Genomic DNA, 144,179 nt, shown 5'->3' with positions numbered 1-144,179 from the left:
ACTTTCCAGCATATGAGCACAACAGTGAATCACGATAGAATAAAGGAAATTTTTGAAATCACCCATACGGGAGTTATGAAATTTGATGGAAAAGTAGAAATTCTTTAATAAAATACTAAGAAATTTGCAGATCAGCTTGCAACGCACATCGGCTTTTTGTATCCATCGGGTCACTATCTAGAATCATGAGTGTGCGCTTCGAAATGGTTTCAGTCCTTCACTTGTCGTAAATTTTGCTAATGAAGCACCTAACGAGGAAGAGGGCTAGAACCCTCAGGCCCAACCTGGGGACCTGTCGCAAGGAAAACTGAAAACAAAAGAGAATAAGTTTTGTATGTTATTACAAACTTCCGGATTTTTCAAATCCAGCGTGTATTTATGTAGTATCAGATATTCAAATTAAAGTAAAACCTATTGAAACAATCTCACCAAATTAATTCAATACCAGATAATAGAATTCTCGCTTAACTTTTCAAAAGGACCTAAGTAACGTTTTTTTCATGAATTATTTTGAGTACTGCAATCAATTGCTTTCATGTTTTTCTGTTGATTGCGCTATTCAAATTATTCATGAAAAAAATGTTACTTAGGTCCTTTTGAAAAGTTAAGCGAGAATTGAGCAATACATTCGAAACCAGGCATTTCACACATTTGAAAATTTAAAACGGATCTGCGATTATTATACGATTACACAACCGCATATTTTTTGACGGAATCTCGTTTAAACTGCTTGGAGACCTTCAGCTAGCTGGACGTTATCCGAATGTAGAATGCCAATACGAGTACCGTTACATCAGTGGAACGCCATCTGATTGTCTAAGCGTTTCACCACAGACATACATTAGACGTAACACCAGGGATCTGGTGACAATTCGCGAAGTCGAAGCAAAATTCTTCACACAAACAATGACAGTTCTTTATGGGTTTTTACAGTAGAGCAACAGAGAGGAGGATATGGCGGCCATGTTTCACTCAAACTCTGACAGATAGCAATGGGGTTTCCCATAGGAGGGAATAGCAGAATTTGCTTCGACTTCGCAAATGTCATACGAAACATAGAGCTTACTGGCGTTAGAGCTTAATCGCATTTCTCGAGCCGGTGACAAGCGCGGTGTCATCATCATCAATAGACATAGCCCGCTGTCATCATTGAAACGCAGTATGAAAAAAATATAGCCCGGGACATCCTGGCTACGATCCGGCGATGAGCTAAACAATAGGATGTCAATAGCCTGGCATTTCTCTTTCAAGCGCATAGCAAGGCACAATTAGGGATCCTACATTCAGAGATATGCGAAAGCGGCCATCTTGAGCCAATCGAGCATTGAGAACTGTCAAAATCTGAGCCAAATGAACATCGTTATTGTTGCAGATCGAAAGGTATTGCGATTTTGGTGAAATAGAATTTATGAAAAGTTTTATCGAATAAAAAGTTTGTTTTGCTTTCGTAAGTAAAAGTAGTCTAGTTGATGCCTTATATCGTGTTCATTCGTATTGCTCTTTAATTTTAGCGAAAATGCACTGCTAGAGGATAGACAAAATAATCAAAAAGTGTCTTCGAATGTAAAGTCATGTGCATGCCTAAACATTTTTCACTGCGGCAAGTGCTGGCAGCGTTTGTTTACGAACGTAACAGCGTTGCTAAATCATCTGGAAAAGTATTCGCACATTTCTTAATATAGGATCCCTAGGCACATTGGTTGGATTTGTCAAATTTCACGACATAAATCGATAACTCGAAAACCATCATTGCTAAGGTTTTGACGTCTTTAGAAGAAATGATCTACAAGAAAAGATCTATTTTTGATGTAAGTTGCCATTAGGGTGGCCCTCGGGTGATTTTTTTTGGAAATGTATTTTTGTTACCTTTTGAGTTACACACTCAGATTATATTTCGCTGTTCGGTAAAAAAATGACGAAATATTTTGGTAAACATAAGAAATAACAGACTGTACGGTAAACTTGTTTTATTTTACCGAAATTTTGTAAAAAAAAAATCTTTCACTTGACATTCTTCGGTAGATAAAAATACAGTTCGTACGGTATAAACAAATTATCACCGAATGCGGTAAGAATTTTACCGAACAAATCGTTAAATTATATTTGAATTACCGAACTTCAGTAAAACAGTATTATCTGTCACATAGTGGTGGACATTTTCAAAATTAAAAGGTTGCTGGAGACACTATGCTAAGTAGAAGCTTCCCTAAACCTTAGCTAGATTATGATTGTAGAACAGGTTAGTAGCTGCGGGATCTAATTATTTTCACGTGCCTCTTAAAAATATAGATTTTTTTCAGTCGAAACATTAAACGAAATACATTTTATTGTGATACATTTGGTGCCGACGACACTCATCGAAATCTAGGCGGTATGCTGATTCGTTGAATAAGTATTTTGAATGGTAGAAATAAAAAATATAGCTTATGTTATTTGTTTGCAATATGTTTGCAAATTAAACGTAAGGAATAGCAAAATAATGTCTGATTATTGCACATTACTTTTAAATTGAATGTTATCCAAAACATTCAAAACAAAAAAAAAGTACCGAACCACCGGTATCTATGGCTTTTAAATTACCGAACGTAAGGTAGAATTTGACGGATAGTCAAGGAATCTTATTACCGAACTGTACGGTACTTTACGACGACATAGATATTATGGCACGTAACTTTGAGAAGATGGAGGAAGCCTACATCAGACTGAAGAGGGAAGCTAAGCGGATCGGACTAGTCATCAACACGTCGAAGACGAAGTACATGATAGGAAGAGGTTCAAGAGAAGACAATGTGAGCCACCCACCGCGAGTTTGCATCGGTGGTGACGAAATCGAGGTGGTAGAAGAATTTGTGTACTTGGGCTCACTGGTGACTGCCGAAAATGACACCAGCAGAGAAATTCGGAGACGCATAGTGGCTGGAAATCGTACGTACTTTGGACTCCGCAAGACGCTCCGATCGAATAGAGTTCGCCGCCGTACCAAACTGACAATCTACAAAACGCTAATTATACCGGTAGTCCTCTACGGACACGAGACCTGGACGATGCTCGTGGAGGACCAACGCGCACTGTGAGTTTTCGAAAGGAAAGTGCTGCGTACCATCTATGGTGGGGTGCAGATGGCGGACGGTACGTGGAGGAGGCGAATGAACCACGAATTGCATCAGCTGTTGGGAGAACCATCCATCGTTCACACCGCGAAAATCGGACGACTGCGATGGGCCGGGCACGTAGCCAGAATGTCGGACAGTAACCCGGTGAAAATGGTTCTCGACAACGATCCGACGGGCACAAGAAGGCGAGGTGCGCAGCGGGCAAGGTGGATCGATCAGGTGGAAGATGACTTGCGGACCCTCCGTAGACTGCGTGGTTGGCGACGTGTAGCCATGGACCGAGCCGAATGGAGAAGACTCTTATATACCGCACAGGCCACTTCGGCCTTAGTCTGATTAAATAAATAAATAAACGGTACTTTTTGACAGGTCATCAAAAATCCAATTACCGAACGAACTGTAATATTTTTTTTCGATTACCGAACAGATTACCGTACGTACAGCTGTTGAAAGTATAACGTTGTGCTTTTACCTTACTTAATACTAGTATGTTCTTAAGGTTCTTAGAAATTAGGCAAATGGCATTTAGTTACGGCATTTATTAATAAAAATTGCTCTACCATACGACAAAAGGTGGCCACATGTACATTGAGTGTGGGTGACGTCTAGCACTCAAAGTCTGTGCCCGGCTAGGCATGTCTCACTTCCATGAGGTCGCGTTCAGTCAATATAGCACGCCAAAAACTATGACAGCTCAAAGAATGACATTTATGTTGGCAAAATTTTGACATTTTTGTTTCTGAAGCTAGGCCTAATTAGTCTAACCTGGATCCGCTGCTGATGAACGTTGCGGGGCCCCGTACTGCAGCGATGATTCGAAAGCGCCGATGATCGATGGCGCGTTATGCACTGGGCGCACGTGTGTCACGTGCGTAATCACTTATTCCCTTACTCGGGATGCTGCCAGCAACCTTGGGAAATTGTCATCCAAGGACCTGACGGTGTCGCCCAGGCTTGTAAAATGTCATCTACATGTCATTTGACTAATTTGTTCATAACTTTCTTTAGAAGCCAAATTTATTCCATAATTTTGAATGTACTCATAACGCTTGAGTAGGGCTATATTTTTGTCCAAGGGTACATTACTCTAAGTATAACATCTGAGGCTGGAGAGTGAAAACTCTCCAAAATGTCACGTGTCATTTGACATAATGTCATTTGAATGACATTGTGCCTCCCACGCCCCAGATTACATAATTACAGCAAAGTCATGTTAGACAAAGTTGTAGGTCCATTTAAGCGCTATAAGTTCGTCATACAACATGAATTGATAGCTACCTTCTGAAAAAAGTTCTGCTAAAATTATACAAACGAATGCAAATGACATTTTACAACACTGGTCGCATTCCGTGCCGATAGTTCGAACGAGCCAGACGTGTGTGCTGTGCGGGCAGCAGGGACCATGTCCAAGGGCTTGACGACCCCTCCCCAGCCGTCTGTGAGTCAGGGGGTTCTGCCTAGGAGGTGGTGGGGTTAACAGGGGGCGCTGTTAATTCCCTCCCAAAAACCACATATCCGCAAGCAAACCTTATCAAGCGACCGTGTGCCGCTTAAAGCATACAAGCCCCTAACCCCGAATCCCAAGGTGTCAGGCGACCCGTGCCGAAGGGATGAATGGCCTGGGGGTGAAACAATTAGCCAGGTCGTTACCGGAGCCTGTGGAGGTTCCACAGAGTGAGGGCTGCTTTGGCGGCAAGCGGGTGGCAGTGGGTGGTACCCACACACCCCAAGTGGTGCACATGTGGTGCAAGCGAATGGGAGTTGGGGGTATCATTCGTAATACCCCCACAGAGTGAGGGACCGAGTGTATGGGTGAGCACACAAGTAAGTCTCGCATGGTACGCATGGTCGGTAGTGTTAGAATGACTGAAGTCTGGTGAGGCCTGGCAGGAGTGTCGGGGGCAGATACCTCTGCGGCACCTCAGAAGTAGGGGACACGAAAGTCTCGCTGCGTCTGGCAGGAGTGTCGGGGGGTTGATGCTTCTGCGGCACCTCAGAAATCGGAGACATGTAAGGTAGTGGTGCGACCCCGTTCCAGGATGGGGAGACCACCACATTGGCTGAGGACTACCTGGGCTTGAAATGTCAATGGGTGGGTGCTACCGGCATAGTACCTAATGGTGACCTATTGGCAGTATCAAAGCCTGGGTAGGTGAGTGTTAGGCACGTCTGACGTGCCGGGTGTTCCACGCCCAAACGATGCACAGGAGGTGCACAGAGTGGATAAAAATGGGAGATGGGGGTATTACAACCCCCACTGAGTGAGTGACTGAATGTCAAAAAGAGTGGTGCACAAGTGGTGCAAGCGATCGGGACTGAATGTATGAGCGGGCACACAAGTCAGACTCGCATGGTACGTATGGTCAGTGTGGCTGCTTAGGCAGTAGTGTGATCCGGCTGTCAGGGACGGAATGAGTGAAGTCTCGCTAGGCCTGGCAGGAGTGTCGGGGGGCAGATACCTCTGCGGTACCTCAGAAGTAGGGGACACGAAAGTCTCGCTATGACTGGCAGGAGTGTCGGGGGGTTGATGCCTCTGCGGCACCTCAGAAATAGGAGACATGAAAGGGTCTGCCTCGTAGCTGAGGTAGGAGCGGCATAGGAGCCACCAACCTAGGGTCGCCTCCGGCTTGGTAGACAAGTGGTGCCATTCTGTTGCAGGACGGGGTGAGCACCATACTGAATGAGGACTGTCTATGTTGTGAGACGGCAGCATTGGATTACCCCCTGCAGATTGCCTGATCTTCCCTTGCAGTCATTCAAGCGGCATAGGCAGGTGAGTGTTGGGGCACATGTGGTGCCAGTATGTCTTGTGCAAATGTGTTGCATGGGGAGTGTCGAAGAGTTGAGGCGCATACGTGCACTTGTGTACGTCATGGAGGGGGCGCAATGCCCAATAGTCATCCCCTGAAGTATTGCTTAATTGCGGGCCGGGGGAATGACTGGAGAGGAAGGAGTTGGTTTTAGTGGGTCGGGAGTGGTGATCCCATCCCCACACTACCTGGGTTCGCCTCCCCAGGTGTCTGTTTGCAGATTTCCATTACCTTCGTTATAAAAAAAAAAAAAAGACGTGTGTGCTGTGTCTCATCGCGGATTGTGTTCGGTAGTGACAAGGCTATTGTGTGGTGCGCTCCTACCTACGGATCCAAGGCGATCACTGTCGGCGAGTGAAGTAGCTGCTTCTGGCGACGCCAGTGAAGCAGGCTATTGTTACTGCTGCTACCTACAGCAGCAGGGGCAGATAAGTGGCAAAACTTTTTATTGTTCTCCCTTCTGTTTGATACAGAGTGGGACTGCTTAGAATTAATCGAATTAGTTTGTTTTAAGTTTTTTTTTCTAATTTGCTATTAGTTCTAAGTTAGTATAAGCAAAATTATCCTTCCACCTTGCGGGGTGAGAATGGAGGAGGAGACTGGAGAAGGCAATGTGCCTGCTAAAGATGGAGGGCGCACTCGATTGTACCATGCGGCTTCGCCTGGGCCTTGGGTTGTTTACTTTCGGCAGAAAGTAAAAAGCCTAGATTTTCTCGGCATTAAACGAGATTTGACGCGTCGTTTTCCGAAGCTTGATTTTAGCCAGATCAACAGGAACAAACTACGCATCACCGCACCTACATACCAGGTGGCGAATGAAATTGCTGGCGACAGGGCGTACAATGTTGAATATATGGTTTATGTCCCCTCGCGGGAGGTCGAAATTGAAGGTGTGATCAACGCAGCGAGCCTGACTTGCAAGGATGTACTTGCGGGAAAAGGCCGCCTAAAGAATGCAATGGAGTCTACCGTGGATATTCTGGACTGCAAGGAATTGCATTCAGCAGCCACGGTAGATGGAAAGAAGGTATATTCCAAGTCAGGTTCGCTTCGGGTGACGTTCGCCGGTTCGATGCTCCCAAAATATGTTGATATTGAAAACATGCTATTTCCGGTGCGTCTTTTTGTGCCAAGGGTATTTAATTGTACCAATTGCAAACAACTTGGTCACACTGCCGAGTTTTGTGACAACAAACCACGTTGTGGCAAATGTTCTGAAAGGCATCGGGAGGAGTCCTGCCAGCAACAGGCAACAAAATGTGCTTATTGTGGTTTGAATCCTCCCCATGGTTTGCAGGAATGCCCGGTGTACAAAAAGCGCACCCAAAAGTGAAGCGCTCGTTGGTACAGCGCTCCAAGCAGTCGTATGCGGAAATGGTTAAGTCGCAAGACACATCCGCCACAGCCACTGCATCGACTGCTATTTCAGCCACCGTTCGTGTAAGTGATTATTATGATTCCATATCCATTGATGAATTGGACTCTGACGCAGCCGATATGGATGATCCTGCGGAGGTACACGTGCCCGAAAAGAGGAAGCAACCGTCTTCCCCGGGATCGCGCCGCAAGAGAACAAAAATCATCCATAAAAGCTTGGCAAAATATGAAGGTAATGGGGTTTATTTAAAATCCCGAAGCAACCTGTCCCTACTGCTTCTTTTGATCCTAGTTGCAGTAAGGCATTCCCGCCATTGCCAAAATCCGATGTTTCGAAGAAACATCCGGCTAGGAGAATCAACGAAAGAAAAAAAGTAATTCGCACTTCTAGTAAAAGTATTCCGTCCAAGCGAGGATTGATCTCCTTTAAGGACCTTGTGGACCGTTTTTTTGAATTTATTCAATATTCCGAATTCATTGAGGCCTATCATTGACCTTTTCATACCAACAGTGGAAAGTTATCTGAAGCAATTGACTGTTTCATGGCCCCTTCTTGCAGGAATTGTATCTTTCGATGGATAATACGGCCAATACCCAAGATACAATCACTGTGCTGCAGTGGAACTGTCATAGTCTGAAAAATAAATTAGACGTGTTCAAGTTTTTGATTCGCAATTCCGATTGCGATATATTTGCACTCTGTGAAACATGGCTTTCTTCTGAAGATGAAATCAACTTCCACGATTTTAATATTATTCGCCAAGATCGGGATGATCATTATGGTGGCGTTCTTTTGGGGATCAAAAATGCTACTCCTTCTACAAAATTCCCATTCCGACTGTTAATGGCCTAGAGATCGTCGCTTGCCAAATAAATGTAAAGAATAAAGATCTTTGCATAGCTTCAGTGTACATTCCTCCAAATGCCTCTATTAATCGTCGAGATTTTTGGAGCGCAGTCTCCCTCCTATCATCTCCAGTATTGATATTGGGTGATATGAACGCACATGGTATTGGTTGGGGCGAAACGTATGACGATTATAGAGCGCCTATTTTCTATGATTTGTGTGACGATTTCAATTTGAATATTTTGAACACTGGTGAAGTAACTCGAATAGGACCAAATGGTCAACAAAGCCGTATTGATCTGTCTTTATGTTCAACAAATTCACTATCATTAGATTGCACGTGGAAGGTAATTCAAGATCCCCATGGTAGTGACCATATGCCGATAGTCACCACAATTAAGAGTGGCTATCAACAATCTGAGCCAGTTAATGTTCCTTTCGATCTCACGAAGAACATTGACTGGCAAAAATTTGCATCGGCGGTAAAAATTGGTATTGAATCAACTGATACTCTTCCACCTTTGGATGAATATCGATTCCTTACTGAGTTGATTCAAAAAAGCGCACTAGAAGCTCAGAAACGACGCGTTCCAAGTACATCTGTCATAAGAAGACCAGCCACTCCTGGATGGGATGATGAATGTACTAAGTTGTATTCTGAGAAATCTGATGCCTTCAAGGCCTTCCGTAAACACGGAAGGTCCGAGCTTTTTGAAGAGTATTTGAGGCTCGAAAGAAAACTCAAAAATCTTCTCAAGGCAAAAAAACGTAGCTACTGGCGACGTTTTGTCGAGGGACTATCACGAGAAACCTCAATGACAACACTTTGGAAAACGGCTCGCAACATGCGGAACCGCATTTCCACCAATGAGAGTGAAGAATACTCCAATCGATGGATATTCAACTTCGCAAAAAAGGTCTGCCCAGATTCCGTACCAGCAGAACCGCTATTTCGAGAATCAGTCACTGATCCCGGTTCTTTGGGTGGACCATTCACAATGCTGGAATTTTCTATGTCTCTTCTTTCATCGAATAACTCTGCTCCGGGATGCGATAACATCAAATTCAATCTTCTTAAAAACCTCCCAGATATCGCAAAAAGACGATTACTTGACCTGTACAACTGTTTCATGGAGTACAACATAGTGCCACCTGAATGGCGACAAGTCAAAGTAATAGCTATTCAAAAGCCTGGGAAACCAGCGTCTAATCACAATTCATACCGACCGATTGCCATGCTATCATGCATGAGAAAATTATTGGAGAAAATGATCCTTTCAAGAGTCGACCATTGGGTCGAAGAAAATGCATTGCTTTCAAATACTCAGTTTGGATTTCGAAAAGGGAAAGGAACAAACGATTGTCTAGCGTTGCTTTCTTCAGATATACAACTGGCCTTTGCGCACAAGGAGCAATTGGCTTCAGTATTCTTGGATATTAAGGGCGCTTTTGATTCAGTTTCCATAGAAGTACTGTCAGACAATCTGCACAGTAGTGGATTACCCGTTATTTTGAACAATTTCTTGTATAATTTGTTGTCAGAAAAACAAATGAACTTCACACTCGGCACTCTGACAACTTCCAGAAATAGCTACATGGGCCTTCCCCAAGGATCGTGTTTAAGTCCCTTGCTTTATAATTTCTATGTTAAAGATATTGACAATTGTTTGGAAGGACAATGCACGCTCAGACAACTTGCAGATGATGCCGTGGTCTCTCTAAGAGGTCCGTGTGCAGCTGTCTTGCAAGGACCATTGCAAAGTACCCTAGATAATCTGACTGTTTGGGCCAGACATCTAGGGATCGAGTTTTCACCGCAAAAAACTCAGTTGGTTGTGTTTACTAGGAAGCGGTACCCAGCTCAACTGAAACTAAAACTGTTGAATGATGACATCAACCAATCTTTATCTTCTAAATACCTTGGGGTCGTGTTTGATTCTAAATGTACTTGGAAACTCCATTTTGAGTATTTGATACAAAAATGCCGGAAAAGGATCCATTTTCTACGTTCTATCTCCGGAACATGGTGGGGTGCTCACCCGGAAGACCTCATCAAACTCTATAGAACAGTGATCCCCAAAATGCGGCCCGCGGGCCGCATGCGGCCCTCGAAGCGTTTTCCTGCGGCCCGCGAAGGGTTTCAGAATATACACTACATGTGGCCCATTGACAAATATCACATCCAGGAAAAGCTTTCATAGTGTCCAGTTTTTCGTTGTACTCGGGCTGGGCATACACACTTAATTTTTTTTCCGGGATCTCAGCAATTTGTTCAACTTTTACCGGGATTCACACAGCCGAGCCCCAGAAAACATGTTTTTCGCCGAGAAATCGGTCAAAGTTGCTTTAAATCAGCAAATAATTTGCCGAAACCCAGCTAACAAACCTCATTTTCGACGAGAGATCAGTTTTTTTTATTTTGCTGGGCACACGGCTGTGCGGATTTTGCCGAGCTGCGGAAATAAAAACTGAGTGTGTATGTCTTGTTCAAATTATGTTGATGTTCAAGAAACATATAAACCAATAATCTTTTTATCATCAAGATCAAATAAATTTCTCACTTCATACACGATATGTAGGCTAACGGCAACATACTTTGATGGTAGTTTTGGCGCTTTAACCAAGCTGAATATATAACGTTCTTAGGTAAAAATAATGTTGTCATACATTGCACCCTAATATGAATTCTTTCATTCTTTAAAATAAGTTAAGTTGTGGCAAAATTCGATTGAAAATTTCTTGATTTATAATTCCTGAAAATGCGTTATGTTAACGTACTTCACACTAAGAATAATTGTTCTTATTTTCTGAATTTGTTAGTTTGAGATATTCAAACAGGTTTACATTTGCAGTGTCCGACGTTTCGGCCCGTTATTGAGTATTTTTCCTGATGACCATGTTCCGTGAAAAAAGATCAAATAAACGAGTCGACACGTCAGGCAATGCAGGTTTAATCCCGTTTGAATATCTCAAATCGAAAAAGTCAGAAAATAAGTACTGCTGGTAAGTTCACCTGGCTTCAAAATCTGAATCGTAGACATGCTGTCGTTATTTGCAACGACTTTCATTGACCAATAATCCACGAGGATAAAAAAAACTCTTAGAATCGGTCGACAGATGTTTATTTGGTAAACTAGTTTTGCCAACTAAGCCGAGTAGATTTTGTTGCGAAAGTAAAATTTCACGCTAAGTCCGCTATCGCAGAAGTGTGTAATAATATGAACTAAAACTCAGCTACGCTGTAGTATGTAATGCCCTTACAAGTATGTTTTTAAACAGTTTTTTTGATTACTTTGTATTATACTTCAAAATTCAATTCGAAATGATAAACAATATTGCAAATATACCGCGGCCCGCTTCAACAGTTTAAAATTGCTGTGTGGCCCTCGATAGTAAGCAGGCTGGGGACCACTGCTATAGAACGACTATTCTCTCTGTTTTAGAGTATGGCTCTTTCTGCTTCCTCTCAGCAGCTGATTGCCACCTGATCAAATTGGAACGAATTCAGTATCGTTGTTTGCGTATTGCCCTTGGCTGCATGCATTCGACGCATAACATGAGCCTGGAGGTGCTTGCTGGAGTCACTCCTTTAAAGCACCGTTACTGGGAGCTCTCACTTAGAATACTCGTCAAATGTGGAACAAGTAACACACTTGTCTTAGATAACTTCGATAAAATGCTTGAACTGACTTGTCGTTCAAGATTCCTTAGAGTCTATCTCAACTACATTTCTTCAGATCTTTGTCTTCCGTGTTATAATCCCCCTCGAGTTCACTTCACCAACGACAGTTCCTCGATTGAATATGATCTGTCCATGAAACACGCTATTCAAGGAATATTAGATCATCTTCGACAAATATCTATTCCTCCTTTTTCAGAAAAATATGAACATGTCAATTGCAACAACAGATATTTCACTGATGGTTCTCGCATCAACGGATCCACTGGCTTCGGTGTCTTCAATGTAAATTCAACCACCTTCCGAAAACTTCAGGAACCGTGTTCGGTTTATGTTGCTGAGCTGGCAGCAATTAACTTCGCTTTGGGGATAATTTCCAATCAGCCCGTAGACCATTATTTCATCTTCTCGGATAGTCTTAGTTCTATCGAGGCACTCCGGTCGATGAAACCTGTTAAGCACGCATCTTACTTTCTTACAAACATAAGAGAGCAGATGCGTGTTTTAATCGAAAGATCATTCAAGATTACCTTTGTTTGGGTCCCATCTCACTGCTCAATCTACGGCAATGAGAAGGCAGACTCGCTGGCAAAGGTGGGCGCACAGGAAGGTGAAGTTTATGATAGACAATACTCGAGCAACGAGTTTTTCCCATTAGTCCGTCAGAGTACTCTTCAAAGTTGGCAAAGAAATTGGACACACAACGAACTTGGACGGTGGCTATTTTCCATAGTTCCAAAAGTTTCTGGGCGAGCGTGGTTCAGAGGTGAGGACTTAAGTCGAGGCTTCATTCGCGTGATGTCGAGACTTATGTCTAATCACTATTCACTAAACGCACATCTGTACAGAATAAACCTTGTCGATAGCAACTTATGTAGGTGCGGAGCCGGTTATGATGACATCGATCACGTAGTTTGGTCCTGCTCGGAAAATGACGCCTCCAGAGAGCAATTATTGGATACCCTAGTGGCCCGAGGTAAACAACCCTTCAGGGAAGTTCGAGGTGTTCTGGGAGATCGTGATGTTGTCTATATGCAGGCCATTTATAGTTTTCTTTGTGCTTCTGACATCAAAATCTAACATTTTGTTTTTTTTCTTTCTTTAAAGTTTTTTTTGTTCTGTCTCTGCCTTTTTGTTCCGTAGAGCCCCATAGCTCTTGCCATCCGGAAGATGCTCCCAGTCGAACCATTCCTCGAGCACGACGACACGCCACATCGTCACTGACGCCAAATGCCCGGATGAGAAACTGAAATTTCCTGATCCCAAATCCTAAGCCCCGTCCATCCTCAAACATTGTTAACTAACCTCGAGTCACCACGAGTACGCTGGCTTCTACCCCCCTCTTACTAACTGTATAATAAAATGATATTGATTGTATATATCACAAAGAACAATGGCTCCGTAAAGTGTTATACACGCCTGAGCCTACCAAATAAACGAAATTGGAAAAAAAAATTGAAGGATTTTTTTTTATATTTATGTGTTTTTTAATTCTAGATTAAGCTGAAGAGATCCATTTGCGAGCCAACCGTGGGTCCCGCCGATGTCAATGAAAAATCGAAAGATTAGAATCATCACTGGCAAAACATTTTAGTTAGTAAAATTTAAAAAAATGTTCTGGAAATTGAAACCAACTACAACTTATAGAAAACAAGCTAGAAGCAATATTAAAAGTTTTGTATAATTATTGTAATTCATGCAATGATTACAATTGATCAAAATTAAACACAGTCATGAGAGCGAAGAGCAACCAATAATATCAATATTTATACTGAAAATAATGGAAATGCTGAATATAAACAATAGGCGGTGTCGCTTAACACCCCTACGTTTTACATAATTATTTTTTTGCCATCTTCTATTATTTAAAATGAAAAGTAAAACGGCAAATCTAAAACAAAAATTAAATTTTGCGGAAGTAAATTAAAGTAAATTCCACTCACCTTATGGACTTATGGACTTACTGGTGTTTTCCATATAATTGCAATTCAGAGCAGACGTTGGTTTGCTGAGCAATGAGAGAAGATTGTTCTTTTGGGTCAGCATTTCGTTTTGTCAATAGGCCTCCGTCTCCACAACCATCACCACGGTTGTTTCCCGTTTTCATCGTCGTCGTCGATGTCGCCGCTGTAGTCATCAACCTTCTACCGGAACTGCTTCATCCTTCGAAATCTTTATTTTAAATCAGCAAAGTCTCCGATAGGTACCTACTTGAAACCAATCAAATCCATTTTGATACACTTTACTAAGTCTTCAAAAAACGGCCGTATCGGGAATTTTGACTTACCCTAAAGTTCTTCTTAACTTACTCACGCGCAATTACAAAAAAATGGCATCATTACTGAAGTGTGCACACTTATTTCTCTTCGGCCAAAGCCACACCAATTCCCACGTAGCTGTTGGGTCACTGGTTGGGAACGCCTGTTGGTTGGAGGCAGCACGAAGCTCCGACAAACCGACCACCGTTGTTGGTGCTGTTGCAAAAAGGAGCGATCACTTAATGATAACATCTATTATCAATTCACTGCTTACATCGGTTGTACTGATAATCACAAACACTAATTACAACTAATTACTGTGTTGTAACAATGAAATTTGTTGGACTTATTCACATGCAGAGGAGACCTATCAAAAGACAGGAGGGAAAAATTTACTCTTTCTGAAAATTATTCTAATGGACCAATCAATAAGCAAAAACTGCCGCTATGAAATGAGCAGATCGCGCCACCGTAGACATGTTCTGTCAAACACACACGAATAGAAATATGCGTATACAGTGCTGCCGTTGTTTTGATGCGGTGAGTGCAAAATGAGTTACCTTGATTGATCCATTGCATTCAGAAATGCCTTTTGATTATTCCGCGCAATGATAATTGCGATTGGTATACCGCAGAACCACTGGAGCTGCCAAAGCCACTGTGATGACAACCCGCGCACCTTTGAACAAAGGCCGGGACAGATACGGTCCAGCCAGAGCGGCAGTCGAGAATCGATTTTGGGCCCGATGCCCACGTAGCGTCTTTTCAACGCTGCGTGCACACGGCGTTAAAAGGACGCATGTGTGCATCGGGAAAAAGCGGTAACGCAGCGTCACCGCACCGATGCACACCTGCGTTTTTTCAACGCCACGTGCACGCAGCGTTGAAAAAACGCTATGTGGGCATCGGCCCTTGAATAGCATAATGCGGCCACGTACTCTTGAGCGTGAGTACCAGCAACCAGGGTTGCCACATATACAGATTATTCTGTATTTTACAGATTTTTGGGATAGAGCGGTGACCAAGAATCTGTATGTACAGATATACAGATTTTTAGCAAAATTACAGATTTTACAGATTTATTGAAGAGAACAGTACTGAAAATTATAATACAAATTATGTAAATAATTTGCTATTAGTAAATAGCTGTTTTCAATAAGATTTGAGGCTTATAAAATTAAATTCTTCGCCAAACTGATCTTATTACGATCCATTATCATATTAGCAAAATTTTAATTTGAAAATACAGAGCAAATTGGCTCTGGTAGGTTTTACTTTTTATTAACAGTTTATGCAAATCAACGATATTGAAACCATATTATGCTCCGTAAAATGTTCGGACTTGAATAAAGTGGCCTCAGAAAAAGCTCAACCAATAATAATAAAAAAAAAATCAGATCTAGCATTTATTCACATATCCAGAAACGGTAGTTCTGCTTAGTAGGTTTTGTGTGACTGAAAGGTTGGTCCACTAAAGTGGCAACAATAGTTAAAGACGGACCCTCGACAGATTTCATTCACAAATTATTAAATTTACATAATTTTTAAAACAAAGTTTGCCATTTTAATTGGGCTTAGATGGATACAGATTTTCTATACAGATTTTTTGACTTGAGATACAGATATGAAGATTTCCTGAAGAAAAAATACAGATTTAAATGTGGCAACCCTGCCAGCAACCAGGTACCTCGTGCGTCACGCAGTCGTGGGTACGATTGTCTGGCACGACAGGGCTTCCTCGTTGGGGCTTTGCTCTTCTGTTCGTTGGTAGTGGTTGGGATAGGATTGGGAATCTCTCTCTGCTTTTTGGTTTTTTGATTTTACTGTCAAACGAATATAGCGATACTGATGCTTTTGCACGTGTTGGGAACAAACATGGAAGCTGGAGATCATAGTAGTTGAGGCTTATGGACAGACATGTTTTTTGACAGCTAATTTTTATTTCGCTGCCGAAAGACATTTTTCACGGCTTGCAAATACCTTCAAGATCTCCGATACGGCTGATGATGAATGTGAATGAAAGCTGATGAACCGACAACAACGATCGAAGCTACTGCCTTCAAAGATGAAGTTTCGCCCGGACACTCCAATTGTTCTTGTCAGATGAGAACACGTATTGGAGATGGAGATACTCCCTATGGACCTTACAACGTTTTCCTGGCACAGCAAGATATCTCAAATGCTGAATCAGCCCCTCCCCTTGGAATATAACGGACTGGTCAACATTTTGGAACTGACCTCGAAAATTCAAATCATAGTCGAACAAACGTTCGAGGGAAGATCCGATGACGTATTTCAGGAGGACTTGGTGATGGCATACATGCACGGAAAGGGTACTGTGTTTCCGGAAGTAAGGTCAGAAATATTTTTCCTAGTTTTTTTGATACTATCTTTTAGTAGTTTTTACTGATGTGCTAACTACTATACATACTTATGCTACACATAAGTATATATTTAATAACGAGGGCTTCGAATAACGGCTGAAACTAAAAATATTGTTTTGTCCTTAAGAAAGGCATGGACCACGATTGATTCATCTTGCCTTATCTCAACTAAGTTTGATTTTTTTCCTGTTCTCACACGATTTTAATATTTTTTTTATAGAAAATTGTAATGAATTTCCACGAACAATTGAACAATTTCACAAGAAATTGAAAGAATTTTTTGTAAATAATTTTCAATTCAAACTGCTGGAAAGTCCCATGAGAAATTATTAGAAATTTCCTTTGGAAGTTGAAAGTACTTTCGACATGAAATTGTAAGCAATTTCCATGAAAAGCTATAAAAACTGTAAAGAATTAAAATGGAAAATTGTAAGGGACTTCCAAGGGAGTCCTGGACTTCCTGTAAGGAAATTGCAAGAATTTTCTTGTGTGCAATTTACATGACAAATTGTAAATATGAATTTCCATGAGAAATTCGTAGGATTCGGAAGATATTCTCTAAATAGATTCTGGAAGAATTCCTGAAGGAACTTCCGAAGAAATTATCGGTTGAGTTGTTAGACAAACTTTCGGATAATCAATAAACAATATACTTCCGGGACAACTTATAGAGGACCTTCCGGAGAAATTCTTGGAGAAGCGGAGAAATTGCTGGAGGAACTTCCGGAGGAGCTTTTGCAAGAGCTTTCGGAGAAAGGCCCAAAGAAACTTCCGGAGGACTTCAAAGGGAACTTCCGGAAGAATTGCTAGAGGAACTTCCTAAGAAATGGTGGAATTTCGAAGGAACTCCTAAAGTCACTTTTGCAGGAATTCTCGTAGTAACTTTCGGAAGAATCTTTGGAGCTAGGATAGGATGTGACAATTGAATTGCGACTGCCTTGTTGTTTCCTCAGTCGGTTGCTTCGACGAGGTGGTGGCCAGTGCTTCCGAATAATTTTTATGCAAAATCCGCCAAACAATATATGTAACAAATTCATGTTTTCTCGTTCATTTCTTCCATTATTCGTAATAAAAGATGCTATGTACTATGAGAAAAAAGTTTTCACATTGAATTAGATGAGTTTTTAGTTCAAATGGGTAAAAAGTTGATATATAATGCTTCAAATCAAGTATTTCAAATAAGCATAACACTTGAGAATCATGCATAAATCATTTGTAATCTAGTATAAATTAATTTTACCCAAAAAATCAAAAATCAAACTTTGGAATTTTTTCAATAATTTCAATTTATATACCCAGCAACACGGCCAGGGTAACAACAAGCTGCTCTTTTGAAAATGTTATACCGCCGATCGAAGTAACCGATTGTCATTTTCACCCAATCAGCAACCGGTACGATTTTGACAGAAAATCGGTACGATTTTTACTGACTAATTGGCACATCCTATCCTAGCTTTGGAGGAATTGCTGGAGAAACTTTTGGACAAATTTCTGGAGGAACTTCCGGAAGAATTTTCAGAGGAATTGCTTGGCGAACTTCCGGAATAATTCCTGGAGGAACAATCAAAAAAAAATCTGAAGGAATTCCCATAAGACTTTTTAGAGAACCTTGTGGTGAAGTTTTTGAAAGCACTTCCGGATGATTTCCCGTAGGACCTTATGGAACAATTTCTGGGAAAACTTCTAATGTAATTGCTGGAGGAACTTCAGGAGGAATTCCTTAAGGAACTTTCAGAGATAATGCAGGAGGAACTTCTACAGAAATTCTTGGAACAATTTTCAGAGAACTTCTGAAAGGATTCCTGGCTCAGAAAATGATTCAAAATTTCCCAACAATTACCCAACTAATATATATTTGAGACGATTTAGTCTTCAAGATTATAGAGAATGATTATGGTTGGATCAAAAAGGTCAGGCACAAACGATGGATTGGAAAGATTCAAATATGGTGAGTCCGTTCCATACTGAAAAATCTATATATAAAAACCGATTTCACTAAATACGGTCCGAGTTCAACAATGTATATTTATGATGCATCATGGATATAAATCTTGATCCCGGAAGTATGAATATATTGCATATATTCATACTATATCTGAATGTATTTATGCGGGGCTTACTGTTAGTGATAGTGACCTCGGAGTGGACATGAAATACCAGGCACTCTGAAATGGGTCACTGGAGCTGCAGTAGAGTTAGCACTTTCTAACTCCCGGATTAAATCTGACTGTTTTAACAGACAGCTTTCTTCCATAACATTACTGCCAGACAGTGGGGGTTAGTTTGTACACACACACACACACTGATGCTTTTGCACGTGTTGGGTCCCTACTTTTATACTTTTGCGCGGGGACCAGAATGATTTCGTTGTCGATGACGATATAATTTTGAATCTTGATTGGATGGATTTATTCGAGCTACTAACTTTACTAATAACTTTACTTTAAATAATATACTCTAAATAATATATTTAAATTAAAACGATTCGCATCCCAACCACTCCTATCCCTTCCACGATTATTCGTAAATGTTGCCTGTCTGGATGCAAGAGGGATGAGAAGAGAAACAATGATGACAGGACGAGAAAGCGAGGAAGGAGAGGAAGGAGGACAAGAGGAGGGTGAGGGAGAAGATCGGGAAAAAAGATGGCGAAGGAATTAAAGCTGCGAGGAGAAGAGTGAATTTTCGTGCCGGGAATAGAGTTCGACAATCACCAGAACCACAAGTGAGGACAATTTTATGGGAGGTTCCGGCGAGTCCCGAGCTGGTGGTCCTAGAGACGTACGTCATTGCCAGGCCACACGGCACGGATAGTAGTGGTGGACGTTTTGGTGGTGAGGGGCTTGTGAGGTCCGCGGGCTTCCCCGCTCACTAGTACCGTCAACTGGGGGGAAGATGGTCATTTTTTAAGACAAAACATGCAATAACAATGGGTGTTTACATTTTAAATCGAAAAAAAAAAAATTCAAAACATGTACTGCTATACGTTGCAATAATCAACAACTTTAGTTTTCTGAAATGCGTTCGCATTTATTAAAATAAATTAAATTATCACACATTTTTTGAGTAATCTGGTTTGGGGTGAAGTTGATCAAGACAGCTCTACTAAAATCATTATGACCTAGCCGTCAAAATACACTAGGTTATTTGTATGAATGTTGAATTTACTGCATAAAGAAGTCTACGAAGTCAACATTTGAAACTAAAATAGCGTCATTTATGACTATCTCTCTCTTTCTTCCACGAAATAAATTTTCATGATTATAATCGAAAAACTCGGATTTTCTACCTAGCGGTAACATTACTTGAACGGATAATATTGTTAACTACCGTTTCATAATAAAATTAGGCACTTTTGACTGACAAATCAAGTGATCATCTTCGCCTCAATGATCATCTTCCCCCCATATGACGGTACCCAATATCCGATGAGCCACTACCCCGTGTTCGAGCCCGTGGAACGTCGGGACAAAGCTCCCGATTCCCCCCCCCCCCTCTCCCCCGAACGACACATCGTCAGCTGCAGCATACCTCCAATGACCAAGGTAACCAGATTCCCACTCTCTCTATCGACTGCATGTCCCCACCAAGATGGACGCCACTACCCAGTGCGACAGCCCCTTCATTCACAAGCCTGCCACCTTCAAGCCCTTCCCTAACCCCTAAATCCATGTACTATTTAAGTTAATATAACTATGTTCAAAAGTATTGGTTCTGTGCCGTGTTTAATTTATTTATTTTGATAGACGGTCTTGGTCCACTTTGTTCATTTGTTCTTGGTAAGTGTTTTGTGTGTCTTCCCGAGTACGCCGACCCTGTTGGAAAGAACCCCTGAGCTAGCCGCTTCTTACAATTGGCGCCCAACGTGGGGCCCGACCCCACGACCCTGAGATTAAGAGTCTCATGCTCTACCGACTGAGCTAGCCGGGCTTCTTACAAAGTTGGCGACTCGGTTGGAAAAAATTAAAACGGTTTGATTTTGATTTGAGTTGTCGGGGGTGGAGTCAAGGTTCGCCGAACAAGTTTGAGCATTTGTAGTGAAGTTGCACAAACCCCCATATATTTTTCAATGGTTGGTGCTCAAGTTGGCGCTTCGGTCGTTCGTGTGTGATATTGTTGGTCGAATAAATTGATTGTTCGTGCCGCTGTTGGTAAAACTTGATGGATGTTTGAATAAACGAGAGGTGGAGTCAATGTTGGTCAAACTGCTTGACCGTGTGTACGTTCTATTAGTCTGATGAGAAATAAATAAAATGGGTATAAATATAATGTGCACTCATAATGATTAATGAAGGGGCGGGGCTAAAGGAATTACTTCATTAGATATAAGAAAGCTAGTTTTCGGCGCGCGTGAGCCATTTTGATGGGGATTTCGTAGACAATGTCGGAGAATGTCATTTGCCACTGCCTTGCAAGCGGGAAAAAAATGCAACAAAAATAAATAGGAGATTTTTAAAAAATAGGTTTCACGTGAAAAAAATCAAAACAAGGCACGTTACATTTTTTAGCGAAGAGTCCTAGTTGGAAAACGCATCATAAGTGAAAAAAAAATTGTTTTGCACTTTTTTCCCAAGCAATTTTGTCAAAAATCCAAAAACCAAATATACAAGAAAGGCAAAGTATTTTTCACGCTAATCACGCCATAATCTAACACATGAGATTCAAAATAATTATTACCAATGGGAAAAGTATATCTTTGTCGTCATTTTTCAACGAATTATAAATGAAAATCCATCTTCCACTCGAAACTTACGATCTGTTCGTAAAAAACCGATCTCAGATTGACATTTCAATTTTAATGGCTCAAATTCATCTGCGGGATTACTAGGTAGTAAATATAGTCACTAGGCTAGATGTACCAGTTGTGGCTATAGCACCAGTTGTCGCACTAGTGCTTTATATGCCAAATGGCCAATCAAATCACCGCAAACCAAGTTCATATCGATAAAGCATATTCATATGATACGATAAAACCTTTGATCTCCTCCAAAACAAGTAAAGCATAATTGTAAAAATTGAGTTTGCTTAATTTTTGACGTCCTTTGCACCAGTTGTCGCACTAGTGGTCCCTATTTGGCCAATCCCATAAGAAAACAATGGGATTTGCCAAATAAGGAACCAAAATTAAGAATAGTGCCACAACTGGTGCATGCGTTCCTATTATGGATTAATCAATTTTGAGGATTATAACAAATTTTAATGTGGTTTTCAGAGCTGTTCTAAGGAGCAGGAAGTAAAACCTTTCGCTTGATATATAAAGTCCACCCACATGCCTTTTACTTATTTTAAAAAAAAATAGTTGTTCTTATGTATGGCGTCAATTGGTACACCCACCCTACATGGGAAATAATAAGTAGAGCTCTTGACAATAAACAGAATAACATATAATTTGTTGGTGGCAATATAGTTGCCACTGCCTTATAAATGGTTAAACCGCTCTTTGCGGAATCCCGATCAAAATGGAACGCGCGCCGGAAAGCAGCTTTCTTGTATTCAATAAATGAAGCCCGTAAATTTGAATGGATGCAATCACTAACAAAAACCAAGCTTCCACGCCAAACGCCGATGCCATCGAAACAGTCCATTTTCGCAATTGAATCTTTCTGTTCAGAAAATGCTAGTCCTGAGAAGAATCAATTTTCTTTCCCCAATGCGCTTTCCCAATAATGTAATAAAAGCATTGCCACTGGCAGCACGGGATCGCAACAGTGCTATTTTTATAGTCAACCCTTTCTTCATATAAAATGCTAGTTCGTTGAGGTTGAATGATCTGCAGCAACACACCGAGGACCACCACCAATGCGATGGATTTCCGTTGAAAATGTTACCAGTGCCTCCGTGATGCTGTGTGCGCTCCGCTGCGATCGCTTGGATGCGTCCGCTCTGCGTGAAATCTAGAGATGGGCGAACGCTCACGAGCCGTTCATTTGAGCCGGTTCGTGAGAAAGAGCGAACGAACCACGACTCTATAATTTTGAGCCGCGGCCATCAAATGAGCGGTCGCTGTTAAAATGAATCAATGGCTCAAAAATAAGGGTAACTGGTTCCCTCATTCAGTTCTTTAATTTTGGTGCTTAAGGAAGCCTCACACCTTGAGAATCTTGTTTACGGATTTTTTTTCGTAATCGTAAATTCTGCCCATTTTGAATACATGAATGGTTAACTTAACTGTCCGTCGCATTTGGGATCCATGATCTGATTGTTTGACATCTGTAACTGTAGCTCGTAAATATTAACGGGCAAGTAAGATCGGTAATTTTTGCATGCACTAAAGTAAAGACAATGCTTAAATACTTTTTTGTACGTTAAGGAAGCATTACACCTCGGGAAAATTTTCTGAAACAGCTCCCATGTTAAAATACAGGCCACATTTTCGATTTAATGTAATCTGTGTCGGAAATCCCCAAACAAAAGCCTTCATCCTGCCGTTTTGAAAATATGGGGAAAAAATCCTAGGACAAGATTCCCGTGGTGTGATGCTACGTTTACGCCGGATATCATCTAGAAACTTTGCTATGACCTGCTTGTAGGCTTGATAAGGCGATATGGAGATTTGTAGATAATTCAAAAACTAAAAATAGCGACAGTCATAGAATTGACGTGCGTTGATCACTGCGAATAATTGATGAGTAGCTCAGCAAGATTCTAGATTCAAATGATTCATCGATTAATGCAATTATCGAAGATGACAAAAATTTCGCTGAAACTAACTTGTCAGGGATGAGTGCTTCGATGTTATGATGATACGAACGAAAAAAATCACCCGAGTGAAATCGGAGAGGAGAGCGCATATACCTTTTCACAGTTGTCTGATTCTAAATATACAAGGATTTAGACGAACTTTTGACTGAACGAATTTTGAATTTTTAAACAAGCACCTATACATATCATCAAAAACATAATTGAATATACTAGATATCATAACACAGTTTGGTTTTATGCTTTATCCGCAAAAAAAAAACTTTGTAATGAGTCAACGAGCCGCTCAAATGAGTCGGCTATTCAAGTGAATGCTTGGCTCAGAGCCGCTCACTTAATTGAACCATTTTGCCCATCACTAGTGAAATCTTGTTCAAACTGAGGATTAGATCCAAATCCGCAAGTGAATGATTTTTTTATGTCTGTGCTAGGGATGCATGTACGTGATTGGTTGGTTTACCTATTTCTAAACTTTTTATCAATTTTCGATAATAAATAGTTAAAAATCAGTATTTTCATATAAATAGAAGCGTTGACTCATCCTTAATCGAAAGGTAAAAAAAATGAAAATCCATCGAGAAACGGCTGATATATTAAAGTTTAAAGGCTATCATATTTTCGTGACGGTCCCCGATCGCAATCGTAATATAGAATAGACGTAATAGATAGAAAAGACAGACGTAGTCCTACGTCAAAAATGTATTTTTGGCCATAACTTCTGAGCCCATAGTCTAATATGGCCTAGGAAACAGTCAAACAGAATTCCTATACAACTTGTTGTGAGTAAATAAGTTAAGACTAAGAGTCCTAACAATTTTTAAAATGCATTTTACGAAAAAAAATGTCTCCGGGCCTCATATGAAAAGATCAGCCCAATTTTTAATGGGAAACAATGGGACAAGATTCCCCGTCGAACGCAATTTGTTATAATCAAACCAACTAATGGGAATAGCTCTTAAAGTTAGCGAGACTTTTACGCCTTTTTTTGCGTAAAACACTTTAATCATAGTTTCTGATCCTATCAGCCAGTTTTCGATAGAAATCAATGGGACAGAAATCCCCACTGAATGCAGCTTATTGCGAGCGAATTGGTTGAGGATAAGTTGCAAACAAGGAGCTAGACTTTTTCACTCGTTTTTCTTTAAAGAAAATGCATTTTGGCCATAACTTCTGAGCCCCTAGCCCGATTCTGCCCATTTTCAATAGAAAGCAATGAGACAGGAATCACCGTTGAATGCAACTTGTTGCGAGCAATTCGGTTGAGGATAAGTGCTTGAAAAATGAGCTAGACTTTTTGCAAACTATTACGCACATACACACACAAACACAGACACAGACATCATCTCAATTCGTCGAGCTGAGTTGATCGGTATATAACACTATGAGTCTCCAAGCCTTCTATAAAAAGTTTGTTTTTAAAGCGAACATATAGCTTTTAGGTATACTTTGTATACAAGAAAGGCAAAAATGTATCTTGGAAGCAGGTTGTTGAACATCTCTTATTTTTTTATGTAAAACTTAAAGAAAATTTTAAAGATCAATTAAACAATTTAAGCATTTAAGTAATTGAATACCCTTACTTAGAAACTGCGAAAATGAAATTGTCCTGCGGATTAGCCATGATAAATCATTTTGAATTTTATGGTTTCGTATTTCGCCACAAAATTAGCATCAATTTCGTGAGACGCCTTGAATATCGGTCCAGCAGTTCAAATGTCAAGATTGAAAATAAAAAAGATTTTGCGATTACTTTTCCACATGAGTTTAAGTATTTTAGACTAGCAAAAAGTACCCTGCATTGCTCGGGTTTTATACGTTCTAGGTTCGAAATGTCATTTTTTGCAATTCCTGATCATAATACCTGGTTTACAGTTGTCATTTGAGTGATAAAACGGCCTACTTTTCCATACCAACAGAATGGGTGCTTTAATGACCATTATGCAACTTAAATAGGTTGCATAATATTCATTATAGCACTCATTTGGGTGCTATAATGAAAAACCTATATTGGGACAGTAGTTACATGACTACATTTAGCTGAATTAGTTTGGGTGAGTGTTTAAATAGTGTACTCTAAGCGTCTTGTAATTAATGAAAGGATTTGTTGGACATAACATCACAATTTTCCAAAGGCAATTGCATCCATCGCTTCATAGCTTTTCAAGCTATGCAATTTGGCACGATAAGATGGAATCTTATTGTTCTCTGCCGCAACATAATTTATTGGCATGAATGATCATGTGGAGTAAATTCGATTGTACAATTTTGGTATAGATTTATCATATAAAAGCCCATTTTTCGTCATTGCAAAAAAATGCGTGTGCAACTCGTTGCAAAACTCGATTTTTTCAGCACTCGTAGTATTTATCCAACTCGGCAAGCCTCGTTGGATAAACGTACAACTCGTGCTGAAAAAATCATCTTTTTGCAACTAGTTGCACAAACTACTATTTTGCGTTGATTGCGACGCCGCACTCTAGATCATTTTTTGCTTGGGTTTCCTTATAACTCGCTGCAATATCGTATTTTCACAGTTTTTCAACCTTCTTTTTAAAACTTACAATCTCTTACAATATATAAACACCTCCTGTTCGTGAGTTATATTACCTCAAATGAAATGTAAACTCATTTTTATATATTCAGATAAAGAACGTTTTTTGTGGGCTTTGTAGCCGTGCGGTAAACGACGTCAATCGTCTAGACTCCTGGGCTATGGAGCGTGTGTTCGATTCCCGCCCCGGTGAGAAGGCAACTTTTATGTGTCCTGTCCGTTGTCTAGGCGTTAAGTGTTCAGTCTGTACGACCTTTGGTCGAAGACGGTGTTCCTGTCTTTTATTCTACCAAATATTGCGAAAATCCAAAAGATGGTAAGTAAATGTGTTTCACATGAAATTCTTGATTTTTCGTATATTGATAAAAATTTGTAAATATTTTCTACCTCTTGAATGTCAAAAAGGCGCTCACTCGGCCGCCATTATCGAGCGCAAAATACTGGATAGGTACTATCATCAAACAAAAGTGGACAAAGATGGACAAATGAAATATCACGGATTTGATTGGTCTGAATGTATGATTTCAAAATACGATTGAAATTTTGGTAATATTTGCCACTGGCTGAGAATCTTGTTTTCGGCAATTAATCGTGAAAAAAAGGCAAATTCATGATATTTTTCACATATCCCGTTTAATGGGACAGAGACGGGCAGGTGTTTTAATCGGCAATGGACAGAGAAATGCATGCATATCCGATTTTTTTTTTCAAAATAAATTTCACTGAATGCCGGTACTGATGCTAATTAAAAATACTTTCTAATGATTTTCGATTAGTTAGGAGGGTAAGATCTCCAGATCTCCTGCAGCGCGACAATGTCGAAGTTGCGGGGATGTAATTCATCGTAGATTATCCTGTCGCAACCTAGCAAACCGAAGCCTAGTGACTTGTGTCAAGCTTCCAATCACGATCCTTTATTCGTCGCCTAGGTCGTTGCCGATTGTATCGAGTCGTATTATCTTCTATGTCGTTCGTAATGGTTGTTTTTAAAGGCGACTTATTGAGCCTGCGCATACCTCCTGTCTCGTCGGAGGGCCATCGTGTCAGGTCTGTTTTGTATCCCACCTGGCACCAGGACTTGGGCTTGTGCGCTTTGAGCGGCACACGGTCGCTTTAGTTGGGCCTACTTGCGGATACATGCAGCTTTTTATAGCGCAAACTGTCAAACCCCACTACATCCTAGGCAAGCCCCACAACTCGCAGATGGCCTGGGGAGGGATCGTCAAGTCCTTGGACATAGCCCCTGCTGCTCTGGAATCACGGAGTAGCAACCATTGATACGTACAGTCGGTCTAAGATAAGCTAAGCTGAACATAAGTAGATTAGCTATCGGTTACGGTAAGAGCCACTAATTCTATTTTTCTACTACAGTGTGAATCACTTTCGAAATAAATCTTTCATACAGTTGGTACAATTCTCCATTCGAGACAAATTATCTGCTCTATAGCACTTGAGTTGATTTTATCAAAATATGGAACAACACCTTACATACCGCCTTTTGCAACAAATAAAGCAGCAGTACATATTGCAACAGTGTGCATGTCGATAGCTATAACTTTCAAGCAGGTTGTAAAGAGTCCAATTAAAATTTTGATCAACAAATTAACAGAAATATAAACTGCTGCCCTGCAGAGGGATTCGAAAAATCTGAAAACGACAAAGTTTAGTCTCAAAGTAACTAAGTAACTAAAATGCTATTATTCTCTAATCTCTATACACGTATACGTAAACCTCCGGGTGTCAACACCGTTCCAATTTGAATTGGAGGGATTCATAACTAGTTTTTCATTAATGAGCTGAGACATTCAATGAAGCAATTTGGAACACGTTTGTAGAGTTAACATTTTAAAATTATTTAATGCTTATGGTTAAGGTAAATCTTATTTATAGTGTAAATGTAATGTAATGTAAATATATGTAAAACAATATGGATTGTGATTATATGTCAAATATGCGAATGTCTTTTGCCTTCAGGAATGTTATACTGAACAGATGGAGACGCTTGGTAGCACATCGACGATAGAAAAAGAAAATATCACAGTTTATACACGGTTAGATGAAGCATGTCACATCTACAAGACCAGAAGGTAGCGCATCGCAACGACAACCAGGAAGCCAGGGAGTTGTACTTAAGTGGATACTGTCCTTTACGAAGGTGGAAAAAGAATAGAGAGTGCTAGATAATTAAAATAAAATGTTTCTGAAATTTAATCATCTGTCTAACGAATCTGTTTAATTACTGTTGAGCCTCGTCGCATTTAGTTCTCGAGAGAACAAGATCGATCATATGTCCCCGGGGATGATGACATTTTAACCACTTTCCCCTATAGAAAGTAATGCAACAGCTTGATTTTTCAAAACGATTCCTCGCTAAATTTGTGCACCCGTACGTCAAACTGGAACACTCGACTGTTTCGTGAAGAGTGCACCTGATGGACATCTACACAGATTTTCTGAGGTCACTTTCCGAAAATTTATTTATGCAACTTTGTTCCCCCTTATTGGCTATGAAATTTTAACAAACTATAAATGGCTTAACCTCAGATTGCTCAAACTTTTGATAATTTGTGCTCGGGAACTTTTCTTCTCCATACACATTGCACAGCATTTATGTGCCACCGCAATTCGTTTTACTTTCCCCCCATTCCGAATGCGTCTCCTTCCGGTGCCGGAAGAGGAAACTTTCAAATTTCTAACTCAAACTATGCACCGGGGCTGGAGCCCTACATTCTGCTGTGCACTTTTGGTCACACAACTTTATGTATCGGAGTTCTTCGTCCTGGCCGGCGAAGGATGCAACCGATTCCCCTTGTGTGTATGTGTCTTAGATGTTTCAGCGGGTCCGGGCTGTGATATTGGCTCGCTCGCCCATTCCATTGCGCCATCATCGAGCATCGGGTCGAGCCCGAGAAGCCGCCCAAGTCAAATTTGTTTGCCAAAGTCAACCGCATTCTGGAGAAACAATTAAGTCAAGTGCATAATGTAAATTATTTTATTCTTGTGGGGGCACTTGCAGCGCGAAGGGAATTTGATTTCGGATTGACGATAAAGTATTCAACGGTGCATGCTTTGCTTTGTTTGAGAAATTTTACAAAGCAAAATTTCATATTCTAACGATGCGTGGTACAATAAAGCAAGGCTAATGCGTTGTAGGAAGGGCCCAAATAACTAATTTTATCATTAGTTATGATGTAATAAAAATCTCAATCCCACTGCTTTTCCTCCAAGCTAGTTAATAATAAAGTTGCCATTCGCTACCAACCTACCACCAGCCATAACTTTTCCATCAGTTTTTTTTCACTGTCAGCAACAATCACAGCTGCGTTGACTAAGGTGCTAATTAATTAGAGAGTACGTACACTCTGATACATCAGATTTCATACCGAGGAAAAAATGACCACGATACTAAGGATAAAATTGCACAAGGATGCCTACCAGCAATCACGCGAGCACCCAAGTGGATATCACCACCGAAGTGAAAACGGGGAGTTCGTTTTCAGAAGAGGTTGTAATGGTAGTAATAATGTAATAGTATAATTAACTCAGGTAATCAAGTTTAAGCTGACGTCATTTACGGGGGCACTCCCAACGGACCTTCTCGGTCGACAGAACGCATTTTAATTAAATGATTAATACGAGCAATGTTTCAAGTGATGCCGCCACACCTGTTGTCATGGGAAAACTTAGCATTGCCATGAAATCCAGTGCTGATTAATTATAATAACAGGCAAGTGCAAAATTGTCTCAATTTCAATGGACTGTAGTCCAATCCAATTATTAGGCTTCACAGTTCGGACTGGAAAAGATAGCAGAGTGATAAAAGAAAGGCGTGGTATACCCAAATTATGTGCATAGAACATGTACCACAAATTATCTGGAATATAAATAAATGAAGTACCTTCCACGTGGCCTCGTAAAAACTAGGTCAAGCTAAAGTTTAGCTCTCCATGCGGTCTGCCAATCCATGCCGACACACTTGGGATTAGGCGATAGATCCACCTGCCCTTAGTCGAGTTTTGTAGGACGATTAATATGATGAGTAAATGTTCAATGTGTTATGTCTGTTTGTCTGTGTATTGATGCTGCCTTGACATTCCTTCGAGTATTATCGGTGCCCCTGAGAACGCAACACTCCTCGTCTTCTTGATCCCCCAGTTCGATGGGCATCATTTGTGGGCTTCGTGGCCGTGCAATTAGCGACGTCAATCATCTAGTCGCATGTGCTGTGGAGTGTGGGTTCGATTCCCGCCCCGGTCAGGAGAAAACTTTTCTCCAGCACTAGTCCACTGGGTGTTGTGTAAATTAGCCACGCCACCGCCGCCGTCAAAAATAAATCGCCCCGAGTATTTTTTACTACGCCGATGGTTTTTAAATTACGACTGAAGGACTTGGGTTTCGCACATTTTTACAATATTTTTATCTATAGTTTTTGCCCGAAATGAACATTTCCAGCTACGTTTATAGGATATTTATCTATTCTTTAGTGTTTTTTTTCTTCGCTTCTTTATTGGAATTAAATTTCCCACTGGGACTTTGTTCATTAAGTGTGTTTGTGTTCATTAAGCTCTCCCATAGTTTTTCAGGATTTTTTCCGAGAATTTCTCCAGCAAGTCCATTTCAAAATCCAAAAAATTACATCGAAAATTTATTCAAGAGTTTATCCAAAAAATCAGATATTCAAACCAGACAGTAATTTCTGGAAATGGGTAGTAATTTTCCATGTAAGTCTTTCGGTAACAGCAGTTTTAATAAGTATCAAACACGTTTCTCTGCTCCGACATTTCGATTGGCCGAATTTATGCGCGAAAACGCTACTTTTTAAGCCTGCTATCGCCAAATCAATTCAATCGTTTCTGAAGAAGTTCATGCGGAAATCATCGGGAATATTTTATTGAATAATTTGAAGATTGATTACCGGGTGAATTTTCGGAGATGTTTTTATAGATATGTTCGGAAGAATTTTTGTATCAATTTCTTTTTTTTTTTTTTATCTTTATTAGAGAGACTTGCAGCCCTTGGCTGGCTCGTCTCTGAAAGATTATTATTATTGCATTACATTCAAAAAACAATACAATTCATTTTTTTTTAGATCTAGTATTGTAGACTTTCCACTCTGATTTGGAAACGTTTCCGTCGTTGTCTGGGTAGCTCTGATCTTCACAAGTTCTTCTACATTCTTGTTCTATGGGCTCCGTTTCATTAGTTTCGTTTGTTCCAGTTGACAATCTTCTCTTTGCCGCTGCGGTGCCGTATTCGATCTCGTTGATGTTAATTCCGTTTTCACTATTGCCGTCACCGTCATCGTTTTCGCCTTCACTTGGATCGGCTCCTGCCGATGGGTTATCTGCTTTGTTTTGCTCATCGTCGTTGTTCTGTCTATCGGTTGAGTTTGATGCTTCTCGGTTTTGATTTTCTTCGTTCGACACTGTTGATGTACCAGAACCAGAGACATTTGAACGATGCTCGGGTGGCTTGCTTACGTCTCGGAAAGTAACGAGTGTGGACTCGTTTTCGATTACAATACGAGATGGTATTTGCTTCTCCTGCCTCAGTCGTATCACTCGAACGCCATTCGGGATGCCCGGGAAGAAGTTTTTCCATACCTCGTTGTGTATGGATATAATTTTGCCATACTGTTTCATGTGTCGCAAGATTGTAGCGTTGGACATTTGAGGCGGCAGATCATGCAACCTCACGATAGCGGAAGGGCCATCCCAGCCCGGTGGCATCCCTATCTCACACAATAGGTTTGTTTTGCAGCCAACATTGCGCGACCGTATCCCACTGACAGTTCTGTATCCTAATGAGAATCAAATGTGATGTTTGTAAACAAAACACATACTATCATGAATTTTACACTGAGATGTTGGCTGTAAAAACATGGCGTCGTGCCACCCACCTGGGCCATCCACGTACACGGGGATGTAGTAGTGCACATCGAGATGCACGAATGAATGCCGAAGGTGGTGTTGCTTCTGCAGCCGAAGTGCTTCGCTTTCATCGCTCAGCTCAACAAACACGCAGTTTTTAATATTGTGGAGTTGAATGTTTTTCACATCATCCATGTTTAATTTGAGTTTAGTATCAAAGAATCTCTTCACTATCTCTAGACTGGGTCGCGTTGGTAGGCCACTGAAGTCCACGACAAGTGTGTTTCTCCTGTGTGACATATTGCGTCGAGCGCAATGTTCGTCAAAGGTTGCAAAGGTTCTAGCTATCGGAATAAACGTCTACCGCGCGCGAGAAGCGATTGTCAACTGTATCAATTTCTGTTCGAATAACTGGAAGAGGATTTTCAATTCTCATGTGTATTATTTAATGGGATTTAGGAAGGCAGTGATACCGGAACTAAGACACGGAACACGGGAATTAATCAGAAATAACGACTTGTTTATTCAGATCAATTTAACACGTGGTAATGCAAAGTGGATTCTGTTTTTTTTTTTTTGTTGAACGCGCATGATTGCGCGTGGGTGACAGCTCATCGCTAGGGGGCTCGGCCGCTTAGGTCGAACGTAGAGTGTTCGGATATTGCCTATCCTAACACCCACGCTCAATGTCCGGAACATGCCATGCCCAGGTTGGCCCGATGCTTCTGAAACGCACTTACCGGCAAACCTTTAGTCATGATGTCGGCGACCTGTTCACCGGCGGGGATGTAGCGGACTGCTATAAGCCCCCGCTGAATCTCCTCACGGACGAACCGATGCTTGACGTCCACGTGCTTCAGACGGCCGATATCCCGCTCGTCTTCGACCACCCGAATCATGGACTGATTGTCTTCGTGGTACACGACTGAAAATCCGGTTCAATCGCCGAATCCTTCATGAGACGCACTAGCTATATTCCGTGACATACAGCCGTGCTCAGTGCCACCAGCTCCGCTTCCGTCGACGATAGCGAAATGGTCGACTGCTTCCTGGTCAACCAGCTGACACTTGAACCGCATTCTCTGAAGACGTATCCCGTGAGCGAACGCATGTCGATCGGGTCATTCGCCCAATCCGCAGCGGCAAATGCTTCGATCACCGGCTCCGATTCTTTTGCAGAGAACACCAATCCTAGGTCCAGCGTTCCCTTGATGTAGCGTAGCACTCTCTTCGCATGTACCCAGTGAAGTTCCGTAGGGCAGCTCTGGAATTGGCTTAGGTAGCTAACTGCCGCACACACGTCTGGTCTGGACGTCAACGTCACGCACATGAGACAACCGATTAACTCTCGGTACGGTTTGTCAGTACGCTCGGCTTCTTCTCCCTTCTTCAACCGCAAACGGCATTCCATAGGTGTTGACGCAGCTTTGCACTCGTGCATGTCGAAACGACGGAGCTGATTCTCCCGAAATCCTCGCTGGCTAATCCGGAGACACCTTCCTTCCACATCCCGGTTAATCATCATGCCGAGAAACGTTCGTACTTCGCCTAAGTCCGACATCACGAACTCGCTTGAGAGGCATCGCTTTACTGCTTCCACCGCCTTGAGTTGACGACCGACAACGTCTACGTACAGCACCAGGATGATTTGGTTGCTGCCCTTCACGTAGAGGCACGGGTCGCTGAGGCTTCGACGAAATCCCAATCGCTCCTCGACGAAACTGTGGAATCTCACATTCCAGGCTCACGATGCCTGTTTCAGGCCATAAAGCGACCGGTTGAGGCGGCACACCAGATGCTTGCCACGCTCGAAGCCCTCCGGGTCATAAAAATCTCTTCCTCCAAATGACCGTTCAGGAAGGCAGTTTTAACATCCATTTGATGTACTGCCATCCGCTGTTCGTTCGCAACTGCCAGGATGACTCGCATGGTGTCCAACCGCACAACCGGAGAATAGGTTTCAGCGTAGTCAAATCCTGCTTTCTGGCTGAATCCACGCGCTACGAGCCGCGCTTTGTAGCGATCTCCTCCGTCACCTTCGTCGTGCTTCACTTTAAACAGCCACTTGCACGTAATCGGTACCCGTCCTTCAGGTAGCTTGACTATCATCCACGCATGGTTCTGCTCGAGTAAATCCATCTCATCGCAGACGGCGGCTTTCCACCGCTCCCAGTCCGGCTGCTTCTTTGCTTCCGCTAGCGAAGTTGGCAAGTTGTCGACGAAACTCGTTGCGTTGAGTGCAAATCCCGTGTAGTTCATTTCGTACTCTTGATGCCATGCTGGTGGCTTCCGAAGTGCTTGCCTTCGTTTCTTTCACGAAAATGACGTCTCGCAGCACGACGATCTTCTTGTGCTCCGAGTCCCATATACGATAGCCACAGCGAGCGTAGCCGACGAAAAAACCCTTTCCAGACTTCGCATCCAGCTTCTTCCTGCGTCCCTTGGGGATATGTACGTGTACGACGGCACCAAATGCATGCAGGCTGCGTACGTTGTGCTTCCGGCCTTCCCAGACTTCGTACGGGGTTTTCTGGCCGTCCACCGCGCGGGTAGGGCTGCGGTTCCCCAGGTACGCTGCTGTCTGGATCGCAGGACCCCAAAACTCCTTACCGATACCGCTGTCGCCGAGCATGGGACGAACCTTTTCTACGAGCGTACGGTTCATTCGCTCGCTCACGCCGTTCTGCTCGGGGGAATAGGGGACGGTCCACTCGATTTGGATCCCCTTTGGTTTGCAGAAAATCTTGAACTCGCGACCGATATACTCGCCACCGTTATCGCAACGCAATCGGGAAATACGCGTACCGAATTTCGCACTCGCGATCGCTTCGTATTCTTTGAAACTGTCCAACACCTCATCCTTCGAGTTCATGAGAAACACGACCGTGAAACGACTAAAGTCGTCGAAGAAGGTCACGAAATACCGTTCGCCATGAATGCCCACCGGCGTCACAGGGCAACAAACGTCCGAATGGATGAGTTCTAGAACCCGCTTAGATTTTCTACCTTCGCGCGCAGAAAACGGTTTACGCGTTTGTTTACCGGCGAGACATGGTTCGCAAACGAATTCACTACCGGGATGCTTCAGTTTTGCACTCATCCCGTCGACCATGTCATTGTCCATCAGCACTTTCAAGTTCTTCGCACTGAGGCGCCCGTACCTGTGGTGCCACAGTTCAAGTTCTTTTGGCACTCGACCACACGAATAGAGCACCGATTCGGTCGGCCTTTCCCGATGAAAATCGAGTTCATAAAGTTTTCCACGGCGCTCCCCGATCGCGATCACTTCCGAATCGTCTTCGATCGTCACGACACCATCCGCGAAAACAACTTTCAATCCGGCCATTTCCATCTTTCGAACCGACAACAAGTTCACTCGCGCTTCCGGAATGTAGAGAACGTTTTTCAGTGTAACTGGTATCGACTTACCCCATGCTACGGTAAACACGTTTACGTTACCGTACTCCTTGGCGACGATGGACTCGCCCTTCTTCGCTATTGAAATGTACATCGGTCACTTCATTGGAAAAAGCTTTCCCAACAGTTCCCGATCACTTGACGAAATCCAGAGTCAGCTTGTCCTCCGGCATTGTTTCCAGGGCGGTCACGACGGTCGCAAAACTTGGCCCTAGCGTGAGCAGAAGGTAGCACACAATGTCGATCTCTTCCAGGTTCGCGCCGGTCGACTTGTAGTCTCGGACGATGCGCTCGAACATCAGAAAATGATCTTGTAAACAAACACCAGTGTGGCGGAGGGTCAGCAGCTTCTTTTGCAAGTGAAGACGACTCGCGATTCTCTTACGTTGGAACACCCGTTCCAGCGCCGTCCAGATGGCCTTCGAAGACTTTATCCTGAATATACTCCAGCATGTTGTCGCTGATCTGCGAAATCAGCAGCGACTTGCAGCGGCGGTTTTTTTTCGCCCGATTTTCAGCCGCCTTCGCCTTCGTCTCCCAAACAGCAGCAGAATCTTTATCCTTTACCTGCAGCTCGTTGACTTCATCCGCTTCCAGCTCGATGCATTCCTGGAGCTCGTGTTCCTGCAGGAGAACCAACATCCGAAACTTCCACTGCGGATAATTCGACCCGTCAAACTGCGGCACACGGGCAAATTCTGCTTCGCGATCAATTTTTGCTTCAGTTCACTCGACTTACACTTTTCCGCTAACCGCGATCACTGGGGCCATAACCTATTAGGATTTAGGAAGGCAGTGATACCGGAACTTAGAAGCGGAACACGAGAATTAATGAGAACTAGCGACTTGTTTATTCAGATCAATTTAACACGTGGTAATGCAAAGTGGATTCTGTTTTTTTTTTGTTGAACGCGCACGATTGCAGCATGTAGTAGCTTCTAGTGAAATTCCTGGCGGAGCTTCTAAAAGATTTTTGAAAGTAATTACTGTCGATCTTTTGTAGGCATTTCGGAATGAACGAACGAACTTCCAGAAGAATTCCTGGAGGACCTTTCGGAGGAGCTCCTGTAGGAACTTCCGGAAGAACTCCTGAAGGAACTTCCAGAGGAACTCCTGAAGGAACTTTCGGAGAAATTCCTGAAGAATTTTTCGGAAAAATTCTTGAAGAAACTTTCGGAGATATTTCTGGAAGAATTTCCGAAAGAATTCCTGGAGGAATTCCGGAGGAATTCCTGGAGGAATTCCGGAGGAATTCCTGGAGGAATTCCGGAGGAATTCCTGGAGGAACTTCCGGAGGAATTCCTGGAGGAACTTCCGGAGGAATTCCTGGAGGAACTTCCGGAGGAATTCCTGGAGGAACTTCCGGAGCAATTCCTGGAGGAACTTCCGGAGGAATTCCTGGAGGAACTTCCGGAGGAATTCCTGGAGGAACTTCCGGAGGAATTCCAGGAGGAACTTCCGGAGGAATTACTGGAGGAACTTCCGGAGGAATTCCTGCAGGAAATTCCGGAGGGATTCCTGGAGGAACTTCCGGAGGAATTCCTGGAGGAACTTCCGGAGGAATTCCTGAAGGAACTTCTGGAGGAATTCCTGGAGGAACTTCCGGAGGAATTCCTGAAGGAACTTCTGGAGGAATTCCTGGAGGAACTTCCGGGAGAATTCCTGAAGGAACTTCCGGGAGAATTCCTGAAGGAACTTCCGGGAGAATTCCTGAAGGAACTTCCGGGAGAATTCCTGAAGGAACTTCTGGAGGAATTTATGAACGAACTTCCGGGTGGGTTCCTCAAGGAACTTCGGGAGGAATTCTTGAAGGAACTTCCGGAGGAATTCCTGAACGAACTTCCAGAGGAATTCCTGGAGGAACTTTCGGAGGAACTCCTGTAGCAACTTCCGGAAGAACTCATGAAGGAACTCTTGAAGGAACTTCCGGCGAAGGAATTCCGGAGGAATTCCTGGAGGAACTTCCGGAGGAATTCCTGGAGGAACTTCCGGAGGAATTCCTGGAGGAACTTCCGGAGGAATTCCTGGAGGAACTTCCGGAGGAATTCCTGGAGGAACTTCCGGAGGAATTCCTGGAGGAACTTCCGGAGGAATTCCTGGAGGAACTTCCGGAGGAATTCCTGGAGGAACTTCCGGAGGAATTCCTGGAGGAACTTCCGGAGGAATTCCTGGAGGAACTTCCGCAGGAATTCCTGGAGGAACTTCCGGAGGAATTCCTGGAGGAACTTCCGGAGGAATTCCTGGAGGAACTTCCGGAGGAATTCATGGAGGAACTTCCGGAGGAATTCCTGGAGGAACTTCCGGAGCAATTCCTGGAGGAACTTCCGGAGGAATTCCTGGAGGAACTTCCGGAGGAATTCCTGGAGGAACTTCCGGAGGAATTCCTGGAGGAACTTCCGGAGGAATTCCCGGAGGAACTTCCGGAGGAATTCCTGGAAAAACTTCTGGAGGAGCTTCCGCAGGAATTTCAGGAGGAACTTCCGGAGGAATTCCTGGAGGAACTTCCGGAGGAATTCCAGGAGGAACTTCCGGAGGAATTACTGGAGGAGCTTCCGGAGGAATTCCTGGAGGAACTTCCGGAGGAATTCCTGGAGGAACTTCCGGAGGAATTCCTGGAGGAACTTCCGGAGGAATTCCTGGAGGAACTTCCGGAGGAATTCCTGGAGGAACTTCCGGAGGAATTCCTGGAGGAACTTCCGGAGGAATTCCTGGAGGAACTTCCGGAGGAATTCCTGGAGGAACTTCCGGAGGAATTCCTGGAGGAACTTCCGGAGGAATTCCTGGAGGAACTTCCGGAGGAATTCCTGGATGAACTTCCGGAGGAACTTCCGGAGGAACTTCCGGAGGAATTCCTTGAGGAACTTCCGGAGGAATTCCTGGAGGAACTTCCGGAGGAATTCCTGGAGGAACTTCCGGAGGAATTCCTGGAGGAACTTCCGGAGGAATTCCTGGAGGAACTTCCGGAGGAATTCCTGGAGGAACTTCCGGAGGAATTCCTGAAGGAACTTCTGGAGGAATTCCTGGAGGAACTTCCGGAGGAATTCCTGAAGGAACTTCTGGAGGAATTCCTGGAGGAACTTCTGGAGGAATTCCTGGAGGAACTTCCGGGAGAATTCCTGAAGGAACTTCCGGGAGAATTCCTGAAGGAACTTCCGGGAGAATTCCTGAAGGAACTTCTGGAGGAATTTATGAACGAACTTCCGGGTGGGTTCCTCAAGGAACTTCGGGAGGAATTCCTGAAGGAACTTCCGGAGGAATTCCTGAACGAACTTCCAGAGGAATTCCTGGAGGAACTTTCGGAGGAACTCCTGTAGCAACTTCCGGAAGAACTCATGAAGGAACTCCTGAAGGAACTTCCGGCGAAATTCCTGAAGGAACTTCCGGAGAAATTCCTGAATAATTTTTCGGCAAAATTCTTGAAGAAACTTTCGGAGGAATTCCTGGAGGAACTTCCGGAGGAATTCCTGGAGGAACTTCCGGAGGAATTCCTGGAGGAACTTCCGGAGGAATTCCTGGAGGAACTTCCAGAGGAATTCTTGGAGGAACTTCCGGAGGAATTCCTGGAGGAACTTCCGGAGGAATTCCTGGAGGAACTTCCGGAGGAATTCCTGGAGGAACTTCCGGAGGAATTCCTGGAGGAACTTCCGGAGGAATTCCTGGAGGAACTTCCGGAGGAATTCCTGGAGGAACTTCGGAGGAATTCCTGGAGGAACTTCCGGAGGAATTCCTGGAGGAACTTCGGAGGAATTCCTGGAGGAACTTCGGAGGAATTCCTGGAGGAACTTCCGGAGGAATTCCTGGAGGAACTTCGGAGGAATTCCTGGAAGAATTTCGGAGAAATTCCTGAAGGAACTTCCGGAGGAATTCTTGGAGGAACTTCCGGAGGAATTCCTGGAGGAACTTCCGGAGGAATTCCTGGAGGAACTTCCGGAGGAATTCCTGGAGGAACTTCCGGAGGAATTCCTGGAGGAACTTCCGGAGGAATTCCTGGAGGAACTTCCGGAGGAATTCCTGGAGGAACTTCCGGAGGAATTCCTGGAGGAACTTCCGGAGGAATTCCTGGAGGAACCTCCGGAGGAATTCCTGGAGGAACCTCCGGAAGAATTCCTGGAGGAACCTCCGGAGGAATTCCTGGAGGAACCTCCGGAGGAATTCCTGGAGGAACTTCCGCAGGAATTCCTGGAGGAACTTCCGCAGAAATTCCTGGAGGAACTTCCGCAGGAATTCCTGGAGGAACTTCCGCAGGAATTCCTGGAGGAACTTCCGCAGGAATTCCTGGAGGAACTTCCGCAGGAATTCCTGGAGGAACTTCCGCAGGAATTCCTGGAGGAACTTCCGCAGGAATTCCTGGAGGAACTTCCGCAGGAATTCCTGGAGGAACTTCCGCAGGAATTCCTGGAGGAACTTCCGCAGGAATTCCTGGAGGAACTTCCGGAGGAATTCCTGGAGGAACTTCCGGAGGAATTCCTGGAGGAACTTCCGGAGGAATTCCTGGAGGAACTTCCGGAGGAATTCCTGGAGGAACTTCCGGAGGAATTCCTGGAGGAACTTCCGGAGGAATTCCTGGAGGAACTTCCGGAGGAATTCCTGGAGGAACTTGGTCAATTGCACTAAGCAAATGACCAAAAAAAACTTTGGAGTGGGTTTTCACTTGACAAAAAAGTGTTAACTCTGTAAAACGAAACAAAAGCTTCTATATGCTTCGAAAATGAGCATAACAAGATCGTGCTTACGTAGCACACGTTTGGAAAATGTCAAAATGACCACATCTGTTTTCAGTCAAAAGTTACGACGGGGTGCCGACAACCGACCACCTTCCCCTACTTATATCATACTTTATGAATTATAAATAAGATGTGTGAGCTTTGACTTCAAAACACTCTTTATTAGATGATAATACTTGTATGTAGTCTGAATTGGCTGTTAACACGTACGTCCCCAACCCCCATTTTACGACAAAACTCAAAATTCAAAACCACGCAGCTCAGCCAATTTCTAACGGATTTTCAAGCAATCTTCTGGAATCGATCACAAAATTCCTATAGTTTTAGGAACCGAGGTCAATTTTCGTGCAATGGCCATGGTTCCGGATATATTCAGGGGAGTACTGGGGTTACCTCCCTCCCGGAAAAAATAGTCACTGGCAGATCGACTTCGAAATCCATCGTGCGACATGTCAAACTTCATGATTTTGCAAAACAAGTACACTGGGGTACATTTCGGCGATTTCCGATCAAATTGGACACCCTCCGGGTACTTCCAGGGTCTGGTTCCCTAGGGGAAGTGACCAATTTTCGTTCAATCTTGGAACCCATCTTGCGACATATCAAACTTCATGATTTTGCAAAACAAGTACACTGGAGTACATTTCGGCGATTTCCGATCAAATTCGCCACCCGCCAGGTACTTCCAGGGCCTGGTTCCCTTGGGGAAGTGGCCAATTTTCGTTCAATCTTGGAACCCATCTTGCGACATGTCAAACTTCATAATTTTGCGAAACAAGTACACTGGAGTACATTTCGGCGATTTCCGATCAAATTGGCCACCCTCCGGGTACTTCCAGGGCCTGGTTCCCTAGCGGAAGTGGCCAATTTTCGTTCAATCTTGGAACCCATCTTGCAACATATCAAACTTCATGATTTTGCAAAACAAGAACACTGGAGTACATTTCAGCGACTTTCGATTGAATTTACCACCCGCCAGGTACTTCCAGGGCCTGGTTCCCTTGGGGAAGTGGCCAATTTTCGTTCAATCTTCCGGAATTTCATCCAGGAATTCCTCCGGTAATTCCTCCAGGAATTCCTACGGAAATTCCTACAGGAATTCCTACGGAAATTCTTCCAGGAGTTCCTCCGGAAATTCCTACAGGAATTCCTACGGAAATTCTTCCAGGAATTCCTCCGGAAATTCCTCCAGGAATTCATCCGGAAAATCCTCCACAAATTCCAGGAATTCCTGGTGGCAAATTCCAGTTTCCGGAAGAATTCCTGGAAGAACTTCCGGAGGAATTCCTGGACGAACTTCCGGAAGAATTCATGAAGAAACTTCCGGAGGAATTCCTGGAGAAACTTCCGGAGGAATTTCAGGAAGAACCTCCGGAGAAACTCCTGGAGGAACTTCCAGATGAATTCCTGGAGGAGCTTCCAGAGAAATTCCTTGAGGAACTTCCAGACGAAATCCGGGAGGAGTTTCTGGAGGAACTACCCAGAGGCACTTACGGAGGAATGTTCAAAGGAATTTCTTGACGATCTTTTAAAAAAACTAGTGGAGGAACTTCTGGAAGAATTCCTTGACGATCTTCTAAAGAAGTTTTGGCGCTTGAAACTGGTTCACGCCGATACACGTCACCGCTGATCACCAACGGCGTGACGCCGCCGCCTGAAAATGATCTATCACGCCACCGCCGGTAAAATTTGAATCAGCGCACAGGCCTACCTGGAAGTACCCGGAAGGTGGCTTATGCGATCGGAAATCACCGAAATGGACTCCAGTGTACTTGTTTTGCAAAATCATGAAGTTTGACATGTCGCAAGATGGGTTCCAAGATTGAACGAAAATTGGCCACTTCCCCAAGGGAACCAGGCCCTGGAAGTACCTGGCGGGTGGCGAATTTGATCGGAAATCGCCGAAATGTACTCCAGTGTACTTGTTTTGTAAAATCATGAAGTTTGATATGTCGCAAGAAGGGTTCCAAGATTGAACGAAAATTGGCCACTTCCCCTAGGGAACCAGTCCCTGGAAGTACCCGGAGGGTGGCCAATTTGATCGGAAATCGCCGAAATGTACTCCAGTGTACTTGTTTCGCAAAATTATGAAGTTTGACATGTCGCAAGATGGGTTCCAAGATTGAACGAAAATTGGCCACTTCCCCAAGGGAACCAGGCCCTGGAAGTACCTGGCGGGTGGCGAATTTGATCGGAAATCGCCGAAATGTACTCCAGTGTACTTGTTTTGCAAAATCATGAAGTTTGATATGTCGCAAGATGGGTTCCAAGATTGAACGAAAATTGGTCACTTCCCCTAGGGAACCAGGCCCTGGAAGTACCCGGAGGGTCGCCAATTTGATCGGAAATCGCCGAAATGTACTCCAGTGTTCTTGTTTTGCAAAATCATGAAGTTTGACATGTCGCAAGATGGGTTCCAAGATTGAACGAAAATTGGCCACTTCCCCTAGGGAACCAGGCCCTGGAAGTACCCGGAGGGTGGCGAATTTGATCGGAAATCGCCGGAATGTACTCCAGTGTACTTGTTTTGTAAAATCATGAAGTTTGATATGTCGCAAGATGGGTTCCAATATTGAACGAAAATTGGTCACTTCCTCTAGGGAACCAGGCCCTGGAAGTACCCGGAGGGTGGCCAATTTGATCGGAAATCGCCGAAATGTACTCCAGTGTACTTGTTTTGCAAAATCATGAACTTTGATATGTCGCAAGAAGGGTTCCAAGATTGAAGGACAATTGGCCACTTCCCCTAGGGAACCAGTCCCTGGAAGTACCCGGAGGGTGTCCAATTTGATCGGAAATCGCCGAAATGTACTCCAGTGTACTTGTTTCGCAAAATTATGAAGTTTGACATGTCGCAAGATGGGTTCCAAGATTGAACGAAAATTGGCCACTTCCCCAAGGGAACCAGGCCCTGGAAGTACCTGGCGGGTGGCGAATTTGATCGGAAATCGCCGAAATGTACTCCAGTGTACTTGTTTTGCAAAATCATGAAGTTTGATATGTCGCAAGATGGGTTCCAAGATTGAACGAAAATTGGTCACTTCCCCTAGGGAACCAGGCCCTGGAAGTACCCGGAGGGTCGCCAATTTGATCGGAAATCGCCGAAATGTACTCCAGTGTTCTTGTTTTGCAAAATCATGAAGTTTGACATGTCGCAAGATGGGTTCCAAGATTGAACGAAAATTGGCCACTTCCCCTAGGGAACCAGGCCCTGGAAGTACCCGGAGGGTGGCGAATTTGATCGGAAATCGCCGGAATGTACTCCAGTGTACTTGTTTTGTAAAATCATGAAGTTTGATATGTCGCAAGATGGGTTCCAATATTGAACGAAAATTGGTCACTTCCTCTAGGGAACCAGGCCCTGGAAGTACCCGGAGGGTGGCCAATTTGATCGGAAATCGCCGAAATGTACTCCAGTGTACTTGTTTTGCAAAATCATGAACTTTGATATGTCGCAAGAAGGGTTCCAAGATTGAAGGACAATTGGCCACTTCCCCTAGGGAACCAGTCCCTGGAAGTACCCGGAGGGTGTCCAATTTGATCGGAAATCGCCGAAATGTACCCCAGTGTACTTGTTTTGCAAAATCATGAAGTTTGACATGTCGCACGATGGATTTCGAAGTCGATCTGCCAGTGACTATTTTTTCCGGGAGGGAGGTAACCCCAGTACTCCCCTGAATATATCCGGAACCATGGCCATTGCACAAAAATTGACCTCGGTTCCTAAAACTATAGGAATTTTGTGATCGATTCCAGAAGATTGCTTGAAAATCCGTTAGAAATTGGCTGAGCTGCGTGGTTTTGAATTTTGAGTTTTGTCGTAAAATGGGGGTTGGGGACGTACGTGTTAAATAAGGGATGATCCATAAAGTACGTCAGGTGATTTTCAACACCCCTTCCCCCTTTGTCTCACTTTTTGTAACAATCCTCTAAGTTTTTTGTATGGATCGTCACGCTGCTCTGAAACGTCCCTCCTCCTAGAGGCGTGACGTACTTTGTGGATAACCCCGAATAGGTATATATAAAGGCCAAAGATTTATACCTACATCCATTCGTCCTGAAAAAAGATGCATTTGAATCTCAATTCACGATATCGATTCAACAGCGCACAAATTCCCTTCTGTTACCAACAAAAGACTATTACTGCCTCTCGTGATTAGGGCTTTTCATTCTCCTAATCACTTCATTTAATCAACCAAAGTGAAAAAAGCAAGTCGTTGTGTATCCCTCGCCAGAAGAAAGAAACCGTATTCAATTCCACCTAAAACGGTTCATTCTTCTGTCCATGGTCGCGGAGTGAGTTTACGTCACTTCGCAGAACTTGGTGGGTTGCTTTTCCGGTCCCGCCTTATCGCCATCGTCGTTAGTTTCCAAGGTTGTGTCGTGCCCTGGATGAAATTGTAGGCGTGCCGCCATCCTTTATTAGGATTTGAGTGATTTACTCTAATTGTTATTTAAACAAGGTTAGCGTTGTACGTAAGTAAGTACCGACGGCTTTGAATTTCCTTCCAGATCATTTTAGAAACTAACCTGAACTTCAACTATTTTTTTAAGTAACATAGCCATCGTATGTCGTCAACAAACCAGCTTCGACAGTCAACCATTTGGAGATTCGTCTTGTGTCTAGTTAGCATCGATAATGGGATTTAGTCTCCCGAGAAAATAATGTGATTTTGTCACGCCATTGAGTATCACCCGGAAGGGAAAGTGTTATTGCTCTTTCACCGCACCACAAATCTAAACCGATGCGATCCAAATGCAACAGCCTTGTGTTCCGCCTTTGTATTGAGGAGTAATGTTCAAAACGCGCTTTGATATCCGGTTCCCCTACGTTAGAGAAAAAAAAATTGCGAACTTGTTCTTGTTCGAAATGCTATTTTTTCTAGGTAATAATTACCTGATTTTTTAAATTACATTTTAAAAAAATAGTTGATTTGAAACCTACACATCAAACTTGTTAGCAATAACGAGGCAATACTTGTTTCCCCTAAATTGTTGAAGCACAACGATGAAACCCTTGGGAAAGCACATTTTATATCAACCTCCCAAACGAACCGACGACAGTCGGTCTAGTCAAGCGTGGCAGCAGATTCGCAGTCAGGCAGCGTGTGCCATGCCACATTTCATGCACACAAAGGAAAGGCAAAAAATAAATTGAATTTTCCATTTCTCGGGAACTTTTTCAAATCGGCGTATGTAACATTTTGATCAAGCTGAGAAAATGAGCTTGGAAGTTTTCAGATTTTATTTTTATTCCTATTTAAAAACTAATCATTTTTATTGCAATTGAATACACCTCAACGATACATTATGAAAAGGTTCATCGTCACTGACCCTGAAATCTGCACTGCGTGTGAACATTTCAGGTATTTTGATAAAAATATATGTTACAACGTTCTGCAATAGATAAATCACATACGTCGTTTTGATACGTCAGCATGACCGAGGTCATGCTACTTTCGTCGAAATGTTACGCTGCTCCGTACGCTGCATTGTTGATACGTCGAAATGTTGCGTCAAGTTGAAACGTTTCACGCACATGCGACAAAAAAATTGCAACACTTACAACACGACGTAACAACATTTGCTGCAGAAAAACAACGTAAAATGTTTTTCTTAACGAAAATCAGAATATTTAAGCAACATGCTTAATTTTGAAATCAGTGATGAAAAAGTACAAGCAGACGCACGTTCTAAACTATTTACACGAAAAGAAATTTCCTTAATGATTGTATATGGCAAAACACATACATTTTTGCCATTGAGTTTTCTGCATAAATTATATGCGTTTCTATAATGAAGGTCATGAGGCATGTCTTAAGATAATCATAACATGATATTAATACATTTCATGTCATTCCTGCATACACAATATTGGATGAAAAATGACATACATACGATTGTTGAATGAACTTCATAAGAAAAATAACAATAAAACAATTAAGTTTGTATATATCTTTTATTATATTGGTTCATATACCTTATTTTCCTATATAGGAGCATCCAGAAATTAATCTAAGGTAATTAAACAGCTGGCTTTATTTATTTAAACGTATTTTATTTTCATTATATATTATTTACTTTGCACGCAAGATATTTAATTCCCGATTTCTTCTTGACTCGTGATCGTTGCCGGAACATGAAATATTTCATCAGCTGTTGATAAATTCTCCTACGAAAAGGAAGCATACACCCGATACACCCATTTAGTCATCGTCAGAGTAGGATCATCCATCGGGGATTAAGATACCGCTGTTAAACACAGTCACCAGCTCCATCTGATCTTATTGCTTTGCCAATCATGCTGCCTGCATCAGGCATAATCGGAGAGTTCTGCAGAAGAGAACTTCTGTTGCCGCTGCTGCTACTACCGTGCTATGCTGCTTCTACCGGTATATACTGCTACTGTCCAATTCCGTCAGTAATAATTAGATCTCAGCGACATCAGAGCTTCCGATTAGGTCCGATGTATGCAACAGGATTTGCAGAGCAAAAGAATCCGCTGAAGTGGGTGTCTGTAACAAACGGCATCATTTCCTGATGGATGATTCTTGAACTGCTTCCTATTCTTCGGTATATAATCACGACGCATATGAAACTTATCAGATTGCGCTAACTGGAAAGAGAAAATATTATCAGCACATTATTTCATTCCTAATGAATAAAGATAATAAAAATGCCATACCTATTCATGCTCATACCTAGTTTTGCAAACCGACCGAAAACTGAATCGGATCCACTTTTTTTCGTTGGTTTTTGCTTGCATACACATTTGACCGAATCACACAGTGGAAGTTTCCCTGCATTTGAAGAAATACAATTTATAATAAATAAATTAAATAATTAAAATCACTAAGTATTTACCAGAATCAACACGATCTCCTTTCCACAACTTCCAATCGCCATGTTTGTCTTTATCAGTTCAGTTTCATTCCTTATTGAAAGTATAAGTTCAACTTTATACTTTTTTGCCATTATGCGAAACTTATACTTTTCATTGCGATATGAAATACAGTATATGAACACGCTCAATAAAATTGATACAAATATTTTATGAAGGCTATTGATCGTTTAATGAATTTTATGTTGCTATACGTAATGAGGAATATGAATCAAATTGAATAAATAAAATAATTACTTTTTTTTACGTGTAGTTGTTCGAAAAAACTTTTTAAAGTACATTTTCTGCTAAGCGGTGTATGTGCAATATTTTCAACAATGATGTTACACCGATTTGCAAAAAGTTGATTTACATTTTTAAAAACACATTTTCATGTAACTTTGAAGATATACACATTTTTGAATGAAATTGATGCCATATGCTGTTGAAAACGGGTTTGTTTACAATTTGCGACATACGCCGTTTTGAAAAAGTACCCGAGATTTTATCCTTTTAAGCAGAAAGCGCGCGATCTTGCCTTTCTTCGACGTGGTACAACCACGTGCAACGCCGACGATGAGGAGCACAAACATCAAAGCTTGAGCTCGTTACCATTGTCGCTCAGGTAAAAAAGTCAATCCTATCAAAGGGTTCTGCATTGATGGTTACATCTCACTCAGGAGCCAGGCCCTAGTCTTTCAATTTATAATTTTGTTATCGGTTATTGACCTTTAACACTCGCATAAAGGCTGTAGAATTTATTTTCAATTTATATGATTTTTTTTGCTGAGGTAACGTTTAATTTATATAATAATTGTATAACAATTCTTGATTATTATTTTTCGATAATTTGCACACCGCGTTGTGAATTTCATAAACAGATGGTGAGGCTGCTAGTTATACCCTCCCCTAGACCTGTGCGCCGCCGCGCCATGCCGCCGCCGCCGATCATAATTTTACCACGCCGATGACTAATCGCAATAAAAAAAATCAATTAACTTAAGTCGAGTCACGCCAACACGAGACACTGAAAACGGCCTAATATTTGAGGTCGGAATACGTATCTGTAAAGAAATACAGCGTGTTGGAGTTAATTGGAATACACAGGATTTTGTTTTTACACGATTTTTTTTCGCTCGTATTTTTGATCGTGTGACTTCAATTTGCCACCAAACTCTTCGCAACATGTTTCAAAAAATCCAGAATAAATCAAAGAAAAATCACATGATAATTAATATACGTTAAACATTTAGGATAAGTGAAAAATTGAGAAAATGTAAATCGTGTAAAAACAAAATCCAGTGTAGTACTAAACTAGTCTTATAACAGTTCATAAATGTTGTTAAGATGGCTCTCGTCATAATTCAATGTCAAATCTTAAATTAATAGCTTGGTTGATTAGTTTGAGAGTTTGAATGAGGCTTTATCTTGTATAGCTAATAAGTAATTGTAATAATATATAAATTGTTAAATTGATCTTTGGAATGCGTTAAGCCAAGGCCTCATTCGGTCGGGCACCTAAACTTGCAGGTGACTCGCAAAATGGGTTTGATGTGATTCATAAGCTTTTGTGGGGCCTGGATACATGCCCAAAGCGTTCCCATTCTTAAAGGATCTGGCATTGGTACAGGTAAATTATTGCAGTTTAGAAATTTTAAGAAAAGGTGGACATTAATAATTTTGACAATATTTATTTTTTTATTTATTAAAATCAACTTATTAAATAAGTTTTCTTTCAACCGTCTAAGACGAATTAAGTACTCTCCATTTAATTCCACCAGTTAATTAACTGGTGGAATTAAATGGAGAGTACTTAATTCGTATTAGACGGTTGAATACATTCCACTAAAAGAGCTTTATATATTTTTCTGAAGTTTTCTTTGTTTTTAGATTTGTGCTATTAGGATAGTTGGCTTATAAGGCAAACTGATTTAGCAAAATATTTAAATCCCAACTGTAAATGTTTTACCGATTTTTTTGTTCCGACCCCCGAGTAAGTAGTTTATATTTTGAAATTAATTTCTGAATATTACAAAACCACTTGCTGAGCATCAGCAAAGCAAATATTACGAGCATCAGTTAAAAGCGGTTCTTATTTTTTTATTCACAGCTATTGTAACCCAGAACTGGGGCGTTGTCGCCTTGCTGCATAGTATTTAGTCAAATTATTGAGTTAAAACGTCAGGTATTTTCAAACATTATGAAATTTAATTTTATTTTATTGTCTTGAAATTATTTAATACACAGAAAGAAAAATCATTATTAAAATTAAGAAAAACGTTGGTTAAAATAAAAAGTTGCATTGGTTCTTTTTCGTAGAGAGTTGCGTATGTTCAAATTAAAAGTACGCCAACTTTTGCAACAACCATGGTTTTGACAGCCGCATACCACCCTGAAATTAAAAGTTTGAACATTCAAAGCAAATTGTGGAAATGTCAAATCAAAATGGTTACTCTGTAAAAAAAGAAAGTAGAATATTTTCATTCAAAAAACATTTCATTTGCCCAAAAAACCTCCCACCCGTAAACCCTCCGTTCAACTTTTCTTTCCAAATTAAACTTAATCATTTTTATTTATTCATGCTTTTTATTTCATAATTTCCTTCAACGATTTGTAACGCCGTGGAGGTGGCCACTTTGAAACAATCCTGCCATTTGTCGTGGTGCGCATCGTAGGGAACTGTAAATACTGCGCTATGGATTTCCGGGATTTCCTGTACGTTCGAAATGCCGAAACCCGCAAATTACCTGTAGGAAAAGTAACAGAAGAATTCGCATAAGTATCTTGATTGGTATCTAGAATGATTTGCCTCGATTATCAATAGAACATCAAATCAAATCAAACAGCAGCGCCCAATTTCGGGCCATAGCGGGATGCCGTTTGATTATGATTAGTAAGCACCTGCCACCGACATTTTTTAAGTTCTAGTTAAAAAAAGACTTACCTCTCGATACCGCAAGATCGGCGCTTCGGAAGTTTACTTCGGTGTTAAAATTAAAAACACTAAACACTGCAAAATTCAGCTATATAGCACTACCGAACAAAATCATAAATTTACATTTACAACGACCGAAACAATAATTTATTCTGCTGAATTGTTTTTGTTTTGTCGCCTCGCACACTTTTTAAGGGAGAGAGCGGAGAGAGACGAAAGTCGAGAGTTGATGACAGTGAGAGGCACTATGTGCGTTCCCAATACGTTAATGGTCAAAAAATAGTCAATATCATTATGGGAAAATATCCATGCAGGTATAAATATATTGTGTATGTACGATCTTTTCACAATATGGAATATGTATCAATTTCTAAATGTGGGTCATATAAAGATGAAATCGGTAATCATAAAATATGTTTGTAAATAATTTTTATTTTATTATATTCAATATTTTTGCCACTTGTTGTTACGTAGTGCCCCAGATCTGAGTAGATTTTTTTCCTTTCTCTGTTTCGCCCAAGGTTTATTGACGATTGATTTGACAGTTTTACAATTTTTAGGCTGAATACATGTACTTTTAATTTTACATTGAAAAATGAGGAAATAACTTTCAAACAGAAAGAAGCACTTTGGCTGAAACCAATTTCGTTTTCATTTTCAAGAAAATGAAGCACCTTTCATGTGGAAAGTGTATAATTCTCTATAAAACCATTTTTGTTTTTTGTGTGTACTGTTTTGTAAAAGCCTTATTGTAAAATTCCTGAAATTTCTGAGAATATCGTTTAAACATTAATTTATGAATTCCTTCGAAAAATGCTCCAGAAATTAGTTTGATAATTTTTATTAAGATTTTAGTAAGATTATTTAGAAATCAGGAATTTGGGTATTCCTTACAAAATTTCTCCGAAAATTCCTTAAGAATTTTCATTACGGATTTCTTCAGAAAATCCTTTACGCATTTCTTTCGAAAATTGCTTAAGGAATGCTTTCGAATTTTGTTCCACGAATTCCTATATTCTCCTTCGGAGACTCCTTGAGGATTTCCTTTGGAAGTTTCTTTAGCAATTCCTGCGGAAATTTCTTAAGGAATTCCTTAAAAAATTCCATTCGTTTTTTTTTAGAATTTCTTCAGACATTTTTTGAGGATTTTTACAAATTACATACAAATATTTAAAATCTATTTTAGCTCCCTCCTCCTCGGATTTTTTTGCCAAAAAATAATATTTTGAGGGGGCAGCAAAATAAAATTCGAACAATTTTGAGGATTTTCAAAACATTCTTTAACAAATCCGAGGAGTTTTTTGATTTTTTTTTTCATTTTAATATTTAGTTTTTATTATCCACCCCTTGACCTTTCGGCGATCAGTAGGACAAAATGTCAATTCAATATTTGTAACGGCCTTATTTCATGAATCGCTAGAAAAAATTCTTCTAGATATCCATAAGGTATTCATTCGAAATTTGCCTACGGAATTTCTTCAGAACTTCTTCCAGTAATTCCTTTAAAACATTCTCCGGGAATTCTTCCGGAACTTCCTGCAGGAATTTCTTCGAAAATGCCTTCATCTTTCCGAAAGTCTTTTAGTGTTGTTGTTTATTTTTAGATTTTTTTTCGAAAATTCAAAAAAGTAACATCGCAAACAAATTCATTTTGAATAAATTTCAAAGGTTTTCCTGGTAGATCTACCGAAAAAAAAATCTGGAAAAATCTCCGAAGGAAATTTCGGAGGTTTTTCGAATAATCTTTTGAAGAAGTGCCTGGAGGAATTTCCGAAGGAATTCTGGGCGGTATTTTTTTGATTATTTAAGAAATAAAATTCTGGAGGAGTTCCCAAATAAATTTTTGTAGGCGTTTTTGAAGAATTTGTTTTGGGTTTAGTGCAGGAATTTCCAAATAAATTGTTGAAGGCATTCCCAAAAGAGAACCTGAATGGATTTTCAAAAATAAATCCTAAAGGAACTTAAAAAGAGTGTTTGAAGGTAAAATATTTTCCTAAAGAATTCCCAAAGGAATTTTCAGATAAATCCAAAAAGGTATTTTTGAAGTATTTTTTGATGGAATTTCCGAAATAGTTCTTAAAAGAAATTCCCAATAGAATTTCAAAGAAAATGCCTACTGGTATTTCTGATGTAATTCCTAGATTTCTTCAAGAATTCCTTTGGAATTTTTCCCAGTAATTTATTCGCTATTTCCTCCAGAGATTGCTTTGAAGATTCGTCCAGGAATTCCCTAGGAAATTGCCTCAAAAAGATCTACAAAAACTCCTTCGGAAACGAATTCCAGAAAATTCTTCGGAAATTCTTTCGGATATTCCTTAAAATTTACCTCAGGAATTACGTCAGAATTTCCTACACGTATTCCTTTGTTTAAGAAAACCATAGGAAATTTGTTAAGGTTCGTTCTTTTGGAAATTCCTTTGAAAATGTCGTAGGAAATTGCTTTAGGAATTTCTTCATAAAATCCTTTAGGAATTCTTCCGTAAATCCCTTAGAAATTCTTCCGGATGTACCTTCCGAAAATCATTCGCAAATCGCTTTTGAAATATCGACGGAAAATATTTTAGAATTTCTCTAAAAATTCCTTCAGAAATTCATTTACAGATTCCTTCGGAAATATGTTTAGTCTTTGAAAGTTTGCTTAGGAATTTCTTCGGAAATTAATATGGAGGATTATTTTAGGAATTCCTCCGGATTTTTTTAGAAAAAACAAACGTTGGAAATTTTTAAGAAATTCCTCTATGGGTTCTTAGAGTTCTTTGGCATCTTTTCCTGAAATTCCCACAGGAATTCTTTCAGAACTACCTCAAGTAATTCCTTGGGAATTTCTATGGGTAATCCTTTGAAAATTCTTCGGTAACTTAAGGAAGAAGTTCTTGGCCATTTCACTCAGTAATTCTGTCTCAAACCTAGTAACATTTTGTTTTTATGCAGGTTTTATAATACTCTTGAAGAGTAAATTAAGGTCTTCAAGAGCGTTGTAAAACTTAAAATGTTACTTGGGAATATTCTTCATTTCTTTTGATTTTTTTCGGGAATCTCTTCAGAAGTTCATTCAAAGAAATTTCTTTAGAAATTCAGAAACTCTTCTAGGAATTCCCTAGAACATTTTTTCGAAATTTACTGAAAAGATTTTTTATTATTTTTCTGCGGGAATCCCTTCGGTTCCCTAATGTAAACTATTTTTGAAGTCGGTGCTTCCGGGCAAAATTATAAAATACCTATACATATAATAAGCAAGGCCTGCGTGCCCAAACCTTTGTTCCTTATGACGAATAAACGAGTCTACTTTTAGCAAGGAAACAAGCTAGTTCGGTTTTGTATTTCCTTGGTGTGATTTGTGGGAAGTCCGTCGTGGGATCAATAGTGAAGTTGGCCAAGTTCGGACGAAGTATTTTTACACTAAGTTCTTTTGAAAATTACTTCAAAAATTTTGCCAGAAATGTCTTTATAAACTCTTTTCGCTATTCCCTCGGAGAGTCCTTTTTGAACCCCTTCGAAGATTTTTTCAGCAATTTCTTCGGAAATTGTTTTAGGATTTTTTTCGGAAAATATTACATTCCTTAACAAATTTCTAAATGAAATCCTGAAAGAATATTCTATGGTTTTACCTGTGGTTTTACTAAAGGAATTTCCCAACGAGAGCCTTAATGGTTTTCGAAAAAATGCCTATATGAGTTTCCGCTGAATTTCTTATAGGGTTTTACAAAGGAATTTCCAATGAAACGTAAAAAAAATCGTAGTTCCCTTCGGAAATCTCTTCAGGAACCCACCAAGAACTTTTTTTTGTCATATTTAATCAACTTTTAAGGTAGGTCATCGTGACCCAGCCTTACTCCAGGATCCAAGGGTCACAGCAGGTGAACGAACTGCAAATTCTCTAAATATACTAGATATGCAGCCGCTCAGACATTGCCCAATTATATATGTAACTCAAAGAATAGTAGTTAGAATTTTTCTGAAATTTAGATATATTGAGAAGTAAATCGACTGGACTTTATCAAAATCCTGAATTAGGAAAGCTTTTGGAAAAAAAATATTAACAAATTAGTCCTACACGTAAAAAAAAGTAATTATTTTATTTATTCAATTTGATTCATATTCCTCATTACGTATAGCAACATAAAATTCATTAAACGATCAATAGCCTTCATAAAATATTTGTATCAATTTTATTGAGCGTGTTCATATACTGTATTTCATATCGCAATGAAAAGTATAAGTTTCGCCTAATGGCAAAAAAGTATAAAGTTGAACTTATACTTTCAATAGGGAATGAAACTGAACTGATAAAGACAAACATGGCGATTGGAAGTTGTGGAAAGGAGATCGTGTTGATTCTGGTAAATACTTAGTGATTTTAATTATTTAATTTATTTATTATAAATTGTATTTCTTCAAATGCAGGGAAACTTCCACTGTGTGATTCGGTCAAATGTGTATGCAAGCAAAAACCAACGAAAAAAAGTGGATCCGATTCAGTTTTCGGTCGGTTTGCAAAACTAGGTATGAGCATGAATAGGTATGGCATTTTTATTATCTTTATTCATTAGGAATGAAATAATGTGCTGATAATATTTTCTCTTTCCAGTTAGCGCAATCTGATAAGTTTCATATGCGTCGTGATTATATACCGAAGAATAGGAAGCAGTTCAAGAATCATCCATCAGGAAATGATGCCGTTTGTTACAGACACCCACTTCAGCGGATTCTTTTGCTCTGCAAATCCTGTTGCATACATCGGACCTAATCGGAAGCTCTGATGTCGCTGAGATCTAATTATTACTGACGGAATTGGACAGTAGCAGTATATACCGGTAGAAGCAGCATAGCACGGTAGTAGCAGCAGCGGCAACAGAAGTTCTCTTCTGCAGAACTCTCCGATTATGCCTGATGCAGGCAGCATGATTGGCAAAGCAATAAGATCAGATGGAGCTGGTGACTGTGTTTAACAGCGGTATCTTAATCCCCGATGGATGATCCTACTCTGACGATGACTAAATGGGTGTATCGGGTGTATGCTTCCTTTTCGTAGGAGAATTTATCAACAGCTGATGAAATATTTCATGTTCCGGCAACGATCACGAGTCAAGAAGAAATCGGGAATTAAATATCTTGCGTGCAAAGTAAATAATATATAATGAAAATAAAATACGTTTAAATAAATAAAGCCAGCTGTTTAATTACCTTAGATTAATTTCTGGATGCTCCTATATAGGAAAATAAGGTATATGAACCAATATAATAAAAGATATATACAAACTTAATTGTTTTATTGTTATTTTTCTTATGAAGTTCATTCAACAATCGTATGTATGTCATTTTTCATCCAATATTGTGTATGCAGGAATGACATGAAATGTATTAATATCATGTTATGATTATCTTAAGACATGCCTCATGACCTTCATTATAGAAACGCATATAATTTATGCAGAAAACTCAATGGCAAAAATGTATGTGTTTTGCCATATACAATCATTAAGGAAATTTCTTTTCGTGTATGACACCGAAGTCTAATTCTCAATATTGCTCAAGGGTTACGAATAGTGAAGCAGAATTCGTTGTTAAATTTTGATTCATCAAAATCAAAGAATAATAAAATCACAGAGAAACAGACGTCTCACTCAACATATGTTCCATCGTACACCTTTTAAACGGTTTATTTAACTTTTTGTAGGTGGTCAATCGGCCACCGATGGCGCTTTCATCGATTTTGCTTGTGTTTGACGTTTGCACAATACCGCCATCTGGTTGCCGCTTGGCCACTCATCGGGATTTTAGCATTGGGCGACAAAGTTTTCGCGACGATGATTTTGATTGCATTTTGTTCTAAGTGAGACGTCTGTTTCTCTGTGATAAAATAGTTTCAATTTAAATAACATTAATAAGTACCTCATTATTAGAGTCGCTGGTAATTTACTATGGAATGTGCTGTTTGATGATCGATCGAATATTACAATTTTAATCCACTGAAGTCGATTTTTATACGAGCGATTCGTACCATGTGAATCAAAACCGCGTGAATTAAAAAATCCGCGTTAAAATTGATTTTTTTTAGCCATTGATTTTTTCATCCACGCCGGTTCACGCCGCCGCCGCCGAGGTAAAAGCGACCACTACGCCGCCGCCGCCGATTATATGACCGGCGCACAGGTCTACCCTCCCCTCGGATATGTGATCCCGATGCAATGGGTGGGCTTTCGCCATTAGCACTGAGATGGCAACCAAAAACATATCCTGTCGTGGTGGTATCACATGTTGACTATTTTTGTTTGGTTTCGCGTCACATAATCTGGCATTGACGCATTGATTTTATGCATCTGCATGTGACCCAACGCCTTTAATGGTAGCGCAGTCAAGGAGAGGCATTTTTCATCAGTGATAATGATGTGGGATCTCTTCTTTTCGGCAATACTTTCCTTATGCGTTCTCTGTGAAGATGAGTCGTAGCTACGCTTACAACTAACTGGATAGGTTAATTAAAAGTGTGTTCAAATTTTCGACATTTGTAGGGAATGGACTGTTAGACCCCAGCCTGGGTAGCTAATCCAGAGAGGGTTTTTCGGTCAACTGAGGACCAACGCGCGATGGAAATGCTTGATAGCACTGGCTATATCTGATAGCACTGGCCATATCTGACAAACGATTTGATCATGATTATACTATTGTTTGTTTCTCATCAAACTCCTGTATGAAGGACCAAAAATGGGTGAGGTGGTTCCATAAACACTTATGCGAATTCACGGGATGAATAGAGAATCTCCTTCCAGAAGAAAGTTCGTACATGCATACAATAATATAATCTAGCCCTCGTTTCCCAGATTGACCCAATAGATGGGGAGAAGAGCCCGCCCTTTGGCTGGAGAGATATTCGATCCGCCATTGGAAGCACCGCAACCGCTGCACTAGGCACGGTGGCTCCGGATCAGAGAAACGACTAGTATGACGGAGAATGTGAGCAGTTAGTTGAGGAGAAGAATGCAGCATGGGCGAGATTGCTGCAACACCGCACGAGGGCGAACGAGGCACGATGCAAACGGGCGCGGAACAGACAAAACTCGATTTTCCGGAGGAAAAAGCGCCAGCAGAGAGATCGAGACCGTGAAGAGACGGAGGAACTGTACCGCGCTAATAACGCACGAAAGTTCTATGAGAAGTTGAACCGTTCACGTAAGAGCCACGTGCCACAGCCCGATATGTGTAAAGACATGAACGGGAACCTTCTTACAAACGAGCGTGAGGTGATCCAAAGGTGGCGGCAGCACTACGAAGAGCACCTGAAAAGCGATATGACAGACAACGGTGGCGGTATGGTAATGAACCTAGGAGCACGCGCGCAGGACATGCGCCTTCCGGCTCGCTATGAACGTTACAACGTTATGAAAACTCATATGTGAATATGTACGTTATGTGGAAGATATTGATTTGGAAAATGTATTGGAGGTAACCACTTTCCCTTCAATGGGACTCGAACCCATGACCCTACAGTACGCTAGACTGGTGCTTCAACCAACTAAGCTACGAAGGACCTCCGGCGGCCTTAGCAACCTAGCGGCTACTGAACGAGCTCGAGATTCCCAAATTGGACGCATAGTCAAATCACTCGCAATCCATTTCTCAAGCCAACACTTCCACATGTGTTGCCTACGCAATGCGGTCGGGTCTGAGCTCGACGACCGACTGGCAAATAGCTTACACAACCTCACTTGATCAGTACAGTTGCTGATGAAGAATGTGTATAGCCGCCAGACATTCTAAATACTCTCGTTCCTCTAATGTGGACGTGTACTATACAATTATTGTCTCATCCTATCCTAGTAAAAGCGGACCGGAACCTTTTTCGAGCAAAAATGGCTGTGCGCAATACTCGGCGGTAATCTGAAAAATGATGTGTGGCGAAGACTCGTGAACCACGAGCTGTATCAAAAACAAATAGAGAATACGATAATTGGTTTCAATTCATGAAAATGTGTTTTATTTGTCCACAAAATTATAATCTAGCTAGAAGCGCCTATCTCAGAACGAGATCAGCGTTATACATACATAAATAAAAGAAATATGAAATGAGCCATCATTAGAGCTGAAAATGCTGTTCATCATCGATGTGCCCTATCGATCAGTCCGACCAATATCATCGTTCACGTTGGCATCTGTAAGAAATAAAAAATGATCAATATACAATAAACAAACCAAAAACCGACTACATACTCTTGCCATCGCATGCCACGATCTTGACTTTGTCCACTTTGGCGAATTCGTGCACCTCCCGGAACTCCACGTCATTCAGCATCAGCGTCCACACGTTGTCGCAGAACCGGTACGTGTTCAGCTTGGCGGCTTTGAAGGTAACTCTCGATTTGACCCTATTGGAGAGAGCCGAGTTGATGGATTTGTCGAACTGCACCAGCACTCGCACGGCCAGGGCAGGAGTTATTTGACCATACTGTGAATTTTTGAAGAAAATATTTGTAATTAGAGTACCGTAAATGATGAAATGCTGTGCAAGGATATTCATTGAAGCGTTGCGATATAAACAAGATAAAAGCGTTTCCATATGCTTCTATTATTTTAGTTTTAACACGTTTTTATCAAATATGGTTCTAAACGACATTGAAAACAAAAAACGGGATAATACAAAAAATAATTCTTACTAAATCAACAAGTCCCTGTTTAGTGAATTATTAAAACGTTTCCTTTTTACTGCATTAGGTATATCAAAATGGCAAAGTGACAAAGAATTTACCTGAATAAGTTCATCCAACGTTTCCTGGAGAGTATTTCCGAGAGTAGTGTTCCGATACAGCTGGTATGACATAATGGAACGCCAAACAGTATTTCCTGCAGAATAATGATTGTGTAGAACTAAGATTGAACTTCTTAATGTATTTTGAAAATCTGAAACTGCATTTGCGTTTTGAGCTAACAGGAAAGGTATGATCAGACTCTGAGAATCAGACTTATATACAGTATAGGTACATTCCAGTTGATGGTTCTATGGGTACCCGTTGGCAATTCTCAAAATATTCCTCTGATTGGGTAGCTTTCTACGTACGATATTCGAAATCTCACCTACCTTTTTCCAAATTATAATGTTATGCCGTCCGAAACTACCAGCAAGGACCCACGATGGCAGCAATCTGTTCCGCTCCGTATATCCGATTTTGGCCAACAAAACAAACCAAAATCATAACAAGACTCCTTTGACGTTTTGCTTTTCGCTTCAGTTCTCGTAACTGCGAGTGACAACGTTGAGTGCCGGAGAGTGACGAAAACAGAGGTATGCACGTTCACGGATTCTACACGCTTATTTGAATCTACTCAAAAGTGAGTCACTGAAATAACCATGTAAAAAATGAAGCTCATCAGAATCAGGGTCTATTTCAAGACAAAATTTTCAAAACGACTTATCTGCTTTTGTAAACAAAGATTCAAACGACGATTTGACGAATCTGATAGCTCTTCCCAGCGAACGAACACCATCAATAGGTAGGTGAAGGCTTCCGTTACCAGTTAATGGTGTTGGTTTGCGTGGGAAAGCTATCAGATTCGTCAAATCGTCGTTTGAATCTTTGTTTACAAAAGCAGATAAGTCGTTTTGAAAAATTTGTCTTGATTTTATATATTATATCAAGCTCTATCTGGAATAAGGGCGAATGTCGCAAGAGAGGATTCTCTTCTTCGACTTCCCCTCTTTTTAATAAAAGTGACAAGCAACGGATTTCTTAGTGATTTATCACCTAAGCACAATAGAAAACAATGCGAACTTGCTTTCTGATGTGATAAACTGCAAAGGAATCCTCTGCTTGTCACTTTTATTTAAAAGAGGGGAAGTCGACGAAGAGAATTCTCTCTTGTGACATTCGCCCTTTTTCCAGATAGAGCTTGATATATAATATATACGCACCAAATTTTCTTTAAGTCATTCAGCAAAATGACTGGAATCATGCCAGCAAAGTTTTGCTGTTTTAAATACAGCATTTGCTTTAAAATTTAATCTTGGCGGGAATCGATTTAGTGTACACGCTTACATGTGACTAACGAGTAATGGGTTATAATTGTATAAATTTCAGTAACAAAAATCGATCAACCCGAAATGAAAGTGAGTGTGAGAAAAAGAAGCGGGCAAATGACAATCTACACATAAGGGTGAAATCAGGAGTGATTCAGTTTCATTCTAAATTTTCGACCACTATTCTAGTTTGAATCTGGAGCAAAATAGAACAAACTCGCTGGTTTCCCCAGCAGTGTTCTATTCATGTTTCTCAAATTTTCAATTAATTGAAATCATTATGTTACTGTCAAGAAAGGCGCCGGAATTGCAAAGTGGATCGATCCGTAGATAAAATGACGCATCCATACACCAAAACAATTGAAAAATATTTGAATCTCGTGATTCAATCGTGGTTCAAATCTGCAGAAAATAGAACGGAGCGTTATACCAGTTTTATTTTTTTGACAGTTGACTGGTATAAAAACTGAATCTAGAACAGCTGCTGGGAAAATTAATGTTTCAGATTCATATTCAAACTGACAGCCCCGAACGATTTGAATCACTGCTGATTTTACTCTAACAGTTATGTTCAAATTGGTGAAATCGGCAATAAAATATTGTCTATCTGGAACAAAGTTAGACCGCTTTTTATCCAGTATTTTGCGCTCGGTAATGGCGGCGTGAGTGCCATACAGTTTGACGTTCAAGAGGTAGAAAACATTGGAACTCATCTATGGTAAAGTGCCCAATAGTGAACCCCCAACCAATAGTGGACCCTCCAGATATTTTTGCATTATTACAGCACAATGTAAATATTTTGCTATGAAATTCCATCGGGAGAACCTACTTTACAGTCCTATGATTTGATTACATGCATTGGAAATGCTATGGAAAGCAAAATTGGATGAATTTTTACAATTCTTTTGAAAATAAACACTAAAGTGTCCATTATAGGAATATTTTGGGGGGTCCATAATAGGGAAGAAGAACGTCCCGAAACGAAACATGAAAATCAAATGAAGTGTCGACTATAGGGAAGCAATTTCCTATTATGGACCCCCAGGGGGTCTACTATAGGGCGAATTCAGTCAGACTTTAAAATGTTAATTTCAACGAATAACGTCGTGTATTTGAGTGTTTTATGTACGTATCGTGAAGAGGAGATGCAGAACTTGGTATTAGATATCAAGCAGAATTGATATGTTGAAATTTTCTACTCCGTATGACAGGAAGAGCTAAATTCCGCTACTAGGGAGTCCACTACTGGGCATTTTACCCTAGTTTGCTCTGGATAATAAAAAAATCAGAGAACAACAAACGTCAACCAACATGAACAACAGCAAGGATTACCGCTTGGATTTGATTTTAGCTAACCCGGCCAACCATTCGTCAAACTCCTTCAAAGTTATTTATCTAAAATTGAATGATTTTATCTGTATTTCTTTACACTAAATTGTTCACAAAAATGATATAAATCTTAATGAATCGTTATCACAGTTCATGTAAAGTATGATATCAACGCAATGATATACTTTGACAAAGTATTTCGAATATGAACATCGCTACATCTTTACCACTAAATAAATTGCAATAACGATATGAATATTCATGAAATGTTATCAGACTTCTGATGAAGTACGATCTCAACGTTATGATACATTTTGACAACGAATTGTACTGTTAAACATCGCTGCACCTTCACCACTTTTTAGTTCAACGATGCATATCGTTTCATACCAAAACATCGATGGACATTTTGCGGTTTGTTTATATCCCAGAAATGAAGATTAAGAAATTTTCTGAAAAATGATTTGAACGAATGTTGACTGGAACGACATTCGTGTTTCAATTATAAAAGCCATAATACAGATCCATTATGAAAATTAACCGCAGTTGACGTTTTATATGTTTGCATTTAAGTAAATAAGATGAATATAAAAATGGTGTAAAGTGGAAAATAATTTCTCTATATGCACGTGATATTCGAATGAAAATTTCAAGGCTTAGAATGTTAATGCAATTTAGCTACTTACAGTCATCACTTCATTGTGGGCTAATGGTTAAGTTCTCTGGGTTCTCTTTATAACATCATCACTTCAGGTTCGATTCCCGATTAAACAAATTAATAGAAAAAATGTAAAAGTGAACCTCTGAAGAATCAATTTTTTGTTTTTGTTGATAATTTTGACAGGTCGATAAAGTAGAAGTGTGAAAAAATATGTCTTTTTGGCGGTATCAACTGATATCGATATTTTGGAAAAGATCGATAACAATTTTCCGTGTTTTGACTTTTGACTAATTTAAAATTCTTCGTGGAATGGCATCGATCGCTATCGACGGTTAATATGAAAACCTTTAAAGATCTAAATGAAGAATTTTAAAGAAAATTGAAGAAATGGTTGGTCGGGAAATGACTTTTATAATTACCTACATTTCTTTTCGTTTCAAGCATAAAATAGGACAATCAAGGACCGCTTTATGAACGACCCCTATAAAATATATGCATATTGTGGGTGAAATAGTGTGGGGCTCTAGACATGCGATTACGCCTGCATCTTAATATGATTGAGCTCCATAGTTTGAAAATAATCAGCCGTTGAATTGTTAGAATATCCTTATGAACATCTTCAAGTCACAAAAGAAGACAATTCATACAATAACAATTATTTGCTTTCCCTCTGTTCTTGCCTTTATCTGTACAGGATTCCAAATATATGAACGATAATGTATACTGCCGCTAACCGCAAGTCGAGCACATCTGTATGGAGGTCCATATACAGATGTGCTCGACTTGCGGTTAGCGGCAGTATAGCGCAGTGGCATTTTACACTTCGATCCACTTTCGAAATAAGGCTTAACGATGGGAAAAACTAACTATGAAAGACGATGATTCCGGTTTTACAGAGAATAATTGTGTTCATTATACGTCTCGGGTCACTCGAGAATTCTCGACTTTCCACGCGTGTGACGACCGTGTAATTTAAACGTGTGGTATGATAATTTCACCTTGATCCGAAACCCGCAGACGTAGAATTAGTACAAATTATGCCCAATATGCCTATTTTCCATAGAAAGCAAGAATTTAAAATAACAAAAAAAAACCATTTCATTACGATATGAAACTACGATAAGATACGATAAGAAACTGAAGAAGAGAATAATATTGAATTAACACAAAAATAAGCATTCAAACCCACTGGTGATTCGAGAAAAAAAATCTCGTGTGAAATATACAGGAGTCGTTCATAAGGCGGTTCTTGTTTTTCCTATTGTATGCCTGAAATGGAAAGAAATGTGGGTAATTATAAAAGTCATTCAGCTAAAATTTAATCCAAACGGGAATCCTTGTTTTCGTTCATGGTGGTTGACGTTTGTTGTTCTCTGATTTTTTTGTTATCCAGAGCAAACTAGATGAGTTCCAATGTTTTCTACCTCTTGAACGTCAAACTGTATGGTACTCACGCCGCCATTACCGAGCGCAAAATACTCGATATCGAAGTTGGATTTTTCTCCAGATACAGACAACTTTCCCAACTTCAGAAGTACAGTGCGCTGGATACGCCTAAAGATGCGCCAAACAACGCATCAATTAGTTTGACAGATAATACTTCGGAAGAAAGTTCGGTTCGGAAGTCCCGACTTCCGAATTCTAAGTTAGTGCTACGCTGACAGTAATGAGAATTTTGATTCACGACAAATATTCAAAACGATGTTTTGCTTTTTCATTTATTTTCATAGCTAATTATAGCAATCTTATTATCTATAGCACATATATCACCGTTCAAAATATCACTATATTATTATATATGATTTATGAAACATTCCCGGCCAACCATTCGTCAAACTCCTTCAAAGTTATTTATCTAAAATTGAATGATTTTATCTGTATTTCTTTACACTAAATTGTTCACAAAAATGATATAAATCTTAATGAATCGTTATCACAGTTCATGTAAAGTATGATATCAACGCAATGATATACTTTGACAAAGTATTTCGAATATGAACATCGCTACATCTTTACCACTAAATAAATTGCAATAACGATATGAATATTCATGAAATGTTATCAGACTTCTGATGAAGTACGATCTCAACGTTATGATACATTTTGACAACGAATTGTACTGTTAAACATCGCTGCACCTTCACCACTTTTTAGTTCAACGATGCATATCGTTTCATACCAAAACATCGATGGACATTTTGCGGTTTGTTTATATCCCAGAAATGAAGATTAAGAAATTTTCTGAAAAATGATTTGAACGAATGTTGACTGGAACGACATTCGTGTTTCAATTATAAAAGCCATAATACAGATCCATTATGAAAATTAACCGCAGTTGACGTTTTATATGTTTGCATTTAAGTAAATAAGATGAATATAAAAATGGTGTAAAGTGGAAAATAATTTCTCTATATGCACGTGATATTCGAATGAAAATTTCAAGGCTTAGAATGTTAATGCAATTTAGCTACTTACAGTCATCACTTCATTGTGGGCTAATGGTTAAGTTCTCTGGGTTCTCTTTATAACATCATCACTTCAGGTTCGATTCCCGATTAAACAAATTAATAGAAAAAATGTAAAAGTGAACCTCTGAAGAACCAATTTTTTGTTTTTGTTGATAATTTTGACAGGTCGATAAAGTAGAAGTGTGAAAAAATATGTCTTTTTGGCGGTATCAACTGATATCGATATTTTGGAAAAGATCGATAACAATTTTCCGTGTTTTGACTTTTGACTAATTTAAAATTCTTCGTGGAATGGCATCGATCGCTATCGACGGTTAATATGAAAACCTTTAAAGATCTAAATGAAGAATTTTAAAGAAAATTGAAGAAATGGTTGGTCGGGTTAAACTAATGATACACTGAGGAAAAAGTCCATATCATGTTTATGTGTGAGCGATATAGATTTTTGCAATTGCTTCATAACAATACATTTTATGTGTGGGTTTTATAAAAACTGTATTACTCATAACAAGACACTTTTATTAGTAGAGCACATATACTTTATGATTATCTTCTATGTACCATATAAAGTTGGTTGATAATCATTATTAAATATACTTATAAAACGAAAAATAAAACAAATAGATGTTATGAAACGTTTAAATGTAATTCAATATTCTCGATCAAGTTGAAAACTGAATATGGGCGACAAGCGAAGTTGGATTTTTCTCGGAATCTGTACGTTTAACCCATCTTCACTATATAGTGTTGCGTTATATAACGCTGTGACAAATTGGATTATCACACCACTAGTTAAGCTAGGTACGGATGTACGGATTCCGAGAAATATACAACTTCGCTAGTCGTCTCAATTGGTATTATAAAATGAATGTTATTTTTTACTAAAAATGCGATTATAAATAATAGTCTTAACGGTTCTTAAAAGTTCGATAAAATAAATTCAATCGTTCATAACATGAGTGGTTATGTGATGTAAATGCAAATTTTATCGAACTTCCAAGAAATACAAAAAACTTCCTAATTATATTCCATCTTTATTGCACTATGCTATATTATCTGATCTAGGATTTTGCGAACATAAAATCATAAAACACAAGAGTTATAAAGGAACATATTAAAATTGTTTTGAATTCTTCAAGTCAAATTACAGTTTATTTCTCTTCATGAAATCCTTTTGTTTTCAGGCAATATAAAAATCAGATTTTTTTCGAAATAGTTGTCGATTGTTAACATTGTAAACCATAATTGGAGGCCCGTCGATTTCATCTATACCAAGAACATGGAATGCATCTGTTACATCCGATACAGAATAAGCCAAAAAATGTTCATCAAATCCTCCTATTTCCCATAGCCGACCTATTATGAATAATTCGTTCTTTGTTGTTATTAGCAGATCAACTATTTCGTATAAATTAATGGTTTCTAGCTCCGTTCTAGTAACAAACGTCTCAATCTTGTATGCGCATCCTTTAATACTGATTTCCTGAGCAGTTCTAACTTGTTTAATTTCAAATGGCAAAGGTAGTGATAATTTTTTGAAATACATTTGTGATACAAGATCACAGACGGAGGTTTTCCCGACCAAAGTTGAATTGAAAAATGCCTTAGTATGCAAGTCATTCGTGAACTGCAGGGCAGCTTTCATACACAACGTGAAGCAAACATTCTTACGCGATGACATAATGTGTGCATACTCTTTGAATCCTTTATGTTTAGCTTCATTCCTAAAATTCATCATATGCACAACATTTCCGCTTGCTTTTATAACTGTGCCGTAATGACAAACAAAATGGTGCTTGGGTTTAAGGTGTTCATCAAATAATTCTTGATACAGAGTATGATGAGTTTTACTAAGTTCATTGAACTCATCAATATCCTTCGAAGAGAAGGTTCGCGATAACATTTTTTCAGTCAACTTTACGAGAATCTTACAGTACTGCCAAACAGGATCGTTTTGTGGTACAAATGGACCCATAATTAGCATAAAAAAGTGCGAGAATGCTTTCATCTCACTAACTGTCGTTCTAATTACTACTGTTCGTTCCTTTTTTCTTGCTATGTACATATCAGTAATGTCTGGCATACGTTTTAAAGAACTATCTAGTGCTGTTTTACTGAAAACATGTTTTGCTACATTGAACTCTCTTAAAGAAACATACCGTCTTTTGTATATACAGTGATTTAAAATAGCAGTAAATCCAAACGTGCATACACCACTACAGTAAAAATCATGCATTGGATCAACACACAAATTTTCAACAGCATGAAATGAGGGTAGTAGGTTAAAACTGTTTCATCCTTCAAACCTGTTTCGGAGGTTTTTGCAGACTAACATCTATGTTGTAGCATTGAACAGTTCACATATGATCTTGATGTCCCTCTGTATCATGCTGACATTGTTCACGTGTTCTTTACAAAAGCGACAATAGAAGTTTGCATTGAATGACGAAAATTGTAGTAATTGGTGTATGCCAAGGTTGTCGCCCTGTAGTAAAACTGTGACAAACCTCACATTCTTGTCGATACCATCGACATTAAGAATAGTACTTCGTTCTTCAATATCTTTGAATACTTCCACTACGTATTTAAAAAGCATATTAAATCCTTTTTCAGTTAAATCTACTTTCTTAATCATTGCTGCAACAAAAATGTTGCACAATTTAGATTTAAATTCTTCGGGCAAAACTGGGATTGAATAGTAGACACCACAAACAACGTGCCTTTTGTTATGTGAGCTGAGGTTATCATTAATTTCGAACTCATCTGCATACAGTGAAATAGGTATAAGAACCTCGTCTGGATACTTCTCCTGAATTTTCTTCCAATTGCTTCCATTTACTAAACTGGTTATGAATTCGGAATTTTGATATGCACTAATTCGTTTCATTGTAATGTCTAAAACACTCGGGCAACTGAAAACGGATTTGAGTTGAAATTCAATATCCATAACTACCAAATGACTTTTTTCTTGGACGTCCAAATCCGATTCATCATGTGTTACAACTGCATCATTCACAATTGTTATTATTTGTGGCATACGAAAAATATTATTTTCTTCTAAATATTTCAAAAATTTATATTCAGTATCAATCAATTGAAAAGGATTTTTTAATTTTGACAGATAACTTTGAAATTCGAATTCTGTTTGAGGATCATTTGCATTCATGTAAGGAAGAAGTTTTTCAATTTCAGTTACTATGCCAGAATTAAGTTTAATTGCTTCTCTTTGTATCAGTTTTACGTCACTACGGGAGATATTTGTTTCATTTGTTGTGAAATAAGTTTACTGTATGATAACTGTTAATTATAATGATGTTCTTTTAAATGTTGTTCAACACAACATAATTGCTGTTGATTCATCATTGTTGACAAATCTTTCTAAAAGTTCGAAAAGAGTGGTACATATCATATCAGTGGTTAGTGAAAAACACTGATTGTTGTGTAGGATGCTACAAGTACAACAAAAAACAGTGGAAAATGCAGCGACATTCGCAAAACTCAAAGCTGTACCAAATCCTTCGAATAGTATAAAGCTTGTTTTTGCTTAATATCATAAAATTATACTAAAAAGCATAATTTCAGATCGAAACTGTTTGTTGTTGCTGTTTTCACAGTGATGGGCAACGGATGCGCGCACGGATTGACTATCGAAGGCAGATTGTTTCAGAATTCATTATTCAACGATTCTTAAACTACAATCAGGGCAACTACATTCGATGCTCATCTGAATTTGTATAAACGTTGCTGTGCAAACGTTTTCAACAATATTGTTGTCATATACATTCTGTTTAATAAACATGATCAAATGTTGTTTATGCAATGTTTGTGCACTTTTTCGTAGACTTATTGCTCATCCGTCTCTGCAAATGAAATGATCTCCTCTTGTGCAAATAAGACCGATGGTTTGAATGTTCGTGTTACTTTTGTTGGTCTTAGATGGTTGTTCAACAGAAGCAGTACACAACAGATTTGTTGACCTGCAAGCGAAAAAAAAATTAATTGACATTAAAATATACGCACAACGAACGTTGGTTAATTAAGAAAAACAGTTAGTGATTTTCAGTAGAAAGTAAAAGATTTTTAAATCTACCAACAAAAAAATTGTCACTTCGGTAACGGGTCTAGGGAACTATTCAATCGGAAACTATGGGACATAGTTTCCCCGTTTAATAAACCTGTTGCGAGCAACTCAGTTAAGGATGAGTGCCATCATCAGGGATTGAACTTATCATTTCATTATCATTTAGTATTTAGCAAATAACTCATTCCAGAAGTGGAATTCCGAAAAATGTTGTATGGCGGACTTTTAGCACTATTTCCCCTCTACAATTTTGCCTAAGGGTTCATTGCTCTACGTCTGATATTTACAGCGTGAGACGCTAGTATCATTCAACATACTAAATGATAATAACACTTATTATCATTTAGTATATTAAGTGATACTAGCGTTTAACGATGTAAATATGAGACATAGAGCAATGTACCCTAAGACAAAGTTGTAGAGGGGAAATAGCGCTAGAAGTCCGCCATACAACACTATTCGGAATACTGCCTCTGGAATAAGTTATTGGTTGAATACTAAATTATAATGAAATAATAAGTTCAATCCCTGGCCATCATGAGCTAGACATTTGCATGCACAAACAAATCAAATTTCTCAGGTTCTAATATACAAAGTCTAATGCCCAAAATTATTGAATTGTCACTTATAAATTTAAAGAAGGGAAAATGAATAATATTATCTCTGATTCACGAACCGTTTAATTGTGAATAATAGTTTTGTTATAACTCACCAGAAAATGTTGAAAAATAAATTGTACAAGCGTCGAAATAAGCCAGCGTAGGACTAATCTTGTTAATACAAATAAAAGAAATATACAACCTCACTTTTGAAATTTCCACTACACAATTTTCAAATGTAAACGAAAGACTGTTTTTCTGCAATCCAGTTTTTGAATGTGAACGGATTACTAAAAACTACGACTTATATGCATATATACCATATATTGTTTATACCTAAATAACGACAGCCTTTCTTCCGTACCTGTGGTTGACTACCTTTGGTTATGGATTTATATTTCCTTCGTTTATTGGCTTCGCATCCCACAACTGAGAATACCCACTACGCAGTTTGGGGCCATCCACAAAGTACGTCACGCTCCTAGGGGGAAGGGGGTTACGAGCAGCGTGACGACTCATACAAAAAATTTAGAGGTTTAATACAAAAAGTGTGACGAAGGGGGGAGGGGGGGTTGAAAATCGCCAATTTTTGCGTGACGTACTTTATGGATCTTCCCTACTAAAAGATTTCTAATGTGCCGTCTGAACAAGCTATATCACTTGATACACAGGAAGTTGATATCAATGTTCGTATATCTAGTTTTCACTATGGATAATGCAAATGATTTCTCATGTCATGTCAATGTCTCATGTTACGCAGTCTTGGGGCAATCCAAAAAGTACGTCACGTAAAATGGTAATTTTCGACCCCCCCCCACGTCACGCTTTTTGTATTAATTCTCTAAAAAAATTTAAGGATAGTCACGCTTCTCGAAACCACCCCTCCCCCTAAACGCGTTACGTACTTTGCGTATGGCCCCTTGGGGGAAATTTCGAAAACACCATTCAGTGCCAAAAGAGGTGTCTTGGAACCAAACATTGCTACATGGATGCTAAATGCACCGAGGACGTCTGTCATGAGAAAAAAGATTATAAAAAATCATATCAATCAACGAACAAATGTTGTTTCTACTTCGCAACGGGTAACAAGCACTTCAATGAATTGAAATTTTTTAATATACCTACGTATGCAAACATTGCTGCCAGTAGAAAAAAAATCGTTTCCGTAAATTTACAATTGTGTACCTATTCAAAAGATATTTTAGTTACTAGATGAAGATTGCCGCTTCGGTTCCCTTTGTTCTGTTGCCCGGAACATGTTGGGTACCAAGCTGTCAAATCGTATGGATTTTCCTTCTTTGACATTTAGCTCCCCTATCCTCGCCAGCAAAAGATGTTCCGGACATCGACAATCTTTATCTGGTAACTAAAACATCTTATACCTATTCCCAATAAGATATTACGCTGCTGATACAGGTAGCATTTTCGTTTTTGACATCACATGATTGAATAATACTCAAGACAATTGAGGGGATTAGAAGCAGAGGGGTGTAAGGGAGAGTCCACAAATAACGTAACGCTTAGAGTGGGGAGGGGCGGTTGAGCGAAGCTTGACGATCCATACAAAGTTTTCAGATGTTTCATACTATAAGTGTGACATAGACGGAGGATGGGTCTAAAATACCTAATTTTTGCGTTACGTAATTAATGGATCTTCCCTAAGTGACATTTTGGTCAAATTTGGGTTGACTAGAGCGAAAAAAGCGTTGACCTTATAAGAGCTTTGCGGCAATATGTTGATATAGTAACGCGAAAAATATTCAATTAAATATTCTAGAGCGGACCGAGAATCGAACTCGATATCTTTGGATTGGAAATCTTACGTCTTTGCTCGCAATGCTACTGGCCTGGCCTAGCTTTAAGACAAATATTTTCATTCAATAAGAAATAAAATAATACGTACACTGACTCACGTTAGATGACTTCAGAAGTTTCAACGCAGATTTCGAGGGCTCTTCCTTGTATGGCCTATCAATATACTTGATAATTTTAGGAAGTAATAACTCCCACTTCTTCCAGCCTTCCCTGTTACCAATGCTTAACAAGTGAAAATCAATGTCGACCTGGAAAGAAAAAAAAACTGCTTAATACATCTAAGTATATAAGAAAGGGAAACATATCACTATTGGGAACAATGTTAAGTAGTAGACATCATTGATTACGTAACTTGTTATTTACTTGGAGCCTTCCTTGGCAGTGCGATAAAGGCAATAAAGCAAGAACATGCTGCTGGTGGCTGGATTCGATCCCCGGTTTGGTCTAAGATTTTTTCTCAACTTCATTGGGCATGATAGTATCATCGTGTTAGCCTCATGATATACGGATGCAAAAATGATAATTCAACTTGGTAAGCTGCTATTTAATAAATGTGGAAATAGTATGGTGTGAGGCGGGAAATGTCCTAATAGGGGATGTAATGCTAATAAAAAGATGTGATTCAGTTACGTAACTACTGATGTCCATGGAATTTTTTTACAACGTTTCTCCTGCCCTCACCATACACACTTTTTGCAGTGCCCCAAAATCTAGGGCTTACTCACGCTGAATTTGTTCCAATATTGATTTATATATTCATTCCCAATAAAAATACATACTAACTTTTTCACTCATACACCCACTGCCTTAAACATATATTTCAATAATTTCATAAATTGATTTAGTAACATTACTGCATCAAACAAATGTTCTGTCAAATCATATTTCTGTTGTTGTTTCGCTATTTTTGTCAGCACCATTAGCACAAACTCTCAGGCACAGACCAGTAGTGGACAACTTTTATAGATGCATTAAGTTCATTTGGACTGGACTGAAACGTTTACCATAGAACCCCACACAAAGGATACGTTTGCCAAGGGAAATATGTTAAATGCAACACAAACGCACATAGGGACATAGCCGCACATAGGACTTTTAACATAAATATTAAGTAGGATTCGTCGTCAATCGATGATCATTCGAAGACAGCGACAACCTGATAATATGTGTATGCTTCTTATAGATGTTATATAGCCTCATTTTCCTTGATGTTCCAAATTTAGATCTCTTTCTCAATACATCAATAACACAAGACCTGATTCCTTCCTTGCATTTCAAACTTTGAAAATGAATTGGAAATCAAGAGTAGCTTGTGCAACACTTTGTTTACGTACGTGTGTCTTTCTTGCAAACATTGCATGCTTTCGCAGGAGAATACATTTTTCACTGGATCGAATTCTGCAATCACGAGATATGCATCAGGGAAGTAAGATGTTTTCTTCCGTCACTTCCCAGCAGCGTACATGGTGCTATCCGTTCAATCTGTGGGAATATTGATTCAGATTGAGCTACATTTTTAATGAATATAGAATGAAGTGATGTCTTGAAGAAGACAGCCAAACTATTTATGTATCAGCAAAGGATACTAATCGAAACACAAAACATAATTGAACTTACCTATCGTTCTACTGTTTATAACTTAGAACAGGAACAACAGCCTCCACCTGGATTTATGTTTAACAAGTAGGGATACTGGAATTTATAAACACTGAACTGCTCCAAAATTATTTAGAATAAAACTAACTCGTTGAATTTAATATTTTTCGTCTCAGAAGTTTTATTTTGTTAAATAGGTATATTTTGTTGTTTGACTGTCAAATTTAATGATGATGTCAAAACTTGAAACAATGTTTTATAGCATAGGTGCGAGGAAAAATGCACATATGTGTGAACTGTTGAATGGAACCGGCATAAATAATTATTTAAACACTATTTATGTTCGTATCACGGGATTAACATATCATTTGGCTTTGAACGATAGCATTTCTTTTGTCGGTACATAGTTTTAATAAAATGCTGTGCGAACAGGTGCGAATATATAGTATCTAATAAGCAGAACATAGTAGTATTATTTCGTATATGGGTTACAGTTAGCCCCCAAATACGGACCGTTAACGAAAGCAGTATTTATACAATTTGACCGAGAATTTGACAAAGGGGTCGTTCAACAATTATGTCACAGGTTTTAGGGGGAGGGGATCCAGGATCTAAGGTTTTGTGACACTACACATACTAGGTAATACTAAAAAGCGTTACAGAGGGGGGAGGTCTAAGGGGGGTCTAGATATCCCAAAAAAAGCTGGACGTCATATTTGAATCACCCCAAAGTTCCGGTTATCCGGCTTTGTATATGTAGGTAGGTTGAGAAGGACAAAACATTTTGTGAATATTTCCGTTATATTGTGATATTTATAGGAGCAAATTGTACTTACTAGTTGGTAGCCGAATTCGTCATTATAATGGTGGTATTCCTGAAAAAGTGTTGTTTGCTGGTCGGACTTTCTTAGCATCGATTTTCGCAGCGGAAATGAATAGGTCCACTTATCAAGTGTGGCAGACCAAGGCTTTTCGTTTTGTTGGAGCCACACAGCTGCTTCCTTCGCCTCCTTGGTAATGACGTCAGTCGATGAAAGTGAATTACTCTGGCTCTCGTTTAAGTGTTCCTCTTCTTTCCACTTTCGTTTAGCCGTCTTTTGCTTCATATTGACAATCCGATTGTAAAGCTTCCTGCCTGATTTTTTAGATCCTCCTCGCGCAATAAAGTACAATTCCTAACAAAACAAAAGACATTTTTACATTAAACTTAATAAAATGTAGAAAGTTGCTTACTTTTGGTTTCGCCTTTAAACAAGGCTGTGATGGAGTTGACGTATTCCTCGAGGACTCGCTCGTTCGTCTCGGCTCCTCGCTGACAATGATAGTCTGCCACAATCGCCACAAGTTCCTTTTGGCTGTCCTTCGACAATAGGCCCAACGATCCTCTTTGTAAAATCTGCTTCCCTGTGACGGTGGTGTCCAGCAGACGCGTAAGCGTAGCAGGAGAAAAATGCATCGAGCATGAAGCACATCCGTCGTTCTTTTCGGCGCCTATTTCTGAATTGCTTGATTTTTCGTGAACTTCATTTGCAGCTGAATTGACGTTTTCAGAAGGTGTATCTGATGACGAATTGGTAGTTGCCGTGGGAATTTGAGTGGGAAGAGTTTCATTCGAAGTTGAGGGGTTGTTCAAGAAACGGGGCATAGCGACAATCACCGAACAGTCTTGACTAGTGACTTCGGGACACACAGAGCTTTGCGTGGGTGAATCCTTTTGACACACGACTTCATCTTGAGTTGCTTCCTTGTCTTGCGCGTCACTGACATTTTCATGGTTCGTGCTTGTTTCCACAACTACCACTTGTTCCTGAGAAAACTCTGCATCAGATGTGATTAATTCCTGTGACTCTAGCCAACATTCTTCAACCTCCACTTTTGAAAATCCGATGATATCGTGTCCCTGCAACATGTAAAACATATTTTATAAGCCGATATTTAAGCTGCATATATAATACGCCAGCATGGTCTTGCGGCTACAAAGCAAGACCATGCTGAGGGTGGCTGGGTTCGATTCCCGGTGTCGGTCTAGGCAATTATCGGATTGAAATTGTCTCGACTTCCCTGGGCATAAAAGTATCATCGTTTGGCTACATGATATACCAATGCAAGAATGCTATCTTGGCTTAGAAACCTCGCAGTTAATTACTGTGGAAGTGCTTGATGAACACTAAGCTGCGAGGCGGCTCTGTCCCAGTGTGAGGATGTAATGCCAATAAGAAGAAGTAGAAGAAGAATATAAATAATGTTTCTTACGTGTTCCTGCCTCCAGCTAACGATTCGTCGGAAAATTTCATCGATATTCCATGTCTGTCCCTCAGAGCTCCGAGTCTCGGCCAGCAACGCCACTAACTCGTCCTTCGATATATTAATCAAAGTGCTCGAATCAAAATTTTGACCTAAATTATATAAACAATACGATTGAAAGCAATGATAAAAAAATTGAAATGTTGAAAGATACCTTCAAAAATCCAGAATAAATCTTCTGGAAGATCCATTTCGTTGAGCACTATAGACGCAAGATCTGTCGTGGACGCCATTTTTTTCAAAACTGCACGCTTCTTGACACGATTGCTTGCTTCCTTGTCTTGCGCGTCAATGACATTTTCATGGTTCATCCATTTTATGTGTACCATGTTATCGATTTTTGCTATTGTACCTGACTTATACTTTTTATTTGTTTTGAAAGTAGCAGCTATAATTTCTAAATATCGGATATATATTTTACATTTTCAAAAGTATTAATGTCATATAGAATCGATAGCTGATTCTTTCTGGTCATTTTATAAGTTTCTGCACATATAAAAAACTATTGTTTTTTTAATAGTGATACATTTTTAGTTCTCGAACGCTAAGTTTTCCACCTCCTGTTGCTCTCGAGCCGAGTCGCTTTTGGGTTATGTTGTTTTGGGTTATGATTCCGCCGGGAACTGCAAATAATTAAAAATGAATGATTTATGGTGACATCACCGACAAACCGACGGGCCTCTCGGATTCCAAAATTGGCAAAAAATAATACAATCGTTTTACTCCGAGTGTAGTAACTCGTTCTGTCATTACTAACATTAACGTTCATTTGAAAGAAAAAGTCGAGAAGAAGAAAAAGCAAAATGCGCACAATTCACCAGCTGTTCGACGTCAACATTATATGCACGTTTCAAACAATCTACACAGCGATGTAGATAAAAATAACCAAGAAATAAAAAATCTTTTTTGATGCTTAAATCGACATTGCAGACTTTACGATCATTACACACATTTTCGAAAGTCGAATGTTTTTCATTTGGCGAACGAATCCTATCATAAAGTTCTCGATATTTATAATATCGAATATTGATTATTATGTAGGAGCTGATGAAATAAATTAAAGAGTGCATGACCAAGTTTGCCCGCACACTTGTGAAAGCTGTTGTGTAAACCATCGCATAGATGGAGCTAGGTAATGAAAGGAGAGTGATTGCCAAGAAATTTGAAGAACTGTATATGGGAAGGCACGTCGGTTTGTCGGTGGTGACATCTTTCAATAATTCAAATATTTACCACAAAAGTCTAGCCATGCCCGTCTGTCGTATCAATGGTTTTTTTTACAGGTTAAAGGAGTAATGAAACTAATTAGTTCTAATCGACGGTAAATTCTTCTCTGACATCACGAACGTACGCACTTACCGCAGTGCAAATATTGAATCCGACCACTTCCTCGTTGCAGTATGTCTGCGCTCAAAACTCTCGACGGTGATCAACACGCGTCACAGTCGTCCGCCGTGGCTAAACATTGGGCGGCTACAAGACGGTAGACTAGCCCGAGACTACGCGCAGCAGCTGGAAGTGGTACTCCCAACGGAAGAGCAGCTAGGCGCAGCATCTCTTGAAGATGGCTGGAGAGATATTCGATCTGCCATTGGAAGCACCGCAACCGCTGCACTAGGCACGGTGGCTCCGGATCAGAGAAACGACTGGTATGACGGCGAATGTGAGCAGTTAGTTGAGGAGAAGAGTGCAGCATGGGCAAGATTGCTGCAACACCACACGAGGGCGAACAAGGCACGATACAAACGGGCGCGGAACAGCTAAAACTCGATTTTCCGGAAGAAAAAGCGCCAGCAGGAAGATCGAGACCGTGAATAGACGGAGGAACTCCACCGCGCTAATAACGCACGAAAGTTTTATGAGAAGTTGAACCGTTTACGTAAGGGCCACGTGCCACAGCCCGATATGTGTAAGGACATAAACGGGAACCTTCTTACAAACGAGCGTGACGTGATCCAAAGGTGGCGGCAGCACTACGAAGAGCACCTGAATGGCGATATGGCAGACAACGGTGGCGGTATGGTAATGAACCAAGGAGCACGCGCGCACGACATGCGACTTCCGGCTCCGAATCTCCAGGAAATCCAGGAGGAGATCGGCCGGCTGAAAAACAACAAAGCTCCTGGAGTTGACCAACTACCAGGAGAGCTGTTTAAACACGGTGGTGAGGCACTGGCTAGAGCGCTGCACTGGGTGATTACCAAGGTTTGGGAGGATGAGGTTCTGCCGCAGGAGTGGATGGAAGGTGTCGTGTGTCCCATCTACAAAAAGGGCGATAAGCTGGATTGTAGCAACTTCCGCGCAATCACATTGCTGAACGCCGCCTACAAGGTACTCTCCCAAATTTTATGCCGCCGACTAACACCAATTGCAAGAGAGTTCGTGGGGCAGTACCAGGCGGGATTAATGGGTGAACGCTCTACCACAGACCAGGTGTTCGCCATACGTCAGGTATTGCAGAAATGCCGCGAATACAACGTGCCCACATATCATCTATTTATTGACTTCAAAGCCGCATATGATACAATCGATCGGGACCAGCTATGGCAGCTAATGCACGAAAACGGATTTCCGGATAAACTGATACGGTTGATCAAGGCGACGATGGATCGGGTGATGTGCGTAGTAGAGTTTCAGGGGCATTCTCGAGTCCCTTCGAAACGAGTAGAGGTTTACGGCAAGGTGATAGTCTTTCGTGTCTGCTATTCAACATCGCTTTGGAGGGAGTAATACGAAGGGCAGGGATTGACACGAGTGGTACCATTTTCACGAAGTCCGTCCAATTATTTGGTTTCGCCGACGACATTGATATCATTGCAGGTAGCTTTGAGAGGATGGTTGAAGCCCTAAATCAGACTGAAAAGCGAAGCTAAACGGATTGGACTAGTCATCAACACGTCGAAGACGAAGTACATGATAGGAAGAGGCTCAAGAGAGGTCAATGTAAGCCACCCACCACGAGTTTCTATCGGTGGTGACGAAATCGAAGTGGTTGAAGAATTTGTGTACTTGGGCTCACTGGTGACTGCCGATAATGATACCAGCAGAGAAATTCGGAGACGCATAGTGGCTGGAAACCGTACGTACTTTGGACTCCGCAAGACGCTCCGATCGAATAGAGTTCGCCGCCGTACCAAACTGACTATCTACAAAACGCTTATTAGACCGGTAGTTCTCTACGGACATGAGACCTGGACGATGCTCGTGGAGCACCAACGCACACTGGGAGTTTTCGAAAGGATAGTGTTGCGTACCATCTATGGTGGGGTGCAGATGGCGGACGGTACGTGGAGGAGGCGAATGAACCACGGGTTGCATTAGCTGTTGAGAGAACCATCCATCGTTCACACCGCAAAAACCGGAAGACTGCGGTGGGCTGGGCACGTAGCTAAAATGTCAGGCAGCAATCCGGTGAAAATCGTTCTCGACAACGATCCGACGGGAACAAGAAGGTGAGGTGCACAGCGGGCAAGGTGGATCGATCAGGTGGAAGACGATTGGCGGACCATTCGCGTGGTTGGCGAAATGCAGCCATGGACCGAGCTGAATGGAGAAGACTTTTATGTGCAGCACAGGTCACTCCGGCCTTAGTCTGGTAATAAATAAAAAACATAATATTCCACAGAACCGGTCCGAGGATCGCAGATACTACGATCGACTTTTGACCAGCATCCATGTCGTTTATCAGCACCCTATTCTGAAAATAACTTTTCAGTATCCTGCACAGGTAATCCGGAACTCTCAATCGGTGCAGGGAGTCAGCAATAGCTGCCCAGTTAGCATTGTTTAACACATTTTGTACATCAAATGTAATCAATGCACAGTACCTAATACCTCGCCTGTTAAAACCTCTCGCTATCTTGGCCGTATCCGTTACCGATCGAATTGCTTCGATGGTAGAACGGCCCTTATGGAAACCATACTGGTTGCTGGATAAGCCACCAGCACACTCTGTATAAGCCGACAATATATTCAGGATGACCCTCTCTAGCAGCTTTCCAGCTGTGTCGAGTAGGCAAATTGGTCTGTATGCCGAAGGGTCCCCCGGCAGTTTGCCGGGCTTCGGTAATAGCACCAATTTCTGCCGTTCCCATCGATCTGGGAAGTTTCCTTCGTCCGTGCATCTCTGGAGGCAGCTCCTGAACATAGCTGGATCAGCAAGAATAGCGTGTCTAAGGACCTTATTCTTCTTCTTATTAGTAACATTACATCCCCACACTGGGACAGAGCCGCCTCGCAGCTTAGAGTTCATTAAGCACTCCCACAGTTATTAACTGCGAGGTTTCTAAGCCAGGTTATCATTTTTGCATTCGTATATCATGAGGCTAACATGATGATACATTTATGCCCAGGGATGTCGAGACAATTTCCAATCCGAAAATTGCCTAGACCGGCACCGGGAATCGAACCCAACCACCCTCAGCATGGTCTTGCTTTGTAGCCACGCGTCTTACGGAACGGCTAAGGAGGGCCCCCAAGGACCAGGTTTCCTTGCAGCTACGATAAGCTCTTCGTTAGTCACTAGCGGTATCACGTCGACTGACTCGTACGGGGTAGCGGGCCAGTTCGATGATTCATGCCTCGGAAACAACCCTTCGACTATTTTGGCCAACATCTCCGGAGATTTCTCAGGTGGCGTGCTGTTAGTCCTAGCCATCACCATCCTGTATGCATCTCCCCATGGATTGTCGTTTGCCATCCTGCACAGCCGCTCAAAGCAGGCTCTCTTACTACATTTGATCTCGTAGTTCAGAGCTCTGCTCGCTGTCTGGAACACCCGACGTCTCTCGACCTTTTCAGCGTCTGTTCTGGCACGTCGCAGCCTTCTCTTTGCTCCAAAACAGGTTCTACGAAGCCCTGCAATTGTATCAGTCCACCAGTACGCAGGTTGCCGATTTCCGGGAGGTTTGGTCCTCCTAGGCATCGTCACATCACATGCACGAGTTAGTACATCGATTAACTCATCGCCACTTAATCCCGTTGTTCACCTCACCCATCGTAGTGATTCCTCCAAGAGTTCTGGGTTGAACTGCGAGGTGCGCCATCATAGATCGGTCTTGCCGATCCGCTTTGTGGTTGCGACGGGGGTATACCGGATCATAAAACGAATTTCCTGATGATCACTGGAGGTAGACGAATCTTCGATTCCGCCTCCTCTCTGTCTTTCTCCGCCTGCTTCTGCTCCTTAACAAGTTTGCGGAGTTCACTCTCCGCACTCTTGCTTGTCTCTAGTAGGGACCTCCACTCCGATTTGGCCTCCACTACTAGGGCACAGAGCGCCTGCACAGCAAGTTTCAGGTCCTTGCCGTAATTAACCCGGTTGTCCAACAACGACATGATCACGCCTGAAACATCCGTGATTCCATCATCTGGCCACCGCGTTCTTCGTGGTTCGCCATCACAGATTTGATGACGCGGGTCAGTGTGGGGCCGTCCATCTTTATTTCAACCGGCACCTCCCCAGGTTTTCTACATCGCCTTCCCCCGGCGATCTTTGGGGAGACCTTTCAATGCCACTGCGCCTGGCGAAAGGGTTCTCCTTACCACCATTCGCCTCACCTGCGTCCCTCGTAGTTTTTGTTTTAGCTGGAATCATTTCTAGTGGGTCCCCCTTGCGGCTGCTGTCGAATCCTGCTGGTGTAGTCGTCTTCGCGATCCCATGGTAATCTATACATACCTTGCGGCATGCAGGGAGGCCATGCGAGGGTTGACACTTTCGTGTTCAGAGCCAGATTAGCGCTAGTCAGGAAAGACCATCTGAGGTTACTCCACTCAGCTGCCAGCTGAGCGACAAGATTGTTACGCGTGCTACAAGGCCCTCCACGGTTTTAGGAGACGGAAGAAAGCCTGGCCATTAGCTCATTCGCCGTTTCAGGTCGGTGTCGCCCGGCCTTACTAAGAGAATAGAATAACCAGACTACAGTGACCTCACCCCAACTAGCGAATGCCGTTCGCTAATTGGGGCGTTTTGACAAGCGTGAATGTTGTTTACTTTTTGCATTGAACAAAAGAAAATATTACGCGCCAGAAAATATCAATCCCGCCAAACACGGAAACAAAACGTCAACGCGTTTCTGACATCACATTCTGACGTTTAGCTGCTTTTTAATTGGGTTTCGCCTCAATTAGCGAACCCCCAACTAGAAAAACCCAATTAGCGAACGTTCACTGTACCAGCCCTCGCATTCACAATATTTCAATATCCAGAGTTTGTCTCTGTCCAATAACATACAACCAGTATACCATAATCAGGATCTTACTGGAATCAACCCTGATGTGCCAATGGCACTCCCTGGGCTTGTGCTTTTGAAGCGGCACACAGTCGCTTTGATAGAGTCTGCTTACGGACATTTGTGGTTTTTTGAGAGGGATTTAGCAGAGCCCACTGCTAAACCCCACCACATCCTAGGCAGTTCTCCCTGACTCGCCGACAGGGGCGGAGGAGTCGTCAAGCCCTTGGACATAGTCCCTGCTGCAACAACCACCCCACCCCCTAACCTGGCTGTATAGTGTATAGTAATTGAGATAGTTTACAAAATCAATAATTATAAAACGGAAAGTTATACTAATATTGAACCTATTATACCATTCTCCCCTACAAATATCCAGCCAATTTGTTTCAAAGAGAGAGAAGCCGGCTGTAATACTCACAGCCTTTTCTACTCTCTTTCGCTTTGGAAAACGCTTAACTCGCCAAATGAAGCCAACCGAATAAACTATGCGGCTCAGTCGTCGAGAGCAGAGCCAAGAGATTACGCATATTCAGATTCCGCATAGTTCACGTCCGACAATGTACTGTCCATCAGGATCACATCTCTCATTGTGAGGCCCAGCATTGTTCAAATAGAGTTGATAACGACACGGGGCGGTGCGAGAGCCAACGACAATAACCGGTGGCTGGATTAGTATCAACTGCAGTATTCTACCCAGTGTTAACCAGCTGTTTTGTACGTCCGAATGATGAAACGATGTGTGCGATGCTTGTGATAAGGTTATTAGCAATAATTTAAAACAGTGTCATTACACGGATTATTCGTGCTGGCCTTTGCTCTTATCAACGGTGCTTCTCTGCCAGACAACGCGTGGAGTGGAAGATCATCGTCAGTGTTTATTGATGTTTCAATTGAATCGCAAATTTACGAAAACTTTACATTTCCCAAGTGACTTATTGATGCGATCATTTCTGTGAACTTGACGGTGGTTGATGTGTGTGAGTCTCACAAAAAGAAATTCAAAAAAGGCATGAGTCTCGACACGATGAATGAGTTGAAGCAGAAGTACAAAAATTGGAAATCCTACATCAAGGTACGTTTAAACGAATAATATCCGTTAAACCACGATCAATTTATTCTAACAATTAACACCGATTTCCTAACTGATACGCCCAATATGTGGAGTTGCACCGAATCAGAGCTGACGATTGCTGTTTTGTGTTTTCCAGCGGTAATGCTGGCTGGCTATGGGTGGTTGCTGCTGGCTGAGCTGTTTTTGCAACGACATCAGTGTGGCAATCCTTTTACTCGTTCGACTGCGACTCAAAATGAACGAAAAAAAAGTGCTGATAGCAAAATAGTGAGAGGGACAAGGAGTTAAACCTTTACCTGAAAAAAAGAGATATTTTACCAAAAACAAGCGAAATTGTAAGGGTTTTAAACAAGATTTGATTTACAAGATACGAAGAATTGAAAAAAAAAACTTGCAATCAAAGTGCATCTGATTGTGCAGCACAACGCAGCGGTCATTGACTTTGACAACATTTTGAAGTTTAGCGGTCCGATAATTGCAAAACTGTTGAAATTACACTTTAAAAGAATCCCGCATAATAAAAACAACATGTTATATGGTCAGAATCATTATTACGATGTAAGATATAGCTTCACAGTTTACGTTGCGGTTATCGAATACTTTTCGATCGATTCAACCATAACTGCTCGACATCATCACTAAATGTCAACATATAACATGCTGTCTCTAAAATGTTCTTTATTTCTTGCATTATATGTCAACATTTTATCATACTGTTGAGCGAAAATTTTGCACGCGAAAACAGACGATTTTTTATGGTGACATAACTTAACAACCCATTCAACATATGAACCGGTGCCAGCGAAAGTGGTACATAAACCATTTTTGTCGATTTTGTGTTTTTTACGCTTCTATTAGCAAAGATCTGGTAAGGGAATGACGAAAAAGTGATTTTTGACAACTAAATCTGGAGATATGCACTTTTTAGTTTTTGGTATATATCACAATGGCAATTTCGTTGACAGGAAAAGTGGTACATGTACAGTTCTACCCACTAAAATCAGCTTATCGAAAAGAAAATTTAACAACAAAGATGTTCCCGCAGCAGATTTTAACTCTATTCTAAATTTCAAAATGGTTTACTGCTGTTTAAAATAGTTTTATAAATGAACATGTACCACTTTTACTGGCAACGATTTTCGGTTTCTGTTGCCTTTTGTTCCCATTAATAGTGGTACATGTGCATTTTGTTCAAACAAACTTGAAATGTGTCAAGAAACTTCGCATATTTCTCATTACTACCTTTAGGCACACCAGTCATAACACGTTGGTATAGTTAAATTGCAGAAAATAGCTAATTCGAATTTTAATTTTTGAGGTTTTGGAAAAATGCGTCTCCTGTAAAATTTACTCAATGTAACATGTACCACTTTCGCTGGCACCGGTTCATATTGTTATTTATCAAATAACCGTACCACAAACTGTTAAAACTTTATATGAGATTGTTCATTTACAGTTGTCAACAGTATGGGATACTGTTGTCGACCGCACGGGAAAACATCCATGTACAGTTTGTAATTATGCGGGATTGCAGTTGAATAAATTGCTGGTATCGAACGTCTACTGTATTCCACTTGGCAAAAGTTATTTGATAACTTTAACTGTAATTCAAATGACGCTTTGGGTCACACCTCCTGACTCTACCAGACTTTGAAAAAACGATAAAAATTTTCGTCTGACACCAATTTACCGACCAATTTCGAAAAATGTCAGTTGACCAAGCGACCACTCTCGGCGTAGATAGGTTTTTATTTGAATTTGACATTAAATGTCAAATTTTGCTCTGGTTCGAGGCTTACGCAAATCGAAGCAAACAGATGTTTTCGTGACGATGATTGATTTGATCGGTAAATGTTCCATGTGTTAAAGCAGCCTCACACCTCGGAAATCTTGTCCACGACATTCTACTATGTACATACCGTACTTTATTGAAGCGGTGTTTGCACTATTTCATTCATTTCCCATTTTTTGTTGTATTTAGTCCTTAGAGTCTGTCACGACGAAAAAGATATAGTTTCCGAAGGGGACAGACATTATTTTAATTTTCTATCTCATAACTTTACGATTTCAGAGCAAACAGAATCTCTCATAAATTAAAAAGAGGAAAGATGAAAAACAACCAAAACATTATTTCGATAACACACCTACACAAACTAACACCATAGCCAGCCATTGGAACCCTGTCGGTGGCAAAAGTTTGCGTGGGTGTACTATCAGTATCTTCAAATTGACGTTCCAATCTCCGATTGCCCTTTATTTCATCTATCCACGTACAATCTCGACCGGTTTGTTTTATTTTTAGTCATTAGCGCATATTGCATCACATTCCCCTGTACAAGTCTCGTGTTTTATTGCCATGGTGGTAGACCGAGTGCAACTGTATTTGAGTGGAAGATTCTCCAATCTTGTTTATGCATGCATGTTTGACGCTTCGCTTGGTTCATCATCTGACCGACCGCATGGCGTGGACTTTCATCACCCTATACACAGCATACTCTTTTGCAATACGATGCTCATGGCCTCTCTTACTCTCTGCGCAATATGCTTTGAATTGCTGCTTGCACGGTTCCGATCGACGCAGTTTGATCGTTCTTGGACAGTATCTACTATTTGCTCAAATCGCTTTTTGTGCATTTCACTTTCTAGTTGGATGAATTATAGACCGGTGCTAAATAAGCTGCTTGTTAGGAGAAGTTCTTCTTGTTAACAGCAATACACACACAGGTAAAGTCAGTGGAATCGGTAGTTCTTGGAACTTCGTGACTCAGCTTTTGGGGGTTTTCCACTTCATGTTTGAATGAATAAAATTGTAGGATTAAAACGGTGATAATGGATTGAATGTCAGGCACATACTATCAAGATTTTTTGACCGAAATGTAAATTTCAGCAAAAAGTTACCAAGTTTAAAGACAAATTGACATATTTTTTTAAATATATTTCTTTCGAACGTGGAAAGATGATTTTCATTCCTATCTGCTGCAAATGGATGCTGGCAAAACAATGATTTTATCATTCGTCTTTGTGTTTCACAAGTGGACTACACGTTTCCTGATAACAGCCGTAAAGTGGTCGGTTTCTCAACAGTGATGTAAATATTAGCGAGCTTACTGATGGTGCTAGATCTTATATGACAAGTAAGATAATCAGATTCCAAGATAAATTATTTTATTTTCCAAATGAGGTTTGGCCATGCATTGCAAATAAAAAAGAATTAACAATAAGGTATAGGATTTTTCCAGTAAAGAAAACGAATACCGACTGTCAATCTCGCGTTTAGATTTCAGCAGTGTTCAAATGTTTTTATTGTGTTTGCATTCGTCAATGTGTTAACGGAAGTGTTACAAAACTACATACGAATTTGACTTTGTTTGCTTTCTAACACGCCTGTATAGGATGCGGTGATAATCTTATCTACATTTGATCCGACAGGAAATTGAACGGTGAAAATGTGATGTTTACCTTGATGCCTAATAATTTTCAATCACTTGCCAATGGTTTATGCAAACAAACGGTGCGTCAAGTAAACAAGAACAATGATTCGGATTTGAAGAAAATAAAATGGAATATTTTTCACACAAAACAAGGCTGGATCGATCAACCAATCTACGACGCTCTCTTCTGCTATTTCTTCGTAAGTTTTCTTCAAAGAGTTTTTGTTTCCGAATTCTCGCAATAAATTTGATATGTGGACTTTGATTTTATCCAAGAGCCCAAAAGATTTTTTTCAACAATCCTTAATAATTGGCATGCGGAAATTCAATGTAATCGAGATGACCACCCTTACCTTCGAACCTGAGAGTTCGACTCTGTTCCCCTCGCATTTCCCTATTCGATTTTGCTCGCCTAAATGATAATGCGCGCCAACTTTCGTTCGAAAGCGAGTGTTCTTCAGGATACAGTCCGAATGTCGGCAGGAATTTGTGCATTTCTCAAACTGTTTTTCTGATCAGGAGTTTGAAATTCGCCAATCGAAATATAAACCTTGTCTCATAATGCGCATCACGCACGCAATAAGACACAAATTATAGCATGAATTATTGAAATAGGAGAACTGTTCCGTTTTACAACTCACTGAACATCTATTCATCTTGTCATAAATCAAAGAAATACATCACCAATCTCCTTGCTTCTTTTTACTAACATCAACAAACAAAACTTACTAACTAAAATCACAAAACACAAAAAACAAATCAAATTATTTTTCTTTGCTTTGTTTTTGATGGGATGAATATGGGAGCTATGAAGTGTCGAACAGTTCTGTGGATTTTCTTCCATGTGAAAATCAATGCCTGTTTTTATTGAAGCACACAGGCATAATTTGTTTCTTGTTCAAACGATCAGGCACAAATTTGTGGAGGGCTTCTTCTTTTCTCCTCATTTTACTTTCTTCATTGTTTCTTTTCTCGTTTTTTATTTCTTCCTAAGTTTCATATTCCATGATTCCTCTTCTTTCTTAAGATTAATTAAGCATTTCAAATGCAGTGATGCATTACTTATGATTTATTTCAACATGTCAAAGTAGTGAAGCATCATTTTGGTCGTAAAAGGGCCTTTTTCCACTTTAAGTCAACCTTAATGGCTGGATTATTTGCAAGTATATATAGCTTCATGGTTACTTGGGCAAAGAATTTCCAATTGGTTTTTAAGGGGTATTGAGAGTTTATCATATGATTTCTACTGTCTGAGATGTCTTGTTTCTGATTCTTGATTTCTGATATCTTATCACTGAATTTCTGAATTCTGGTTCTAATTTCCAAATCCAATCCAATCCAATCTAAATCCAATCTAAATCCAACCCAAATCCAATCCAAATCCAATCCAATCCAAATCCAATCCAAATCCAATCCAAATCCAATCCAAATTCAATCTAAATCCAATCCAAATCCAATCCAAATCAAATCCAAACTCAATCCAAATCAAATCCAAATCCAATCCCAATCCAATCTCAATCCAATCCAAATCCAATCTCAATCCAATCCAAATCCAATCGAAATCCAATCCAAATCCAATCCAAATCCAAATCCAAATCCAATCCAAATCCAATCCAAATATAATCCAAACCAAATCCAATCCAATCCAAATCTAATCATATCCAAATCCAATCCAAATCCAATCCAAATACAATTCAAATTCAATCCAAATCCAATCCAAATCCAATCCAACCCAAATCTAATCTAATCCAAATACAATCCAAATCCAATCCAAATCCAATCCAAATTCTATCCAAATCCAATCCAAATCCAATCCAAATCTAATCCAAATCCAATCCAAATCCAATCCAAATCAAATCTAAATCCAATCCAAATCCAATCCAAACCCAATCCAAACCCAATCCAAATCCAATCCAAATCCAATCCAAATCCAATCCAAACCAATCCAAACCAATCCAAACCAATCCAAACCAATCCAAACCAATCCAAACCAATCCAAACCAATCCAAACCAATCCAAACCAATCCAAACCAATCCAAACCAATCCAAATCAAACCAAACCAATCCAAACCAATCCAAACCCAATCCAAACCAATCCAAACCAATCCAAACCAATCCAAACCAATCCAAACCAATCCAAACCAACCAAACCAACACAAACCAATCCAACCACCCAATCCAATTAAACCAATCCAAACCAATCCAAACCAACCAAATCCAATCCAAACCAATCCAAACCCAAACCAAACCAAACCAATCCAAACCAATCCAAACCAATCCAAACCAATCCAAACCAACCAAACCAATCCAAACCAATCCAAACCAATCCAAACCAAACCAAATCAAACCAATCCAACCAAACCAATCCAAACCAACTTAAACCAATCCAAACCAACTCAGTCCAATCCAAACCAACCAAACCAATCCAAACCAATCCAAACCAATCCAAACCAATCCAAACCAATCCAAACCAATCCAAACCAACCGCAATCCAATCCAAACCAATCCAAACCAACCAAACCAATCCAAACCAATCCAAACCAATCCAAACCAACCAAACCAATCCAAACCAATCCAAACCAATCCAAACCAATCCAAACCAACCAAACCAATCCAAACCAATCCAAACCAATCCAAACCAATCCAAACCAATCCAAACCAATCCAAACCAATCCAAACCAATCCAAACCAACCAAACCAATCCAAACCAATCCAAACCAATCCAAACCAACCAAACCAATCCAAACCAATCCAAACCAATCCAAACCAATCCAAATCCAAACCAAACCAATCCAACCAATCCAAACCAATCCAAACCAATCGCAATCAAACCAAACCAATCCAAATCTAATCCAAATCAAACCAAACCAACCCAATCCAATCCAACCAATCGCAATCCAATCCAAACTAATCCAAATCAAACCAAACCAATCCAAACCAATCCAAACCAATCCAAACCAATCCAAACCAATCCAAACCAATCCAAACCCAATCCAAACCAATCCAAACTAATCCAAACCAATCCAAACCAATCCAAACCAACACAAACCAATCCAAACCCAATCCAATCCAAACCAAACCAATCCAAACCAATCCAAACCAATCCAAACCAATCCAAACCAATCCAAACCAATCCAAACCAATCCAAACCAACAAAACCAATCCAAACCAATCCAAACCAATCCAAATCCAAACCAAACCAATCCAAACCAACCGAACCAATCCAAACCAATCCAAACCAATCCAAACCAATCCAAACCAATCCAAACCAACACAACCAACCAAACCAATCCAAACCAAACCAATCCAAACCAATCCAAACCAACCAAACCAATCCAAACCAATCCAAACCAACCAAACCAATCCAAACCAATCCAAACCAATCCAAACCAATCCAAACCAATCCAAACCAATCCAAACCAATCCAAACCAATCCAAACCAATCGCAATCCAATCCAAATCTAATCCAATCCAAACCAATCCAAACCAATCCAAACCAATCCAAACCAATCCAAACCAATCCAAACCAATCCAAACCAGTCCAAACCAATCCAAACCAATCCAAATCAAATCAAACCAAACCAATCCAAACCAATTTAAACCAACCAAACCAATCGCAACCAATCCAAACCAATCCAAACCAATCCAATCCAAATTTAATCCAAACCAATCCAAAGCCAATCCAAACCAATCGCAACCAATCCAAACCAATCCAAATCTAATCCAAATCAAACCAAACCAATCCAACCCAATCCAAACCAATCCAAACCAATCCAAACCAATCCAAACCAATCCAAACCAATCCAAACCAATCCAAACCAATCCAAACCAATCCAAACCAATCCAAACCAATCCAAACCAATCCAAACCATCCAAACCAATCCAAACCCCAAACCAATCCAAACCAATCCAACCAAACCAATCCAAACATAATCCCAAACCAACCAAACCAATCCAAACCAACCAAACCAATCCAAACCAATCCAAACCCATCAAACCAACCAAACCAATCCAAACCCCATCCAAACCAATCCAAACCAATCCAAACCAATCCAAATCGAACCAATCCAAACCAATCCAAATCTAATCCAAACCAATCCAAACCAATCCAAACCAATCCAAACCAACCAAACCAATCCAAACCAATCCAAAACCAAACCAAACCAATCCAAACCAATCCAACCAACCCAAACCAATCCAAACCAATCCAAACCAATCCAAACATAATCCAAACCAATCCAAACCAATCCAAACCAATCCAAACCAATCCAATCCAAACCAATCCAAACCCATCCAAACCAATCCAAACCAACCAAACCAATCCAAACCAATCCAAATTTAATCCAAACCAATCCAAACCAACAAAACCAACCAAACCAATCCAAACCAATCCAATCCAAACCAAACCAGTCCAATCCAAATCCAGTCCAATCCAAATCCAATCCAAATCCAAACTAAATCCAATCTTAATCCAATCCAAATCCAATTCAAATCCAATTTAAATCCAATCCAAATTCAATCCAAATCAAATCCAAATCTAATCCAAATCCAATCCAAATCTAATCCAAATCCAATCCAAATCTAATCCAAATCCAATCCAAATCCAATCTAAATCCAATCCAAATCCAATCCAAATCCAATTCAAATCCAATCCAAGTCCAATCCAAATTCAATCCAAATCCAATCCAAATCTAATCCAAATCCAATCCAAATCTAATCCAAATCCAATCCAAATCCAATCTCAATCCAATCCAAATCCAAATCCAATTCAAATCCAATTCAAATCCAATCCAAATTCAATCCAAATCTAATCCAAATCTAATCCAAATCCAATCCAAATCTAATCCAAATCCAATCCAAATCTAATCCATATCCAAACTAAATCCAATCTCAATCCAATCCAAATTCAATCCAAATCCAATTCAAATCCAATTCAAATCCAATCCAAATTCAATCCAAATCCAATCCAAATCTAATCCAAATCCAATCCAAATCTAATCCAAATCCAATCCAAATCCAATCTAAATCCAATCCAAATCCAATCCAAATTCAATCCAAATCCAATCCATATCCAATCTTAAACTATTCAAAATAATCCGAATCCAGTCTAAATCCAATCCAAATCCAAAACCATTTTAAATCCAATTCAAATTCAATCCAAATCCATTCTAAATCCAATCCAAATCCAAATCCATTCTAAATCCAATCCAAATCCAATCCAATCTAAATTTAATCCAAATTCAATCCAAATCCAATCCAAATCCAATCCCAGTCCAATCCAAGTCCATTCCAAATCCAAATCCAAACTAAATTCAATCCAAATTCAATGAAGGGGTATTTGATGATTTGTTCAATCTAACGCCTTCTCATTTTTATCCAATTGATAAGGATCAATGCATTTGGTACCTGTTAAGTCGCCAAAATATAGGATGCTGTCAGGTGGGTTGCTTATCCAAAAAGTTTGGGAACTTTTGATCCAAACAACATTATAGGAAACGGCTACTTGCCGAATCTCACATCTCTGGGGTTGAGCTCACGATCTTTAGATCAATAGCCCTTAACTCTTTATACGTCCAGATTGTTTTTTTGCCATTTTCACTTCTCACATTAAAGGCTTACCATTTTCATTTGGACGATTTCTCCTTGTATTCTAACTCAACTTGCATTCACTAGCACACCATCGGCACCAAGTGCATGTATTACAAATCAAACTAATATTTTTCTTTTATGATTTTGTCTTCCTGGGAAATTTTGTAGAAGGCACTAGCTTTCCAAGCCCCACAGATTCCGAAATATTCAACCTAACTGCCAATAGAATGAATTCCAAATTATGTTGAACACCCACTCGATGATTCTAATATTCTAGACAACTTTGTAGAAGACGCTAATTTTGCAAATCGCCTGATTTTTGTTTGTTTTACCCGCGATCGCTCGTCTTTATTTCTTCGCCTACCAACTAAATTGGCATTCTTTTTTTTGCCGATTCGTCTTGAAAGCTTGTCTAAATGGCTTACCATTATTTTTGCCATATCGTTTTCTTTTCACTGGCTTACCATTTTCTTTTGCCAGGCATGGCTTACCATAATTTTTTGCCATTTTTGTTGCCGGTTTGAGGCTTACAATTTATTTTGCTCCACATATTATGGCTCACCATTACTTTTTGTCATTTTATTTTCCAAATAAGGCTTTTTACCTTAATTTTTTTTCCCTTTTAGATTTTTTTTGACATATTGTACTGCGTTACCATTATTTTTTGCCTTATTTCTTTCCTTTTCAATCTCCTGCTAACTTATTATACCATTCGTGGGAGCCTCAATCCGTGTTTTCGCCTCAAGAAACGAACACTGAATGATCTTCATTTACTTTCTTTGTCCCCTTCTAACAATCTAGAATTCCATGTCAGCCTACTGTGATTCAATTTCAAATTTCTTCTCAATAGCTTCTTAGTATACTGGCATTTCAAATGCCTACTAAGATAGAATTTAAAATTCGTTTTCATTTTATTTTATTTAAATTCTATTTTATTTATCAATGTAACCAAAAACTGCAAATGCTTTTTGCAGGCTCACTTTATTCCCCACAGACCCTTTGACATTTTTGAGGACATTTTCGCGAATTTTTCGAGAGTATTTACTATACTGCCATTATACGCATAACTGTCCCATGTATATAGGAAATCCCAGCAAACATGGGACAAATATGCGTATGACGGCAGTATAGCGCATGTATGTAGTTCGGATCTCGAACTACGAATCTAGCAGTAAAACATTTTTGGAAATATGTCTGAAACACCGCCAAAAATTGAATTGTTGAATCATTTTTGATAGATGTTGTGTTGGTCTTGCTGGGTAGCAATAGCCATTCTTAAGCTATCAGTACACGGTTTGTCATAATGACAAATATTTGTCAAGTCAGCCTGATATCCATGTCGATTTCTAATCGGTATGATAGATGTCCGGATCAACTTGACAAATATTTGTCATTATGACAAACAGTGGACTGCGGGCTTTATGATGGGGGGATTTCTAAATTTCCGAACTGTCACTTTTAAATTTGATTTGATTTTAATTCGCGAATCGGACCAACTAAAAAATTAAATTTTGATGTGTGTATGAATTCAGACATGTCTGTATATCTGGCATCCCTGATTTGTTAAATCACACAGCAGTGCACGTTCATGAAACACTCTCGCGTGAGAATGGTACAATATTGACATTTCCCCTCCGGCACTCACTACACGCTAATAGATTTCATATCCAGATATTTTTCTATTATTAAGAATTACTTTTCGTCATTTGCCATTAAAACATTAGATTTTCAATTTCGTCCGATCTTAATTTCATTATGTCCATTTTAAAAAATAAAAATCTTGATATTTTTGTCAAGTTTTAAGCAACAACTTAAATTTTGCCTATCATGATCCCATCAAATTTGTTCGACGTACACATTGATCGTCGCGCTTTATTTGAGCGTGCATGTATTGCAATTTGCAACGAGAATTAGCATTGCAGACAACCTGCAAGCAACTTGCACAGGAACGAGCTGTCAAAATACATGCTGATGTGTCCATTTTAAACGTGTTAATCATCGGATTTACGTTAGTTTTGGTTCGATGTGTACATCGGGGCAGTGGTGCTAAAATGTTTTTCATTTTGTTTTGGGAACTGTTATCAAACAATTCCACTTATTTTCGCTTTATTTATTAGTTTCATCATGCTTTTCCTAGAAAAATGAACTCTCTATCACAATTATTGAATGTAGAGTAAAGCCTCATTGTATTTTGCTTAAATATCATGGCATATTATTACAACTTCGATTATAATATAATCTTCTTGAATGATAAAATGTACAGCAACACTGTATGCAAGATCTTTTGCAAGTTTGTTGCATCTTCATGCATTTGGCGATATCAACGCAAACTGCAATAATTCTCTCGTGAGTGCGGTCAATTTTTTTTTGCAGTTTGTGCTCTTTTTCACTTGCATTCAGCACTCGTTTATGACATTTTTGTATTATAAACGTCAACACCAAAGAAGAACGGATAAAAGTGGGTTGCGAAGTCAGAAAAGTGTCATGCAACGTGAGCAGTGGCAGCAATTTATCTTGTTCTTGAATTTTCCGAGCCAGTGAAAAGCGAAAAACACAAAACTGTGGTTCGGTAAAATATTAGTTACTATCGAAAGTCCAATTGGTGAATTTTTCGCAACAAACGGGTTCAGTTTTTGCAAAATTGTGCATGTGTAAAGTGCTTTGTTTACCAAATTAGGGGAGCTCCATATTTTCGTGGGAGTGATAGTGTTTTCACCCAACGACGAAGAAAAATTAATCAACTCTAATCTGGGCACATTCTTATCTATCCATCACCAGCCAGCAGCAGCCAATTCGCTTTAAGTGTCTATTCAGTGATTTTTTCTTCACTTTAACTAAACGCGATTCGAACACTATCCATTAACCACAACCATTAGAATAACCCCTTCAAAACGGAGCTTAAGGAAATAGCTAATGATTCTGCTTCCCGTTGCTATTCGTGGTCATCCGATGCTGGTCCTGGTGCGCTGCGCTCGTCTCGACAGTTCGTAAAGCTAGTCTCGGACGGTACCATGGAGGACGAAACGATATTCGGCGAGAAACAATCGATACGGGACTCGGCCCGTGCATTGAAGAAGTATGGCAGTATCTCTGGCGGGGGTGGCGGTGGCAGTGGGAGTGGTGTCGGCGGAAGTCGATCGCCGGCGCTCACAACGGAGGCGCTGATACGGCACGATGTGGACAGGACGGACACGCTGCAGGGGATCGCGCTGAAGTATGGGTGCAGTGTGAGTATTATTTCGCAATGTATTTACTTGAACATCATTATCCGCTCGGTCATTGATCTTGCACAGGTTGTTGCTGTTTGCAAAAGTTTCAAATATTATGTTGCCAGCTACGCTCCTTCAAGGTTCTTATTTTTGCTTTCAAACTTGTGGTCATGGATGTGATGGTTTCAATAAAATTCCACACATTGCTTATAATGGTTCCAAGAATTTTTCTTCTCCTTGCTTTTTGATTTTCTTCATCGGAAAAATGGATTCATAATTTGTCAACACGGTTCACCCGATACGAATACTCACGAAAATAGTAGTAGTCAGAAAATTGGTCTGGAGGGTTTTGCGTTTGATGAATCAAATTCAGTGTTTCATCTTTAAAAAAAAATGACTTTTAGTTGGATGATACAGATACGCATTTCTACCTTAAAACTATATGTACTCGTCTTCGGCGTCTCGTATTTGATTCGACAAATCGGGTTACACACTAACTCGTCTTGTAAGCAGGATACAACATTTCATTAATCAAAATAAAAAAAAAATAAAAGAAAAACAGATTAATCCACCTAGCGTTGGCGGTGCCTTTCTGGCGCATTATTAAAATGAGAAAAACACATAAGAGAAGTCAAATTTGCACTTGCGGAAAAAAGATTTTACTATTTCTTTTAATTTATATCTATTTGCAGTCATTTGAATGTATTGCTAGCTATAAAAAAGTCGATTGATATAGAACAGTCGATTGAGTCGATTGATATAGAACAGTGGTTCTCAACCTGGGGTACCTTTTTTCGGCCCCAGGGAGTACCTCGGATCAAAATGCGTAATGGCGGATATATTACAATTCCAATAAAACTGATTGATACAGTTTTGTTAATTGTATAATTTTAGATTCCAAAACTTTGTATTGCACATAAGAAGGTTGGCGATCAGTGTCAGCAACTGCAACCGGGGGTGTTGCGACGTTATTGGCCGTACCTGCTGCTACCAGAGCCGTAGCGTGGACGCTCAGCGCCCTTGGCGAAACCTTTATTGGGCGCCCCTCACTTACAAAAATAAAATATGTGTAGTATGTTTTATTTAGAGAACAGTTTGAACCTTACCTTCAACAGAAGAATGATTAACCCGTTTCGGTCTGACCTAGAAATCAAAATTGAAATAACCCGTGTAGGCTCATTTTTCGTCCGATTGCCATGAAATTTTCAGGGAAGAAGCGTCATCATGTCTATTTTTTGGTACATGACTTGATTTGACCATGGTGCCGATCCGGCCGGATTTATTAAGGGGGGGTCCTGGGTCAGATGCAGTCAAAAACGGGTCATTTTTTTAAAACCATTGATAAATGAACGAAAGTGACCAGAATGCTGATGCAAACGTGGTCAATCATCATTGACCAGCATTATAAGTTAGTTTTGATACATTTGAATCACCAGGACTTTGTTCCGGATGTTCCGGGAAGCTGGTTCCCTGGGGTATCCCTGGGGTGGTGGACACTTTTCAAGTGAACACAACCCAGTCTTGCGACATATCAAACTTCATGGTTTTGGAAGAGAATCCTAATAGATGAGTTTTTGGGAGGTTTTGGACACATTGGCCACATCCGGAAGTGTTCCCGGGATCCTGGTTCCCTCAAGGAAGTGTACAAATTTCGATTAGCACCGAAACCCATCTTGCGACATATCAAACTCCATGATTTTGAAAGACAAGCTCAATAGATGAGGTTTTGAGAGGTTTTGGACACAGTGGCCACGTTCGGAAGTGTTCCCGGGAGCCTGGTTCCCTCAGGGAAGTGGACAAATTTCGATTAGCATCAAAACCCATCTTGCGACATATCAAACTCCATGATTTTGAAAGAAACGCACAACACATGATTTTTTGAGAGGTTTTGGACACATTGGCCTCGTCCGTAAGTGTTCCCGGGATCCTGGTTCCCTCAAGGAAGCGGACAAATTTCGATTAGCACCGAAACCCATCTTGCGACATATCAAACTTCATGATTTTGGAAGACAAGCTCAATAGATGAGTTCTTGAGAGGTTTTGGACACATTGGCCACATCCGGAAGTTTTCCCGGGATCCTGGTTCCCTCAAGGAAGTGGACAAATTTCGATTAGCACCGAAACCCATCTTGCGAAATTTCAAACTCCATGATTTTGAAAGACAAGCTCAATAGATGAGTTTCTGAGAGGTTTTGGACACATTGGCCACATCCGGAAGTGTTCCCGGGATCCTGGTTCCCTCACGGAAGTGGACGAATTTCGATTAGCACCGAAACCCATCTTGCGACATATCAAACTTCATGATTTTGGAAGACAAGCTCAATAGATGAGTTTCTGAGAGGTTTTGGACAGAGTGGCCACGTTCGGAAATGTTCCCGAGAGCCTGGTTCCCTCAAGCAAGCGGACAAATTTCGATTAGCACCAAAACCCATCTTGCGACATTTCAAACTCCATGATTTTGAAAGACAAGCTCAATAGATGAGTTTTTGGGAGGTTTTGGACACATTGGCCACATCCGGAAGTTTTCCCGGGATCCTGGTTCCCTCAAGGAAAAGGACAAATTTCGATTAGCACCGAAACCCATCTTGCGACATATCAAACTCCATGATTTTGAAAGACAAGCTCAATAGATGAGGTTTTGAGAGGTTTTGGACACAGTGGCCACGTTCGGAAGTGTTCCCGGGAGCCTGGTTCCCTCAGGGAAGCGGACAAATTTCGATTAGCACCGAAACCCATCTTGCGACATATCAAACTTCATGATTTTGGAAGACAAGCTCAATAGATGAGTTTTTGGGAGGTTTTGGACACATTGGCCACATCCGGAAGTGTTCCCGGGATCCTGGTTCCCTCACGGAAGTGGACAAATTTCGATTAGTACCGAAACCCATCTTGCGACATATCAAACTCCATGATTTTGAAAGACAAGCTCAATAGATGAGTTTTTGAGAGGTTTTGGACACATTGGCCACATCCGGAAGTGTTCCCGGGATCCTAGTTCCCTCAAGTGGACAAATTTCGATTAGCACATCTTGCGACATTTCAAACTCCATGATTTTGAGACAAGCTCAATAGATGAGTTTTGCAGAGTGGTCACGTTCGGAAATGTTCCCGAGAGCCTGGTTCCCTCAAGCAAGCGGACAAATTTCGATTAGCACCGAAACCTATCTTGCGACATTTCAAACTCCATGATTTTGAAAGACAAGCTCAATAGATGAGTTTTTGGGAGGTTTTGGACACATTGGTCACATCCGGAAGTGTTCCCGGGATCCTGGTTCTCTCACGGAAGTGGACGAATTTCGATTAGCACCGAAACCCATCTTGCGACATATCAAAATCCATGATTTTGAAAGACAAGCTCAATAGATGAGTTTTTGAGAGGTTTTGTACACATTGGACATGTCCGGAAGTTTTCCCTGGAACCTGGTTCCCTCAGAGAAGTGGACAAATTTCGATTAGCACCGAAACCCATCTTGCGACATATCAAACTCCATGATTTTGAAAGACACGCACAACACATGATTTTTTGAAAGGTTTTGGACACATTGGCCTCGTCCGTAAGTGTTCCCGGGAGCCTGGTTCCCGCAGGGAAGCGGACAAATTTCGATTAGCACCGAAACCCATCTTGCGACATATAAAACTTCATGATTTTGAAAGACAAATTGAATACATGATTTTTTTTGAGATTTTGGCACATTGGCCACGACCGGAAGTGTTCTTGGGAACCTGGTTTCCTCAAGGAAGTAAACAAATTTAGATTAGTACCGAAACTCATCTTGTGACGTAACAAACTCCATGATTTTGAAAGTCAAGCAAAATAATGAAGTTTTGTATGTCGTAAGATGGGTTTTGGAGCCGATAGAAATTTGACCGCTTCGCTGAGAGAACCACGCTACGAGAAATACTCCCGGACGTGGCCAGTGTGTCCAAAATCTCTCAAAAATTCATGTATTGTGCTTGTCTTTCAAAATCATGGAGTTGGACATGCCCCAAAATGGGTTTCGGTGCTAATCGAAATTTGTCCGGTCCCCTGAGGGAATCAGGCTCCCGGGAACACTTCTGGATGTAGTAAATGTGTCCAAAACCTCTCAAAAACTCATCTATTGAGCTTGTCTTTCAAAATCATGGAGTTTGATATGTTTGATATGTCGCAAAAAGGGTTTCGGTGCTAATCAAAACTTGTCCGCTTCCCTGAGGGAACCAGGCTCCCGGGAACACTTTCGGACGTAATCAACGTGTCCGAAATCTCTCAAAAAATCATGTATTGTGCTTGTTTTTCAAAATCATGGAGTTTGATGTATCGCAAGATGGGTTTTGGTGCTAGGCAAGATTTGTCCACTTTCTTGGGGGAACCAAATTCCCGGGAATAATTCCGGATGTGGCCAATGTGTCCAAAACCTCTCAAGAACTCATCTATTGAAATTGTCTTCCAAAATCATGGAGTTTGATATGTCGCAAGATGGGTTTCGGTGCTAATCGAAATTTGTCCGCTTCCCTGAGGGAACCAGGCTCTAGGGAACACTTACGGACGAGGCCAATGTGCCCAAAACTTCTCAAAAAATCATGTGTTGTGCGTGTCTTTCAAAATCAAGGAGTTTGATATGTAGCAAGATGGGTTTCGGTGCTAATCAAAATTTGTCCACTTCCCTGAGGGAACCAGGCTCCCGGGAACACTTCCGAACGTGGCCAATGTGTCCAAAACCTCTCAAAAACTCATCTATTGAGCTTGTCTTTCAAAATCATGGAGTTTGATATGTCGCAAGATGGGTTTCGGTGCTAATCGAAATTTGTCCACTTCCTTGAGGAAACCAGGATCCCGGGAACACTTCCGGATGTGGCCAATGTGTCCAAAACCTCCCAAAAACTCATCTATTAGGATTCTCCTCCAAAACCTTGAAGTTTGATATGTCGCAAGACTGGGTTGTGTTCACTTGAAAAGTGTCCACCACCCCAGGGATACACCAGGGAACCAGGTTCCCGGAACATCCGGAACCATCTCCTGGTGATTCAAATGTATCAAAACTAACTTCTGATGCTGATCAATGATGATTTACCACGTTTGCATCAGCATTCTGGTCACTTTCGTTCATTTATCAATGGTTTTATAAAAATGACCCGTTTTTGACTGCATCTGACCCAGGACCCCCCCTTAATAAATCCGGCCGGATTGGCACCATGGTCAAATCAAGTCATGCACCAAAAAATAGACATGATGACGCTTCTTCCCTGAAAATTTCATGGCAATCGGACGAAAAATGAGCCTACACGGGTTATTTCAATTTTGATTTCTAGGTCAGACCGAAACGGGTTAAAAGGCTTGATTGTTCAAACATGCTTGCTAAATATTTAGAAAATTTCTAGCATTTTATTTTTATTTTACAAATCTGAAAGTCAAATCTGAAATGCATCGATCTATACTCTGAATCAAAACTTTGAATAATCGAATGTTTTTGGTGAAGCCCATGAGCCTTTTTAGACACCCTCACTTCGTATATATTCATAAACGGCTGAACATTGACAATTTCCGATCAAATATCAGTCAGTGAGTAAGTTAGATTTCATAAGCTAATAAATTACTGTAAAACTGAACATTTTAATTATGATTTCAACAATCACTCACAAATATCTGACCCCGACGTTAAACTGAGGGACAATTTTAGTGCCAAAAGTCATAGTCAAGACATAGTCAAGGCTGATCAGTGTTGTCCTACACTCAAGGCAAAAAATTCTGCTCTTTGATTTTACTCCATCTAAACGATTTTACAGTCTCAACTAAGTAAGTTCAACTAAGAAAAGGATATTTGGATTTTCTAAATGTCATGGCAAACTGTCAAAAAAATGCACTCCAGAGCCACAGAAGCGCGCGCTGAAAATACACTCCAGTGAAAACACTCCGGTGTATTTTCAGCGCGCGTGCTCCTGTGGCTCTGGAGTGCATTTTTTTGACAGTTTGCCATGACATTTAGAAAATTCAAATATCCTTCTATTAGTTGAACTTACTTAGTTGAGACTATAAAATCGTTTAGATGGAGTAAAATCAAAGAGCAGAATTTGTTGCCCTGAGTGTACTGCCGTTATACGCATAACTGTCCCATGTATATAGGGAATCCCAGCAAACATGGGACAAATATACGTATGACGGCAGTGTAGGACAACACTGAGGCTGATTATATTTTCTTTAAACGTAGTGACCAATCTCAGTACCAATCAAATGAATGAATATGTGAAGAAGAAAACTGAGTAAGTTATTCTATGTTTTGAATAGCCATGCGACGTTTGTCAATATTCGGCCCAAATGCTCTGGTCTGAATCGCTAAGAAACCAATTCGAATCTATCCAACTCAGATCAATAAATGTGAGGAGTTAGATGTTCAAAGTCCAGATCCGTTATCAGACTCATAGTCGAATTAAGAAAAATCTTATTTTGGCGTGTTGATAGCCGGAATCGTGATTAGTTCTGTTTTGTGCGGTCCGAAAGTAAATCAATCAGTGCACAATCAAACATGTATCGAATCGGACGCAGATCTTTCGCGAAATCCGGGTGATTAGGTTATTTTGTGCTGTCAGAAAGCTAATCGATCAGTGCGGACAAAAAGTAAATCAATCAGGGCGCGATCTTTCGTATTGGATACAGAACTTTCGCGAAATCCTGATGTTTTGCTCTGTGCGGTCGGAAAGTAAATCAATCACTTCGCAATCGATCGTGTTTTGATTGCTCGTTTTCTTGTGTTTTCGCGTAGAATAATTGCTCAATGATCGAGATGCTTAGTTCTGCTTTGTGCGGGTGAGGAAAATAATTATTTCGTCGCTTACCAAGGCGACTTCTTAACCAGTTATCCCTTTCCCGTGGTGTTCACGGAGATGCAGAGGATTCCTCGATCTCTTGTAGCAGTGGGTGTCGAACTAAATTTCCTCTCTTAATCCTTAATCAAACTGTGAAGACGTGGCCGGCATCGTAATTAGTCTTGAATTAATGAAACTCCAAAGCTTGTAAAGTAAAAATAGTTTTCTAATCCTAAGAAGGCTATTCAATTGGTGAGCTGTGCATATTTGTTGTTTCTCGGTCAACCACGACTAGCAACTAAGAAGTGTACAGTCAATCAAGCTAAGATAGATTGATAGTCGGAGTCGCTATTGGACCCATTCTGATCAAGAAAAATTCATTGGACTTAAAAAACCAACTCTGAAGTGGGTCTGTCAGTGCATTGAATACACCATTCTACATAGTGCAGATAATGAAATCTAACTCTAAAGTATGTTTACCGATAATCGAAGTCTTTATCAGACCTAGTCGGATCATCTCTGGAATATGTTGTTTGGTGGCTGTTTGCTGTGGCTGAAATCGACATCAGGCCCGTTTGGATTGAGAAAACTTCTGGTTCAACAAAATCCAACACCAAAGTCGATGGTTGGAGTCAGAGTCTATTATATATAGAGCTACGCAAAGAGTGAAGCCAAATCTACCTATTGAACTGTCAAACCGTCTACCTATCGAGCAAAGTAAACAAATGATTGTTGGTAAGGCGGAAGTATTGTTTTCGCCTAATGATTGTTATGCTTATGGCGAATTAAAACGCATGAATTGAAATGTATTAGATTTGTTCTAGAAACAGCTTGAAAAAACTTCAATACACCCCCCAATAAAGTAGCAACAAGAAACTCACGTGTTTGCACTCTGTGGGTGACTTGGTTATCGAATTAGAAAGCTTTAGCAGTGAACGCTCCCGTGAAGTCACTTAAGGGTTGAGCAAAAATTAAAGGTGCAAACAGAATAACAAGAAGCTCGTTCAGAATAAGTGTAAGAAGATCCTCTTTGCGCAACTCTATATAATAGACTCTGGTTGGAGTCACCTTCGGATGGATGATCATTATTTTAGGAAATGTAAAGGATGATAGTTGTCAGAGCCTAGACCAATCCATGAGACGAGTTGATGTGAAAGAACAGATTGTTTTTTGTTTGTTAAAATCTAACCGAGATATCTGTCCCGCAAATTTTGAACTTTGTAGGTCGATTTATTATTTATCGGTGCATTAACTAATGAAATTCTCCAATTTCTCATAGCGTTATTATCGATTTCAGCGCCCCGTAGAGACTGGCGCCCTTGGCGGGGGCCAACCTAGCCAATCGCACGCTACGGCGCTGGCTGCTACTAACTGTATTCCGCTTTGATCTAAAATAAAGTAGGCGATGAAAAGAGGAAGCTATGGGAACATAAGTTTGATAAAAACAGCAGGGCAAATATTAACTTGATAAATCAAAGTTTTATTGATAGAGAAACAACGCGGGATTTAACAGGAACAACGTTTAATGTGAACAGGTTTCTACTGAATGGAGGTGTCAGTTTCATTCCAAATTTTCGACCACTATTCTAGTTTATTTGTAGTAATATATAGGTAGAAATAGTGGAGTATGATTATTAAATAATACTATTCTGAAATAAAAATAACTCACTAGCGTTACATGGTTATGATATCCCAAGCAGCACACGTTGAGCCAATCTTGTTGCAATAACCATATTGTGAGAGAATTCGGGCATATATAAGTAACTTTGATCGATGTGCAATATGTTTGTTGCTGGGGGTGTATACTGGTGATTGCGTGTACCACGATTAAGCGATTTTACGACAGATGCGAGACGATACGCATCGGCCTTGGACCTTGCAAAGAATCTCTGCTCTGGCTACGGACAAACAGGTGCCTCTGTTCAATGGTAGTCAGAGCATCGAGTCATCACTGGTGGAAGAATACGAGCCTTGGACCTTTGGCAGAATCTCCGCCTTCTGTTATTTGGAGTGACGAGGAATAGTTGGCAGAGAAGGGATAGTCGTATTGTTGAGTCCGACAAAGAAGCGCGAGTCGATAAAACCCGGTTGCGCCAACTAGAAATCAACAAAATTTGATAAATTTAATACTAGCCATGTACTGTTTTGACTCAAAATCCGAACATGACTCATGTTCCGAACTTTAGCTTTTAAATGCCCATTTTAACTTTATTCGTGTAATTTTCTCCACAGGAGTTTGAATTCGTTTGTTATCTTGATCCTCAGTGCGGAAAACCAATGACAGTTTTAGTTTTAGGGCGCTAAAACGCCAGTGTTCGGAATATGAGTCATGTTCGGGATTTGAGTCAGAACGGTACCAAAAACCAAGCCATTCGGTTGAGATGCGCCAGAGTAGTAAACCCTGCGGACGGGAATAGGGTCATTCATTTCATTTATTTAGTCTACATCTAAACAGATAACACTGAATCAACAATTTGGAACGGGAATAGGGTGTTTGTGCTATTTTATTACAATCTAACTTCCACTATCTGGCAGTGGCATTATGGATAACATATTCGTGCAACCATATTATTAATATAATTGCAAGAATTTTAGATCCGGGAGCTAAAAAGTAATAGTTCTATTGTAACCTATAGCCCGTTTCAATAAAGTATGCATTCCGAAGCTATAGCCGTACACAGAAAAAAATAATGAAACATAAACAGCGCGTACAACTTGACATGCGGAAATTTACGCTTTTCAACGCTGAAATGGTCCTCTTCCTAACAAGATTGCTTTCAACTTGTATGCAATACGGACGATTCACGACAAATATTGTATACATTTAGGCTATATCTCGTGTGGAATTACGCTAATAATGGTGTTCCATTCATGTGCATGATTTTTAGCGTAAATTTCAGTGGATTTTTCTATCTGTGTATACAATAAGTCCCGCATGATTGTACCCACAGAGTATCTGAAGTGCATACAAACTTCCTGAATTAAAATTGAATTCTTTTGATTTTGGCGCATATTTAATGTTAAAAATATAATTAACAATTTTCAGTTTATCATAAAATGGCTTACCATTTTCCTAAGTAATCTTTGAATCGAACATGTTTGTTCATCTGCATTGCGATTATCGCATTATGACATTGCATTGCCGTTGCTAACAATCGATCATCCTATCCTTGCACTAACATGCGGTTGTATATATATCGCCGACTGCGCTCACTGCTCTGGCCCTACACAGAAAAAAATAATGAAAAATAAACAGCGCGTAAAACTTGACATGCGAAAATTTACGCTATTCAACGCTGAAATGGTCCTCTTGCCAACAAGATTGTTTACAACTTGTTTGCAATATTGACGATTCACGTCGAATATTGTATACATTTAGGCTATATCCCGTATGGAATTACGCTAATAATGGCGTTCCATTTATGTGCATGATTTTTAGCGTAAATGTCAGTGGATTTTTCTATCTGTGTACTTATTGTGGCAAACTGGTGCGAAGCACCGCACAAAAAGAAGAGCCCAAAAACCAACTACACTGAACGACGGCCGAATGAGACTCACGTTGCGAACGGGAAAAAGAGGTGCTGCCAAAATGGTCCAATACCCTACTTTAACGTTGATAATCAAATGTTTCAATATAACTGGAAAATTGGTGGAGAGTTTCCGAGTCGATTGATATATAAATCTCAAAAATCCATCGAAAGATGAATGCGCTGTTAACGTTCAAAATCTTACATGATTTCGTGACGGTCTCGGATTTGGAAATTTTCATTTGTCACCCTGTATCCGAGTCTTCCCCTAAGACGTAGTTTACGTCAAAATGCATTTCAAACAAATGCAATTTTCTCAGCGAATAACTGTCCAATTTTGCAAATTAATACACCGTTGGAAAGATAATTGTCTAAACTTTAAAAAGGGTACGTTGTTGACGTTTCACGGTTAATAAAAATTAGTAAAAACCCAGATTAATCCACCTAGCGTTGGTGATGCCTTTCTCGCAATTAGTTAAGACACCGACCTTATATGGGGCCTAAATGGTTCGGTGTACCATTTTCTTCATAACTTTTAAACGCAATGACCGTTATCAAATTCAATAGTGATCAACAAGGCTTTGTCCTCTGTCGAATAAAACTTGTTGCGAAAAAATCGGTTAAGAATTACTATACGAAAAGTTGTCTAATGTTTTCTTTAGATTTTGTGCACACACACACACATACACACATACATACACACGGACAGACAAACATGTGCTCAGTTCGTCGAGCTGAGTCGATTGGTATATAACACTATGGGTCTCAGAGGCTTCTATAAAAACTGCGTTTTCGGAGTGAAATGATTGTTGTACGAGAAAGGCAAAATGGGCAATTATTGAAAAAAATGTTTTTTTGCTAAATTTGGACTATACCTAACAAGCAGGGCCGAGCAGTCTCAAGAGACCACCACCACAGTTCAGTTTGGGGTCTATACTATAGACACTATAGGTTCCATAGACGAGCTGAGGCGAAGACGAGTGTAGCCAAACGAGCATGACATCACGATTGCAATCCAAACAACGGAGCATGTGACGTCAAATTCGCGTGGTACACTGTGAAAAAGTGAAAAAACACACTTAATCGAAACGACCCGACCGTGCCTGCGGTCGTCTATGGAACCTATAGTGTCTATAGTCTATACTATCTGCGGGACGAGAATCCAGCTGCGGATAGCTGCGGATGAGCGTCATTTTGGCACAAGATTGAAAAAATTGATTTTTTTGTTAATTAGATTATCGATACGATTATCGATTCTGCGAGCACAAGCCAATAAAATCATACAAATTAAACACAGCTTGAAAGGTGGAACTATTAAATGTGAAATTAAATCTTAAAAATGTTACGCACTTAATTATTATTATTGTTAAAAATGGGTAAAAACAGATCGAAAATTATCATCCCATATAGACGAATCCAAGTAAAAATAAGAAGAAGACACACGACGGCGTTAACTTTGACAGATCCTACAGCACAGCATAGGAAGATCATTTTAAAATGCTTTTAATAAATTCTAGACAAAATGTAATTAAAATCTGATTGAAGTATGATACGGAAAAAGTTCCGAACTGTATGATAGATACATTTTTGGAAAATATTCAAAAAATTGAGATAAGCTTCCGAATATGTAATTCAGAACTTTTTCCGTACCCTACATTAATCAGATTTTAATTACAATTTGTCTAGAATTTATTATAAGCATTTTAAAATTATCTCCCTATGCTGTACTGTAGGATCTGTCAAAGTTAACACCGTCGTGTGTCTTCTTCTTATTTTTACTTGGATTCGTCTATAACAGCGGTTCTCAACCTGGGGTACATGTACCCCTGGGGGTACCTTCGCTAGCCCTAAGGGGTACCTCGGACAAAAATGCGTTATGGCGGACATATTACAATTTCAATCAAAATTCATTGATAAAGTTTTGAAAATTGTGAATTTTTAATTTCAAAAATTTATATTGTACATAATATGTAATGCGATCAATAAATCCCAATTGAATCCTGCCTTTCACAACCAGCACAATGTACACTAACAGAAATCCACAATTTTTTAAAGGCAAAAATCTAAAAAAAATTACAAAAAAAATTTATGCGTCTGTTAACAATCATCCGCTATAGGCGAATCCACTTAAAGGTTGTTAGTTAATGAGGGTAATGTGGGAAATGCTATAGTAAAATGTATGATGCCACACATAATGAATATGATTGGATTTTTGTCAGTGTATGAAGGGCTGCAGAACAAAAGATCAAACGAACAAAACGTCGAATGAACAAAATGATTTTTTTTCACTAAAACTTGTTTGCTTCGTTGCAAGAGGATTAGAAGCATCCTTTTACGCCTCTCGGAAGCATTCTTCCAAGCAGCTCGAAGGCTTCCTTTTAAGAGGCTCGGAAGCCTCCTTTCAAGTGGTTAGGCTGCCTTCTTTCAAGAGGCTCGGAAGCCTCCTTTCAAGAGGTTCGGAAGCCTCCTTTCAAGAGGCTCGGAAGCCTCCTCTCAAGAGGCTCGGAAGCCTCCTCTCAAGAGGCTCGGAAGCCTCCTCTCAAGAGGCTCGGAAGCCTCCTCTCAAGAGGCTCGGAAGCCTCCTCTCAAGAGGCTCGGAAGCCTCCTCTCAAGAGGCTCGGAAGCCTCCTCTCAAGAGGCCCGGAAGCCTCCTCTCAAGAGGCTCGGAAGCCTCCTCTCAAGAGGCTCGGAAGCCTCCTCTCAAGAGGCTCGGAAGCCTCCTCTCAAGAGGCTCGGAAGCCTCCTCTCAAGAGGCTCGGAAGCCTCCTTTCAAGAGGCTCGGAAGCCTCCTCTCAAGAGGCTCGGAAGCCTCCTCTCAAGAGGCTCGGAAGCCTCCTCTCAAGAGGCTCGGAAGCCTCCTCTCAAGAGGCTCGGAAGCCTCCTCTCAAGAGGCTCGGAAGCCTCCTCTCAAGAGGCTCGGAAGCCTCCTCTCAAGAGGCTCGGAAGCCTCCTCTCAAGAGGCTCGGAAGCCTCCTCTCAAGAGGCTCGGAAGCCTCCTCTCAAGAGGCTCGGAAGCCTCCTCTCAAGAGGCTCGGAGCCTCCTCTCAAGAGGCTCGGAAGCCTCCTCTCAAGAGGCCCGGCTGCCTCCTCTCAAGAGGCTCGGAAGCCTCCTCTCAAGAGGCCTGGAAGCCTCCTCTCAAGAGGCTCAAGCCTCCTCTCAAGAGGCCTGGAAGCCTCCTTCCAAGCGGCCCGGAAGCCTCCTCTCAAGAGGCTCGGAAGCCTCCTCTCAAGAGGCTCGGAAGCCTCCTCTCAAGAGGCTCGGAAGCCTCCTCTCAAGAGGCTCGGAAGCCTCCTCTCTAGAGGGTCGGGAGCTTCCTCTCAAGAGGCTCGGGAGCCTCCTCTCAAGAGGCTCGGGAGCCTCCTCTCAAGAGGCTCGGGAGCCTCCTCTCAAGAGGCTCGGAAGCCTCCTCTTAAGAGCCTCGGAAGCCTCCTCTCAAGAGGCCCGGAAGCCTTCTCTCAAGAGGCTCGGAAGCCTCCTCTCAAGAGGCTCGGAAGCCTTCTCTTAAGAGGCTCGGAAGCCTCCTCTCAAGAGGCTCGGAAGCCTCCTCTCAAGAGGCTCGGAAGCCTCCTCTCAAGAGGCTCGGAAGCCTCCTCTCAAGAGGCTTGGAAGCCTCCTCTCAAGAGGCTCGGAAGCCTCCTCTCAAGAGGCTTGGAAGCCTCCTCTCAAGAGGCTCGGAAGCCTCCTCTCAAGAGGCTTGGAAGCCTCCTCTCAAGAGGCTCGGAAGCCTCCTCTCAAGAGGCTCGGAAGCCTCCTCTCAAGAGGCTCGGAAGCCTCCTCTCACGAGGCTCGGAAGCCTCCTCTCAAGAGGCTCGGAAGCCTCCTCTCAAGAGGCTCGGAAGCCTCCTTTCAAGAGGCTCGAAAGCCTCTTTCAAGAGGCTCAAAAGCCTCCTCTCAAGAGGCCCGAAGCCTCCTCTCAAGAGGCCCGAAGCCTCTTTCCAAGAGGCTTGGAAGGATCCTTTCATGAGGCTCAGAAGCCTCCTTCCAAGAGGGTCGGAAGCCTTCTTTCAAGAGGCTCGGAAGCCTCATTTCAAAAAGCTCAAAAGCCTTCTTTTCTAGAGGCTCAAAAGCCTCCTTTCCTATATACTCAAAAACCTCCTTTCAAGATGCTCGGAAGCCTTCTTGCAAGTGGTTAGGTTGCCATCTTTCAAGAGGCTCGTAAGCCTGCTTTCAAGAGGCTCGGAAGTCTACTTTCAAGTGGTTCGGAAGCCTTCTTTCAAGAGGTTAGGATGCCTTCTTTCAAGAGGCTCGTAAGCCTCTTCTCAAGAGGCTCGGGTGGCTCCTTTCAAGAGGCTCGGAAGTCTTTTTTCAAGAGCCTTTCTAGAGGCTCAAAAGCCTCTTTTCAAGAGGCTCAAAAGCCTCATTTCAAGAAGCCCCGAAGCCTCTTTCCAAGAGGATCTGAAGCCTCCTTTCAAGAGGCTCGGAAGCATCGCTTCAAGAAGCTCAGAATACTTCTTTCAATACTCTTGGAAGCGTACTATCAAAAGGCTCAGAAACGTTCTTTCAAGATGCAACGGAAGCTTCCTTTTAAGTGGCTCGAAAACCACCTTCAAGAGGTTCAAAAGCCTCTAATAAAGAGGCGCGGAAGCCTACTCTAAAGGGAATCAAAAGCTTAAAGGAGCTTCCCTTCAAAGGGCTCGGAATTATGTTTTCAAGAGGATTGGAAGCCTATTTTCGAGAGGGGGTACCTCAAATCATGCAAAAGTTCGAAGGGGTACCTCTCAAGATAAAGGTTGAGAACCGCTGGTCTATAAGAACTGTATCTATCCAACTGGCCAAAAATGTTTTTAATGTTTTCATGAAAACTTTGTTTATATATTCCCAAAGTTTATATATTCAGCGGGAAAATTCTCCCTATCTTTTAACACGGTGGCTATCTTGACGTTTACCTTCGCAGTCGAACTTGCGAGCGTAAGACCGCCGCGAAAAAGATAAGTGCGACAATATATTGTGCAATAGTTATTTAATAAAAATGAAATCTGAAAAGCATTGTTTATGATAATATGGAGCATCGTAGTCCAAATATCCAGATATCTTGATTGAAAAAACTCGTTACTGAAAAAAATATACGAAGCATTCAAAGTACGAGTTGATCAACCCAGCGCAGACGGAGCAGGCCAGCACAACAGGAAACGTGTGTCGAAAAGCATTTTCAATTCCTTTCCAAAGAATTACTTTCCAAAGTTTTGGACATCGACGAAGAACTTATTGTTAGATTTCGTAATATTTTAATAGTAATCAATTGCCAAGATCCATTGTAAAGAAACATATCGGCGGTATACTAATTTGTATGATTGATATAAAATCCCAGCAACAGTGCAAAAAGTACTCTCTCACGCTGGAAGCATAATAATCCATTCGCCGGCTCCTCTTGGCATGTTATTGTTAGCTGAAGAAGCAGCAGAGTGGCAACATAAACTACTAAAAAATGACACGAGTTGATAATCTACATAACGTATTTATTCGAGCTATGAGTTAATCTGATCCTTTAATAAGTTTAGTAAATCTAGGTAATAGAATACGAAAGAACGTATCACTTGAATATTCAGATTTTGTAAAATCACTTTTATTATTCGAAGATCTTGACAGCTCTGAAAATTTAAACGCTGAAGGCAATGCACTAGACGAACTAATGGACGATGTTGAACAACTGGATGATGATTTTGCTTTTGATGAAAATGAATAGAATTGCTTGTGAATTTGATTTAGTTAATGAATACAATTGTTATTACAATTTATCAATGGAAATTATGTTTTCATTTATTTATTTAGTATTCATCTAAATTCCCATAGTGCAATGGCGGGCATAGAAAAGCTTTCGATTAATAAATAAATAATAGAATATTGTGGATTTACTTGACCAATGGATTCAAAGGTCGGTTCACTTGCCTATTTTAAACGTTCCCTTTTCCTGCAAGGTTTGCCAAACTCAATAAATGTTTGGTAGATTACCTTGTTTTTTGCTCCTTGTCTATCAAAACAGATGTCAAAACATTGGAAACAGAAAGAGAAGTCCGAGGGAAACAGCAAAGACGGGTGTGAAGGTGAAAACGGCGATTTCAACGACCGTTCAACAGGCGGATGGTACGACACCATGTTTTTGCAGCCAACATCTCAGTGTAAAATTCATTATAGTATGTGTTTTGTTTACAAGCATCACATTTGATTCTCATTAGGATACAGAACTGTCAGTAGGATACGGCCGCGCAATGTTGGCTGCAAAACAAACCTATTGTGTGAGATAGGGATGCCACCGGGCTGCCGTTCAAGGAGCGACTATTTCGAACGGTCGGGTCCAATTAGGCTATCCATGAGGACATTCAGCGATGGGACTGACAATCAATATCAAAACAAAGTGTGTATGCAGTTGAAGGTAACTCACTGCTGGTGTTAACCGGGCTTTACATTTTCCTTTGAATCGTTGTGTCAGTCCGGTCTATAGATGTCAAAAAATTCAAGTAAACAAAAATCGTCAGCTGATCGCAGCTGTCTTATGGATTGCCTTATAGGGAAATCCACGTACAATACTAAGTTGAAAAGCATGTCAGGTTCCAGTTGGAATGTAGAGCCATAGAAGAAGAAGAAGATTTGAGTGTTTTATGTATGTATCGTGAAGAGGAGATGCAGAACTTGGTATTAGATATCAAGCAGACTAAATATGTGGAAAATTTCTACTCCTTATTACAGGAAGCGCAAAATTCCGCTAGGGAAGATCCATTAATTACGTAACGCAAAAATTGACCCTTTTCAACCCCCCTCCCCCCTCCCCCCTATGTCACACTTTTTGTATGAATCACTGAAATTTTTTGTATGGATTGTCACACTTTGGTCAACCCCCCCCCTCTTCCCTCTAAGCGTTACGTAATTTGGGGATGTTCCCCTACTAGGGGGTCCACTTTTGGACATTTTACCCTATTTTAAGTAGCGATGCCTCGATTACTGTCGGGAAACAAAAATCAGCTTTCTGATTATAACCAGGGAATCAATATTCGAGCAACGCCTTAAAATATACCCTTTGTCATCAACAGAGCTTATTACTGACAAACGCACCTTGCAACCTGAGACGTCTCAGCAGAATACAATATGACAAGAATCATTTGCCTTGCATGCTTTGATATTTCCGAGAATACGAGGCTATTTTTGTAATTAGCGTTAGATTCTCGAATATTTCCATGAAAGTAGTAACTACGATAGCATAAAACCGACATTTGCTCTAGAGAGAATGCAAAATTACGGAATGAAAAGTTAGCAACAAAATTGTTTTCTTTTTTGTCGTGGACAAAATTTTTCGGATCTTTGTCATTATTGTCTCTGACAAAAACAAAGCTTTGTCGTTGGTTCTCTTTTGTCGCTTGTTTCGTATGCGCATCGATGAAAAATTGATTCCCTGATTATTACCCATTTAAACAAATATATAAAATTTATTCAGTGAGTGCAACTAATTAGGGTTGCCAACAGTACGGCCCTCGCTTTCATTTTTGTGGCCGCGGTTTGTTAGAAGAAAAAAAATCATAATCGGCCCGTAATCTATTCCAAGCTATTTTATCTTGAGACACAATAACCAGAAGAGAAAAGCTTTCGCAGAAGATTTGAAATCTTCTTCATTAGCATTATATCCCCCACTGGGACATTGCCGCCTCGCAGCATATTGTTCATTAAGCACTTTCACAGTAATTAACTGCGAGCAGTGTTGTCCTATACTCTGTGCAAAGAATCTTCTCTTTGATTTTACTCCATCTAAACGATCTTATAGTCTGATACTAATGACACACTGCACTGGTGGTATAAGTATATGGACCATGGATTAACTGAGTAAGTGCAACCAATAGACGGATATTTGAATTTTCTGAATGTCATGGCAAACTGTCAAAATATGCACGCCAGAGCCAGTTGAGCGCGCGCACTGAAGTGTTTTCACTGAAGTGTATTTTCAGCGCGCGCCATAAACCGTACTCCCTCCATTCAGGATCTGCCTTCCATCCCACGCTATAGAAAGTCACATCGATACATGACTCACCTCCCGGACCTCTGAACGTTCAACAGGACCACGTTCAGTCTCACTGGCGTGGCAAGATTGATACAGATTGATACTGTTCTGGACTTGTCCGCAATTCAATTGCCATTCCCAGCTAGGATGCAATACGGGACCGATAGCAGCGCAACATCAGTCTTGTTCTCACATACCGACTGTTGAAGCAACGCTTGCGCTGCCTCGCAGTGGTTGACATTCAACTTAGTTACTTGCATCTCCGACCCCGTTTGGTAGCCGGGTGTTTGTTGGCTACGCCAAGAGCGCAGATAAGCTCCACACCTCCGGCATAGCCTACTTCGATCTGGGTGCATCTTGTGCAGCCACTATACCAATAGCACATAACATATAGGCATCTTTTCCGTGGAATGTGGTCCTTCCATAATTTTGGAACGCTAGCGAACCTAGCGGTGGAAGTCAAGCTTTACTGAACAACACGCATTAGACAGAGCAGTATCGCATACTTTGCTTTCTCTTTCTTTCGCCTTGGAAATACGGGAGCGCCGTTCGTCGATTGTTGATACACAAAGCGCCTACTTTGAAATTTGTAATTTGTTCTACACTCTGAAAAATCTTCACGTCATGTTTACCTGAAAACAAATGTGGTTCTCATCCACCACACTTTTCACGTAAGAGTGACCTGAATGGCATGTAACCTGAACAAAACTTAGCTTCGGTGAGTTACGTGATTTATCAGGTGAATCTGACTGGATTTTCCAGTACTAATGACGTGAAGTTTGAAAGTAGTTACGTGTTTGATCAGGTGAACCTTACGTGATTGCTACGTACTGGTTACGTGAACTTTTAGTGAAAGCTACATGATATCAGGTATGCTTTGAAATATAATACAATTTTTTTTTTTAAATGAATGCAAAATAAGTTAGTAACTGCCAGCAGCCGTAAATAGGAAACCTCTTCGAGTTGCTGATGCGTTGAAATGCATTTGATGCAAAATGATGTCTTTAATATTAGACAAGGAATGCTGTCATTCTGCAATTGCACTTCGGAGTTATCGCTAAACACTGTTGGAGAACAAATCAACGAATGTCGAATGAGATTTATCAGATTTGGACAGCAATGTTGAAACTAGATTCTTTCACAAACATTGCTGCTATTTCCGATGTTGAACCAATCAAAAGGTAGTCCATCCTTGGACGTTGAAATCTGAAATAATTTTTTTATGCTAACGCTACCGAAAAACTATAGTTCTAGACTTCATGTAGCTTAAACTTCTTCCAAATCACTTTTCTACGAATCTTCTACATTTCATGCGACTTCCGTTGATATTTTTTCCAAGGAGGGAACTGAAGGTTCGGAAAATTCTCGCCTAGTTGCACCTAAAATATCCTTTACCTCTGCGAAGCACAACTATGTTTAGGTTATGTATCATTCATTCTTACGTGATTGTTAAGTCACTTCCACGTGAAAAGAATGGTGGACGATAACCACGTTTGTTTTCAGGTAAATCTGACGTGAAGATTGTTTACTATGCTGGTTTTCCGTAAATGCCGAAGCTGCAATCACACTAACACAATCTCAGTTAAGTTGTTTACGAATACATACAAACATATTCACCAAGATTTTTAGTAAAAGTTACGTGAATTTCAGGTGAACATTACCAACGTCACGTAACAATCGTCGTTTGTTCAAGACAGTTCAGTTACGTGATTTTTCACGTGAATATGACATAATGATTATTTAGAGTGTATGATGACAATCTGTTTTGTGCCAATAGGGTGGTTCAAAAAAACATGTTCTGAGTGTCCTCTGAAAATTTGAGCTCATTTGGAATAAAACTGATTTAGCACAAGCGATTTTAAGTTTGCATGCAAATCACTATGGGGAAATTTATTTTTTCATTATACTGTTAATAACGCTTCAATGGGGCCCTACTTAGCGGTGCGGTAAGCCGCGCGGCTACAAAGCAAAACCATGCTGATGGTGGCTGGGTTCGATTCCCGGTGTGGGTCTAGGCAATTTTCGGAATGGAAATTGACTCGACTTCCCTGGGCATAAAAGTATCATCGTGTTAGCCTCATGATATACGAATGCAAAATGGTAACCTGGCTTAGAAACCTCGCAGTTAATAACTGTGGAAGTGATTAATGAATACTAAGCTGCGAGGCGGCTCTGTCCCAGTGTGGGGATGTAATGCCAATAAGAAGAAGAAGAAGAAGAACGCTTCCCCATTAAGCGCAGGTTAAAAGAAAACCTACATAGCTAAAAGGAATACCCAACAGCTTTCACCCAACGAAAACCGCATGTTGATTAATCGCCCCAATAATTAGTAATCGATTTTAATACAGGTTGCGAATCTTTAGTCATGATCGTTAAACTTCTTTCAGGGCATCACTGAAATGTGCAATGCAACCAGGGGGAGAAGGCGGAGCACTGAATCCCTACCCCAACATGTGCGACATCTGGATTTGGTTCTAAACTGTAAACAACAGTGTTAATTCTCTACCACCTTTTTGTTATGGCGAGGCAATTTTTATGCACACTTTTGTTTTCGATATTTTATCAAAATTAAACACTCAATCATGCAGCAATATAAAGATGTGGTATGCTTGAGATAACTGCTTGATCATAGGGACTCGAAAAAGAATTTATTTGCAGTAACTAACCGAATATAAAAATGTTCACATTAACGATTGCGCCCTAACACCGGTTCTAAGCTTCGATGCAGAGTACACGAGCTTTGTTCGCCAGTGACAGGCATATGAGGCCCTTGAATGCAACATAGTAGCATGAATTTGTGTGTGCTATCTTTCGCGCCACGAGCAGCAATGTTGCCTGTTGAGGAGTTATGCAATCAGCTCCAGAAAACCACGGTATAGATTAAATTCGATTACTAATTATTGGAACGATTAATTAAGATGGTGTCAGACCATTAGGCCGAAGGCCATTTGGCCGAAGGTCATTAGGCCGAATGGCCATTAGGCCGAATAGCCATTAGGCCGAGCGGTCATTAGGCCGAATTACCAAAAAGAAGCAAGAAGTGCAAAGTGAGAAGTTTTTTTTTCACCTTACCCCTTCTTCCTTCTCCCTTCTTGCATCTTCCTTCTTCCTTTTTCCTTCTTTCTTCTTCCTTCTTCCTTCTTCTTTTTTCCTTCTTCCTTCTATCTTCATTCTTCTTCCCTCTTCCTTCTACCTTCTTTATTATTCCTTTTTCTTTATTATTTTTTCTTTCTTGCGTTTTCTTCCTTCTTTCTTCCTTCTTCCTCCTGACTCATTCTTTCTTATTTCTTCTTCCTTCTGCCTTCTTCCTTTTTCCTTTTTTCTTCCTTCTTTCTGCTTCCTTCTTACTTCTTCCTTCTTCTTACTTCAGTCACCCTTCTTCCTTCATCCTTCTTCCTTCTTTCTGCTTCCTTCTTACTTCTTCCTTCTTCTTACTTCAGTCACCCTTCTTCCTTCATCCTTCTTCCTTCTTTCTGCTTCCTTCTTCTTTCTTCATTCTTCCTTTATCCTTCTTCCTTCTTCTTCTACTTTCTTTATTATTCCTTCTTCTTTATTGTTTCTTCTTTCTTCCTCCTGCCTAATTATTTCTTATTTCTTCTTCCTTTTTCTTTTTTCCTTCTTTCTTCTTCTTCCTTCTTCCTTTTTCCTTCTTTCTTCTTCTTCTTTCTTCCTTTTTCCTTCTTTCTTCTTCCTTCTTCCTCCTCACTCTTCCTTTTTCCTTCTTCCTTCTTACTTTTTACTTCTAGCTCCATTTTCCTTCTTCCTTTCTACTTCTTCCCCATTGGGCACCACTCACTTCTAACTCCCCAGTTCTCATTCGGCCTAATGGCCATTCGGCCTAATGACCGTTCGGCCTAATGGCCTTCGGCCTAGTGACCTTCGGCCTAATGACCCAGCATCAATTAAGATGCGGTTTTCACAGAGTGAAAGCTAGGTATGTAGGTTTTCTTTTAACCTACGCTTAATGGGGAAGCGTTATTAACAGTAGGGGTGATCGGGGCAATATGGGCCGCCTAAGGAAATCGTTCCGAAAAGCGCTGAAAAGCTCAAAAAAACATCGTTCAAATGTAGTTGACTTATACTAGACAATGTTACCTTTCATATAACGTCGATGAATGACGAAAAATGCGTTTGGAAATTGTTGGAATGCACTTTTGAAAATGTATTGATTTCAATGTGTGTTCCCGACTATACGGGGCAATATGAGCCACCATTTGGGGCAGTATGGGCCACCCATCCAAAACGTTTATTTAGGCGTAAAATGTATTGTAATATGATATTCCTACAACCGTTGTGAGTATTCCATACCAAATAAAATTAAAAAACCGCACAACAGCGGACTGAACCGATTTGCCACTCTTCACCGTTTGAACAGCCACATTTCAATTGGCCAATGGTCATTTTTTTCTGTTTCAATCGCAGTAATGCGGTGTTGTAATTTTTCCGTAATGAATCTTACATATATGATAATATTCTTGTATTTGACTACTGAAATTTGAACTTGTTCGTATTTTAAGGCCTGATATCTTGCTCTGTGCAGGTATGCCCATATTGCCCCATAGAGACTGGTTTTGGAAAAAAAAAGTTTTATGATAAACTCAGATTTATATCAATACAAACATGTGTGTACAATATTCTATTTTAATATATCTTTTGATTGTGGTGTATTTTTGACCTGTATTTTAATCAGTTTTGTGTCAAAACCTTATTTATAAACTTCAAATCTTATAATAATTTTGCCTATGCAGCGAAAATTTACATTTTCAAGTGTATTTTCATGTTTGAATTGAATTTTAATGCGGTTTTCACATTGATGCATATGTGTAGCATCCTCTTAAAGATCTTATAACTTTTACATGCTAAAACTTGTCAATAAGCTCAAAATGAGGGTGGCTCATATTGCCCCGTATGTTCATATTGCCCCTACTACCCCTATAATGAAAAAATAAATTTCCCCATACTAATTTGCATGCAAACTTGAAACGGCTTGTGCTAAATCAGTTTTAATCCAAATGAGCTCAAATTTTCAGAGGACACACAGAACATGATAGACTTTAAATTAAGCACTGTGGAGCAGAATCAATTTTTTGAACCACCCTACTATACCATGTCTCCGGTTTCGGTTATTTCATCCAGGCACCGACACTGGACTACTTCTGATAGGCATAGGGCCTTAACATGCAATCCTTTACCCAGCACCGGTTTTGTTAACCTTTTATACACAGCACTCTTATGCGCAGCACTCCACTTCAGGACAAGAATCATCTCACCCTTCTGCGTTCTGCGAATAAAGTTGTCATCCTCACCCATGCCAGTGAGTTTTTCATCGCTTCTTATGGCCCTCAGTATATCGGCCCAGCTTTTGACCTCGGCTTTGACAATAATTGCCTCGCCTCTGTCCCTCCCACTACGGCTATTGGAAGGTTCGTCCTTTCGCATACGGGTGTTACCATTCTTGGTCACCGCTCCTTTCTCCCTCTCAGCCATGTTCTTTGCAACTTCATTTTCCGCTCGTTTCGCTTTTTTGGGGTTCACGACCTCCCTCCATGAAACGCGATCCTCCATGCAAACTTCAGCACCCTTTTTTGTTGGAGACACTTGCTCCCGCCGTTCCTTAGGGTCAGCCGTTTTCCTGAACTTTTCCCGACGTTTGGCTGTACCCTACCTCTCTGGTGGTACTGGCTTGCCACTAGCTCCTTTCTGATCGGCTTCCAATCCGACCTTACTGAGCTTAAGTGTTGCACCGATGACGGCTACAGCGTCGATACACCTATGCCTGGCGTATTGTAGAGGTGCATAACCGTCAGTCTTGGGCGATGTTCCTTCAGTTTCCCCACACGTTTATAGTCCCCAGGTCCGATACCACAGCGTATAGCCAGCGTGTTCGTGGCCTTCCGTAAAGTCGCTGGCTTCAATCCGGTTCACTATTGAATATTGTTTTCACTGTTCTATCTTTCGGTATTCGCACTAAGAGACCAGCCCACTGAAGTCTGTCGTATTTCATAAAATTCACAATATTTTCTTCTTTATACACTTAATAAAACTCATTATCATGCGTCTGTACCACACACTATTTTCTAGTTTCCAACCGAGTATTGTACTTCACTTCTCGCACGAAAACACCGAAAGCTTTCCGGTCCGCCTCTTTTAAATTTCACACTACAAATCCATAAAGAGCCATTGGAAGAATCAGAGTTGTATACACAGCAATATATCTATCAGGGTATCAGGGTGGATAAGTGGGCCACTTACATCTGTTCGCAGATGTGTATGGTTGAATGTCTAGCAAATGAGAGGAGTGGTGGTGTTGGTTGGTTTAAGGACAACCACGAATTAAAAATGGTTGTCACAATGCTTGCTCTAGCCCACATCTTGCATGTGAGGCGCATAAATCCCAAATATAAGGTGATCAACAGATGTAAATCATATTTGTATGCTTGCTGTAACGTCAGCAAGGAAGAAAAAATGTTCTCAATGGTCTGCGTCTTGCTTTTTGAGATATGTGCCTTTGAAATCATGAAGTCGTTTTGAATGTGGATTATCCTTTAACAGTGCAAAAATGCCGGCTTTCAGAAAATTAATAGTTTTTGATTCACTGGTCCTAAGGTGCTCTAGGTCCCCAATACTGTAAATCACAATATATGTATTCTTCAAATTCAAAACACCTAATACATATTTTGAGCGCCAGTAAAGAAGTAAATCATTCTATTCCAACAATAATTTAGTTCATTTTATTTCACAGATGGAACAGATCCGTCGCATCAACCGTCTCCTACCGACGGATACGATCTTCCTACGGCCATTCCTGATGATCCCAGTCGACAAAGATTCCCCTTACTACCCAAAGGACCCGTCGGCCATCATTCGGCCCAGCTCGTTGTCGGTTCGATCAGCGACGATCGCCGGCTGTCCGTCCGGTTCGTCGGCCTGCTCCACCCCGATGGACCCGGGTATCAGCGAGGAAGGCGCCATCTCCCCCGAGGAGGAAAGTCGCAAAAACATGGAAGAGTTCCTAGGGAAAATTGATTCTTCAATTGCAACGACAAGGAAGTGCATCGCCGAGTCCCAGCGGAACAGCGAGTTCATCTCCAGCCAGAGCGATGACAACATTTTCAGTTCCGGTGCTAGCATGAACAGTAGTGGTTACTATTCGAAGCCGAGGGCGTACTCGACGGCATCATCATCTTCGTCAATCTCTTCATATCAGCAGTATCACTTTCACACGGCGTCGGGGGCCGGTGGCGGCAGTGGCGCTAGTTCATCACATCACAAAAGACAAAGCTCTTCGGGAAGTGCGGCTTCCGATACGAGTCAGCTAATTGTAATGACCCAGGGCAAGCGGGTGCAGAGTTCCCTCCAGAAGCTGGAAAAGCAACAGGACGAGCTGTTCGAATTGTAGCAGCAACAACACCAACATCACAGGACCAGCTCCCTTTCATCCACGGAGGAGGAAGAGTCGCCATTGTCAACGGTAGAAATGAAAGTGCTCGTTGGTTATCATCACGCTCATCGCACCAGCAATCATAGCTACTACTACTATAGGAATCACCCCTCGTACCGTCAGCTGGCGTCGACGCTCGGATCCGGGTTCAAGTCACGGATCTGCAGTTTTTTCGCTCTGCTAATGCAGAGCAGAGGCACCAACGAGCGGTGGCAAGCGCTCGAGTACCACCGCAACAGCATTGAAGAAGCGGACGAAGGAGAGCCATCCGAACGGAAAAGTCCCAAACGGCGGACGAAGATGGCAAGCGACGAAAACCGGAGCTTTAAAAGTTACTGTAAGCGGCCGAAGAAGGCCAACGGGTAGTAGGAAACGAATAGCGGTGGTAAGTAGACTCTACTCTTCTTACATCTACATGATCGGGACCGCTTAAGTCAAACAATTTAGGAACGAACAATGTAGTATATGTTAGGATCAGAACAATGATATATAGGAAACAAAAACCTATTAAGGCACATCACACTTATTGAAAAATCGGAACAAAAAAATCAAACATGATTGATGAGATTCGTTTTGTAGAGCAATATTTTCCCTTGCCCGAAAAGGATAGTATAATTATATTCGATTTGTTTTTCATTGATATAGTTTGTAATATTTATACGATAAATACGATTCACGCTTAGCGTTTATTTTTGTTGTATATTGAGAGAAGTTACACATCGCGGCAAGTACTACCGCGTTGTCGAAATGTGATGATTTTTATTTTTTTCGTGCTTACATCAGTTAACTTTACTCTGAATGAATCATCACCTCGTTTTCTATCAAGCTGGCTTATTCCTATAGACTAGATTTTACACTCGAACATATTATACTCGTCAGAACAAAGAATGTTTAGTATTATATTCACTGGGCTGCCGGTAGCTTCTTGTATATCAGCCCCAATCTGCGATTTAATATATTTATGTAAATAATGGAACTACTTTTATTCTTGTGCTAACCGAGCTGTGGAAACGCTACACTATTTATGGGATCTATCTGAAGGTGATATAACAATCCAATAGAACTGACATGTGAGTACCGGCAGCCAAATCTATTGTGTATTGTCCAACGGGGTGCGCTAAGTCTTTAGCAAAACTGTAAACACACAACTAAGATCTGTTAGAATCAGAATGCGTGTTAAATGATTCCCTTATGTAAAACAAATAGAGCAAAGTATTATCATGGATGAGATAATAATAATAATAATGCCTTGGTCGTATACAAAGAAAGTATCTGTGTGGTGCAAACGAAGTTTGCGTTTCGTCTGGTGTGTAGAAGATGTGAAAGCCTTAACATCCATAAGATCCATAAGTTTTTTTTTCATTTTTTTAGGTTGTTTATTGTTTTGTTCAATTCCAAAAACATTTCAGGTGCCTCGTTGTGCACGACACTTGGATTGCGAACACCACGAATAAGGATTGATTTTTCCTATCGCATGTTGTTGAAAACACATGTATCCCAGCGTCAAAAAGGATAACTTTTGCGAACTTTCAACGAGCTTTGCTTAACCTCTGGGCGTTGATGGGTTAAGGAAGCTTGTTGCCCTCAATAACTGTCTAATAAGTAGGACGTCATGTGTTAAGCCCTTTCTTATTTCATATCAGACACATTCGTTATTCATCATATCTTATACATTTCAACATACAATCGTGGGGATTATTTTTCTAATCCGTTTTTTCAAGGCTCACTCGCCGCATTCAGTTTCACAGAGCCGATATTCATTTTATACTACTTACTAGTACCACCTTTCCCATTTTTATTCCTCAATTTATTTTTAACTTTCTCAACAATTTTCATCTGGTCCGCGTTGAGGAAACACTGGTCCGTACAAGCCTTTTTTGCATCCATCTCTTTGCACCGCTTTGACCGCCGACGTTTGTTTGTTACTATGTACTTTGTATTCGGACGATGAATTAGATGCGTTGTCTTCGATATCAGTCCACTCGTCATCCTTTTGTGGTCGTTTTTCTACTGTTGATGTATTGGAATTAAAAGTGAGGTTAGGTTTCGAAAAAATTTAAAACTGGAATCAAAATTTACGCTATCTCATCACTTCAATTGTAAAAATCAAAGCAGGGTTTTCATTGTCATTTGTCAAACATTTTCCTCCATTTTAAACACAAGAGACAGTGCACAGAACGTGTCAATCATCAATTTATCGAATGATGATCCTTCGTTTTTAACCTCACTTTTATCTGCCAATTAGGAGGCGATGATGGTGTTATTTATCGGAGGGAAGTCTGCCTGACTGAACGGCACATCGTGTGTGGTGGGGACGTCACTCTTGCGGTTTTGCTGATCGGTTCTTGACACGTTCGGGTGCGCTGCTTCGTTACACCGGCGACCGGCGGCATATATTTATACCAAAGTCGTACATTAAAGATGGAGTGTGCCGAAGCAAGTTCATTCGCAGAATAAGTACACCATTAGAAATCTAGTAGTGCTTCCATGTTTCATTCCGGATAGAAATAACTTCTCCGTACTTGAGCATATTTTCCTGTACGGAACTATGGCTAATCGTGGCGGGCAGATCGTGAATTCTAACGACTATCGCCTCACTGTCCACATCTTCTTCTTCTTATTGGCATTACATCCCCACACTGGGACAGAGCCGCCTCACAGATTAGTGTTCATTAAGCACTTCCACAGTTATTAACTGCGAGGTTTCTAAGCCAAATTACCATTTTTGCATTTGTATATCATGAGGCTAGCACGATGATACTTTTATGCCCAGGGAAGTCGAGACAATTTCCAATCCGAAAATTGCCTAGACCGGCACCGGGAATCGAACCCAGTCACCCTCAGCATGGTCTTGCTTTGTAGCCGCGCATTTTACCGCACGGCTAAGGAGGGCCCCAAACTGTCCACATAGATAGTAAATTTATATGCCTTTTCTTTGCACAAAATTGATCGCTTGCAATTGTACTGCAACTGATAGCGCAGAGCGGTTTCTTTATCCACCATTCCAATTAGTGCACAATTGCGGGTTTTATGCAGTTGATGCTTTTGACATCCTAAATATATATTAGCACACGTTTTTTTCCTCCTCGATCGTTAATAAAGTGTTATTAATTCATCCCGCGTTCTAATCCGAGTACCGGATACATACACGCATACACACACGCACAAACATCACCTGAATTCGTCGAGCTGAGTCAATTGGTATATAACACTATGGGTCTCTAGGCCTTGGTAGTCCTATGGCAACCACTTCTGCCTCTCGGACACATTGAGGTTGGAGGGGAGCAAATCCCAACAAGAAATTCTTTGAATCTCAACGGAAAATAGTTCAGAATTTCCAAACACAATTCTTCGGAATTCGCCGGGTTTTTTTATTTAAGTTTTACGGAGAACAGTTTCAACGGGTAATTTTCCCGAATTTTAAAGACATTTCTTTGGATTCCGACGATTTTTTTTTTGACGGGAAATTGTTCAAGCAGGGGAAGGTTTATTTGGCTGAAAGTCATTCGGCGGAAAGCCGAAAACCATCTAGCGAAATTCCATTTGTTGTCCATTGAACGTTTGGCAGAAACAGTTATTGATGGTGATGATACTACCAGTAGCACTGGCAGGTGTTTTCATCAAATTTGTGGTTGTATATTCATGGTTTGTATTTCATCAAATTCCTATATGAAGGGCCAAAAATGGGTGGGGTGGTTTCATAAGCAGAGACACTTATGCGAATCCACGGGATGAATAGAGAACCTCCTTCCAGAAGAAAGTTCATACGCGCAATGTTGACTGTCGAAAAACGGTCATTCCACTCATCCCGCCATAGATGGTATTTATGACTCAGGAGGAATTGTTTCATTTTTGATAAAAATGATAAAAAGTCTTTGTTGGTTTTACGATAAAAAAAATCTACTATTCTCGGTTCAGGGTCATGTTTTCGAAGAACAATCGCAAACCCAAATTCCCGCATGTAAAACAACAGCTCGCTATTGATAACCACACACAGAAAAAAAATCCGTGGTAAAAACTACTATTTTGTAGACTACGCTCTGTTTTCAAAACAACCATGAAATTTCTGTCAATTGGTTTCAGAGAAATTCACCACTGTTTCAGTTCATTTGGCAACATTCCGCATGGGATCACAGTTGATTTTTACTGCGCGCATGGTAAAATCAAACGGGTTTGTTATCTGCTGAATCGTCGGTGCATTTTCTTAAAATAACCCTCGGAATGGTAGTTTCGACTGCAATATTTGTTTGCGTGTAGGATTGGAGTTTTTTTCTCGACTGCCCTGAGCATAAAAGCAAATATACTCTATTACCAATATAGTCCACTCTGGCTGATTTGAACTTTGAAGAGACAATGCAGTAGCAACACGGTGTCACAAAAGGCATGCAATGTAGTGAAGAGACATTCCGGGAGGTGTTTAAACCTGGGTGCTGCGGATAGAGCCGTTTTTCTGCGCTCAAGCGAGTAGAGGGATATTTTGAAATCCCTACCATAAACTAAATTATATTGCAAGTTCTTGGCTGTCAAACATTTCTCGCTCTTCGAATTTCTCTTTCCATGCTGCATGAGGGCGCACAAATTCTCTAGACTCTACATGACTTTACGATTGTTTACATACATTCCTGCTCCAATCAGCTGCTGAATCTCGTGAAATTTCGTAACGAGTGCTTTTTATCTGCATTCCTACTAATTTTCCACTCGAAATATAATGTGAAAATATTTGTTACAAAAAATACAAAACTCAAACAAAGTTTATTTTTACTTTTTCCACAAATAATAACAATACTTCTCAATATAAGATCAGAAACGAACATAACCACAATCTTCAATGTTTGGCTCCGGCACAATAGAAAAGTTTGGCTTCAGTTTGACAACCAAATCGATTCTATTCGTACCACCCAGGTTTAAACGTATAATTCAATATGCAGTGTAACTTTTCGAAATAATATGCTAGAAATCATACCATGACCCCATTTTGATATCTGAGCTTAAAAATAAAATTTTGAAAAATGTAACTCAATTTTTTATTTTTTTTAAATTAGTTTATTTTTTGCAATAATTACACCCCTTGGCTATCGTTTTCAAGCGTTAGTTATACCTTTTATGACGCAATATGGCGTGAATGTGCTGTCTCTTGCCTAATATATGGGGATTTACGAAGTGGACTATATTGTTAATATACTACACTGAGAGCAGCTTTACAGTTAAAAATACTATATTGTAGGGTTAAATTGAAAACACAACGCCACTAAATTTGTGCAGACTACTTGTTCTGCTCATCCTAAAATCATAATGCTGTCAATTTTACCATGAGCAAAAACCAAAATATAGGAGTAGAAATAACTATGTTTCATGGTGTTTTCAAAATTATTTTTATTGTGGTAAACAGATAAGTGTAGTTATTTTATCAAGAATTTTGTAGTAATTTTGAAAACATTAAATTTTTGTCTCAACAAAGAATGCATGGTGAGATTATTCATTTCAATATTGTTTCACAATAAATAAAAATATTAAAAGATTGATTGTTATTTTTTTTTATTTCATCGAAAAACTTCAACTTAATGATATTTACATAAAGTATTTCTTAAGCCTAATGTAACTATGCCCTTGCTGTTCGTAGATGTGAATTGGGGGTCCATCAAAACAGTTTACATTGAATATGTGAAATACCGGCTCATCATTGATCACTTTAAAGGAGGCCAAATGCTGTGAGTATGATTCAACACTCCATTGCTGACATGTAACAAATAATTCATTCTTATGAACTAGTAAATCTTTAATTTCAAACAACATGACTGATTTCATATTCATTGATGATTTAGTTAGGAACTGACCGACTTTGTATTCCACGCCTTTGCTGGTAATAGTACATGAAGCTTCGAAATTTGCGGTTAATAATTCATTTGTTATTGCAAGATGTGAAAAATATGGTAAATTTATCAACCTTAGCCTTACTGCATTTTTGTAGCAAAGTGCGTCTTTGAAATTGTTCAAACTTTTGATGTCGTTCATGAAAATCAATCTGGCTTTGGTACAAAGCGTTAAACATATATTGCGCCTAGATGTAATATTCCTGCAGTATTTCTTGAAAACCTGATGGAATGCTTCGAAACGAAAACTCCAGGTATACCGGGGTGGTCCAATTTTCCTTATTATGTCTGGGTAGTGAAGCAGTATGTGATACTTTGGTTTTAAATGTGTTGCAAATATTTTTTTGTACAAAGTATGATGGTAAACTATTTGCTCTTGTAAAGTAGTGAGAATTTGTTCGTTGAACTGAGGAAGCAAAATTATATCTATTAATTCAACCAAAGACAAAACAAAATCCCAAACTTCGTTATTTTCAGGCATTAGATCACCGAAAATCAAAGGGAAATAGTGTACGAAATATAGCATTTCTCTTGCTGTCATTTTAAAATTGGTTGATTTAATCTGTTCTTTGGTGATATACTTGAACGTGTTCCTTTTCTCTGTTTCTTTGCAATCAAACTTCTGTATCTTATAGTTAATTGTTTGCAATGGGATGTGCATTTTCTCCATCATGTGCAATAGAACTAATGACATGTCGTAGTTACAAATACCGTGTGAAAAAAGTCGCATTAAATCGACACTAGTGAATTTCGCTACATGATAATATTCCAACTTATTGAAAGCAGATTCTTCTTTTATACCAGATTCTTTGAAATTCAACTGAACATCAGTTTCATACTTTTCTATAGTTCGATAACAATTTGGATCAAGTTTTAGCATTTTTTGGCAATCATATTTATTCATAGTGCAAAACCTACAGAACAGCATAGAACTAAATGATGTTGCGTACCCCATTAAAGTGTTGATCCCTAAGTTGTCTCCTAGTATAGCCATTAGTACAAAATACGCACGAATAGTTTTTCCATCTATATTCAATTCAATGCCGTTTTGCTCCAGGTCAATTAGTACATCAATCAATTCTTTCAAAGCAACAGATGGACCCAACTTTGCCATATCAGATGCTTTAACAAAACCAGCAACGAATAAATTTTCTAATCGTGCTAAGAAGTGAGGAGGTATTGTTGGAAAGTTATAGTATAGTCCTGTAACTTTGTGGGTTCCTGAGTGAGCACCAATAGCATCATTCATCTCTACTTCATCAGAGTATAGGAAATACGGTATAACACATCTGTCTTTAAATGATTGTTTCACATGTCTCCATAAAGTACCGTTGACAATATTAGTAATATTTTCTCTGTCTTCTAGCAACCTAATATGATTAATCGTGTCATTAAAAATATTCCCACTCTCGAAAAACAGTTTGAACTGATGCTTAATTGGCATAAGGCAGCCTTTCGAAGTAATGTTTCCATCACTATTTTTGTAATTGACAGTTTGTAATGAATCGTTTAATTGGATATTTTGCAATGTCGTATTTAGTTTTTGCTCGGAGCTTATGAACTGAAATGGTTGATAAATATCCTCGATTAGCTCATTGATGTCTTTGTTATTAACTAAAGGACATATTTTAATTAGAGTATCGCAAATCGGTCTCACGATTTGTTCGGTAATATTTTTTTGTAGATCTATAACATCTTTTCTCGTGAAATTTGGCTTACTGTGTAAACTTAGCGAAAAGTTTAAAAACGTGTCTCTTAACTTATTTCTTAAATCTAAAATATCTGTGTCTTCTAAGCTAATTTTCTCCATCTCTTCATTTTCATTTACGTTATGATCAGCTTCTGCCCTGATTGGAATTTGCACTTGGGTCACATTTTCTTCTGTGATGTCTGGAGCGGTCATATTTTCGACATGAGGCGTGGCGTTACCAAGATCGCTGTCACCATCGGGGTCATTGGACTCGAATAAACCGGCGTGGTTGGAAATGACATGTCGCTTAAAACGATGTAGATTCTGGTACGAAGTCGAGGGCACACATGCTGTACAGGTATACTTGAAGATGGTAGGTGTGCCATGATGAATTGTTAAGTGTTTGAAGAAACTTTGCAGACAGTTGGACGTAATATGGCACAGATGACAGTTCATGTTGATGATTCTCAGCCTTCCAAATATGCGAGAAGCTACAGCAGTTGACTATTTCTCGACTTTCGCGAGCTGTCGATGTTGTAGAATTGTTTAGCAACGAAGTACCAGAATAGTTCGCAACTTTCGTGAAAGTTGTAGTTCAGAACAAACTTCAGCTTAACTACCAAATCGATACAGCGGAGGAATTAAGGTAACTTGAACTGCAAACGCGATGTTACAACATAGAAGGCAACATTTTTTTCCGCATTACCGATCACGAACATGCTTGGAGAAAATTCAGCTTCTTCTTCTTTCAGCTCGTTACGTAGCTCTTCCACTATTTCCTGAAACTCTCGTTCGGTTTTGCATCTCTGTTTGTGCTTGCAGAATCAATGGTAACTTCCGTCCCGATGTTCGCACCGGCTTAACGATTGCGTGAAATATTGTGCAGCAAATGAAGTTTTTAGTATCTGAAATATATATTTAAAAAAAAAAGTTTTATATATAACATAATTGATTTTATTATCTTTATTGGAGAAAACAAAATTGATTTGTTTAAACGCTTTATCAATTCAATATGGATATATTTAACGCACGACTGACTATCATATGAAAGTACCATCACTTCCATCTATATTTATTTAGAATTCATCACTATCTCTTAAATAGAAGCAAGATATTATTCAACAGTCGCGATATATCGTGGCCCCGTTTTCACGAATGCTATTGAAGTTAAAGCATGGTTAGTCAAATACTTATTTTAGTTCAGACATGTTAAGTATGCATACTTAAGAAAATGTAGAGAAGCCTACGACCTCTCTAGATCGCTCTAGGTGCTCTAGATACCGCGGGAGATTTTGGGAATTGTTGGTGTGAAAGTTCAACAAAAGAAATCATATTGGAAGAACGTGAAACATAGAAAGAATTAAGATTGAACACACGACCTCCTGCTCATCAGGTATCAGGTATCAGAACGTCGGCTCCAGGGGCACGTTCACCTAAATTCGGGAGATTTGTGCCATCGCCTTCACAGCCTTTCTCATCACGCACCTGACGGAAAAGGAAGTGAATAAAAAAGAAAGGAATATGGATGGGAGAAAAAATGGGAAGTTTGGGAAAGGGACCCTTGAAGAGGGCATTCAGCGTATACAACACGTACAAAAGCTCATAGCTCCTTACCACAACGGGTTATGAACGGTTTCTGTAGTCATCAATTTCATTTAGTAAGTGTTTACCAAATATTTGGAAACACAGTTGCGCATAAACTGGGCAGTTACATACCAGATGATAACAAGTTTCATAATCGGATTCACAACCATCACAGACGAAAGATTTAACACGTTGAATATTTGCCATGTGATAGTTTAGTCGCCAGTCAAGGCCTTGACTAAAACAGTGCAATTCTGTTTAGACAGATTAGCTAAGGGTTTGTTCACAAATTACGTAACGCAAAAATCGTAACGAGTTTTTTACCCCCTCCCTCACCCTTGTAACAAAAAGTAACATTTTCTTGATACCACCTCCCCCATGTAACGCGTAACACATCCGTTCACTTTCAATATCGTTACAAAACTGAGCTGTCTTCTCCTTCTCTGTGATTTCAACCAGTCATCTCTCGCTTCGCTCAAAATGCTCTCGGATATCTCGTGGTGTTCAACACTCTAAGAAATTCTCGAACACTTTCAATAAGTATAATATTAATTACTTTTCTTTACGCGTATATTACGCATTTATCTTTTCATTTTTTTAACAACTAGGAACAATCGAAGTTTCTATATTATTATACTAATCTCTACAAGCAGCAGATATTCTCAACACATGATCTAAAACCAAACTGCAGCTAGTTGTAACATGATAAATTCCGTTTCGAAGAGATGTCCGTGAGCCGAACAGCTTGTCAGGAATACTTGTCAGTTTTCTATAAGTCATGGAATCCAATGTTGCTTACAAATCTTGAAAGCTTCATTAGAGATTTTTCGCTGATTTTTAGCTCTCATACAAATATTTAAAAAGCAGAATTTCATGTTCCCTTTTCAAAGTTCGGCGAGTTCCAACATTTAAAAACACATAGGAAAAAATCAGACGATAAAATACTCGAGCTTTCTTTAATCAGATGAGGGCATTAGTTCTGGTTAAAAACGTTTGTGGAGTCCAGAACTTTCTATTGGTGGATTCAACCGGTAAGCTTTTTAGAAACATTGGATAAGAATACTCTTTCAATTATGCTATTTTTTCTTTCGGAAATAGAATTTACAATCATGATTATTCAAATATTTGGACGTTCTGCTGTTTGGTATTTTTTACACAAATCAATCTTGCTATGTATACTTGATTTTATTCATGTTTCTTTAAAAAAAATCGAAAAATTTACAAAAAAATAGACCGCTCTGAGATTAAAAGTCAAAATCTACAAAGACTAATATGAGGCAATTATGCATAGAAAGAGATAGTGAAGATGTTAGATGTTCTCGGATTCATCGTCTTGATCAACACATGTCAGCAATTACTTTAGTCGTTCAAAAATCTGAATAAATAAATTTTCATTTACGCTGTTGCGGTGGACCTCCCCCTCCCCCCAAACGCGTTACGTAATTTGTGAACAGACCCTAAATAGTTTGCAACTACCGGAGATGGCTCTCTGATATACAATTTTGTTTGTCGACATAAATCCAAACTACTCCAATACCGTTTGTGCTACATGAAAAGACATCAGGAACATCCGAAGATGCTATATCTACACATCCAAGGAAGTGTGTATCAAATAAGTGCTCTAATATATTTCTTCGTCAGAAGAAGTGTAGTCGCCATTTGGCTTGCGAATTTGGAAATCTTGGAAATCCTTGGATCTCGCAAGAATTTTATTCAATCGACTGGCTTCACTCAAATTGGAAACATTTGCACAAAGGTTTTTCCAGCCGAATCGTTCAGCAGATCGTAGAGCCTTCTTGTAAGCTTTGCGAGCCAACTTTAAAGAATCCGTCCCTGCTGAATGGCGTCTGTTCCAACTCCTTCTACACTGCTTCCTGAGCTTAGCCAAATCGGAGAGGTTTTCACAGAACGCAAGGGGAAAGCTTCTTCAAAAGCTTCCACGATATGCAACGTTATAGTATCAACGGCACCATCCAAGTCGGTAGGAGTTTCAATGGATGGTAGACATCTAACTCTGCATAGAGATACCAAAAGAGATCTAAAACGCAAGGTCTGCGAAGAAACATTCAACTGATCAAAATAATGCAACTGATCAAATGCAATGTACGATCGGGCCAATTTTCAATAGGAAATGGGACCCAACCCCGTCGAATGCAACTTGTTGCGAGTAAATCGCGTAATGCTAAGTTCCAAAAAGTGTGTCTACACAATTTGTGCACATACACACACACGGCTCGTCGAACTGAGTCGATCGGTATACAACACTATGGGTCTCCGGGCCTTCTATTAAAAGTTGTTTTTTTAAGTAATCCTACAGCCTTTCGGTACAAGGCAAAATTGCGCTGCACTAGGACGAACCATACAAAATGAACATTGTTACGGACGTTCCGAGTTTTCCGGAAGGCCATCTGGTGGCCACCTACGGTCATAGATGAGTGAGAACTGTATATTAACTCCAAGGTCATTGTCAGAAATAATATAGAAAAAATCGCGCTACCTTAGGATGAATTGTTAATGAAATAAATTAATAATTCATTATATGCTTTTGCCCGTGCATCTGAGCCTTTTATTTAGTTAAATTTACTCGAGCCTTCTATCAAATCATTTTTGATCTTTTCAGGCTACTGCACAAACTGATTGTCAGAATCTGGAAAAATGAACAGGAAGGGGTCATATATCCCATTTACAAAAAAGGCGGCAAACTGAAATGGGCGAACTTTCGAGCGATCACCGAGCGATGTTGCCTACAAAGTGATATCCCAGATTATCTTCTGTCGTCTGTCAGTAATAGTGAATGAGTTTATGGGAAGTTAACTTATTATTATCATGCCGGTTTTGTTGACAGCCACTCGACACCGGACCAGATCTTTACTGTATGGCAAATCCTCCAAAAATGTCGTGAATACCAGGTCACAACGCATCATATGTTTGTCGATTTAAAAAATGCATACGACAGTATATACCGCAGAGGATTAAGGCAAGGTAATGGACTGTCGTGCCTGTTGTTCAACATTGCGCTAGAAAGTGTCATTTAGAGAGCCGGATGTAACAGCCGGGTACGATTTTCAACAGATCCAGTCAATGAATTATTGGCACTGGCTGATTTTCTACCCGCCGCTTCCACATCCAGGCGCTATTGTATATGTGCAAATAGCCAGCATGAGTTAACCGCCAGAAATTTGTTTGGCGAAAGACATCTAACGCATGAAAAGCTATTTGGTACCAGTTATGAAGGATGGTGTCCGCTACTACGCCTACCAAATATTTTTTCGATTAAGGTGCTTAATTTTGAGAAACCTTAGATACCTTTCGCCATACTGATTTCAGAAAGTTAACTCCTAGTGTGCCGCTATAAGCACGCTCAAAACACGCGATTCATTTATATGTGTCGAAGGCACATCTGTGGAATTTGAGCTTAATACGGGCTCCAGAACTGTGGTCAAAAAAGATTCACCACCCACCAAATGAGTCATGTACCAAACGCCCATAAGACCGGTAGTCCTCTAAGGAACTTGGACCATGCTCGAGGAGGACTTACAAACCCTCAGAGAATTTGAGATACGGATGCTTAGGGCCATTTTTGGCGGTGTTCAAGAAGATGGTGTGTGACGGCGAAGGATGAACCACGAGCTCACTCAGTTCTATGGTGAATCCATTATCCAGAAGGTTGCTAAAACCGGAAAGGTACGATGGGCAGGGCAGCAGGGACTATGTCCAAGGGCTTGACGATCCCTCCCCAGGCCATCTGCGAGTTGTGGCGCCTGCCTAGGATGTGGTGGGGTTTGACAGTGGGCCCTGTTAAACCTCTATAAAAAGCTGCATGTATCCGCAAGTAGGCTCCGCCAAAGCGACCGTGTGTCGCTCAAAGCGCACAAGCCCAAGTCCTGGTGTTAGGTGGGACGCTAAACAGCCCTGACACGACGGCCCTCCGACGAGACAGGAGGTTTGCGCAGGCCCAATAAGCCGCCTTTAAAAACAACTATTACGAACGACATAGAAGATAATACGACTCGATACAATCGGCAACGACCTAGGCGACGAATAAAGGATCACGATTGGAAGCTTGGAACATGGAACTGCAAGTCACTAGGCTTCGCAGGTTGCGATAGGATAATCTACGATGAATTACATCCCCGCAACTTCGATGTCGTAGCGCTGCAGGAAATCTGCTGGACAGGACAGAAAGTGTGGAAAAGCGGGCATCGAGCGGCTACCTTCTACCAAAGCTGTGGCACCACCAACGAGCTGGGAACCGGCTTCATAGTGCTGGGAAAGATGCGCCAACGCGTGATTGGGTGGCAGCCAATCAACGCAAGGATGTGCAAGCTGAGGATAAAAGGCCGTTTCTTCAACTATAGCATCATCAACGTGCACTGCCCACACGAAGGGAGATCCGACGACGAGAAAGAAGCGTTCTATGCGCAGCTGGAGCAGACATACGATGGATGCCCACTGCGGGACGTCAAAATCGTCATCGGTGACATGAACGCTCAGGTAGGAAGGGAGGAAATGTATAGACCGGTCATCGGACCGGATAGTCTGCATACCGTATCGAACGACAACGGCCAACGATGCATAAACTTTGCAGCCTCCCGCGGAATGGTAGTCCGAAGCACTTTCTTCCCCCGTAAGAATATCCACAAGGCCACATGGAAATCACCTAATCAAGTAACGGACTGGTATGACGGCGAATGTGAGCAGTTAGTTGAGGAGAAGAATGCAGCATGGGCGAGATTGCTGCAACACCGCACGAGGGCGAACGAGGCACGATACAAACGGGCGCGGAACAGACAAAACTCGATTTTCCGGAGGAAAAAGCGCCAGCAGGAAGATCGAGACCGTGAAGAGACGGAGGAACTGTACCGCGCTAATAACGCACGAAAGTTCTATGAGAAGTTGAACCGTTCACGTAAGGGCCACGTGCCACAGCCCGATATGTGTAAGGACATAAACGGGAACCTTCTTACGAACGAGCGTGAGGTGATCCAAAGGTGGCGGCAGCACTACGAAGAGCACCTGAATGGCGATATGGCAGACAACGGTGGCGGTATGGTAATGAACCTAGGAGCACGCGCGCAGGACATGCGACTTCCGGCTCCGAATCTCCAGGAAATCCAGGAGGAGATCGGCCGGCTGAAAAACAACAAAGCCCCTGGAGTTGACCAACTACCAGGAGAGCTGTTTAAACACGGTGGTGAAGCACTGGCTCGAGCGCTGCACTGGGTGATTAGCAAGGTTTGGGAGGATGAGGTTCTGCCGCAGGAGTGGATGGAAGGTGTCGTGTGTCCCATCTACAAAAAGGGCGATAAGCTGGATTGTAGCAACTACCGCGCAATCACATTGCTGAACGCCGCCTACAAGGTACTCTCCCAAATTTTATGCCGTCGACTAACACCAATTGCAAGAGAGTTCGTGGGGCAGTACCAGGCGGGATTTATGGGTGAACGCTCTACCACAGACCAGGTGTTCGCCATACGTCAGGTATTGCAGAAATGCCGCGAATACAACGTGCCCACACATCATCTATTTATCGACTTCAAAGCCGCATATGATACAATCGATCGGGACCAGCTATGGCAGCTAATGCACGAAAACGGATTTCCGGATAAACTGATACGGTTGATCAAGGCGACGATGGATCGGGTGATGTGCGTAGTTCGAGTTTCAGGGGCATTCTCGAGTCCCTTCGAAACCTGTAGAGGGTTACGGCAAGGCGATGGTCTTTCGTGTCTGCTATTCAACATCGCTTTGGAGGGAGTAATACGAAGGGCAGGGATTGACACGAGTGGTACGATTTTCACGAAGTCCGTCCAGTTATTTGGTTTCGCCGACGACATTGATATCATGGCACGTAACTTTGAGAGGATGGAGGAAGCCTACATCAGACTGAAAAGCGAAGCTAAACGGATTGGACTAGTCATCAACACGTCGAAGACGAAGTACATGATAGGAAGAGGCTCAAGAGAGGTCAATGTGAGCCACCCACCACGAGTTTCTATCGGTGGTGACGAAATCGAGGTGGTTGAAGAATTCGTGTACTTGGGCTCACTGGTGACCGCCGATAACGATACCAGCAGAGAAATTCGGAGACGCATAGTGGCTGGAAATCGTACGTACTTTGGACTCCGCAAGACGCTTCGATCGAATAGAGTTCGCCGCCGTACCAAACTGACTATCTACAAAACGCTTATAAGACCGGTAGTTCTCTACGGACACGAGACCTGGACGATGCTCGTGGAGGACCAACGCGCACTGGGAGTCTTCGAAAGGAAAGTGTTGCGTACCATCTATGGTGGGTTGCAGATGGCGGACGGTACGTGGAGGAGGCGAATGAACCACGAGTTGCATCAGCTGTTGGGAGAACCATCCATCGTTCACACCGCGAAAATCGGAAGACTGCGGTGGGCCGGGCACGTAGCCAGAATGTCGGACAGTAATCCGGTAAAAATGGTTCTCGACAACGATCCGACGGGAACAAGAAGGCGAGGTGCACAGCGGGCAAGGTGGATCGATCAGGTGGAGGACGAGTTGCGGACCCTCAGCAGACTGCGTGGTTGGCGAAGTGCAGCCATGAACCGAGCTGAATGGAGAAGTCTTTTATGTGCAGCACAGGCCACTCCGGCCTTAGTCTGATGATAAATAAATAAATAAACGATGGGCAGGGCATATTACAAGAATGTCGGACCGCAACTCTGCAAAGATGGTGTTCACTTCCGATCCGGCAAGTACGAGACGACTTGGGCTGACCAGGTGCAGAACGACTTGGTGAGCGTGGGGCACATTTGAAGATGCAGAGATACGGTCTCGAACCGTATATTATGGCATCAAATGTTTGATTCAGTGTTATCTGTTTTGATGTAAGCTAAATAAATTAAATGAATGAAACAAATCTTTGTTGGCTTTGCTAATATCTGCACTATTGTTGCCGTTACCCTATAAGCCAAAACTAGATCAATATACAGAATTATTGTCTGCTGGAAATAAGCGTTTACCTTATATTAATTTGGTACTTGTATTATCAAATGTCAATATGTATTTCTTATTATAGACTTGTTGTAGGAAGTCTCCTATTGGACAAATTCAGTCAGGGTTTCAAATATTGTTTGGCACGAAAACTTCGCGTACTTTGGTGTTTTATTTATGTACCTATTGTTCTAGGGGGATGTGGAAGATGTTAATAGATGCTACACGATTCTAGTTGAAAGGTTGAAAATTCCCTCACTCAAAGCAGTACAAAAAATTCTTATCTTCTGCCCTGCAACAATCTTACTAAAACTATATTAAGTACAATCTATCATGCAAGAATTACTGAAGGGTACGTCTTAGCTAGACTTGAAACTGCATAAATACCGTATCAGACGATTGCGGCAAAACAGATACACGTTACGCTCATTTTCAGATTGCTGGATTGTATGTTCCGCTGTGAATGAAACTTCCATCAAATGACCTATACAGTGCCCGCCAGAGTAAACGCGACGTGCGATGCGACGCGACTCACGTCAATTATTAACAATGAACCACAATGAACTGTTAAATTGCACTGTCGCGTGGCGTCGCATCGCGCCGTTGCTTTTACTCTGGCTTCACCCTACGTCTTCCCCAATGGATAGCTTCATTAAAAAAAAAAAGGCCTTGCGGAAATATTTTAGTAATCAGCTTACATTTAGTGGCTAGGATGTTGGCTCCAAAAAAAGATCGGCACGAGTGGTTTGGCGACTGCAATGTTGCATCAAAAAATCCTCTAATTGTTGATTTGTTATGGTGAAGAAAACAGAGGATTTTGTAGAGCTGATCTCGTTGCTAAAAATCCGTCTCGCACAAGATATCTTTCCGAACCACTAAAATGTTAAAAATATGTAAACTGTAGGTAGATATTAGTAGTATTATTAACTATCAGTGTTTGTACTTACAATTATTCGACTACAGCAGAATAACTAGAGAACGAAGGAAACTTACTCCAAATGTTGAAGATTGGAATGAACTGAGAATGACAACAATTTTTTTTGACAGTAAGGCGCACATGCAGCGGTGTTTATAATTTCAAAATACGACAGGTAGGTATGCACCTGTGTGCATGAGTTTTATTAATGATCAAATGAATGGGGAAGAATTAAGCCCGTATAAAAAATTAAAAAGCAGTTCATTACTATGAGTTATATTCTAGTTCCGTTCAAGGATGTTTTCGGGTGGGAAATATTCTCGAAACCCTGTGCGTGTATCCATCGAACTCGTCGCACAAGATACATACTCATGCAATCATGGGTATAGAAATGTTTTCAAATAATAACTGAGGGAATGAAAAGCAGGCCAACTTCCAGTTGGAATGTAAAGTCATAGAAGAAGATGATGGCAGTTATGATGTTTTTAAACTTTACGTATAAATGTTTTAAATTGTTTTTGCACCAAATTTCTTCATTGCTGCAAAGTTTTTTGAAACACTGTTCACTTGTTTGCATAATGCAAACAAACAGAATCTTCAACGTATCAGCTCTGTTTCTTCCTATCCTGCACAAACATGGAGACACTTTAACCGAGATCTAAACTGCCGCTAACCGCAAGTCGAGCACATCTGTATATGGGCGGCCATATACAGATGTGCTCGACTTGCGGTTAGTGACAGTAACCCCCCCCCCCCACACACACAATCGAGTGAAACGACAACGGAAGCAGCAGAATTTGACAATAAAGATTGCCCCCGCGCAATACAGCGGAACGACGACGGAAACGGCAGATTCGACAATTTTTACGTTTCCATCGTCGTTCTGCTGTATTGCGTGGGGGCCTTTATTGTCAAATTCTGGTGTTTTCGTTGCCGTTCCACTGGATTGCGTAGGGGGTTTTAGGTCTCGGTTAAAGTGTTCCGCTGATTTGCTTTTGGGGCTTAAGCCCGTATATTTTTGTAAAATTAAGCTGTTTTCACCACCCTTTCGCTATTTTGGCTTGGGACTTAACATAAGCTCACACAAACTTCTAAGATAATGAAATATGCAGTTTCTTTAGCTAAGTATGTGAATAACACTAATGATTTAAAAATTTTTTTGGGCATATACGTCCGAAATCAAACGATGACTTACCGATCAAAATGGAATACACCGAAACATCCAATCCCCATTTTTTTCACGATGAGCTCCTCAAGCTCTGGGTTTTAGTTGTCCTCTAAAATGTTTAGTCATGTTTTAGGCCGTTTATTGTTTTTTGAGCTATGCAATTACCTTCAATCAGCTCTTCCGAATCCTCCAGAGCTTCATTCAGAGCTTTATCGACGATTACTTCTGCAGATTTGTTCTTTTCGGCCATATTTTGGAAGCAAACAGGAGCACACGAATAAACGGGACTGACTGATTCAAAACACAAAATGGTGACTAAACAAAAAGTGTCTTGTATCTACTGTTTCGACTGTTTCCGACGGAAAACACAATGTTTTTTTAATTACTATAGATTCAAATTTGTTTTTACTACGACCATATTTATCATAACAGAAAAGCAAATTCACCGTAGTGAAATACACGAACTGTTTGTTTTTATTTTGACACGAGTGCACTCTAAAAAATACTATGACAAATTTCTTTAGTACATAGTATTTTTCACAACATTTTCAGTGATTTTAACTAAATTAGTATTTATTTCCACTGAATTCGAATATAGTATTATCTAATACAAGTTTATGTTTATCATTACCGCATCATTTATCTCAGTGTATATTTGATAAAAGTATCATCAACCCCCGTAACGCTGGGTAGACACCTTTGAGTGGTGTGTTAGAGTGTAAGATCTACCACGGTCATATTGTGTCAGCTACAGGCAAATCCTGACGCAACGAATACCTTCCCCAATATCCAACTCCGTGGAACTTATGAGGGTGTCGCTGAGTCGGGGGCCTTTCGTTAAGTAAGTACTGCTGGACGTGGCCAGGAGTAGTAATCCCAGGGTGTCCATCCAGTCGGGAAAACCGGGAAAAGCGAAAAAAAAAAACGGGAATTGAACCCGACCGGAAAAAAACCTGGAAAAATGCGGGAATTCATGAAACCAATCGGGAAATTGAACTATTGATCAAATCATAAACATGTATTACCAAAGTTATGAACTATTTTTGTCTTGTAATGTCTTAAATAAATTTGAAAATAATATGACTGGCAATAGTGTGAGCCACTTCCGGTAATAATGATTCAAATTGTATAAACCTGGGGTTTCCCAAAGTGGTGGGAAGCCTGGCCAGCCTGGCCTGTGTAAATCTGATGGACGGTGGTCGCAACCCCCAACTTTGGGAAGTTATGGTATAAAAAGTATAGATTCAAACGTTGATGTGTCCAATCTGACGGCACACCCGTACAAACCAACACTACCAACAGGTAGCCGATGCCTCTCTCTACCTGTCTGTGGTGATGGTTTCCGTAGGAGTACTATCAGATTAGTCAAATCGTCGTTTGAGTACCTTTGTTTACAAAATATACGTCCTTTTGAGTAAGTACCCGAGATTTCATGGTTTCTGAAGTTGTTACTGACTTATCACGATTCACTACTATGTAACATATACCGTGGAAGCACCATATTTGACGCAGTTAAGAATATTTTGAAAAGAATCATTATTTAAAAAATAATTGCAAAATGGATTCGCTTAATATTCTGCATAACAAGCATTCTACTATTATAGAATGTGTACAAATAAAGAAACTTCGAAATATAAGTTTATTTCTTAGTTTTTTAATGTTCCTAATTTGACGCACATTGAAATTATGTTAAAACTCAATCAAATAAACGCCTTATTTTTTATTATATAATGACTGTGCAAAAGAACTTTGTACGGTATAAAATAACAAGTTAATTCATTTTACAAAGCAGCATTTCATTTATTTTTGTTCAGTTGCTCTGCAAGTTATATGCTTTGTGGCATGTAAGTGTTTTGTTAGTTTCATGTACCCTACACATCAATCAAAATGCTTCTCAATTAGGTGTAAGAGTCATGTCAAAACATATATTCACGGGAGAATTAACTTTGACATTTCATTGCATAACCAGCCTACCATGGTCTGTTACATTTATAATAAAAACCACTTTCTTTGGTAATCTGCAATTTGAAATCTATAAACTAAGACGGATACAAGGAACGCAACCTGTATATGAACCCCCTTAGAACAACGTTGAAGCTACCAATATTTAAATGCTACTTGACCGGCAGATATTGTCGGCGTAGCACCAACTTAGAATTCGGAAGTCGAGACTTCCGAACCGAACTTTCTTCCGAAGTTTTATCTGTCAAACTAATTGATGCGTTGTTTAGCCCATCTTTAGACGAAGCCAGCGCACTACTTCCGAAGTTGGGAAAGTTGCCTGTATCTGGAGAAAAATCCAACTTCGTTTTCCGTCTATATACAGCTTGTATAAGAAAGCCAGGCATATTTTTGTTTGATTTCCTATTCAGGGTTGCCTGGCTTGTAGCTTGCATAGCAATAGAGTAATTAATTGAAAATGTGTTCATTTTTTGGCCTGTTAGAGTTTCGTACAGAGAAAGTAAATTGAATTGTATGATACTAATTTATTATATAATATTATTTTCTCGCAAGAATCTGAAAACCAGCAAAGAAAAACTGCATAATTACCAAATGCCGTGTAAAAAAACGCATCAAAATAGAAGACAGCATAAGGCATACTATCATAATAACATCAAAATAGAAGACAGCATAAGGCATACTACCATGGGTTGGACACTTAGTGAAATAATCCAATGTTGATTAAAATTCTAAGTAGGGGAAAGTGGGGCAAGATGGCCATACTAAGCGGTAACTCTTGTAAAATAGTGACACTACTTCAAATTCTGCTGATTTCTCCATGAAACACCTTTATGATGACCCGTCTTTGACATAAGTATCAATAAACACTGATTAATAAAGTTTCAGTATCTTATAAACTGGTTTTAAAAAGGCTGTTTTTATGATGCCTATATTTACCATATGGGGCAATATGACCACCCCCTCGGGGCAAGACGAGCCTGGACAAAAACTATATCAAAAGTGTGCTAAATTTATTTAGAATAGGGGACACATTTCTTGCACTTCTATGGATTATGTTCAAATGATGCTTCGTTTAAAAATGTCGTATTTCATGTTGATTTCTTGACAACTGGCACTACGACAATATCAGAATTTGCCTAAAACTAATTTCTACTGTTAAAACCATATCCTTTGTTTTAAATCATCTCTGATTCACGCAGAAACTATTTTGATCATTTTTTAAATGCATTGAGGTGTTAGGCGACTTTTAATCCTGGAGATGACCTTGTTCCTATACAGTTGACAATACCGCCCCAAGCCGACATATATCCAAAGATTTATATCCTATCGAACCTAATTACTGTGAATCTCCTCAAATTATTATTGTATATATGCTATAGTTATATAAAAGCTTCGGTAAATATCAATTTGTCCTGAAAAATGTAACCGTTTGGTTACAAATTGTTTATTTTTGTTTTGTTTTTATGATGTTTTGTCGGAACCTTCACGTTTCTTGTGCAATAACAGTAGATGTTACCACAGAAGCGTTAGGGATTGTGCCGCTGTAAAAGAGTGAACATGCTACCAATTATTCAACATGGCATCATTATGGAAGCAAATGTCATGTTGCCGGAAAATGGATAGAAAATAGCGGGAAAATAAAGTGGGAATTTGTTATAAAAGAGTAGCCATTGCCCAATTTCGGCCCCTTAATAAAACAGGCGTCCGTGTGCTGACGACGTGAATTTCAAAGTGCAGTGTAAGAAAGTGAGTGAACCCCCCCCCCCTTTCTAGCAGGAGCTAGATTTAATAGTTGGGAAAAAGTGTTCAGGTAATTCGACGCTGTTCACTGCAAAACTCGGTTTTAATACCAATTTGTCCTTTAGGACCTCTTTTTCTACGACGTTTTCGGACTGCTTTTCCGTCCAGCACACGGCTCGGCCCGCGAAGCCTTCAGGCTTCCGCGCCTAATCCGTCAAGGATTGTGACGTCCTTCACCGGACGATTCCTCGGGCCGTAGGCCCTAATTGTCAAGGAGGAATTCCTCTCTCGGCCGTCCAAGGTGGCTAAGCCACGGCCGGCCGATCGCGCCTACGAGGGAAGACGCCTGCCCACCATCGTCCAGCAACGCCCGCTGGTCCCGTCGGATAACGATTGTCCGCATAGCCGCTCGCCTCGCTATTCCGGCGAGATTTCTGGCCGCACAGCTGGACAGGAGTCGCTGTGCCGGCTATTCCGGCCCCAACAACCGAAGCAGCAGCGGTATGTACCGGTACCAACATAAAATAGGTAACACTTAACAAATTAACACACAATTTGATAACACAGAACAACACGCCACAATTAGGAACAAATAAAAATTATACAAGTAAAGTGAAAGTTCCCGGTGTTAGTTTTTGTTTACCGCGAAAAACCCTTGATTACCCAGTAGTTAGCCGACCCTGGGATCGCCGGAGAGTCTCTTGTGTCCTGGTCGGACTAGGTACTGATTGTTGACGATTCAAGGAAAGTCTAGTTTCAAAAATGAGTAATTTAGGCTTCACTTGTTAAATTATGTAACTAGAAAATTATAAGAAAATTCGAATTTCAACTAAACCATCTTCAAATCAATATTACAAGAACAAGTGAGGTTGTCAAAGTGCATTTTTCAGTTGTATAGCCCTTTTACATTATTGTGAACCATCCCTTGTAATAATAATGTGAATATAATGCTCACTTAAGGCATAATTAACGTTGGCTGTCTTGCCCCATATGGCCATCTTACCCCACTTTCCCCTAGTAGAGTTTTAGTTAAAATAAAATGAATACATATTGCTTTTCCTAAGAGTATTATTGAGGTTTCTATGCACTGCATTTTATATTCGTCTGATAAGGTTAATTAGGAACATCAAAATGAATTGTGAGCCTAATTTGACGCAGAACATTTTGGGTTGAAAAATGCGTTCGAATGTTGCAATTTTCGTCATAAAAGGAAAAGCTTACTCATAATGCTCAGTTGTTTGTAGGTAGGGGCCGAAAATTCTCACAAAAGTCATTTTGCGAGCAAAAAATTATCATTCGATCCTTAGCATTGTGGCTAAGAAAGCGAAAAATTGACGCATTATAAGTATGACCTCCATATGTTTTATTCGGATAAGTTAATTCTTCATCGATAATATGCTTTTTCTGCCATATATGCAAAGAAGAAGAGCAAATAATGTCATCTAGCTTGATTCTTTGATATATTTTTTGGCGAAAATAAGTTTTATGAATCATTTGATATTAGAGTGCGCCAAGTTTGGACCTGCGTCAAATATGGTACTTCCACGGTACTTGAAATATATTCTTTTTATACCGGCATCAAAATTGTGGGAATCCTGGCGTCGCTACATGGAGACATTCGAGATAGCTGCTTCTTTCACCAGCGCCGCAGACTCTACACAAAAGGCAAAGCTTCTGTATCTAGCTATGGGAGAGGATTTACAGGCATTGGTGCGTGCAGCACAGCTGCGCCCAAATCTTCAGGACCCGGAGTGCTACAGGAAGCTTGTTAAAAACATCGACGATTATTTCAAGTCTCTTGCAGACCCAGCTGCTGAACACGATTCTTTTCTAAGCATGAATCAACAACAAGGAGAGTCCATCGTCCGCTTTCATGCACGATTAATGGAGAAAGTGCGGCTGTGTGATTACCACCCGGATGATCAAACGCAATTCGTTCGGTCACAACTGTTAAAGGGAATGAGGAACCAGGACATCGCCAGAGCCGCACGGACTTACGGCCATGAAACTGCTTATGTGGTACAAGCGGCCACAAGACACGAGGCATTCGAAGCTGGTTTCCAAGCTGGACCATCAACCCCATCTAGTGTTCTGGCAATGCAAACTTTCGGTGCGAATCGTCAAAAGCGTAGCAGTTTGAATATGTCACGGGTTGCTGACCAAGATGGTATCCCACATCATTCGAAAAACCGGAGATTCAACAACGTGAATTCATTCAAGACGTCGCTAAAATGCGCATCGTGCGGCCGTTCCAGACACGCAGACTCGAGAAAATGTCCAGCACAAACCCGTACCTGTAATTCGTGCGGGAAACGCGGCCACTTCGCTATGGTATGTCGCACAAAGCGGATCAACAACACAACGGGCGATAACACGGATGCCCATTATCCCCAAATGAAAACTCGCGAATCAAGCGTCGAGGATGAAAAGGTATGAATTGAAATTTTGCCCAACTTTTTTTTCTCTTTCATTGATTTTATTCTGTATTACATAAAAACTGCGTTGAACTCAAGTTTTTAAATATGAACAAAAATATTGTTGTTTTAAATATATTTGCTCGCTATAGTTAGCGTTTGAGTAATAAACACACTATCTTTTTCTCATTTGTTCCCG

At 40.4% G+C, this 144,179-nt stretch overlaps 5 protein-coding genes, 2 long non-coding RNA genes and 1 other non-coding gene across 13 annotated transcripts; 2 read left to right on the top strand and 6 right to left on the bottom strand.

Moving 5' to 3' along the window:
* Positions 1–20,325: 20,325 nt before the first annotated feature.
* On the bottom strand, positions 20,326–20,398 carry Trnak-cuu (transfer RNA lysine (anticodon CUU)). The gene has a single exon. It is a non-coding gene; the product is annotated as a tRNA-Lys (tRNA).
* Positions 20,399–45,789: 25,391 nt separating this feature from the next.
* Positions 45,790–46,724, bottom strand: LOC134208240 (uncharacterized). The gene is made up of 3 exons (XR_009978566.1): positions 46,594–46,724; positions 46,415–46,529; positions 45,790–46,345 (listed from the first exon to the last, which is right to left on the bottom strand). It is a non-coding gene; the product is annotated as an uncharacterized LOC134208240 (long non-coding RNA).
* Positions 46,725–53,791: 7,067 nt separating this feature from the next.
* LOC134208239 (uncharacterized) lies at positions 53,792–54,688 on the top strand. Its single transcript, XR_009978565.1, has 3 exons — positions 53,792–53,884; positions 53,949–54,063; positions 54,133–54,688. It is a non-coding gene; the product is annotated as an uncharacterized LOC134208239 (long non-coding RNA).
* Positions 54,689–57,492: 2,804 nt separating this feature from the next.
* On the bottom strand, positions 57,493–58,774 carry LOC134208238 (transcription initiation factor IIA subunit 2). 3 transcript variants are annotated; one of them, XM_062684275.1, is made up of 4 exons: positions 58,618–58,774; positions 58,288–58,382; positions 57,753–57,987; positions 57,493–57,694 (listed from the first exon to the last, which is right to left on the bottom strand). In XM_062684275.1, the coding sequence occupies exons 2-4, from the start codon at positions 58,357–58,359 to the stop codon at positions 57,654–57,656; spliced, it is 348 nt and encodes a 115-aa protein (XP_062540259.1). In that variant the 5' UTR covers positions 58,360–58,382; positions 58,618–58,774; the 3' UTR covers positions 57,493–57,653. The 3 variants fall into 3 exon arrangements, with proteins under 3 accessions (XP_062540259.1, XP_062540261.1, XP_062540260.1); XM_062684277.1 differs by having other exon boundaries at positions 58,288–58,406; positions 58,618–58,761; XM_062684276.1 differs by having other exon boundaries at positions 58,614–58,744.
* A 7,653-nt stretch (positions 58,775–66,427) lies between these two features.
* On the bottom strand, positions 66,428–73,228 carry LOC134208237 (uncharacterized). Of its 2 annotated transcripts, XR_009978564.1 has the most exons (4): positions 72,124–72,260; positions 71,841–71,988; positions 70,595–70,754; positions 66,428–67,988 (listed from the first exon to the last, which is right to left on the bottom strand). XR_009978564.1 is itself a non-coding variant. In XM_062684274.1 (3 exons), exons 1-3 carry the CDS (start codon positions 73,206–73,208, stop codon positions 67,855–67,857), a joined length of 564 nt encoding a protein of 187 aa, XP_062540258.1. In that variant the 5' UTR covers positions 73,209–73,228; the 3' UTR covers positions 66,428–67,854. The 2 variants fall into 2 exon arrangements, 1 of the variants encoding a protein (XP_062540258.1); XM_062684274.1 differs by lacking the exons at positions 71,841–71,988; positions 72,124–72,260 and adding an exon at positions 72,939–73,228.
* Positions 73,229–73,309: 81 nt separating this feature from the next.
* LOC134206071 (uncharacterized) lies at positions 73,310–74,735 on the bottom strand. The gene is made up of 3 exons (XM_062681751.1): positions 74,561–74,735; positions 74,356–74,498; positions 73,310–74,002 (listed from the first exon to the last, which is right to left on the bottom strand). The coding sequence occupies exons 1-3, from the start codon at positions 74,733–74,735 to the stop codon at positions 73,310–73,312; spliced, it is 1,011 nt and encodes a 336-aa protein (XP_062537735.1).
* A 6,397-nt stretch (positions 74,736–81,132) lies between these two features.
* Positions 81,133–120,941, top strand: LOC134223530 (lysM and putative peptidoglycan-binding domain-containing protein 1). Of its 3 annotated transcripts, none has more exons than XM_062702700.1 (3): positions 81,133–81,711; positions 93,716–93,958; positions 118,975–120,941. In XM_062702700.1, exons 1-3 carry the CDS (start codon positions 81,649–81,651, stop codon positions 119,629–119,631), a joined length of 963 nt encoding a protein of 320 aa, XP_062558684.1. In that variant the 5' UTR covers positions 81,133–81,648; the 3' UTR covers positions 119,632–120,941. The 3 variants fall into 3 exon arrangements, with proteins under 3 accessions (XP_062558684.1, XP_062558702.1, XP_062558693.1); XM_062702718.1 differs by lacking the exon at positions 81,133–81,711 and adding an exon at positions 84,306–84,435; XM_062702709.1 differs by lacking the exon at positions 81,133–81,711 and adding an exon at positions 93,172–93,300 and having other exon boundaries at positions 93,510–93,958.
* Positions 120,942–121,495: 554 nt separating this feature from the next.
* Positions 121,496–138,462, bottom strand: LOC134213827 (uncharacterized). Its single transcript, XM_062693203.1, has 4 exons — positions 138,030–138,462; positions 137,892–137,973; positions 126,255–128,138; positions 121,496–121,683 (listed from the first exon to the last, which is right to left on the bottom strand). The coding sequence occupies exons 3-4, from the start codon at positions 127,687–127,689 to the stop codon at positions 121,496–121,498; spliced, it is 1,623 nt and encodes a 540-aa protein (XP_062549187.1). The 5' UTR covers positions 127,690–128,138; positions 137,892–137,973; positions 138,030–138,462.
* Between the last annotated feature and the right edge of the window lie 5,717 nt (positions 138,463–144,179).

Source organism: Armigeres subalbatus, chromosome 1, assembly GCF_024139115.2.
Source record: "Armigeres subalbatus isolate Guangzhou_Male chromosome 1, GZ_Asu_2, whole genome shotgun sequence".
Lineage (NCBI taxonomy): Eukaryota > Metazoa > Arthropoda > Insecta > Diptera > Culicidae > Armigeres > Armigeres subalbatus.
The sequence above is the reverse complement of the archived record's forward strand: the minus strand, read 5'-3'. Positions and strand labels throughout refer to the sequence as shown.

What these genes read in the sequence shown, in the direction of transcription:
- LOC134206071 (XM_062681751.1), bottom strand. Translation starts at nt 74,735, where the DNA reads ATGGTACACATAAAATGGATGAACCATGAAAATGTCATTGACGCGCAA. An exon ending in TTTATTCTGGATTTTTGAAG is followed by an intron (nt 74,499 to 74,560) that starts GTATCTTTCAAC and finishes TATATAATTTAG; the next exon opens with GTCAAAATTTTGATTCGAGC. An exon ending in TTAGCTGGAGGCAGGAACAC is followed by an intron (nt 74,003 to 74,355) that starts GTAAGAAACATT and finishes TACATGTTGCAG; the next exon opens with GGACACGATATCATCGGATT.
- LOC134213827 (XM_062693203.1), bottom strand. Translation starts at nt 127,689, where the DNA reads ATGAACTGTCATCTGTGCCATATTACGTCCAACTGTCTGCAAAGTTTC. An exon ending in AATGCGACTTTTTTCACACG is followed by an intron (nt 121,684 to 126,254) that starts GTATTTGTAACT and finishes ATACATCAACAG; the next exon opens with TAGAAAAACGACCACAAAAG.
- LOC134208238 (XM_062684275.1), bottom strand. Translation starts at nt 58,359, where the DNA reads ATGTCATACCAGCTGTATCGGAACACTACTCTCGGAAATACTCTCCAG. An exon ending in CGTTGGATGAACTTATTCAG is followed by an intron (nt 57,988 to 58,287) that starts GTAAATTCTTTG and finishes AAAAATTCACAG; the next exon opens with TATGGTCAAATAACTCCTGC. An exon ending in CGTGGCATGCGATGGCAAGA is followed by an intron (nt 57,695 to 57,752) that starts GTATGTAGTCGG and finishes TATTTCTTACAG; the next exon opens with ATGCCAACGTGAACGATGAT.
- LOC134223530 (XM_062702700.1), top strand. Translation starts at nt 81,649, where the DNA reads ATGAGTCTCGACACGATGAATGAGTTGAAGCAGAAGTACAAAAATTGG. An exon ending in ATTGGAAATCCTACATCAAG is followed by an intron (nt 81,712 to 93,715) that starts GTACGTTTAAAC and finishes TCGTCTCGACAG; the next exon opens with TTCGTAAAGCTAGTCTCGGA. An exon ending in CGCTGAAGTATGGGTGCAGT is followed by an intron (nt 93,959 to 118,974) that starts GTGAGTATTATT and finishes TTTATTTCACAG; the next exon opens with ATGGAACAGATCCGTCGCAT.
- LOC134208237 (XM_062684274.1), bottom strand. Translation starts at nt 73,208, where the DNA reads ATGAAGCAAAAGACGGCTAAACGAAAGTGGAAAGAAGAGGAACACTTA. An exon ending in ACGAATTCGGCTACCAACTA is followed by an intron (nt 70,755 to 72,938) that starts GTAAGTACAATT and finishes TTTTCTTTCCAG; the next exon opens with GTCGACATTGATTTTCACTT. An exon ending in GTCATCTAACGTGAGTCAGT is followed by an intron (nt 67,989 to 70,594) that starts GTACGTATTATT and finishes TTTCGCTTGCAG; the next exon opens with GTCAACAAATCTGTTGTGTA.